The sequence below is a fragment of the Colius striatus genome, chromosome Z, assembly GCF_028858725.1.
Source record: "Colius striatus isolate bColStr4 chromosome Z, bColStr4.1.hap1, whole genome shotgun sequence".
NCBI lineage: Eukaryota > Metazoa > Chordata > Aves > Coliiformes > Coliidae > Colius > Colius striatus.
In genome coordinates this window covers 43,540,829-43,685,007 of record NC_084790.1, presented here as the reverse complement: position 1 = coordinate 43,685,007, position 144,179 = coordinate 43,540,829, and the positions used below count along the sequence as shown (strand labels likewise).

General features: G+C 40.8%; 2 protein-coding genes across 13 annotated transcripts; one reads left to right on the top strand and one right to left on the bottom strand.

Annotated features, from left to right (window-relative positions):
* Positions 1-72,786: 72,786 nt before the first annotated feature.
* Positions 72,787-109,699, bottom strand: GPBP1 (GC-rich promoter binding protein 1). 8 transcript variants are annotated; one of them, XM_062019186.1, is made up of 14 exons: positions 109,132-109,699; positions 107,810-108,820; positions 107,069-107,142; positions 98,778-98,881; positions 91,813-91,928; positions 87,787-87,910; positions 87,101-87,324; positions 86,423-86,489; positions 83,661-83,845; positions 82,755-82,895; positions 82,136-82,300; positions 77,271-77,455; positions 74,328-74,430; positions 72,787-73,255 (listed from the first exon to the last, which is right to left on the bottom strand). In XM_062019186.1, the coding sequence occupies exons 5-14, from the start codon at positions 91,870-91,872 to the stop codon at positions 73,100-73,102; spliced, it is 1,410 nt and encodes a 469-aa protein (XP_061875170.1). In that variant the 5' UTR covers positions 91,873-91,928; positions 98,778-98,881; positions 107,069-107,142; positions 107,810-108,820; positions 109,132-109,699; the 3' UTR covers positions 72,787-73,099. The 8 variants fall into 8 exon arrangements, with proteins under 8 accessions (XP_061875170.1, XP_061875169.1, XP_061875171.1 ...); XM_062019185.1 differs by having other exon boundaries at positions 109,570-109,699; XM_062019187.1 differs by having other exon boundaries at positions 91,813-91,887; positions 109,570-109,699.
* An 11,537-nt stretch (positions 109,700-121,236) lies between these two features.
* MIER3 (MIER family member 3) lies at positions 121,237-143,970 on the top strand. Of its 5 annotated transcripts, none has more exons than XM_062017788.1 (13): positions 121,383-121,470; positions 122,186-122,210; positions 124,416-124,561; positions 126,464-126,598; positions 128,022-128,142; positions 130,165-130,250; positions 130,452-130,524; positions 133,654-133,805; positions 134,238-134,319; positions 137,830-137,921; positions 139,452-139,579; positions 139,767-139,912; positions 140,007-143,970. In XM_062017788.1, exons 1-13 carry the CDS (start codon positions 121,462-121,464, stop codon positions 140,462-140,464), a joined length of 1,653 nt encoding a protein of 550 aa, XP_061873772.1. In that variant the 5' UTR covers positions 121,383-121,461; the 3' UTR covers positions 140,465-143,970. The 5 variants fall into 5 exon arrangements, with proteins under 5 accessions (XP_061873775.1, XP_061873772.1, XP_061873771.1 ...); XM_062017787.1 differs by having other exon boundaries at positions 137,827-137,921; XM_062017789.1 differs by having other exon boundaries at positions 121,404-121,470; positions 122,186-123,571; positions 137,827-137,921.
* Positions 143,971-144,179: the final 209 nt, after the last annotated feature.

Here is a 144,179-nt window from a genome sequence, read left to right as displayed (position 1 = left end):
ATTCTTTCCACCTTTCCCCAAATTCCCTCTCCTTCAGCAACAATTTCTAGCCACATTTCACTGACTGGGTTTTCCTGCTGTACAAAGAGATTTTACTTAGGAGGTATTTGTTAAAACACTTTGTCTCTATTCATTAGTGTAACATAATTGATTTTAGTTGGAGTCACACCAGGAATTAATGTGGCTATTAATTTTGCAGAAAGCTTTTCATATGCAAGTAGATGTGTTGTGCTACTGCCAAGAGTGTTGGTGACTGCTCCAGCTTCTAAGACAGATACCAGTTGTTTTGAGGAGCTCTGTAGTGTCTTGTCACAGGAAGATTTGATTCCCTCTGGGAGCTATTTTTTGGCCAATGGGCTGATTAGCTTTACTTGCTGAGTAGATTTAACATTCATTTTAGATTTTCATAGGAAAGTATGTCAGCCCACGGTGCATGATGCTTCTAATGGTGCATGATGCTTCTCATGACACCACTGTTGAACTTATGTTCAAGAAGATGATGTTTCAATCTTGTCTTTGTAATGAACCTAAACTCCCTTTCACAATGTATCATTAAATTCTTTTTCATAAATGATAAAACTTGAAGACTGGTGCTGTAGAAACTGGGAAAGAAGACTTGGGAAGAGGACAAGACCAGCAGACAGGCTAAAAGTTTCTGTCATCTGGCAAAAGCTACGGGAGATAACAGACTATTTATAGTAGGTGAATATTTTAGTGAACTATTAATTTTGATCACCTACCTGATGTCTATGCTAGTATTAAGTTTTCATGAAAATACATTGTTTAGATGCACAATTAAACCTCCTGTGGCCATTGTTTTATCACTGTATTCCACATTGATAGGTCACGATGCCTTCACAACCCAAAAGTCCACAAAGCCAAATTGCTGGAAAATCTTAAGGGCTCTGTGGCTCAGAAAAGGCCGTGACACAGTAGCATAATGATATTAATGGGGGACGTGCAGCTACTACATGATTTAGCAAAGGCCGCTTGAGCTCTGCATGCCTTTATCACACTGACCCAGACAGCCACAAGGAATTGAGAACTTCGTAGCTGCAAATTACAGTTTGGCCTTTTTGCAGTACAAGCTCTGTTAAAAAAGGACTTCTAAATTACCAGTCTGCATACTCATGGGATAAGGTCATGTTTTCATCCCAGTGTGACTTAGCTTTGTACAAAGAAAGCAAGGGACAGCAATGCTAAGAACTCTAATTCTATAAATAACCCACGAGTAAGCTTTCTCAGCAAAGTGGGGCTCATCTGACTATGAAGACTATCTTTTGTTATAAAGGTGAAGAACAAATATTTTTAAAAGACCAGAGAAAGAATAAAAATAAACTGAGTACACCGAAGCACACTTTTGAAATGCAGGTTTGAAGTTCAGCACTAACTGAATCCTTGGACAACAGGAGAGAAAATCTCATGTCTTGTAGAGAAAATCCCTGCTGAGGAACAAGCATCCAGGGAACCTGCTGCAGACAATGGCATCTAAGGCATCTGTTGAGGGCAGCAGAGTTCATGGTCCACAAAAACACATAAGTGACCCACTGCCTTGTTCTTCACATCATCTGCACAAGACCAAATGAGGACACCTAGCTCTAAGGGGAGATTGAGGCCCTTTAACCTCACCTCAGGACCAGTTCTAGGGTACAGACGTCTCTGGGCTTAGAAAAGGAAGAGGAAAACCAAACGTTTCAATAGATTTGGTTCACATAACTAGAAAGTAGGAAAAATAGGATTAAAAAATATGTTTAAAGATAAACAAATAAAATCATGGGTAGGGAAGAAATATTTTCAATCAGATATCTCCAGAATGAGGTATATATTAGTTGGATGGTTTTATTAAAGCCAAGCCTTCTAAGCACCATCCAGAGGACTCTGTGGCATGTATATGAAATAAAAATCAAACACAAACCAAGACACAGGTGAAACCTTGCCAAACATCCAGGGAGATTAGCGAGTTCCCAAGAGTGCTTCTAAGTGAAGGATCATCATAGAATCATAGAATGGTAGGGGTTGGAAGGGACCTCTAGAGATCATCTAGTCCAACCCCCCTGCAGAAGCAGGTTCACCTAGATCAAGTCACATAGGAACATGTCCAGGCAGGTCTTGAAGACCTCCAAGGAAGGAGACTCCACAACCCCTCTGGGCAGCCTGTGCCACTGCTCCCTCACCCTCACAGTGAAAGAGTTTTTTCTTATGTTTAAGTGGAACTCTTTGTGTTCCAGCTTCATCCCATTACCCCTTGTCCTGTTACTATCTACTATAGAAAAAAGGGATGTCCCAACCTCCTGATATCCATCCTTTAGATATTTATAAATGTTAATAAGATCCTCCCTCAGTCTCCTCCAGACTAAACAGCCCCAGTTCCCACAGCCTTTCCTCATATGAAAGATGTTCCAGTCCCCTGATCATCTTGGAGGCCCTGCACTGGACTCTCTCCCTGTCCCTCTTGAGTAGAGGAGCCCAGAACTGGACACAGTACTCCAGATGAGGCCTCATCTTCCTCACTTTATATAAACCAAGTAATCTTGCACAGACAGTAGCACTGAGAAAGTAGAGTAATTCTAGTGTAAAACCATCATAAGATTAAACTGGGGAGAATAAACTGGTTTTTTTGCTGTAAGATCTCACTTATCTCTCTTCTTACATATGTCATAGAGGTAAGAAGCTCAGGCCCCTGAACAGAATACCCACACACACTGGGGCTGTACTGGAGTGTACAGAGGGTCAGAAAGACAATAGAAAGTGATACTTAATGGCTGAGGCTTTGGGGACAGGGAAGCACAGAGCATAATTTCTTGTTGCCTCTGGAAGTAGCAGAAGAGTGAGATTTCTCCCCATTCACATTTCTCTCCCTTCCCTTCTTCCAAAACTACAAGGACTGCAGTATGTAGCACTCCTGATGATAGGACTGGCACCTTCTTTCTCACTCTAAAAGACCAGCGGACAGACTACAAGCTGCATTCAGAGCCCTGCCCAGGGGAGGAACATTCACAGGCTCTGATTAAACCAGTTTAGGCAGCACCAAGTTCTCATTTCAACATGCCGTGTTTTTCACTTTTTGTTCTTTTATCCCCTCTGTAAATGGGTGTCTGTACTCAATACCTCAAACCAGGCTCCCTGTTTTTCAGAGTGAGAGGAGGAGAGATATTATCACCTCTGAACACCTTAGGCCTAGTTAGCCTACCAAAAATCAGCAGAGAATCAACAAGGAGCACTATTTTTCTTTCTATTAGTGGAAGAATCCAGCAGCAGTCCATTGGAACAACACTGCACAAGAGAGGACAGAGATGTTCCCAAAAATCAGCTGAAGGATCCCACAGTAGCCACTGCTAAGCAGTGTAGGGCTACAAAGAACAGGGTCAGGTGCGTAAAACCTCTCCATTCTCCCAGCTAGAGCCAGGCAATGCTTAGACAGAGCAAAGAAAATTTAACAACAGGACACTCTAGCAGCAGCAAACTCACACAGCAGTGAACGGCTTCTTTCAGTCATTTGATCAGTCAAAAAGCCTTTCTGTTCTGGGGGAGGTTCTTTAATTCATTTGCAGCTCAAAGAACAGATCCAGGTGGCAGGATGCAGGGTAGGAAAGCTCTGTCTTCAGAGCTCTGGATCCCATGGGAGGCTACAGGGGACTCCCACACAGCTATTACATGTGGACAGTTCAGAGACATGAGAGAGGCAGAGGGGCTGGAGGAGAGGCAGCTGCAGACAAGGCCATCAGCAGAGGCTAATTTTACAAATTGAAGCAACAATAATGGCATAGGCATGACAAACCTCTTCACAGCTGGTTTGGAATTCAGTTGGCTTTATGTTGTTTTGATTAGCCTGACATTTGACTCCTGGGATGCTTGTATGGGCACACATGTGGGAGGGAGAATAAACACAGCTGAGCAAATCTAGTCCCTCATCTTGCTCCAGCACAAGCAAATGAGTTTATCCTCAGCTCAGATGAGAGCCACAGCCACCCTCCCTCCTTCATCCAAAAAGGTACAGCTGTATTTAATGTCAATGTATCACAGGAGCATTTGTGGCAATTTTGCTGATGTTTGTTGCTATAGTCAAAGCTCAAAGGCTTTTAGTGCTGTGTCAAGCTGGTGAATTTCAGGCAGCTGTGAAGAAAAAAAAAAGGTAACAAATTACTTGGGGAGAGAAGAAGGAAAGAAGGAAAAAAGCACCAACATCCTGACAGAGAAAATATGACAGTTTAAATAGGATTCTTCCCTATTAGGCCGAGATACTCCTCCAGAAAACCTAATTCCAGTTAGCTCTTTACTGCAGAAGATAGATGGACTTCACTCAAAGTCCATATTTTTGTTCTTACCGTGTGTTGATGGCAACTGGTTGTAAACACAAACTGCATCTGAAAAAAGAGCTGGCTCTAGGGACAGAGGAAGAAAGAGGGAAAATATTAAGTCATTAGAAGGGTGGAAAGCAAATCCACACCCTTGAGATTCTGTGATTCTGTGTGAACAGGTTGAGAAAGAAAAAATCTTCATCAGCTTTCCAAGGTAAATTATTCAGGGGTTAGAATCACAGAATCATTACAGTTGGAAAAGACCCTTAAGATCATTGGGTCCAACTACTAACCTAACACTGCCAGGTCCATCACTAAACTAAACCATGTCCCTCAGTACCTCATCTATGTGTTTTTTCAATATCTCTAAGGTGACTTCACCACCTGCTTGGGCAGCTCATTCCAAAGCTTAATAACCCTCTTGGTGAAAAAAGTTCTTATTAATCTCCAATCTAAATCTCCCCTGGCTCAACTTAAGCCCATTTCCTCATGTCCTATCACTCATTACTGGAGAGAGGAGACTGATATCCCCCCTTCCAAGTAGCTGTAGAGAGTGATCATGTCTTCTCTCAGGCTCCTCTTCTCCAAACTAAACATCTCCAGCTCCTTCAGTGACTCCTCATCAGACTTGTTCTCCAGACCCTTTACTGGTCTTCATTGCCCATCTCTCGACATGCTCAAGCATCTCAATGTCCTTCTTGTGGTGAGGGGCTCAAAACTGAACACAGCAGTCAAATGAGGCTTCACCAGTGCTGAGTACAAGAGAACAATCACTTCCTTGGCCCTACTGGTCACATTATTTCTGATCCAAGCCAGGAAGCCATTGGCTCTCTTGGTCACCTGAGCACACTGCTGGCTCGTGTCCATCCAGCTGTTGATTAACTCCCCCAAGTCTTTTCTACAGGAGAGTCCTCCTGGCACTTCAGATAGATTCTATACCTGGTATTTGTGCCCCTGTTTAAAATGGATGGTTTGAACTTCTCCAATTCTATAATCTTTTAAAAAAGACAACATATCTATCCTGTAACTTATATGGAAAGATAGCAGAAAAATATACAAGCAATATAAACTCTGTCTCTATACCTTCTGAAATTGGCATATTTTTCATGATGAATAGTAAAACAAATTACAGCAGCCACAAGCATCTCCAGGGTTTAATAAACCATCACAGATGGCTGAAAAAGCACAGCCAAGACTTTGTGCTTCATTGTGTATCCAAGGTTGTAAACTCGGGCCTATAGTTTTCCTTTCCAATAGCACCTGAGTGTCCCATGAAATCTTCATTATGACTGAACTCCTCTTAAGAGCATCCCAACACAGCAGAGGTGCTGAGGGGTGGTAACCACCAGATGACCATTAGCCCCTTTGCCAGAGGCTCCCTTTCTCATTTCTCTCATCTAATGGGTATGCAGGTAAATACACCCTAATACACTATCCTAATCCTGAGGGACAATATCCTAAGTCCCTATCTGCCATGTGACTTTGAATCATATCAGCTATTTAGATTGATTAGATGGACAGTTATCAATTCCCACACCAGGAGAGAGGCAGAAAAACAAACAATATTTGTCCATCTATTTACATCTATTAACACTCATAATTTTATGTGAAAGACTACTTTATCTCCAGTTCTGCTATCTCTCCCTCTTCCAGTGATATTTTCACTAATTAGAATGCAATAAGGATAGCATACTTAAACAATAACAAAGCAGGAGATGGAAAGCAGAGATGCTTTGTACCCGTCTGTGAGTTAGCATAAAACAAGAGATATAGATGTTCAAAGGGAAGAGGAAAATGGTTTGCCTGACACTATTTGCCTCAAGCTTACCTCAATAAGAAAAAATCCTCATATTCATGCAACTGGGAGGTATGTGAGTCTATGGACATGAATTTACTTAAGCAAAGGTTGCAATATATCCAATATAATATATTTTGCCATCTTCTAAACCTTGTCCAGGTCCCTCTAGATGGCAACCCATCCCACAAACATGTCAACCACATCACTCAGCTTGGGATCATCTCCAAACTTGCTGAGGGTGCACCCAATCCCACTATCTGTGGTGTTGATGAAGATATTAAATACTGGTCCCAGCATGGACCCCTGACAGATACCAGTTGTCACCAGTCTCCATCTGGACATCGAGCTGTTGACACCACTCCCCTGGTTGTGACCACCAAACCAATTCCTCATCTATCAAAGCATCCATCCATCATATTGATATCTTTCCAATTTAGAGAGAAGGATAGCATGGAGGCCCATGGCAAAGGTCTTACTGAAGTCTAGATGGATAACATCCATGGCTCTTCCCTGTCTACTGATGTAGTCACTTCATCCTAGAAGGCCACTAGGTTGGTCAGGAAGGACTTGCCCTTGGTGAAACCATGCTGCCTCTGTCAGAACACCTCCCTGTCCTCCATGTGCCTTAGCATAGCTTCTAGGAGGGTTTACCCCTTGACCTTCCCAGGCACAGAGCTGAGGCTGACAGGTCAGCAGTTCCACTTCAAAGCCAGTTTTGTGTTGTCATCAGGACAACTGCAGTATCAACGCAATCTAACATTTGGCATTGTTTCTTTCCATCTGGGAGGCTGGTCCAGAAATGGCCTCAACAGTGTGGCTTCTCTGCCAAATCCACAGAGACTGGCTAGCTGTCTGTGGGCTGAATTCAAATGAGAATGAGTATGTTCTTGACAAAATACATCTAATTTGACCAGAAATTCAGGAATTTTCCAATAACAATTCTTTTATCTGTTCCTCTGCCCCGGTGTAATAAAGGGAAACAATTGCAGTTACTCATGATATTGTGATGAGCAGCAGTCAGTGTAACCATTCTTCAATGGATATTAGACACCAGCAGCATCAACTGTGTAGTCCTGTGGGACACAGGCCAGCTGCCTCTCCCATCCAAAATCTATTTAATCAGAGAGCACCAGAAATAAAGGAAACCAGTTGTTTTCATATGCAACAAATTGTCATAATCTATGATCTATCAAAATTAAAAAGCGATTAGCCATATTATCAGGATTATCTAGGGTATGAGATAAAAAACACAGAGAGTAAATGCATGAACCTGCTGATGTGGAAGGGCAATCTAAAGGATTAATTGAAGGAATTCACATTCCAACAACAAAACCAAAATGTAATCCACACCCTACTTTACTATTTGTTCTTTTCCTCTAGCTTAACAATGTACTGACCCATAAAAAAACTCTGCCTCAGGAATTCAATATCTGTGTCTCTAGTAATCTTTATGAAGTAAAAAGCTGGTAAGAGGAAGGTTAAAATGGATATAGGGTGGGCCTCTGTGCTTTCTTTTCACTGTATCTTGAAGCGTTTATCTGGGGGCTTGCAAACCAAAGCCAATGGCTGATCTTCTAAGGTTAGGAGATGGAGTATTCCAATGCACATAAAAAGATCCAAGCCAGTAGCAGAGAGATCATGCCAGATGTGATCTTATAGCACACTGAAGTGCTGGCCACTCAGAGAAGGAACTGGAAAGCAAGTTAAGAGGGAGCATGGGCCCTATTGAGGAGCAGTACCTCCCAGTCCACCACTCCCTAGCGTAGCACCCCAACCAAAGTAGCAAGCCCAAGTCTATTGAGCTTCTCCCCAGACAAAGTTGGCCAGTCTACATACATTAGGACAGCAGAGTCTAACTTTCCCTGAGCTGTTGAAGGGCCTTTCACCAGATATGCTTTAAATAAAAGTACTATTTGTGAGGGAACAGAACTGAATTCAGAAATTACAAGTGTTGCCGAAGCTGTGGATGAGCACAACCACCGCAAAATAGCCCAGTGATAGTTAACAACAGTTGACTAGAGTTTTATTCCTACTCTCCTTACCAAAGATGGGTTAGCTGCCTCCTGCCAGGTTCTCTCTGATATTGTGACTTCATTTCTCCAATCACAATAAATGAAGTTTTGAAAGGTCTTTGATTATGATTTTCCCCATAACATTTAATTTTCAGATGTACTGTCAAAACTACTGACAGAAAACCAAAACACTATGAAAAAAATGAAATTGTATTTTGCATGTCTGAATAAAGAGAATGCTATTTTTTCATCTGAATTTAGAAACATTGTTTTCTACATTAAATGTATTTTCAAAAAAATCTGTAAATTGTCTTGTCATTATAAAAAATATACAATTATTATTTAATGCTTAACAGAAAGATACCTGCTTCTGGACTGAACAGAAAAACCTTCATTCCATCAAGCTGTTAACATAGGCTATGCCATAAGTTAGTCTTGACTGAATTACCATTTTACAGATCTTTTCTATCATGTCTTTTGTCAAAGATACTTCTAAAATCAAAATCTTGCCTTCATCAAAAAATAAATCTGACGAAAAACAACTCCAGAGACTTCCACAAAAAGTGATTAACTATTGAGATCTGGAAGCTGCCAAGCATAAGAAAGCTTAAACAGAGCATTAATTTTGATGATCGTGTTCCTCACTACAACCTCAACAAGAACCTGGAGAGATTTATGGTCTAAGACCATACACAAAGAGTGATCACACAGTAGGCAAAACGCTTTGCAGGAGCTGAGATGCAAAACTTCCTTCTCGGGGACAATTCCTCGGTCACTTTTTAAAATCTTTGCAATGTGTATTTTCATGAACACTTGAAAAGTTGACCGGGAAGCTTCAGGGACTCTAATCCTAGAGGTCAAATTTGACTCCCATTTGCATAAGAGAAAAATCTGTATTTTTCCAGTGATGCCAAGCCACAGTCTTAGCAGTGATGTCTGTGACAGAGCACAGGCAGTTTCCCCAGCAACCCACACAAGTACACCTCAGAGCTGTAGCAAGGGACTACCAATTGTTGACTACCAAAGAACATTTGATTCAAAGAACATTTTATTTGAGCTGTCAATATGGGTTCCAGTGCTCTGTCACCCTCACAGTGAAGAAATAATATGAAAACTTTGTCGTTGTTTGGTCAACTGAGGTGCTGTGGGAAGTAGGGCTGTTTAGTCTAGATAAGAGGAGGCTGCAGAGAGATCTCCTTAATATTTACAAATATCTAAATCATGGATATCAGGAGGTTGGAGCTATTGCATCTATTGACAGGAGAAGGGGTAATGGGATGAAGCTGGAACACAAAAAGTTCCATTTAAACATAAGAAAAAACTATTTCATTGTGAAGGTGAGGGAGCAGTGGCACAGGCTGCCCAGGGAGAGTGTGGAGTCTCCTTCCTTTGAGTTCTTCAAGACTCACCTGGATGCATTCCTATGTGACCTGATCTAGGTTGACCTGCTTTAGCAGGTTCTACTCCATGTAGAAGTGCATCAGTACAACATAGAATCATCATAGAATGGTAGGGGATGGATCATAAAGGTCATCTAGTCCAACCCACCTGCTTAAGTAGGTCAGTCTAGATCAGGTCACACAGAAACACATCCAGGCAGGTTTGAAAATCTCCAGAGAAAGAGACTCCACACCTTCCCTGTGTAGCTTGTTCCAGGTCTCCCTCACCCTTACAGTAAAGAACTTTTTGTGTTCCAGCTTTTGTCCATTACCCCTAGTCTAATCACTGGACACTACAGAAAAAAGTGCTGCCCCATCCTCTTGATGTCAACCTTTCAAATACTTGTATTAATGAGATCCGCCTTCAATCTCTTCCAGGCTGAACAGCACCAGATCCTGCAGCCTTTCCTCATAAGGAAGATGCTCCAGTCCCCTGATCATCTTGGTGGCCCTGCACTGGAGTCTCTCCAAAAGTTCCCTGTCCCTCTGAAGCTGGTAAGTCCAAAACTGGATACAGGACTCCAGATGAGGCCTCACCAGGGCAGAGTAGTGGGGGAGCAGAAGCTCCCTCAACTTGCTGGATATAGTCTTCTGGATGCACTCCAGGATGCCATTGGCTTCTTGGCCCCGAGGACCACCTTGTCACCCTTTACACTACTCTAGGAGAAAGGTATAGGCAAAAGAGATCTTAACACTTATACTTTCTTGACTTTCCTTTGCATGGGCATAGTGCACAGTTTGCCACCATTATATTTTGATGATTCCTATCAACAGCCTCACAACACAGCTGTGTTACATTTTTCAGTTTTCACACTATAGAACATGGCTGTCCCTGTTACAGCAGGAACGTTCAGTTATTGGGCAGAAAAGTTTGCTATTCTGACAAAAAAAATAGTCTAATGGAAAAAATATCCACCTGGATTAAACTCATCCATTCAGGAATGTACTACTGTCAAAATAACTTGGGAATAAGTTCTATATCTGAAAGGAGATGTAACTCAAAGAGTTTACTCACAAGGAAACTGAATCAAGTCCATACTCTCTACATCCCAGAAAGTTTTTTATCCACTTGAATGTTAAAAAAAAAGATAGCCAGATACTCAACTAGCCTAAGTCAATACAGCTTCACTGCTTTAATTAAAACTATACTGACTTCTGGAGTATCTGCTCCACCAGTCCATTAAAAACTGTGAGCAACAGAGTGGAAAAGCAACTGATACAAATGCAAGTAAAAGAACAGCAAAGGCCAAAGCTTTTAAATAGCCAAGGCTATCAATAGTCAAAAATATTCATGGCAAGTAAGAACAATTTAAATTAATTAGGGCTTTTACCTTCAGAGGATGTGGATTACAAGCTCTGCAGCAATGAATTGGCAGCAGCACGTGAAAGCAGCATCTTATCTGAACTTGCTGCATCTGGTTCACTTTGATAATCAGCAAGCCCAGGCATCAGCACAGTACAAGCATACAAATTCACATCACACTAGTCCTAATGACATTTAAGTTGATTACCTTGCTATATAGCACTGTCTGTGAAGTCAGACTAGGCATTCTGACATGTCACTCAAGACTGGAGAAACTGCTCTCAAAAGCTTGTACAGGCCTTGGAGATCCACCACATTATTAGTCTCAAGAGACAGATGATCAGCTAGCACAAACTGATCCCACAGAGCTCTACTGATTGATACCCACTGTGAATATACCAAAAAGAAAAAAAGCCCTTTACCTTTGTAACACAGAGGCTGAAATGAGATGGAGGTTAAAATAGAACTGAGAAGTTAAATTAGCCCGTGAAAGTGCAACTTCCAGTAAAGGTTTCTCTGCTATTTTAATGTAACCAATCCACATAAGAACTACAGAACTGAGATGATAATACAAAAACTGGCAACCGACATCTGTGAGAGTGCTTCCCTGTTCCTCCTGAATTCAGAGAGAGGCTGGAGAGCCCCAATTCTCACTACATGGCCAAGTTCTTTTTTACCTCAGCACCAAAGGTGAGTTTCAGTCTCACCCATCTCCTGCAACCAGAGAAAAGGGTGCACAACAGCTTTCTGAGAGTGAGACAGTGGCATTTTTAGCAGTGACAACACTTCAGACTCCCATATTGAAGAGGAATTGTACTCCTGTGTGCAGTGGCACCCTCTTGTCTACAGACAGGGCAGCAAGCCACCATATAACACAACCACACCAGGCTAGACTTGGTTGTTGCAGCTTAATTTCTGCTCTCAACACATGCACCTGATCCAATGGCTTCACTGACACAGGTGGGGATTTGAGTTCAGGCCAGTGGTAAAACTCACCCACCCATGCCACATCACCTCTTTCCCAAATGCCCTCTGGTCCTGCCCTCAGAAAAACACCAACTGGCATGTCATGCCGTACAGTTTCACTTTCATCTGCATGACAGAAGCATGACAAGAGTATAGGAGTCATGGGATTGCAGACACAGCCTATCTCATGTCACCAAGTGAAGCAGCATACCCCCACCTCTTTGGGGAGGTGTGCAGACAAGGCCATGGCATTTTGCTTTCAAGGTAATAACACAAAGTGGCAAAGTAACAGGGCTGGATCTTGTTGCCCTAGACTTCACAGGAAATCACTGGACAAATAACAAAAGGGAAATTCAAAGTGTCTTACTCTTATGCAAGGGTTTTCAGATTCAAAAATTTTGCAAGGCTGACTTGAATTAAACTCAGTGGCCCATGTACTCCTCATAAAATCTAAATGCCATAACGAAGCTTTGTATTTATTCACAATACTGTAGCATACCAAGTTCTTGTCCAGGATCTGTGACATCCAGCACAATTAACACCTGTACACAATTAGTTATCATAAATAAACAGTGGCTAGCAGACCTCAATGTCATGCAGCTTCCGTTGCAATGAAGAGAAGAGGCAATGGCATGACATCTTTCAGTACTTAGCTGATAACAGCACAGACAGAAAGAGGAAAAAATTCAGCTGATGAAAATCTCCCTCTTTAGGTTTGCAGTCATGCTAAATAACATCAAGTTTTGTGTATGTTCTGCTCCAAAATGAAACTCAACTAATTCTATCCCCAAGTCCTAAAGTTAGCCATTGAATCATTCAGAGCTGGGAAACAGAAGTACTGGTTTCTGTTCAAGTATTCTCATTACATGGGTTTGGGCACCATCCACCACCTAAAATCAGCAATGGTAAACATCTCCGTTACTGAAGCATAGTTAGGACATCCTAATTTTCGTGGTAATAATGATTGGCAATTAGTTGGTTACTGGCATGTGGAGGAGCTACAACATATGAGGGTATCAAAAGATGCTTGTCAAGGCCTCATACTATTCGTTGCTGCATCAATTTAAAGCCTATTTAGTGGTCCATATAATAACAGAATTAACTTGCTCTGGATTGACATTATGCCCTACCCTCAGGAAATGCCTTAAATAAACACTTTGAGCTGAAGAAAGGACATGTTGCTAACCCTATTGGCTCAAGAGTGATAATTGGCTCAGAGCTGGTTCGGGAACAGCACTAGTCTTGTGTTTTGCTGTATGGGAGTCTTAATAAAAAAGCATTTCCATTACCTGAAAACAACTACCTGAAAAGAGGTTTAAGTGAGTGAGGGTCAGTCAGTCTCTTCACTCCAGTAATGAATGATAGGACATGAGGAAATGGGCTCAAGTCATGCCAGGGGAGGTTTAGATTGGACATTAGGAAGAACTTATTCACTGAAAGGGTTATTAAGCATCAGAACGGGCTGTCCACGCAGGTGGTAAAGTCATCATCCTTAGAGATATTTAAAAGATGCATAGATGAGGTGCTGAGGGATGTGGTTTAGTGGTGGGCTTGGCAATGTTAGATTAGTGGTAAGACTCAATGATCTTAAAGGTCTTTTCCAGCCAAAATGATTCTATGATTCTATGAAAATTAGTCTTTGTGATCAGGAGGCACTAGAGGCTGCTGAAATCTAACCAGGAAATCCACTTTCAGGAATAAACCAGTAGCCAGAATCAGTGAGGAAATGAGGGAAAGCTGACAAATTATTTTTAACATCAATAATTTTAAAAATCAACCAGCATTTACTTCTCCTTGCTGTGTGAAAGCAACAGCAGAAGTCATCACTCTAGCTAAGCAGACAGACTTCAGGTACTGTGAAAAGAAAGTCTAGATTTGCTTCCCAAAGCCTGGAAGTTTATAAATTAGGGGCTTTGAAAACAAGAGTAAAAGTAAACAAGCTAACCAAAGCAGGACAGCTTTCTTCAACTCATCGACATCAGCTTAGTTGGGAAATGACCCTTATCTCGGCAAGGAGTGTTCCCTCAACACTTTAGAGCAAGAGGACACAAGCTCTTCTTTATGCTATTTAAATTTAGAAGTCTCTTGTGGAGCTAAATATGTGGCAGAACAACCCAAAGACACAGAGGATACCTTCTGTTCCCCTTTTCACTTCAGCATATGTGTAGTACCCAAACATATTGAATTAGCTTTCCAACACCTCATTTCAGCACAGGAAGAAGGAAGCCAGTATCTGCAAAGGTGCTAGCTCTCCTCAGGAGCAACATGGATCCAGTCAGGCTCAAGATAAGCACTGTACAAACACAAATGTTTGTTCCCAGGGCCAGCCTAGTCCAGGAAGCGGAAGAGCTGCCTTAATGGAAATGCGTCTGATACTATTCACATAACCTCTTAAGGTGCCCTGCAAGCCCAATTTGCACAGCCTGCACCACGTGGCTGTCACCAAGGACTTTCAAAACCACCTTGCATGCAGCATGGTTTATTAGCTATGAAACAGCTCCAATGTACATTGATGTCTCCAAGTTCTAGTTTTTCCCTCTCATTATCCATCCTCCTCCCCTGTCTGCCTAGATATTGAACAATAGGGGGTACTTAGATACTAGGCCACTCCAAATTCAGGGGAAAAAAAAAGTCAGATCTCTCTCTCTCTTCCTTCCTTCCTCTCTCTCTCTCTCTCTTTTTAAATTTCTTGACTGGCTCATGGTGGGATAACATGATAGAGATTAAGCAAAAATTAGATTGAAAGCAACTAGGATTATTTTTAGCAAGGTTGTACCCAGATTCTGGAGTTTTCAAGTTTAAGTATCTGTGAAATCCTGTGCAATTCCTGGAGGGGAACTTAGCCTGTCTACCTCAGAGCTTAAAAGTAGGCTTTCTGTGGGAGATGCTTGTAGAATTTGCTGTAGCTTACTGTAAAGCTCCCAGAATATTTCCAGTGTTTTCAGGTGGACAGAAAAGTAAAATGCTGAACGGTATCTGTGTTAGTTGTTTTTCTGTTCAAGCACAAGGGGCCACAGAAGTTTTGGGGAGGAGTACCTGATGAGGGCATAGCCACTTTTTTTGCTCCATGTGCCTGTGAAGAACCATTGATGGGGCTCTTGGGCAGTTCAGAGATGTGAGGAAAAGCCAGGCAAGGCTCTCCTGCAGTTCAGAGTGTGCTGCTATTCAGAGATATAAGGGCTGAAGAGAACCAGGTCATAGGACCTGGCTGAGTAGTTCCACCACCAGACAAGTCCTAAACTAAGGCAAAGTGGGTCCATGGAAGCACCACAAACCTGCTTGGAGCCAGAGCAGTATACATAGACTGCATTTGCTGTGACAGGGCACTCTTTCTCTTCTCTATTTGGTCCGAAGGTAGTAATAGATGTAAGTGTACTAAAGAAAACAGAAGACTGGCATAGTGGAGACACCTAACATAGCTGTAGCTTTGCCTCTGTGACACAATTAACCCTGAAGATCAAGTCTTGAGCACCAGTAATGTTTTATGGTCTGTCCAACACACCAAAGACAGCTCCAATTTGTTGTAAGATGTAGCTACGTATCTCATTTTGACATAGATAATCCCATGCTGCTTGCTTGAAGGCAGTGGTCAAGAATGAGGCCTCTCTCTCAAGCAGTACAGTGTAACAACAGTTCCTTGTGCACCGACGTTAAAGAACAAATGTACATGTAATAAATGAACCTTGTCCATATCTTCAAAACATTTTAACCTTTGGCATTAGAGGACAACATATGACTCTGGCAGCATTTTTAGCCTAAGGAAACTAAGGAAAATAGTCAAAGACTTTGGTTTTGTTTCAATCCTACATTTGCAAAACACCTTTACTCAAAACAGTCACCAGACTCTAGTCCCGTTGTAGAAGAATTTATTCCTAAAAATAACGATGTTCCTTTGAAGGCAGAGCTGGGAGCTTATAAATCCCAGTGCAGCAATTCCCCTGCTGCAAACTACATCTCACTGATAGTGCTCTACTGGTTCACAAACCCAGGAGAGCAACACCCGCCCCAGAGGCTGCTTTGGGTACCTGGCACAGTGTAGTGAAGTGTGAGTAAAGACTGGTAGTACTGAGCAGGCTCCCGTAAACTTTCCTGGTTTTTAATTTCTTTGTATCTAAAAAAAATAATCACTTATGGGCATACAGGAAATGCATTTACATTCAAGATTTTTTTTTAAAGTTGAGTTTATTCAACCCTTTAAAAGCAGTACCCGTAACATTTTCTAGACATGAAAGCTCAATAACGCCTTAATTCAAACCAGCAGACTGCTGGAAATGTGATTGTTTGTAGACAATTAACAACACATGATAATTTGCTTCTTCAAAAGTTCATCACTCTGAACTGGATGCTTGCTGGTCATAGAGAAAATGACAAGCTTTAAAGGATTTTTTTAAAACCAGGATGATTTAAAGCAAGACAAATGGTACCCATTTTAAGTTTGCTGGGTTCAGTCCTATTCTCCCACATAAAAAAGGCTCCATTTCCCTTGATCTGAATTGTGGCTGATGACAGCAAATACGAATATGAAAAATATGAATGTGCTACTGACTCCAGGGGAAGGAGTCTCTGATAGTTTATCGGATTTCCTGTGGTGGCTCTTTGATCTGAAAAAAAAAAAATTAAGTGATTTAAGAAAGTCTGTCACCGAGTAAATGGTACTTCTATGATATACCATAATAACATTTGAATTCAAAAGGGCTTGATAACAAGAAGAACTGAAAACAGAAATACAGGAAACAAATATGCAGAATTCTCTGATGTGGGAGTTAAGAATTGTACTAAGCAAAAATTAGTCTAAGCTGTGATATCTGAACCTAACATTTTTCCCAAACTCTGGGAGTGTTATATCTTTGGGGGTGGTCTATATTTACTACCTTATGTTAAAGCTGATTCTAGTATTACATTTCCATTCTCTTCTGTTTGACAGATAAATAGGCTGACTCTTCATCAACAGAAGACAAAAGAGGTAATTGCAGGTATTTGTTATTTCAGGATAGAAAATGGATTTATTTGCTTTTCACCATGCAACAATTTCCATCCCTCAGCCACCATCTTTTGTATTGTTCAATACATATAGATTACATCTATAAGAAACATAATAAAAATGAAAATTTCCAGATGTTTGGAGTTTTTAAATGTAAATAATCATAAAACAGATTATTTTCACACATTTTCTGTTTATGTTGTGCACCTTTCCCTCATGAGGAGCCAGCTACAGTCTCTGTTCTACAGAACTACCCTCTGAAAGCAGTTATCTGGGTTCACTCCAAAGGAGAGATTGGTCTTTAACATACTCCATGTCACAGGTATCTTGATCTAGAGCAGAAAAATTGTAGTAGTCTAAGAATGTCACAGTAAACATGAGGTTTTACCCACACAATTACAGGTACATTAGCCTTGATCAGGTAACAGAGGGAGCAGGTTGCAGTGAAGACCCAGTGAAGAGTTTCTGGACTCTCCCCCCGGCTCCTGGGTTCAGACCCACCTCCGGCCCGGCTGGGCCAATCTGACGCCTCTGCCATCACTATTTAGGGGACGGGAATTCAGAATGCGAGGCAGGAGGTGTAAGAGTGATACAAGGTGGAGGCGACCAAGTGGACCCTTCAGCCAGAGAAGGAGGAAGGAAGGAGAAGCAATAGACCAGAGACCCCTCTGCAAGCCGTGGCGAGAATGCAGGCTGTGCCCCTGCAACCTATGGAGATCCATGGCAGGACCGAGAGTTACCAGCAGCTCCATGTGAGTGAGCCCGGACGGGCGAGGGACTGTGTGGGGAGACAGCCATGGCCCAGGCCGTGTTGGAGAGCCTGCAGGCCGCAGAGCAGCCCCACATGAGAGGCAGAGAGGAGCTGCAGCCTTTGGAATGGGTGCGCGTCGGAGCAGCCCGTGCAGGGCTGCCGTGTGTGTGAGTTACCCCACGGACTTGCAGGGAGGACTGGTGTGGAGTTCACCCGTCCTGAGAAGGAACAAACGGCAGAAGCTATCGGGAACAGATTGACTGAAACCCCCACTGCCTGCCCCCCCCCCGAATCGTTCATGGGGGACAGGGTAAAAACCCCGGGATCAGGGCTCTGAGCCTGGGAAGAGGGGAGGTGTGGCAAGAAGGTGTTCTTAAAAAGGCTCGTTGGACTCTTCATTGATGTATTACTCTGTGTTGTTTCATTTTGGTTATGTTTTGGGTTTTTGGGGGTATGTTTTAGTTGACTTTGCATTACATTATTTCCTGTTTTCTTCCCCAAACCGAGTGGCCTGGTCTGTTTTGTCCTGGACCTTAAGCGGCAATTAAGCTCTTCCTGCCCTTGAGCAATTCTCAGCCACTTCGGTACTTGAGGCTAATTGTGGTCTTTGTTCCCTGATGGGCCTAAACCAGGACATCTAGAAAGAAGCTTAAGATACCTAAGACACAGTATGGGTGCAGTCTGAGCACAGAGCGCTACCAGGTGGTTAATATGCTTGCTAGTGGAGATAAGGAGTGAGTCGAAGATGGGTTTTGAGACAGGCTTTTAGAGTGAGTCTAAAGGCACTGCCTAGAGAGCACACAAAAGGCACAGACTCATAGCAGAAGCCATATGCTGGGCTATCCACAGAGATAGCCATGAGCTGTGGGACCACTCCAAGAGAGACAACTTGTCCACTATCTTGTTTGGGACCAACCTGTGCAGCAAGCCCATAAAACAATAAGCCCTTTATACTTTCTCCTGACAAAGCTAACGTAGGGTAGATATGCAGCCAAAAGGCAACAAACCTCACAGGGGTATTGTCTCCACATCTCTCTGTGGAAGCAAAGACAAGACACCACCCCTACCCCTATGTCCCAAGGAGTAATAATATACTGATATATATAATATATATGATATGGACAGGAACAAATTGATAATGCATAGAGAGACAAAGGAAAATTACATCACCTCCTCCTCTGAGACTTCAAACGATAAACAATGCCTCCTATATGGACTATATGAACCTATACATGCATTTATCTAGACTGCTTCCACTCTTAGTTCACAATAAGTACGTTGATGGCACCTTCCACTCCTCCGCAATTACACCCAGAAATCAGCTCAACTCCCTGGCAGTGTAACTTGTATTTAAACAGCAATACTACCTCCTAAGATCAGTTCAAATACAGGCTCTTTTTTATTCCTTTTTTTTTCAGAAATAACAGTTTGAAAGCTGCCTCAAGTATCACTTTTCTTACATCTTTTTTTGCCAAAGACAAGCATATCACAATCTAACTGACATCATATTGCTCCAGGAGCAAATATAGCCCATTAAAATGCTACTACCCTTATTCTTCCTTTTGAAGATGGAAAAGCCTGCCCTTAGGCTAGAAAGTTTATATTAGCAGAACTTAGTCCCGGACTTCAAATGGCTGAATGGAGCTTCTTTAAGAAGGGATTATAGTGAAAAATCTTCAGAGCTCTGAGTGTTGTGGGCGGCAGAGTAATAGCTGCTAAAATGAAGTTAGAGCATAGTGTTTCACATGACTTTGTTCCTAGCTTCAAAGGCATATACAAAATTGCTGTACTCAAAATCTCTGTTAAACAAAGCAAAATTTCAAAAATGCAATATTCTGTATAACCACACTTAAGAAAACAATATTTTAACAAATGTTTTTCTTAACCATTGTGTGGTCTGTTGGAACACAATTTCCCAGAAAGCCTCATAGATGGCAGAGACCTTCACTCTTAGATTTGCTGGTTCATGGCTGCTGGTATAAAACAACACTGCACAGGACAATTCCTAACCTACTGCTTACTCCTCAGGTCTTTCAAGACACCCAATGTGCCATAAATCCTCACACATAATTTTGGATCCACCCGTATGGTATCTGAAGCCCACCTCCCAAATTTACTTTTCTTGCAGTAGGGACAGGGACAGAGATGTTATCAGGCAGATCGAAACTACCCCTTCCTCAGGTTACCACTGTGACATAGCTTGAAATTCACTCTGATGCTGGCTGGAACACAGTGTGAATGTCTCACTCCACAGTGCCTGCAAGAGCATTTTGTGGTGATGCAGGGAAGACAGCTTAACAATATGTTCTTAAGCCACCTCAACAGCAGGCACCTGCACACAGGACACAGGATATTTTCTAAACCCCCTTAGCAGTTTGAGTTTGATGGGCCAAGACTGGAAACAGGATGTATAACTTTCAAATGTCATGCAAAAAAATCTTTTCCAATCCTATTTGATGCCTGGCTTTGACCCAGCACTCATCTCCTTGTACATCCATATGTTCACCATGATAAACTCTCCCATGTCAACTGGGAGCAGAATTTCATGGCATAAAAGTTATTGCTGATGGGATGTTATCTCCTCCTATAGTTGCCTCAGGCAACAGGTTAAAATATGGGCTACCAAAGTGTTTCTGCCTCTAATATCTATGAGTCAAACCAGAGAGGATAAACAGACAAAATTTTCCAGTAACATAAACACTATTGATATTTAACCATTGACATTAAAGTTAGGGATGACTAGACTAACTACAAGAGGAGAAAGATCTTTGCCATGGGTTTGCCAGTGATATATTTAATAAAACAGTAACATTTTGTGCTTTAAGTTTCCTGAAGTACAAAAAGACATAACATCCTTTGTTTGGGCAAAATCCTGCAAACCATGAGCATTTGAAATGGACCTTTTAAAAATGAACTATAATTCATAGTTATTGATTTAAAATCTTGCTTCTTTTTTTTAATATTTATTTCTTCCTTCAAATACTAAGTGGAAGGCCTTACAATGAAAGGGAAAGGAGAGACAGTAGAAGTTGTTTTCCTGGTCTTAGACAGTCTTGACACATGGTTGTTCTTATCCCAGCTCAACACAGCCTTTGCACAACAACATAGGTACAGCAGCCAATCTCCTGTTACAAAAAAAAAAAGTTATTTTAAATTAATGCTGCTTTACAGATTGATAGTTGCAGATAAAAACTGGATTAAGCAGAATAGTATCAGTATCAGCAGTCCTTCTCATTATGATTTTGTTAGTCAAAATCAAAATGTGTGATGGTATAGCCCTGGCTGGATGCCAGGTGCTCACCAAGTTGTTCTATCACTCCCCCTCCTAAACTGGACAGGAGAGAGAGAGAAATATAACAAATGGCTTGTGAGTTGAGATAAGGATGGAGAGATTGCTCAGCAATTAGCATCACGGGCAAAACAGACTCAACTTAGGGAGAAAAAGGTTTGATTTATTAAAGAAATAAAAAGAGTAGGGAGATGAGAAATAAAATCAAACCTTAAAACACCTCCCCTCACCCGTCTCTCCTCCAGGACTCTCTTTCCTTCCCCTCCCTGCAGAGCAGGGGATGGGGGTTACGGTCAGTTCATTATAGATGGACTTTGCCTCTGCTGCTTCTCAGGGGGAGGCCTCATCACACTTCCCACTGCTACACTGTGGGCTCCCTCCCCATGGGAGACAGTCCCTCAAACTGCTCCAGCTTGGGTCCTTCCTATGGGCTGCAGCTCCTCATGAACTACTCCAGCATGGGGGTCCTCACACCCTGCCCCAGTGTGGGTCATCCACTGGGAGAATAGTCCTTCAGAGTCCCTCACAGGATCACAAGTCCTGACAGCAAACCTGCTCTGGCATGGGCTCCTCTCTCCCCACGGGCTCTCAGGTCCTGCCAAGAATTTGCTCCAGGGTGAGCTTCCCACAGAGTCACAGCCTCCTTCAGGCACCCACCAGCTCCAGCGTTGGGTCCTCCATGGGCTGCGAGTGGGTCTCTGCTCTCTGGTGGCCTCCATGGACTGCAGAGGCACAGCTGCCTCACCATGGGCTGCCCCACAGGTCACTGGAGAGTGTGTCTTTCAGGGCCTAAGCTCCCTCCTCCCCCTCCTTTTCCACTGACCTTGGTGTCTGCAGAGCTGTTTCACATTCTCCCTCCCTGTTGCTGCTGCAGTTCAGCAACTGCACAGCAACTTCTGCTTCTCCAATATGTTATTCACAGAGGTGTTACCTCAGTCACTAATTGGCCAGTCCTGGATCAGCTGCAGGGTTCATCTTCAAATGGACTGGCCCTAACCCTGTCAACTATAGGGGAAGCTTCTGGCAGCTCTTTTTGTTTAAAGACACCACAGTGCTCTGCTTATTTCTATTTTGAGGAATAAAATCTTCCATTAGGAAGGCTAACACCTAAAAATGACAGAGGGCCTTCAACAACCCTCCTTGGAAAAGCCTTCTGCTGACTCCAGTGGCAGCTGGATCAGTAAAATTTTTAACTAAACAACAGTCAGATCGTTCACTCTGGCTGAAAATTCTGGGGATTGTGGTTTAAGAGATGTCAGGTCTTATCTTGCCGTCAGCAATTTGGCTAACAACTGTCTTCAAAATACCGCTTTGAATATTTCATGTAGGTAAGCAATAAAAAGAATTCTAATGGAGTGGAAGCAGAACACAAAATTTTAATGAATCAAATTCAAGGCCTGAGGCAGTGGATTGGAAATTATAGAAACTGAATCACTGAGCATATATTGTGTCATATTCCAAATGACAAGCATCTCTCAATGAATCAGCTGTTTTGTAAATAACACAACCTCATTATTACAAGATCAGAACTGTGAGCAACTCAGCATCTCTGCATTTTCTTTGTTATCTCCTAAGTTTATACTAATGTAGAGTGGAGATGGTGCAACACCTTTCCAAGAAAACAAATTATATTAGGAAAAATCACATGGCAAGAACTAACTGCAAGTTAACAAAATGTTTGCAAGCTTGACATCCAAAGCACTCAGTCTACTGGCTCTTCTCTATCCTAATGGAAATTAATGTATAAATATTTATTTTCACATTCCAAGTGGGAGCACACAAACTCTGTCCTAGATTTTGGTTCCAAAATCTCAACTGCTTCATGACCATGTCAGACTGTAGGTAGCAGCAATCTCCCAGAAGTGCCAACCTTCTGTCACACTTGTCTCCCAGGCTTTCCGTTTCTAATTCTCCTCACCATCTTCCCACTTTTATCTTGATCATCTTGTCACTCTTACTCTCAGGGACTCCTCCAGCCCTTTTCCATTCATACTAATGCCCTTCACTCCTCCTCCTTGCATACCTGAACATTGCACATGGTGCTTTGCACCCTGTTTTCACACTGAACCAAATCCTTAATGCCACCACCATGACCTTCCTTTAGACAAACCCTTCTGCTTATTGCCTTCATGTTGGAAGGATCTCATCTGAGTTCAGAGTCTTGCATGCTTTATTGTTTGTGGTATACTTCTCTCACATGAAAGGAGTACCCCTTGATAGGATTTAGTGCGTCAAGAGAAACCTACTGAGGGGCATGCTGTAGCCACCTACTGTGACAGGCTGGTCATTGGGACGGGAGTTACAGACTTCAGAGACTGCAAAGCATTGCACCTCAGAGAGGTCTTTAGCTACGCAGTATCAGGACTTTAAGCACAAATACATGGATGCATGCACAGATGTGCATCATTCTTGGAGAAAAAAAAATGCACACCTCTTCCTAGCTATCCCTCGATTACTGAGAGACAGGTGAGAAGTGTAAACCCCAAAGGAGAATCAAGGCTTAGATAAAAAATGCATGAACTCAAAACTTTACAGACTCATCTTAAAAAACAGCAATCTTTTTGCTCACAGCATTTCTTTAAAGAGGTATCCTTTGGAAGAAGAGAGGAGACTTGTGTGTAAGTATAAACTATCTGCATCTACTGACTTCGGGATTAAGAACGACATCAGCTGGAGAATTGAAAACATAAACATGGATTCCAAACTTCTCATGGTTTCTCAGGCATTTTTTGAGGCTCTACTCACTCAGATTGTGAGGTCAGCTCCCTTATGTGCCACATGGAAAAGAGGTCATATTCCTGTTTTTAAGGAAGATTCTCTATCTGCCAGATAGCTTAGGATCTGTTCCTGATATTTCTACAGACTTCCTTTTCTGGACTTGGATAAGTCATCTGATTTCTCAATATAAGTTCTGATAAATCATTTACAGTGGTTTGGATATTTTTTCACATACTTATTTCAACAGCATCAATATGCATGCAGTGAGAATCACATCTTTTCATTAGGTACCTACATCACTAATCATTCCTTACTGTTTATGAAATGTTCAGTTTTTCCATGGCGCTAAGCACTTGCAACTCTTCCTGACCCCAGCTCAGCACTTCCAAAATCTGCCTTACACCAAATTAGAAAATTCTGACATCACACTAGAAGTTCAAAAGCAATGTGAAAGGCTAATTAGTACTTTAGAAGTGACTTCAAACTTTGTGTGTCATAGAAAGCCAGGACAACAAAGGGTTGTTTTACAGTAAATTATGCTAAGAATCAAAAGCAAAACAGAATCAGCCTAGCAGGGAAACAAAAGCTGAAATGCTGCTCCCAAGGCCCAAGATACTTTCCTTGCACAGCAGTAAACTGCACCAAATGTTGGTGTGAACACTAGGTCAAAGTAAACATTCATCTTGCTAAGTAACTCATTTTGAGCAATGTTAGTGAGAGATGCTTAAAAAAACATTGCAATCACAGAGAGAACTTCTCTCTTGCTTTGGGCTAGCCTCAGGTCTCTAAATACAGGGAGATTTCTTCCAGGGCTCTTGACTGCCTCAAACACTTTTGCCAATGCAAATTTGATTAATGTGTAGTTTAACTGATTCTGAGAATCTGAAAGGCTTTGGGCAGATTTTGCAGGGTGCATCCTTTATGTACCCTTAACAAGGGTACCAAGATAAGAAGCACGGGCATATCGGTGTAGTAAGAACTGACACAGCTGTAGATCATCCTTGCAGAGTTACTGAAAAGTCACCAGTCAAGGGTGAGCTCACTAAAAAAAAAAAAAAAAAAACCACAAAGACAAACTGACCGTTTTTCCAAGCTTTGGCAACTCGTTATTTCTGGAAAGAATTAGCTCCCTTTTTTTTTCTTTTTCAAAATAATGTTCAGTTCAGAGAGTGTCTGGTGATTAAAGGCATCTTATATTTTCCAATATGAGACTTTTCTTCCTTGGTATTATAAATTATAAGTGCAGGATAGAGAAAATTGTGTATAAGTAACTCTCATTGCAAAGACAAAAGTCTTTTCCATTTAAAGGAAAAGTTCAAGTGTAACAATTGAATTCAATAAGGAAATAACAGCCTTAAGAAAATTATCCCTTTTCAAAAATCTCATGGAAAGCCTAGTATTTAAAATACAGTAGTAGGAGAGAAATAAGACAGCAAAGACTGAAGAGACGTAAAAGGGCTATCAGACTCCTTTGGCACTGTATGTATTCTAATATGAATTCATCTTTTAATAACCATTTGCATGTGCAAAGCTTAAGAATATTTTATGATGGTGTGGATCAGTTTTGAATGGAGTATTGTTCATCTATAACTCTAAGACTGATAAGTTTCTTTCTAAAATAGGTTGTCTGGGTATATCAAGTTCCATGCTGAAGTCCACTGTACTGATTAGTTCATTGAGCAGTAATATAGTTTTCTTTATATTTGTATACAGTGGCTAAATCTTTCTTTGTCCTTATTTTTATTTTGAGTTCAGTAAACCTTTTAAGTTTTAAGCTTGCAACTATGTAATTTCCAGCATCAAATTGTTAAAATATGTATGCTTCAAGTCTAAGTCCTGTATCTTTCATTTACTAAAAACACGCTGTTTTTCTGACTGGAAGAATATATATTTTTAAACTCCAAAATGTCACTTTTCAAAAGATATTGGGAGGAAAATACAAATAATGGGATTTTTTTCAGTTTGTTCATAGCATTTTGATGGCAATGGGTATATTCACAAGATATTACTGTGATTGAACAGTATTCCACAACAAAAAAGTAATCTATCAAGAATTTACTTAATCATTTCAGTTTAAAAATGTTCTGCTTTAGTGAAGAGTTTGTTCTGCATTTTAAAGAAAAAAAATTTGGTAGCTCTCTCCTCAAAGGTTGTTTGAAATGACTGCTGTTTTGCAGGAAGTGATCTGCTGGGCGTTAATTCCTTGTCCTATTTTCTACCTAGAAATAAGGCCTGTTATTTCAGAGAACCATCCAGGTTTGCTTCAGTGTTTACCAGTCACCTCTAATAACGTTCAGTGGTAATTTTACCCTTAAGCACTAGTAAGGACAGGTTTACACTACACAGTTATCATGTGCAACGGGTACATGATGTCAGTGCAGGGAAGGCTGTGTCTTCTCTCCCTGGAGAAATCTGCATGTTGCAGGACACACCACCAGATATATTTTTCATTGAGATAGACAAAGTCTCAGATTTAGCTGGTTGTGAGCCAATCCTGGAGGAGATATAGGGCATGAACATCAGAGGATAAAGTGATACCATCCTCACATGCTCTGAACAGCAGGCACATTAAAGTCTTGAATGAAACCATTTAGTTTCAGTCTGAGAGGGAGAAACTATCAAAAAAATATTTGTACCTGTGAAATAAGAGCTTTTGTTCAAAGTAGATTACTTTCCTTTTTTCAGATTAAATTATCACAAAATCTATCACAAGTCCTTTTGACCTTTTTCTTCCCACAGATATTGAAATATTAGAAGACTCAAGTGAGCACGTACAGCTAATCTGCTTTTAAAAGATGTGGTATTGCCCTGGGAAACATGAGACATGTCTGGCACGTTTGGTTCCTAAAATATTTAGGATAGATTGTGAACAATATTTCCTGGTAGTCAGCTTGAAATAGAAAACAGATGAAAGCTCACTGTTTCAAAACTGTTTATTAAATGAATTTGTCTAAAAGGTATGTATCTTGATGATCAAAACCAGAAAAAAAAAAAGATAAAGTCCTAATTTTCATCAGTCAAATAGAATGTCTGTTCCTCTTTGCTGTACTATACATACTGAGCAGATGAACAGCCATAGCTGTGGAGCACTCTCTACACTATCATATCTATAGATATCATGTAAATAGAAAAAAAAATGCATTTCAGTTATTACTTTCCATGAATTATGAGCCATAGTGAGATGCAATATAGAAATATAGTATATTAGAGATCACTGTAAGTGGAAGGTAATTGTCTCCTCTACTGAAAGCACAATGTAGCAGGTACTCTGCCTGCTCAGATCACTGTATGTTTGTTTTTCAAAGGTGACTGAAAAGGGCAGATCTCTTGTCCTTTAAGACAAACCAAACATCTGTGGTGGTTTTACCTGGGCCAGATTTTTTTAGTAGCAGGGGGGCTAGAGGGATGGCTTCTTTAAACAAAAAGAGCTGCCAGAAGCTTCCCCTATAGTTGACAGGGTTAGGGCCAGTCAATTTTAAGCTGGACTCTGCAGCTGATCCAGGCCTGGCCAATTAGTGACTGAGGTAACACCTCTGTGAATAATGTATTGGAGAAGCAGAAGTTGTTGCGCAGTTGCAAAACTGCAGCAGCAACAGGGAGGGAGAATGTGAAAACATCTCTGCAGACACCAAGGTCAGTGGAGAAGGAGGGGGAAGAGGGTGCTTAAGCACTGAAAAGGCTCCCCTATGACCTGTGGGGCAGCCCATGGTGAGGCAGCTGTGCCTCTGCAGTCTATGGAGGCCACCAGAGAGCAGAGACCCACTCGAAGCCCGTGGAGGACCCAACGCTGGAGCTGGTGGGTGCCTGAAGGTTTGCTGTCAGGACCTGTGATCCTGTGAGGGACTCAGGCTGGAGCAGTCAGTACCTGAAGGGCTCTTCTCCCAGTGGGTGACCCACGTTGGGTCAGGGTGTTAGAAGCTGACCCAGTGGGAGGCCCCATGCCAGAGCAGTTCATGAGGAACTGCAGCCCATGGGAAGGACCCAAGCTGGAGCAGTTTGTGAGGGACTGTCTCCCATGGGGAGGGACCCCACAGTGTAGCAGTGGGAAGTGTCATGAGGCCTCCCCCTGAGAAGAAACAGTGGCAAAATTCATCTATAAAAAACTGAATGCAACCCCCATCCCCCTTTCCCTGCACCACTAGGGGGGAAGGAAAGGGAGTCCCGGGAAGAGGAGGGGTGGGAGGAGGTGTTTTTAGGACAGTTTTATTTCTCATATCCCTGCTCTTATTGTTTCTTTAATAAATCAAACTTTTTTCTCCCTAAGTTGAGTCTGCTTTGCCCATGTTGCTGATTGCTGAGTGATCTCTCTGTCCTTATCTCAACTCACAAGACGTTTGTTATATTTCTCTCTCTATACTGTCCAGTTTGGGATGGGGAGTGATTTTATGACTTGATAGACATCAAGCTAAACCACAACACCACCACATGGTAACCAGGCTGCATAGGCAACACCTGTGGAGCAACTCTGTCTTGAATGACATTAATTTTTTTTACAGTCACCTAAAACACAGTTGTCCAGTCTAATTGGCTTAGCAATGTTTCCTCCACTGTTAGTGAAAAAGGATCTGGAACTCCAAAGGTCTACTCAGTTCATGTATTTTAAGAGGAACAAATTAACTTACAGAGTTGGCTTTATCTACTAGTAACAAAAGGAACCTCAGAAGATATGCAAGGGCCAAAAAACTAACTTTCACTAGGATCTTGTTTGCCATGTCTTCATCTCTCCATTTTCCTTGTCACTTGATTCCTCCAGAGTTTTGGAGCACTTAAACCTCACCAGGCATCAGTTTATGTGTTGTCAGCACATTCAAGCATGGGATGCATAGGACATGCCTGCTATATAACGGTCACCTAGCTCTACTATCTGCACAGAATGGCTTTGGACCCTCCATCAGCAACAGAGACCTTCTCATCAGTTTCATGGAAAATGAGCCTGGATGAGAAGGAAAGCCTGGTTGTTATCCTATCCACTAACAAAAGGGAACATCTGGCCTATAAAAGTATGCATTGCATTTTTATAACTATTTTGTCAAATTTAAAGTATTCAGATTACAAGGATACTTTGAAAAAGTATTCACCGGCTCACCACAATCTTTCTAAGTGCATTGCCTCACGTTCCAAGTATTGGCGGAGTACATACAACTTCAAGAACAGTGAAAGTTTGGAAAACATCACAGTGACAGAATCCTTTTCTTTTGCAGAGAAACACTATTAATTAGGTAGGGAGGAAAAACACAAAACATTAACATGAGTCATCAGTGGTTTAAATACTAAGTTGTGGTTTTGAAAGTTCAAAATGAGAAAGTGACTATTCAGACATCATCTTTAAATGAGATCTTGAAGCATCCCAAAACAGATGGTTCACAGTTAATGTTTCCTGTATCTAAAATAATTTATTCAGTATATCACAAAACAACAACTTTCAACAGCTGCTGAAAGCAAATACTAATTACAGCAGGAAGATAGAACCATTCACTGTGCCCCAAAATCATTAATAAGTCAACATGCACATTTAGAAATGACAACAACAGTCACAATAAATAGTACCCTTTTTTATGTGTGTGTTTTTAAACTAAACAGACTTCACCATCTGTGTTTAATTATTCTGGGATCATTGCCATTATTTTATTCAAGATTTGCTATCTGGTTTTAATAAATTAATGAGGTGTTAGAAAAATCTTTATGTGAATGGAAAGAATGCATCACCATTGTTTATACAGTAATCCCAATATTCTATCAACTGCCATTTCTCTTTTCAGAAGACATCATAGATGACTCCTACTCAGTGTGTGCTTAATTACCTTATGAACCTCCTGTAGAAAACCATACATGCAACTAAGTCCTTACACTCCTCATTTTGGCTTTCTCAGACAGTTTGCTGTAGCTGATGCCCTCCTTACTGGATGTCTGTTTCAGACAATCTTTCTGGAATTTTTCAGCAAAAACAGTTACAACAGTTAGAGAAGAAAGTCAGGAAAACAAGAAGTCACTTGAAATATGTGAATTCTTCTTAGAACATGCCTAGGGTCAGTGTCAAACCCGAGACAGGGACAAGGAAGGGTGGGTCAACCTTAGTAACTAAAGTAATTTAATTGCTGTTTCCATAAAAATCTATGTGGACTAGAGCAGATCACACACTAGACGCTTGCTGTATATGCTGTACATGCCTCAGCTGCTAACAGCTCCATCTGGTACGACCTGAGGGAGCTGGGGATGTTTATTCTGGAGAAGTCTGATGGGAGATATGATCACTCTCTACAACTACCTGAAATTAGGTTTTAGCAAGGTACATGTAGTCAATCTCTTCTCTCCAGTAATGAATGATAGGGCACAAGGAAATGGGCTCAAGTTGCACCAGGAGAGATTTGGATTAGACATTAGTAAGAACTTTTTCACTGAGAAGGTTGTTAGGCATGCAAACAGTCTGCCTAGGGAGGTGGTGGAGTCCTCATCGCTAGAGATATTAAAAGACACATAGATGAGGTGTTGAGACTTGTGGTTTAGTTTAGTGATGGACTTGGCAGTGTGAAGTTAGTGGTTGGACTTGATGATCTAAAAGGTGTTTTCCAAACAAAACAATTCTGTTACTCTGTGGTGCCCCAGAAGCAACTGAGCCTCTCTGCAGCCTTCAACAGCGAGACATTGCCTGGGCTAGCCCATGAATTGAGCTCTCAGGCATCAGGCAAATGAGGGCAGGCACAAAGCACCAAACACCAGAGCCATCAATGGACTATCTTGCTGGCCTTTGCATGACCTGGAAGCAGCAGGGTTTGGACAAGCTAGTAGAAGAGTTAAGAGCCTCATCAGATAAGAGGCAGGAGTCCTGACCAGGCTGGGGTCTCTACCCTGCTTTCCCAGGGCCCTTTCCTGGCTTTCTTGTCAGGCATCTTCAAAAGCAGTGGATAAATAAGGCTGTTCCTAGGAAGAAGAGCCTCATCTGCTCTTCAGATTCAGTGCCACTTGCTTCTCAGTGCTGGGGAAGGCAGAAACAGGATATATCATCTTGTAATTAGAGATTATGTCATAATATATATGTTAAATAAGGCTTCTCAAAACACTGTTGTGGCATTCTTTATGTTATGAACACTTAACCTTGCAACCCTAACCTCCTTTCTGCATTTCTTTTGTGTTAGTGCACTATTATGTATAAATAAAACAACTACAAAAATAGTCAATCTATGAATATCTAAGCAGTAATTACTGTGGTCATTGGCATTCCTTGGAGAATGGATGACGAGGTAAGAGAATCAGTGGTCCAAGGTGAAGCTAGGAACTATTACCAAAGCATCAGTTACTAGAGAAATATCATAGGGTGAGGTTGTAATTTTTCTAGCAGGGAGGGGTCCAGCTCCTAAGGTTGGTGCTATGAGAGCACAGAGGCCATCATTATTAAGCAAAAGCAGCAGAAGGGATTAGATCTCCTTGTCTGAAATTTATTAGCCTGTCATTCAGACAGATCACCCATGAGCAGAACTGAACATTCCCACTGAAGTAGTAGTTCAAAAGGTTTTTCTCTGGCTAGCTTAATTTGACATAATACCCTAAATCTATTAAATTAATACCAGCTGCCTGACATTTTTCACTGTCTTTTCTCTCTATTTACTCTTTTTATGCCCAAGTCTAAACACCATATCAGCTAGGGTATTGGTTACAGCATGTATTTTTCTCTGTACCTTAGATTAGTCTGAGGTAAAACATGTTAAATCAATACCTTGTTTGACATGATGGGATTGATTTGTATGATCTGATGGGGAAAAGGAAAGACCTTTTGTTTCAAGTAGTGGTAGGGAGTAATTAATCTAAACTCTTGGACTGTCTTAATTTTTATTATAATAGTAATAAATGCAACGTATACTCTAGATTTAGAAATAAATATTTTTTTATAAAGTGCCAAAAATGATCCCATCTGGATCACTGTGTTGTAGCAACACTTCCTAGAATGTCAGGACTAGAAATTTATTTATACACACATGCGCACACACACAGGGAGCAAACAGTTGCTGTTGTGCCATTTCTATACTTCTAGAAATTCTGTGCACAGTCATATTTCAAATGAAATAAAAATAAGAAAATAACAAAGAAAAATCTTCTAAAAGGTGAAGAAGGTGTCTGGAAAGGGTATACAATCCTGGAGAACCTTTGTAAATGTGGCCCTTGGGGTTGAAGCTTGGATGTTGCCAATGCCAACAGGAGCTTTACCTTTACAGATAAAGGATCCAGTTATCACTCAAGATAGGTGGAGGTCAAATGTGCCAGGGGAGGTGTGTTACACACTCCCCGCAGATGCTCCTACATGACCGTAAGCCCACTTTCTTATTGAAACAAAGCACTGCACAGAGTTAAGCAGATCTTTTATTCTATGGATAAAAACAACAATAATCTTTTAGCTTTGATTAAGAGGAAATATAGCAATCTTATCTGAGTACCTGGCAGCCCTCATCTCAGAGACTGCTATGTAATGTTCTGGCACTTGACTAGTGCTGAGACAAGAACTTTCTTCAACAGGCACCAACAGCAGTGTTCTTGCTTGTTTACCACTGCGATGAAGGGTTTTGGCCTTGGCTGGCTTGTATAACCATACAAAAGATAGTGCTGCTCAAAAAGAAAGCTTTGCATAGGCCTGCATGCTCATGGCAGGCAGCTCGCTGAGGTCCTGAGTCTGGCTATATGTCACCCAAGCAGTGGAAGAAGCACTCCCATAGCAACCTTTTGTTCTCTCCGTTTGTCACACACAGCAAAAACCTCAAACAGCTTCAGTGACAGGTTGTTTCCTGCTACTATAACATCAGGTAAAAAGTCTCTGAAAATCTGATCATGGTCAGGTGAAAAAACAAGAACAAATTGTAGCTCCTATCCTGTAAGATCTATGTAAAGTGTAAGCCCTTTTAGAGAGAAGTACAAAACCGCGCATTTTCTGTGCAATTTCAGCATCCACCACGAAGACTTACAGAGTTACACTGAAGGGAAATATTTACATACTTCAAAGGCTGAGTAAGTGTATTACACAAGGCAGGACTTCTACAAGTTACTATGAGGCATGACCAAATATTGAACTCTGTGAAACTATTACTGAACCAAGCTAACACACAGTAGAGTGGTTTACTGGGCAGAAGCCAGCATACACCCAAACATGCACTTTGCACACACATAATAATAAGTTATGTACCAATAATTTCACTATTAGTCAAAGAAATTGGCAAGAAGAAGATTGAAAGGGAAGTAATGATTTAGGAATAAAGAATCATGGTGATGACACAAAAACTTTTGAGAATTAAGATGAATGTGACTTAGTAAAGGAAATTAAACAATTGTCTGCATTCAGCTGCAGAAGTCAGAACAGCTCTAATACCGCAAGACTGACTAGGTAGGACCTAAAACTAATTGAAATCAGAAGTAAAATACTCAACAAGGAAAATGTCAATAAAAGAGGCAAAGGGAACTTAGGAAGTAGGTGTATGAAATGAAAATTATCTCAAATAAAGTCGAAGCAGAACTCAAAGATTTTCTGCATTTTTGATTAAAGTAACCAGACAAACTCCATCTCAAAACTTCTAAGGCTCTTATCTATGAAATCTCAGCTTTCTTAGCAAATTTATTTTCCATAAATTTCTCTAATTAATGAAGACAAAATATGAATGGATACTAGGAATTTAACATCCACATTCATAGAACAGGGAGACAAAGTGAACCAGGGAGAACGACCTAAGTTAGCAAAAGCTCAATGACATTTAAGATTTTAGAGCAAATTAGGAAAAGTAGTTTAATGAGAGAGTGAAACAGAAACTGCAGGACAGAAGCATATCAAGGGCAAAGCCAGGTCAGTGCATTCTTTTTCCTTAGGAAGAAAAAAAACTTCTTTAAAAGCAAGGCAATGAAATAAACTGTGATAAACACGAGCTAGCATCCTGTGGAAGATTACGTGCTCAATGAGAGAGAGGATTACTGCAAGAACTGTTAAGAAGGTGTGCAAGCAGCTACAAGAGAGCTGACAAGTAAGCTGTGCTGTAAGGAGCATTGTCACTCTAGAGAGACAGTCCTCTCTCATTTTTCTTAGGGCATCCATATTATGACACATTCTCACTAATGACCTTAGGGTAAAGGATATGGGAGTCCACTGGTTAAATTTATCAACACAAACCTGAGGAGTAGGAATGAAAAAGCAGCAGAATACATTTCAAGGAGCAGGAAGTCTCAAAGCCTGAGAACTAAAGCACTCAGCATGCCACACCGAAACAGAACCCTCCAGCCCAGCTTTTCCTTGTCCTCAAGGCAATAGGATACGTTCCTCTTTTGTGAAACAGGAAAATATCCCAAAGAGAGTTCTTCATCCAAACATCTGGAATCAAAGTGGATGGGCTTACATTAACAAAACATAGGAAGAGAGGGGAAGACTTGGAAAGTGTCAACACAGTTTTGTAAAGGCCAGTCCCCCTCTGCAAGTCTCTTTTAGTTCTCTGGATGGATGAACAAGTGTGTGAAAGAGAATGCGTGGTTGATAGATAATCTCTCTGCACATCATAACACCTTCAGCAGAGTCATCCTCCAAAGGCTTCTCAGGAAACTCAATTGGAGGCAAAGAGTGCATGTCATGGAGGGAGGTGACAGGAAACGCTCTTCGAGGGTCTGCAACGTGACTTGTGGTGTTCAATTCAGAGTGATCTGTAAACAGTAATGCAGTGATGAAGTTTATTGATGCTTATTTATTCAGAGTGGTTGAAAAGGGCAATCTTCAACAATTTCAGGAGGACCTCATGAGGCCAAAGGACAGATACTAATACATGGATGAAATTCAGGGCAGAAAATCATAAAGTCAGCCACAAAGGAAAAGAAATAAGTCCTAATTTCAGATGTCAGATGATAGTTTCCAAGCTGACAGTTATCACTTAAGAGCAAAATTTTGAGATTATAATATACAGTTCCTTAAATACATCAGTGAAGTGCTCCATAGTAGTCAAAAGAGCAAACTGAATATTAAGAATTATGGGAAAAATAATAGAGAATAAAACCAAGAACATCATTATATCCCTGCAAAAATCTAGGGTTTGTCCACAAATTGAACAGAGTGCAGTTCCATTGCTCTCATCTTCAGCAAGCCATAATAGAATTGGGAAAGTTTCAGAGAAGGGACAACAAAGATGCTCAAAGCTGTGTTTTGTTTTTAAAAAAGATGGAACTGAGGAAAAAAATTAGAAGTCCGCAAAAGCATGACACTCCACAGGTACCGAAGCACAGCATCTGGCAGGCAACTTGGAAAAGGCAGCAGGGACTGGCTGTCCAAGGAGGGTGTTACAGCATCCATCACAGAAGGCGTAATTTGGCCAGTTAAGGCCTGCAGGGAGAGATAATGTCTCATTAAATCAAACACTGTGATTGGGGAAAGACGTGACAAGCTCCTGGCTACTCTTGTCCTTCTTCAAGTTATTTAGCATCTACTAGACTATACATCTGGCAAGAAAACATCTCTTTCAAGGTTGGTATTGAAATGTCTGAAATCTTTCTGTTTTCCTAACGACTTGATCGCTTCTTTTGTTCACAGAGTACAAGACACGTCTGTTGTTGTACTGTCCTTGTGGTGTCTATGTGCTCGCTGAAGCCCAGGTGGTTTATCTGACTTAGTGTCACACAGGTACAGACAGTCAAATTAGACAGTTGCAAAAAGGAAAAAAGCAAAGATTTGTTCTCATCAAGCTGGTCAGATTCAATGTCATACCCAAACTACTATCAACTACTACATCAACATCAATTACAGATTCAGAATGCTGAGTAGAATTAATACTGCGTAATCAACTTCAGAATTCCTAAGCTTTTGAAAGATGACCCAAAGTATGCAATCACTCAGCTATGAGGGCTCTCAGTCTCAATTAGTTTCCCTGGGAGGCATCTCACCCAAGGACAGAGTCCTTGACTGCAGACCCACAGCTCTGAAGAGGACTGGCTCGGTTGACTCCCAGATGGACTCCATTAATACCCTAGTCAAACCTGGCTGGTGGGCATATGTGGTTAATAATCTAGAAGTTTTGATTGAAGTGTTTCACTGGCTGAGGGCCTCACCTTTCCACCAGGGTGTATGTGTAGCAGTCCTTAGAGAGAGGAGGTGGCTCAACAGTTGAGAGGTTTTGGTCTTTATTGGGTTAGGTGGAGCTGCCACAGGTGGCAAAGGGAGCACTGAGAAAGATGCCTACAGAGCAACAGTTCCTTAGGACAGCTTCTTATCCCATCCTCACAATTATTTCTGTCTTCTCAGTGAGTTGGGATGTCAGCCCATACACCACAACACATGGAATAACAGAAAAAAAAAAACCTACTATTACCAGTAGACAAAACCACAAACTTAAACACATCCTTGCAGCAGTTTATCCTCTTGTCTGCTCTCAATATAGCCTCAAAACCCTTTTTTGAAAGACACATACCTCATGAAAGCTATCATGGGGCCTTGTCTAAGAATAGAGCTGCAGATAAATACAAGCTGCAAATGTGAAGGTCCTTCAATTTGAGACTCACTTCACCTCCAACCGCATGCCATCATTTTTTCCTTAGGCACAACATACACATAGAAAGGATCCCCTTGCATGCTCTTCTCCAGTTCATTGTATAAGGAACTGGAGGCTGTGGCCCAACATTTTATACCTCTGCAGCACTTATGTTAGCATGAATACTTGTCAGTGCAAGAAAACCTTAGTCACTTCTCATTGAGACTTATTTCTGCACCTAGAGATGTTTTTTACTTAAAAAAGAAAAAAAAAAATAACCAGGAACAGGGAGAGTCCCTCCTGCTGTAAGAGGGGTGCTTAATAGGACAAACACAGCAGGGCAGCTGTACATTCTCTTTTTTCCTGTAGGCAAGGCACATACATAAGTGATATTATTCAGCAGTGTTTGTGCATCTGTTCATGCCTCTGTGTTACAGGCTGATAAGGAAGCAATGCAGCAATACGCAAGAAAATGTTGTAGCTGAGCTCTCATCGGAGCTATATGCTGTGATGGTATCTTTTATGATTTACAGTCCAGCACATTCAATTCTTATTACACGCAGTCTGGAAGTGCTCTGCATTTCCCTTCCTCTGTAGTCGTCCTGCAGCACAAGAGCTTCTTGTCTTACCATGTCTCCCCTGGTCTTCCTGGAAGAGAAATCTGTAATGTATCAGAATGATGGAGTATCTGTTAAACGCAACCCTACCAGGTAAGAGTTTTTTGTTCTCATGTTTATTATTCCAGTACTGGAAATCAAATACATTTGCCATCTATTACCTCAGTGGCCCACAAAGTAAGTACAGCTCTACCCATGTTGACATCACCTGTGGTCACCCTGGAAGTCTTCTTCAGAAACAGCACCAGTAAGGCAAACAACACTCTACTGTTAGTGGAATTGCCAGAAGGTGCACTGGGAACACAGTCATTAAAATGCTGCAAAATTAATGTCAACCTGGAAATTATCCATGACCTAAATGTCTTTTGTAGATTACAAAGTCTAATGACTTCTTGCCTAATGGCACACTAAAAGTAGTTTTCCATCATTTTTAATTAATTGTTGAATGCAAACGAACATCCTGATAGCATAGCTTCAGTTCTGTAAACCAAAGTATGCATTTACTTTTACTCACGAGTAACTTCTTTAACTTCATACATACAAAAGGCCCAGGAAACCAACCACATTCATCTGTGCTTGCAAAGTCAGAGCCAAAGATCATCACCAACCTTCTCTCCTCACAAAGAAAAATATCTCCTTTCTTTTTCGTCCCAGAGTGCTTGTGGTGCAGACTGGTTAATTTTTGTTGTGAGGCCAGAGTGGCGGACCATGGGTTTAGAAGGAATATATGGAAAGCAGGAAAAAAAGAATAAACATTTCGCAACAATCTCCAATGAAAGTTGTCACAAGACATGTCATCCTGCCGGGACAGAATGGGTAAAGATGAATTTCAACAGATTTTCCTCAGCAGTGTGGTCCTAGACTAAAAAGCAAATTCATAAAAGTCAGTTGTTTATGGTTTGGGTTTATTGCATCTCAGCAGCTTCAGCCTAGATATGCTCCATTTAATAGACAAGAAAACAAACAAAATCCATCTCTTAACTAAAAATTACTTTCCAGGAGACATTAAAATGACACAAGATGCAAATTTGTCCTATCCCACCACAGAACTATTCCTCATGTTTTATTGCTTTTCTTCCTTCACATGCTTATTTGAAATTAGTGATTGCCTATGAGGTTAAGCAGATGTTGTGCACAATTGGAGGAATGACTACATATTAGTAAGGTGCAGTGATTTGTTTATGCATATTATGTGCGGGTAGTTATATGGCTCTGGTCCAAGACAAGTGAAACTTCAAGCAAGTAAAGAATCATAGAATCATAGAATGATAGTCTAATTCCTCTACTAAGCAGGTTCATCTCAATCATGTCACACAGGAAGGTTTGGAAATCGCCAGAGAAGTAGATTCCATACCGTCCCTGGGCAGCCTGTGCCAGGGCTACCTCACCCTCACAGGAAAAAAAGTTTTCCTTAAGTTTAAGTGGAACTTTTTTGTGTTCCAGCTTTTGTCCATTACCCCTTGTCCTGTTACTGGACACAACAAAAAAAAAAAAAGTGATGCCCTGACCTCCTGACATCCACCTTTTAAATCCTTATAAGTATTAATGAGGTCCCCCCTCAGTATCCTCTTCTTCAGGCTGAACAGTCCCAGGTCCTACTGCTTTTCCTCATAAGAGAGACGTTCCAGTCCCCTGTTCATTTTGGTGGCCCTAAAGAGTACATCGCAATCAAGTATAAATCAGTCATTATATATAGCGATTTAGAAACTGCGTGCCTGGTCAGGGCTTCCTGAGACTGCAGTCCAGCAGATGAAAGCACATACACTAAAGTATTATCTGAGCCCAAATCAACCACAGTAAGTTTCTGAGAGCAAATATTTACTAGTTTCATCTGAAGAGTAGATATATCTGTCAGACCCTGCAAGCCTTTCTTCTGGATTCTTACCACTAATTAAATATGTCAAAGCTAGATCCTTTCAGGAGAATAAATATAAACACAGGCTTATAAAAGAAGCCACAAGCCTTTTGCTTTAAACCTTATTCATGACACGGAATAGTTTGGCAGCCTAGGAAGATATTTCATGAAAACACCCGAATTCAGTGTTGGGCATACATTTATTGGCCTCTGCTCAGTCAAAACTGGTTTTGCTACTGGTTATTACACTAAAGAAACATTTGCAACACCGAAGTTCTTAAATATCCCTGAATACAGTCTCCTGCCTATTCATTTCAGGCCACAACACAGGAGTCTTGTGGGTCCCTCCATCTCTTCTAGGAGGAGCTTGTTAGCCACGCACCAGGGCCAAGTCTGGTTTTTGTCTACCATCTGTCCTGGACAAGAGATTCCCACATAGTGTTTTCCACCCCTGCTCCATGTTACCTTTCTGTTTCTCTCTTCCATAGACAAAAGAGATAAGCACACTTTCAGTGTGAAAAGTTGAAGGCAGCCAAGCATGGCAATGTGTAGAGGATAACAGAGCAAAAGCCACAAGGAGCTCCCTGCAATTTCAGCACTGTCAGAACCCCTGGACCTCCACCTCAGCAGTGTGCTTCCAGCTCACACTCAAACTGCAGGACAAAACAATTACTAGGGCTGAACAGTCAGTACACACAAAGTAAAGAACACCATAATTAGAGCTGCATTTACAGTATAGGTGAGACATGAATGCTTTTTCCTAGTCAAGACAAGTCTGATGTTTTGGAATTTCTCCTTAAGTTGGTAAAATGCTGACATTCTGAAAATCACCGTGCCTTTATAATTGTTTTCCTTTGATATTTTCGGAACCTTTTGTTCTGATTTTGTCCGTTGAATTTTATGAATTATTTCATGTGAAGTAAAACTTTAGGGTGAAAAGTTGTTTTGTACTGAAAAAAAACCCACCAAAATCTATCTCTACATGAAAACAAAAGGATAATTTAGCCCAAACTATCTAATTGTATGGTACTTTTAAACCAGCCCTTTCCCTACAAATGTTCTTGCTCTATCAGCATTTCTGATTTTGTTCACAGAGGACATACCCTTACATCTTATTTACTGCCCAGTATTCAAACTGCATTCAGCATAACTGTTACTCACCCTTGGAGCTTTGCCATGATGTCCCTCACCCCCATTCCCTCTACCCTGAACCCTTCTGCCTGACCTTGTCCAATAGTGACCCCCACACTCAATATATTCTTGTCCAAGTTACATCTTTTCTTTTAGCATCGTTTTACGGCCACTGCTTCACTTCTCTCTGCTTATTGCATGGGTATTATTTATTTCTCAGACCAGGCTAAACATCACTTTCTGGGTTTACAGTCACCAGCCACTCAGGTCTCCTCACAGCCAATGTTCCCTTCCTCTAACTCACAGGCATTGGTGTGCTAAACCTTCTCCACACTCCAACAACTCCCTTCAAGGATAAATACATACATGAGTCAGTGGGAGACAGACTCACAGCATCCGTAGTTTCAGCCCGTGGAGCCAAGGTCTGTCAAATTGACAGGAAACTAAGTCTTCTAATGGAAAACATTTGGCAGCCTTAATAAATAATGTATTTTTTTTAGACAGCTTTCCTACAAGATGAACTCGACATCCCTTCTCAGAGGACATTTCCCTATCTTTATCTCTCTCCCCACACCTACCTGTTGTGTCTCTTCCTGCTCCTTTAGTCTCTCCTCTTCCTCCCATTTTTTAGGCAAATGCCATGTCTCATCAAAACAGGTCAAAGCCTGACCAGCTGTCTTTCGCTATGGAGAAGGAATTCATTGTGTCATTTTAAGAGCAAGCTCAAGTATCCAAGAACCCATGGGACTACCTACTTCTACGTATTAGTAGTTCATGGATTTTAGCAATATAAACTAAATTTTATTTTATCCCAGCAAGATAAATGTTTCCATAGCATTTAAAGTGAGACTATAAAACAAATAATCATCATAGGCAGAAGTTATTGATGGTATGGATTCCAGAGATGCATGATTTAAAGCAATGGCCCTGGTTAGGTCAAAGACTCCACATCTCAGAACCTGCCTACAAGTTCAACAGCTGGAAACCATGCTGCTGTTGTGGAAAAGGGAATTACTGCAGGAGGGGATGCACACCAAGCAGGACCAGAGAGGCCTCTTGCACTGCTGTCCACCAAGGCAGGTATATTCTGAATTCACTGGCTGTGCAAAGAGATTGACCTCTCCTGGTGCAAGACACAGATGAGAGATTGTTACTGTCTTCCCACTGGATACTACATTTCTTTCAAACCACAAGCCGAAAGATATCTGGAGAGGGAACACATAAAGACCTTTGTACATTTGCTACCAAGTCACCTAGAGTCCTGGGGCTAGGTGGGTTTTAATGGGTAATAACAGAAGCATTGCAGAAGTAGCACCTAGTAACCAAGGTAAATAAGCTGAATCTCACACTGGAGGCACTCAAGTTTCACATGGCTGATGCCACTCAAGCCACAGCAATGCCTGAAGCAGCTCCTAGAGTCTCTTTTTTGAGGCTCCAGGGGAACCCAGAGCCAGAGGGCATTCTTGGCAATCCACAGATATGAAGATTGAGATGGAAAAACAAAAACCTGGAGAAGCAGAGCAATTCCTGGCATGGTAGCACATTGGCAGACTTGCATCTTGTCCATATCACAAGTCACTCAAGAAGTGACTTACAGGTACCTACCAAAATGTGAAGGTAGTAGACAAGAACTATGTGGAAGCTCTGACATCCAGCAAGGGCTAAACAGCTGACAGCCACCTTTGTCTGCGAATACAGCAGTACACGTACTGCAGCACGGCTGGTGACCTGTCACTAGCTAGGAGACAAGACCACTCCAGTAGCTTCCAGACTTGCTCATTAAAAACTGTTCTTGGGGGTGATAGATAAGAGAAATAACTGCTGATGGCTATTAGTTGTTATCTGATTTAATTACACAGCTGCATAAATGTGTGCTGATAAACAGTCAAACACCCACAGGAGCTGCTGCTTCCCATGCTTTTATCACACCTCAGGAGGGTATCAGAAGCACATTCAAACCAAATAGTTTGTGGTGTCTAAAATGGAAAATACTCATTTTACCTCATGCACTAGGTTAATAACTGCAAAATGAAAGTGTGTCAAAGAATTCTCAGACTCTGATACATTTACCAAAAACCTGAAAATCAGAAAGTGTCTGTTCACCTGCAATTAGTCTTGAAAATAATTTCCAGCACACATTTGTGCAGCAAGGTCCATCAAGAAATTATGGAAGTTACTGTTGTGAATTTTAAGGCTCAGATATGGTACATTAAGATAAAAATGTAGATGAGACAGCACAAGCAGTGTCTTACAAGAAAAAGAAAAAAACTCACAACAACATAACAACACGAGTGCAGAGGCTCAAGATTAGCACCTCTGAACTGAGACCAGTATGCACCAGGCGCAGGTACTTACAAAACAAGGCAACCTTTTAGAAAATATCATCTCTAATGCTTCGTTTTCAATACTAAGCCTGAAGTTTTGCAGGTCAATGTTCTACTCTATGAAGGACCAGTTTCCAAGGGAGAGCAAGACTCAGATCCTGCATACTAGAAAAGAATCTGTTGTGAGCACTGACTCCTGCACATCCTCTACCGTCCTGTTACCTATCCTGCTAAGCATTGCACCAGGGTCAGTCACAGATACTGGGAGGCTTAAGCAAGACAACAGCTGGTCAAACCATCCCCTTACACCCACAACAGACTGAACTAGGCAACTGCTGAGGAAGCTATGGAAAATCAAAGGCTGAACAAAATCCAGCAAACACGAAGTAGCTTGCATTCCACTGACTGACAACAATCTGCATTTTCTCTGTCTTCAAAAACACAGTTACATTTACGAAATTACCCTATGCTGTCCTTCAGTCCTCTGCCTTCCCACCACATAGTTTTCCAGATCACTGTGTTTGAACAATTTGCAAGGGGCAATGACTGATTTAGGGGAAAAGCAGAGTTGGGTATTTTTAAAGTGTCTTTGCTATGTTCAATGTTTTTTAAATACTTAACTGCTAATAATTAAAAGTCTGAGTTTGAACTCATTAGCTCAAAACAGCAGAAAACAAACAAGCAATGAGCTTTGTCAGGTTATGATGCATGCTACAGACCATTTCATTTCTATCAGCCGTGCAATTTCCAAAAGACACATGCATTTGATGTGCTTCTTTCTGACTCAGTCAATTTCAGATCACTTTGGTGATTTATGAGATGTTAAACTTACGAGTCATGCTAATGTGAAAGCACTTGGAAGAGCCTCAGCTACAGAGCTACACAAACAATCCCTTTCCCTAAAAAAAAAAAAAAAAAAAAAAAATCAAATAAGTTGGGCATCTTCTTCCCCAATTCAGCAAGTTGAATTAGCTCACTGAAGGATCAAGAACATCAGAGCTGATTCAAGGAGAGCTTGAGGATGGAGAACTACATAGCCAACAGGCAACTGCCTCAAAAGTGAAAGCCTTTCCTAAAAACTGTGCTAAACTGTGACAACTCCCAAGCAACTTTCATTCACAGACTTTTCTGGTCCCTCTCATCTTTATTTTTCTTCACACTGTACTATAATTTTGCTATCTATCTCTATGGTGTCTTTCATACAAAGCAAACTCTTTTAAGAACCTCAGACCTTGAAATAGTGGCAGGATGTCCAGAGCACAAAACTCAGTGCCTCTTCTAAAGCCTGGTAACACTGATCACAAGCATGATAGAGTCTAAAAATATCATAACAGAAATCTGAAGCTGTTGTTAAAAATCCAGCCCTCACCAAATTTACCCATAAGAACAATTTCACCTTAGGGCTAGGTCTACCTATGTACTTTGTGTCCCCCAGCAGCCAGGAACAGAACTGTGGGTGGAAGAAGAATGGCACCATGGTGGTAATTTCTCAGGACATTTACCTCAGCTTCCAAAGTTTTGTATCTACAAATTTTCATGAATTAGAGTTTGTGTACTTAATCTATTTCTGTTAATTTGACTAAGGCCTTCTTGAACTGTTTTGGCTCAGCCATTACTTTCTTTGCTTTCATCAGGTTTCTTTCCTATTGATACTACAGAAGACAGAAGGCAAAGCTGGATTTCCATGGCTTCACCCACATTGAACAGAAGAAAAAAGAAGCATGGGGAAGCACAGATGGAGACACAGCCAGTCTGCATGGATGTGAACCAGCATGGTTATATTAGCTACACTGTTTCATCTTCTTTGAACTTTTAGGACTTACTTTGGCATCCTGCTGCTATGGTTTCATGTGGGTAAAAAACCTGGCAGAAGAAGACAGAGATAACAACTCTCATTTTGCTGTGAGACTTGGCTGAGTTTTGTGGTTCCAGGTGAAACCTGGACAAAAGGAAGCAAACCCTACATCATGCACTCCATGTATTTCAGACATCACTGCTAACTTTTATCCAAACCAGTCTCAATACTATTCAGACCTGGTAAAAGAAGTGAAAACTCCTCTACTTCAGCCTGTGCCTTGAAGAAGTGAGTGGAGAGGGGGACCAATACCCACAGCTCTGACCCTGGCTCCTTGTGTTGCTATAAACTGCTGCTATCACCTAATTTAACATCATTGCAGCTAAGATGAGCATATATTGGTAAACAAAGCAGCAATGGAAGGGCAGCATCCTGTTTATATTTCACTGGAGGATGATTCATTTATGGGTCTTCTGCAGGGCAAAGGCTGTAATCATGCAAAAGGTCAGCAGTTTCTGCTAGGGTTTTTGCATTTAGTCAGATACTGTTTAGGTTAAAAGGAAAAAAAATATTCTAGTGTTGATATAATCCTGCTGAACAGTTTTCATCTTTCCTGGAAATTACAAGTTTGACGCAAATGGAACTTCTGTCATTTAAGGTATGGGAAATGCTTCCCCTGTTTCAAATGAAATCTGATTGTCTTTGAGAGCAACAAATGTAGTAACATAGTCTGTCTGTAAACTGTACCCTGTCTTGGACACTAGCAAAGTGCTGTCTCTCTTGAGATCCCCAAAACCAGTATTGCCAGACTTGCAAGATGGAGGGATAAGAAATCACCCTGATCATTACTGACCTCATAAATGAGGCTGGGGGAAGCTCTGTCATTTTTTAGATAAATAATTACAGTCAATCAAATCATCTAAAATATTTGCCCTTCTCTTACAGAGCAGATGATGTGCAGAATCAGCTATTTAACTCCAGCATTAAGATATTGAATACAACACCTGGCACAGTAGGAGCTAATCTGTCTGTGATGAACTGTGATTTCTTCATGCTTAGCATTTGTCTGAAATCTCATCTTATACCCCAATCAGTGAGCTTTACCTTTGACACACATTATGTGTACATCATTTTGTGATACGGCTTCACTGTGAAGGTAACACCACGTGTGCAAGCAGTGCTTGTCCTCAGTCTCTGTAGCAATACACTTTTGTGCATGTGCTCCCAAATAAGCTATTGATTTAGATGTTGACACTAGGTCTTAAATATAGCAAATCTCAAGGTGTGTCCTCTTTAAACACTAAACTTAGCTCACCTATACCAGAATACACATGAGGAACGACCTTTCCCAGCTGTTGGAAGAGTCTTACAGTGCTACATGATTTATATTACAATCAAATAAACATAGCCTCTGAGAAGGTTAGAGCTACTTACTGTTTTCCAAATACCCCCTACATGTGCACTTTCAAGCCAAAGATGTCCTTAAATCAGTAACAACTTCAACAAACCCTCCAGGAACTAGGATGTAATTATTACAGCACTAGCTCCTGATTAAGGACTTGTTTGAAAAAGGGCTCATTAATTTTCATGCGCATCTGATTGACTGTGATGGAAGGGAGCCTCTACATATTGCTCAGAGAGCCAGATACATGTCTGTTAGAAGAATTGCCACCTGTTTGTTTTCCATTTCTTTATTTTTTAACCCTAAACTCCATTTTCTTGCTAGCCTCTTTGGTACTAATGGTTCCATGCAAGTCCATTCAGGGTATAAGGATGTTCACAAAAATTAAAGCAATTCAGGAAAGTCTGACCTGTTTCCAAAGACTGTGTGACAGAAGAGAGGGAGGCTGGCATAGCTGAGAAAATAACTTGCTGCCTGTTTCCCACTCCATTCCATTGCTATATAAAATAGAGCCATCTTATAGGGATATGAAAAGTAATACTGTGCAACTGTTAACATTATATTAAGGACTGCTTAGAAAAATGTGAGAATAGCTCAGTTTTACAAGTACTTTGACAAGCAGGAAGATTTAATCACAATTTTACCTGCGTCATGAAAGGAAAGCTTGATAAGCTTTATGAGCAAGGGATAAGCAACTGAATTTTCACAGGGCAACTGGCCAGAGTTACACTGGAAACTAGAAGGAAGGTAGCTAAAGCCACCACTCTACTTAAGCAACACAAAGGCCCTTGGAACAGGAACAACAGGAATAGTGAATACACAGGAGTACACAGGCCAATTAACTTGGCAACGCTCCCCAGCATCAGCTAATGATACTACAAACCAGTGGTGAGGATGGAGCTCTGCCTGCAGGGAGGCCGGGTGCCTGCAGAAAAGTCTCCATCTCCAGTTCCACCACAGACTGTAGCATGTGCGTGAGCAGTCATTTTGGCTGTAGTTTCCCATGCCTGTCTAGAGCTGGTGAGAACCACCTACAACCTCACTTTGTATACAACATATGGCCCAGACCTCTGGAAGTAGCCCTCCCGCAGAAGGTGGAAGCTGCAGGCAGCCTCGAGTCAGTTTACCTCAGCAGGCAAGAGTCCTCTTGATGAATTTAAACCCATTGCTCAGTCTTGGAGATACTCAACAGCCATTTGGATATAGTCCTGGGCAACCAGCTCTAGACAGTCCTGCTTGAGTGGAAGAATTGGATAAAATGATTTCCAGAAGTCCCTTTCAGCCTCTACTATTCTGTGATTCTGTGAAATCCTAAGATTTGCTAGTTCCTACTGAAGGCAGACGTGTAACTCCAGTTCAACTGTATATAGAATTCATTAAAATTACAAGGTGACCAAGTCCACCCAGTGCTCTTGTTGAAGCTTATAGGACCAGAATACTATAAGAGATGTCAAAGTTCATAAAATGTAAATCAGCACACTTAGGTGAATACTGCCAGCTGGTGTTAGGTCCAAAAAAATCTTGACTTTCCGTATAAGTATGGTCTTACAAACAGCCCAGTAGGAATGGAAATATTTTCTTGAAGAGTAGACCAGAAAAATGGCTTAATCAAGTTGTCTTTGCATGGCTGCAAATCAGATATTATTCTAGTGTATGATAGCTTTACAGTTTATATAACCTGCCTGTAGGAATACTTGAGAGATCCACAAAGAAAAATGAAAATTGTTTGAATTAATATGAACATGAAAATGCTCAACATCAGGAAGACATGAAGCAAGTTACTTTCATTGCTCAATAAATAGGGAAGACAATGAAGCTTTAACATCTGTAGGTAATGAATTACAGTAAGACCGGTTTAAAAGACAAAAAACCACTTTCCCTGTGTCTATTTTATTGATGAGACCTGCACTGATGGTTAGGAAAGAATATAATAAATAATGTCAACATACAGCTGTACTGTGAAAGTGCATTTGCTTTCCATTTAGGAAAGATCTGGTACATAAAAGCCAAGAGCTGATAATTGCTGCTTTTGTTTCACAAATGTAAACCCATGCACATTGTAAGGTCTATAAAACCAACAAACAAATACAATGAGTTCATTGTACTAAGTGTTCTCTTTAACCCAAGAATATATTAATCTGTATGCACAAACACTCTGTGAGAAGATCTTTGTGTTTCTCAATTACACTGTGTTTTTTAAACACGTGGTAAATAACCTTTGGAAAGACTGTCTCCGATTTCCCTGCATAGTAAGCCAATTCACTCTTCAAACATGAATATAAATCACATGCTTCAGAACAAAAGAAAAATAATTGGCTTTCTTGAAAAGCCTTGGAAAGGGGAAGCATCTGTCCCACACTGGGCTGGCATTCTGGGCAGCAGTGACGCCAGAGGTGGCTGCCAGGAGCAGCCCTGTGCCCGATGGTGCTCCTCACACCAGGGCATGCCTGGCAGAGGGACAGATGGGCCTCTGTGCTTTGCAGGGGATTGTTCAGCATGTTACCACACAGCTTAGCACATCCTGTAAAAATATATTGGTCAGTGTGAAAAGTATCTGCTGAAGAGATGCTTTTAGAAAGATTTAGAGTTGGTATATGCTGGCTCAGGTGCAGTCTGTGAGTTATTAAACAAGTAGTGCAGGAAGGAGAAAGGACCTTTACTCCTAATCTGCTCTTCCAGATCCTCTCAGACCATACCCACCACACTTGAAAACTAACCTTTGAACACTTAGACATCATTACAGTTTATACTTGGCTTCACCAAGACAAGATTCCTTGAGGTGACTTCCTGTCACAGATGACCAAGGAACCAACAAGGAGAGGTGTGCTGCTGGGTGGGCCTGGTACTGACGAATAGAGAGGGCCTGGTAGGGGATGTGAAGGTTGGAGGCAACCTCGGCTGCAGTGACCATGAGATGGTAGAGTTCAAGATCCTGTGTGGAAGGGGCAGAACACAAAGCAGGACCGTGACCCTGGATTTCAGGCGAGTCGACTTTGGCCTCTTCAAAGATCTACTTGGACAGATCTCAGGGGATATGATTCTAGAAGACAGAAGTGTCAATGAGAGCTGTTCAATCTTCAAGCACCACTTCCTCCAAGCCCAGGATCAGTGTGTCCCAATATGTAAGAAAGTATGAAAAGAAGGTAGGAGGCCTCCATGGATGAGCAAGGATCTGTTGGGACAACTCGGGCAGAAAGCAGCCATCTATGAGAGGGGGAAACAGGGGCTGGCTTCTTGGGAAGAGTATAGGAACATTGCCAGGGCATGCAGGGGTGCAACTAGGAAGGCTAGAGCCCTTCTAGAATTAAATTTAGCCAGGGATGTTAGGGACAGCAATAAGGCATTTTTCAAGTATATCAGCAGCAGAAGGATGGTGAGGGTGAACATAGACCTACTGCTAAACGCTGAGGGTGCCCTGGTGTCTGAGGATGCAGAGAAGGCAGAAGTGCTGAATGCCTTCTTTGCTTCAGTCTTTATGGCCAAGGCTGACCCTCGGGAAGCCCAGTGCAGCAAGGATAACAGGATGGCCAGGACAGCAGAGGACTTGCCCTGGGTGGAAGGGGTTAAAGACTTGTTGGCCAAGCTTAAGGCTCATAAGTCAATGGGTCCTGATGGGATGCATCCTAGAGTGCTGAGAGAGCTGGCTGATGTGATTGCTAAGCCTCTCTCCACCATTTTTGAACAATCATGGAGGACAGGCGAGGTGCCTGAGGACTGGAGAAAGGCCAGTGTCACTCCAGTCTTCAAAAAGGGCAGGAAGGACAACCCAGGAAACTACAGGCCTGTCAGTATCACCTCCATCCCTGGAAAGGTGATGGCACAGCTCATCCTGAATGTTATCACTGAACATATGAAGGAAAAGATGGTTATCAGGGGGTGTCAACATGGATTCACCAAGGGGAAATCCTGTTTGACCAACCTGATAGCCTTCTATGAGTGCATAACCAGCTGGCTTGATGAGGGGAGAGCAGCGGATGTCATCCACCTTGATTTCAGCAAGGCTTTTGACACTGTCTCCTATAACATCCTCATCAGAAAGCTCAAGCAGTGTGGCTTGGATGAGTGGACAGTGAGGTGGATCAAGAGCTGGCTGAATGACAGAGCCCAGAGGACAGTGATCAATGGCACAGAGTTGAGTTGGAGACCTGTGGCCAGTGCAGTTCCACAGGGATGGGTTCTGGGGCAAGTCTTGTTCAACATCTTCATCAGTGACCTGGATCAGGGGACAGAGTGCACTCTCAGCAAGTTCCCTGATGACACCAAAGTGGGAGGACTGGCTGTGCTGCCATTCAGCGGGATCTCGACTGGCTTGGGAGTTGGGCAGAGAGGAACCTCATGAGGTTCAACAAGGACAAGTGCAGAGTCCTGTATCTGGGAAGGAACAACCCCGTGCACCAGTACAGGCTGGGGATTGACCTGCTGGAGAGCAGCTCTGCAGAGAGAGACCTGGGAGTTCTGATTGATAAAAGCTAAATATGAGCCAGCAATGTGCCCTCGTGGGCAAGAAGGCCAATGGCATCCTGGGATGCATCAAGAAGAGTGTGGCCAGCAGGTCAAGGGAGGTTCTTCTACCCCTCTCCTCTGCCCTGGTGAGGCCTCATCTGGAGTCCTGTGTCCAGTTCTGAGGTCCTCAGCTCAAGAGGGACAGGGAAGTGCTGAAGAGTCCAGTGCAGGGCCATCAAGATGATCAGGGGGCTGGAACCTCTTTCATACGAGGAAAGGCTGAGGGAACTGGGGCTGTTTAGTCTGGAGAAGAGGAGACTAAGGGGCGATCTCATTAACATTTATAAGTATCTAAATGGTGGGTGTCAGGAGTTTGGGACATCCTTTTTTCCTATAGTAGCTAGCAACAGGACAAGGGGCAATGGGATAAAGCTGGAACACAAAAGGTTCCACTCAAATAGAAGAAAAAATGATTTCACTGTGAGGGTGGTGGAGCAGTGGCACAGGCTGCCCAGAGGGGTTGTGGAGTCTCCTTCCTTGGAGGTCTTCAAGACCTGCCTGGACATGTTCCCATGCGACCTGATGTAGGTGAACCTGCTTCTGCAGGGGGGTTGGACTAGATGATCTCTAAAGGTCCCTTCCAACCCCTACCATTCTATGATTCTATGATTTTAATCAGTAACAAACATTGACACTAACATGTTATGACTCTTTTAAGTTATCCTCCCTGCAGGCCGGGGCTAAGGGCAAATGCTGCTTACACAAGGCAGCACACACTGCATTCAGATGCTTCTCTGAATGTCTTCCTGTTTCTTTCAACCAAGCACCTTCAGCAAAAGTTGCACCTCTGCCTGCTGCAGCAGTCTATGTATCTTTGGATAACTAGGCATTAGTACCTATAAGTGTCATAAACTTCTGAGCAATGTATCCTTGAACAGGAAAGACAATGAAACAATGAAACATCACAGAAAATTATGTGATTCAGAAAGAAACTACAGAAGGAAATAAGACCTGTTCTTGAGTCCTCATACAGCTTAAAAAGTTATATGTACGTGCACATGCAGGTACACACGTATGTGTTGGACTTGAGTATTCTGTAGGGTAAGAATTAAAATCACCAAACCTGAAAGGTATATTTTTAAATTTTTAATAAATTTCCATTTCCAACAGAAAGTTGCAACAGGTTTAACAAGAAAAAAAATCTCCAGACTTCCCCTGAAGAATAGTACATATCTCACTTTAAACTCTCATTTCCAGAAAACACTGCATCCTGCCTTAGATCACATGGTGACATTTCAGAGGTGGTTGCTCAGTTCTCCTATACATCTTACTCTATTGTCCAGTTCCTCCAGAAAAGAGAGAGTGATGAGTCTTCACTCAAACACTTATTGTGCTACCAGCTTGATCCCTCATATTTTGGTCTGCTTTATGTACTCTGCTTTTACCGGCTGAGGGATATAGGCTTCAAAATGTTTTCCCCTAGGAGAAGGAATAATCTGGGAGAAGGAATAATTCTTACAGGCAGTGAAAATAATTATATGGGACTGGAGCTCTTAGATTTCCTTCTGCTGCACAGCTCTGATTTGAGCACTGCTGCACAGCAATGCTACCTGCTTGCAGCAGCGTGTTGCACCATGCACGCCCCAATTTGTGCAGCATTACGGTAACCATCAACATGTGAAAGATGTAATCTACCTCACCTCTGGCATAACCAGGAGAAATCCTTAAATTTGAAACACTGCATTATATTGCTGCTGAGTAAAAGGAGAATGGAAATGCCCAAGCTCCTATTAGAGACCAAAAAAGTAAAGACATGCTGAAAGATGAAGGCAGAGGGCTTCTCTTAAATGTTTTTTTGCAGGTGTGGTTTGTTTGGGTTTTTGGTGAGCTTTTGAGTTTGAGGGGTTTTTTAAGGAGTCAAAATCTAGAACCTGATTTAAATGGTGAAAAAAGTGAAGGTTTGCATGAGAAATATCACAAAATCTCTTGAGTATCACCTTAACTCAAGCTGAGACATGGGCAGATGGGGGGAATAATTCCTGCACTACAGTAATAACAAAAATGAGACCTGTGGTTTTATTTCTGCTTTTGGATGGGCAGCTCCTGCTCTTTTCCAAGGTGCTGGAGACACCAGTAGGCAGCTTTATTTCACTTGGACAGATGCCAGGATAAAAGCCAGCATCTCCTCCTTCAGCCACAGGCCCCATGAATCCTCAAAATCTTATCAAATCAACAAAATCAACAAAATTGCTTTTAATTTAAAGTCTAAAACCCAGTCATAAAGTCTTGTTTGTTTTCAGCTATAGTGCCCGTAACTCTGATAAACAGCACTTGGATTGGTTTCCAGCTTTGAAAAACGAGGCACTTACACATCAAAATAAAGGTGCTTCATGCTAGCCACCTAAATTTGAAGGTTTCATCCAAAAGCCACAAAAACTTGTTGTAAGTGATACATGGCTCATTCTCAACAAACATACATCAGCATTAGAACTGCAGTACAGGAGAGATAAAGGCTTCTTATAAAAATACAATGGAAAACTCGTTTTAGTAAGTTGCAGACTGTAAAAAGTTATCTCATCCAAACTCTGACAAGAAGCAGTCTAGCTATAAATCATAAATGAAAGCACATCTCAAATGTATCTTATCTGTCCTCCAGTGTCAGCTTTTTGTGATTAACAAAATCAGAATAAGCTTTTTTCTGTTTCTACTTTAATTGGAGTTTTAAGCAAAGAAATACCTGTGCTACTGTGAACACTAAACACTGGCAGAGAAACCTCTGAAGAGAGGCCAAGTTTTGATTTTAAAACATCAGCCTGCCCTAAATCCATCTGCAAAGTTTCAGACAGAGTGACAGCAGCACATGAACGCAACCAGCAATCTTCAAATAGAGTTGCAGCAGAATGGAGAACTGATTTTGCTCCCAGCTTTTCTTTAAACAAATGTTCTTGCACACATAGAGTCTGTGTAGCTAAATATACAACCGAATTGTATTTACAATTCAACTATATATGCACTATTCTGCTTAACAACATCTCTAGACAAACTCCAACCTACATCAAGTAGTTATTTGAGCCATTTCATGAATACAGTCATAAATTATACCAAAGCAGAGTAGTTGTATGAACAGTAAATTTGTCTCTGCATTTAGGGGCTGGTAGTGTATCAAAAGCCCTAGAATACTTAGTAACGCTAGTTCAGAAAAATACAGAACCAGATTAACAAATAGTTGCACAAAATCTGCGCCAGAGACCAAATTAGCCGAAGATCTCCAGCACCCTCTCCTGGCACCTGGAGTCTACAGGCACGGCTGCAACCAGAAACCTCCCTTCTGTTCCGCTGACGGACAGACCCGACTAATACACACCTAGGCGTAAGCCTAGTGGGATGCCAGCACCCTCAGCAGCACTACAGCGAGCCACATAAGACATCCGATCACTTAGAAAGTTTCAGGAAGAAATTCCAGCTGTTGCAATGTTGTTCCTATGAGCCACAGCACTCATTATTTGTGTTACTATACTCATTAGAAGCTGAAGATCCAGTGTTATAACCTTAATGTAGCAGACCACACACAGATACCGAGAAAAACTGCTTACAAGAGACTGATGTGATAGCAGGGACAACTCACATGATGAATGGTCCAAGAGCCAGAGATCAGAGTAGCCTGAATTGTCAAGGTTCCTCATTTTGTTCCATTTCCCTTTGAGAGAGTGGGAGGATGTCAGACACTACCTCTAGGAAGGAAGACAATGACATTTCACTGACCCCCAGAGATAGCATGGAAGACAGGATGTCCTTCCCAAACCCAGCTGTGTGTGGATGACAAAATCCAACACCACTGGCCAAAAGCAGGTGCCATATTCTTGAGGTCAGATGAAAGTGATACACTGACTGTGACTGTCTACATTGCAGAGGGTGTTAAAAACATATTGAATGTAATTTGGGGCAAGAGATACATGGAACGAGCCAGGGAGGATCAAAGATGGGAGAAGAACCTGTGCAGCATCACCCTGTTACATGACAGGCAAGCATGGTGCTGAGGCTGGAGCACAAAATGAGAAGCCCTCCAGTGAAGAATCTTGAGATACATGGGCAGAATAGGTCATACCTTAGAGAAACTAGACAGTGAAGATCTGCAACACCTAGAGGCAGTCATGAGAACGATAGACTGGGAAAGTTGGAGACATGAGATAACAAGTTGATAATTAGCAATAGCAGTGAAGGGCAAAATAGTCAGAAGGTACTACTCCAACGTAAGACAGAAACTAGACAGTTGACTGGGAATTTGTTCTCTTGGCCAAGCATCACTGCTCCTGTACCACATGGAAGCATTATGTTTTATGTCTGTCACACTGGTATTTTGAGTCATTGCTGTCAAAAGCTCTGAGGTCTGCACCACACAACATGGAGTAGCTTCTTCCTGTCAGGCATCAGAGACTCAATCAGCAGCAGCTTACCTCTGTTCTCTCTGGCCACACCATGATCTTTCCTCCTTGAAGGCACTAGAGCTCTACCAAACCCCAGACTTAATCATTTTTCAGAGCTAAGGCATAGAAAACATCCTTGAGGGATTACCATGCAGAGGCCCCAACCGACAGCTGATCTGACCAAGGACTGATGTTACCCTAGGACCCTGTCAAAATAAGCCTAAGATAAAATGACCTGTCTGTCCCTTTCTCACATGATGGGAGTGCCACGCACAGAGAACTTTGTAAGAAAACCAGGCTTATGCTGAAGAACTTCCTGAGAACAAGTTCCTCAAGTGTAGGTGTATATTTAGAAAGAGGACATGACTTGTACCAACCAGACATTCACTTAGTTTAAGGGTAACTACAGGTCAGTCTAAGAGTAACTAAAGGTCGAATAGATGGGGTATTATCTAACAATAGATTGTGTGTTATATAAACACAAAGAAGTTGGTATTTAAGTTGTTACGAAAATGAGACTTTGAGGGGCTGAAGTTGGCAAGCTGTTTCCAATCAGTCTAGAGTAAGAGCTGCATGCACAGTGCATGAACAAGGATAGAGCAACCAATCAAGCTTTGCGTGATCACATGTACTAACAATCGTATATAATTAGGCAAATGCAAGCAATAAATGGCATTCATCTCAACCACATTGGTTGCGCTGTGTTGTCTATTCATCATCTCTGCAAGTAGTGACCCCAATGTGATGAGCTGATCCTTTCAGGAGGAATTCTTCAGAAGAAGCATTCCAGTGACCTTGATCAGAACATGCCAGCTGGACTGACCTGGGGAGATTGAAGGATGATGTCGGATTTTGGATCATTGCAATAGAAACACCTGAGAGCAGGTGAGCAGCTGGGGGCTAAGAGGATGGGAAAACAGTTAAGAATAGCAAGTTACGATAGACTTCTTTCAGCTCATTCTCTCCGAGGGTTAAGTTACAATAAAGAGACTTTATAGAGACCTTTAAAATGGGAACAGGATAAAGGGTTTTTCACCTCTTCTCAGAATGTATTTGAAATAAAGCAGTGGGAAAAGTTGGGAGGTGTGTTATAGGACTCTAATAGTGATGGACACAAGGACACTAATGGACTATGTACCTTATTGAAACTCTTGTTAACAACCTTGAAACTGTTAAAAGCTGAAAAGACTGTGGCTGTGCAGTGAACGACCACTATGAATGCGGAAGTTGATAAGCCCTCTGCATTCCCTCATTAACGCAGTGCTGAGATTTTTTCGGAGGCAAAAAAGCTCCACTTTTGCCCCACTCCCCTGTAAAAGAGATAACTGGGGTAGAAGAACGGGGAAGAGAGGATATGGATACAAGTCCATCCCCTTCCTCTACGGCAGAACCTCCCGAACCGCCTCCCCCCATCCAGCGGCGCGCCCTAGCGACCCTGACCGCCCCAGCACGTCTGCGCCGCTGCCTCCACTGGCAGGTGCTCTTGGAACTAACACAGGTGAACCCTCTGCTAATGGGCGTATTCTGCCGGGGCGGCGCCTGACGGACGTACCGCTGCCGCCGCAGCCTACGCCAATTAGTTACACTCCCCTGCCGCCCTCGCCCCCACCTCCGGACAAGCCGACGGAACAGCCTAAGACAGTTTCTGCATGATGAGTTGATGGAGGAGGTGAAACAAACACCAGCGCGATTAGATACATTGGTAAATAAGACAAAAGCAACCACCGTAACTCCTAATATAATAAAAGAACCTCAGGCAGATGATTATGACCCGGCGTTAAAATGGCGAGGTTTTATTCGTGACGCAGTGATTGAAGGAGAATTTATCCTGCAAGCCTTTCCAGTAACTCCTGTGCCCAGTAAGCCGACTAGAAATCAATGGGTGCTACTAGACTGGAAGTTAGCTAGGGAAGGGTAGAAGGCAGTGATGGAATGGGGGTTAACCAATTCATACATACAGACATTGTTAGATCATATTTTTACCAATGGTCTGATGACTCCTTTTAATAGCCAAAAGTTGGCAGAAACCCTTTTAGAACCGACTCAAATTATGTCACGGGAGCCTGAATGGGTGAAACTAGTCAAATAAGCCTTAGTTGAAAATCTAAATTTACAATATGAGGAGATCAAGGACCGAAGTGTTTTAATTGTGGTAAGACGGAACATTTGAAAAAACAACATCAGTCTAAAAACCCTGTACAAAAGGGAAACCAGACTAGAATGTCAGGGTTTAATGGCATTTGTAATAGATATGGCAAGTATGATAACAGAGACACTGACTGTAGATCTCAGGTGACAAAGTATGGCACACCTTTTGGAAACAGATCAATGAGCACGAAAAGGGGGAGCACGGTGACACAAAAACACCCCTCAGCATCAGCGGCTGCTTGGATCACCTCAGCCACTGCAGGAAGTGCAGGAGTGGATGTGGAAATCACAATAAATATAACCATCAATGATACAGATATTAAAATAATTCCATCTAATGCAAATGGACCTTTGGGCCATGGTCTAAGTGCTTTGTTGATAGGTCAATCCTCAGCCTCTCGTCAAGGCATTTTTGTGCTTCCTAGTGTAATTTATGCTGATTATAGGGGTAATATTGGAATTACGGTTAATGTTCAGCACCCACCAGTTTCTATAACCAGAGAGATTAGAATAGCACAATTAAGTCCTTTTATGGCTCACATTCCACTTCCAGGTATTCAAGAGCATCAGGATGGTGGTTTTGGGTCTACAGGTATACTTGAAGTAAGGTTTATGATGCCACTATCGTAAGCAAAACCCACCCGGACTATTGTGTTCCAACACCTGAATAGTAAGCAAATTATTGGTCATAATGTGTTGTTTGATACAGGGGCAGACGTAACCATTGTTCCATTATCCTTTTGGCCAGAAAATTGGCCTTTGGAGAGTTTAGAAACTCCCATTGTTGGGGTAGGGAGTATGCAAATGACCAGAATTAGCAAAGATCTAATTACAGTTTGGATATAAGGAGAGGAAAGTAGCCATGCACAGGCTCGTCCTTATGTGATGAACTCCTCTGTATGGTTGAGGTGCTTTGTCCCAAATGTGTTATCGACTATCAAATGAACATTTTTAGTAGTGACCAATGATGGGCGACCAATCCTGAAACTGATTTGGCATACAGATCAACCAGTATGGGTTGATCAATGGCCGTTAAGTAAAGAAAAGCTCACCCATGTACATTAATTGGTGCAAGAACAATTAAACAAGAGACACATTAAACCATCAACTAGTCCCTGGAACACACCAATTTTTACCATTCCTAAAAACTGGGAAAATGGAGATTATTACGTGACTTAAGAGCAGTTAATGTGGTGACGCAGAATATGGGTGCTCTGCAACCAGGGTCACCCTCTCCTGCAATGATTCCAAAAGAATGGCCTCTATTAATTATTGAATTAAAGGCTTGTTTTGCTATAGTTCCTCTGCATGAGGAGGATAGTGAAAAGTTTGCTTTTACAGTACCTGCTGTTAACAAACAAGAGCTGGCAAAATGGTATCAATGGGTAGTTTTACCTCAAGGAATGAAAAACTTTCCAACCATTTGCCAAACATATGTAGCTTGGGCATTAACACTGCTTCATAAAAAATATCCTTATATTTTATTTTATCATTATATGGACAACATTTTAATTGCAGGAAAGGACTTGGATCAATATCAGACATTAGAAGAAGTGAAACAATAGTTGAGTGTCCCAGGGTCAGTGATTGCACCAGAAAAAATACAAAAACACACCCCTTGGAAGTATCTAGGTAATATTATTACCAATGCACATATTTATCCCCAGAAGGTGACAATCAAAACAGAAATTGTCTATTTAACAGATGCTCAAAACTTGATAGGCGATGGCCAATGGGTGCAAACCATATATGGTATTACGAATGGGGATCTTGCGCCACTAGTGCCTTTGTTAAAAGGATCAGTAGATGCTGACAGTGTACAAAAATTGTCCCAGAAGCAGAAGCAAGCAAAATACAAAATAGCAGCCAAAATAGTCAATACTTACAGTCATCAATTCGATTTGGACTTGTCTATTAATATTGCTGTGTTAAATCAGGATCAGCATGTAATGGCAGTTTTGATGCAATGAGACTCAAAAGAAAAAGATCCATTGATGATCTCATAATGGATATTCTTACCATATAATTTGCAAAAAATAACAACTAGAATTAAGGCTATTGCAAAAATAATAGTTAAAGATAGAAAATGTCTGCTGGAAATAGCAGGGATTGAGGCAGATGTCATTTTGATTCCTCTAACAGATTAATTTTTGGATTGGGAACTGCAACAATCTAATGAATTACAATGGGCTTTGTTGTCATACACAGGGACTATAAAAAACATTATCCAGCTCATAAATTGTTTTCAGTTAAATTTCAAGTGGAAGATCAGCTGATGAGATCAACAGTACCCGTTAAAGGGTTAACTGTATTCACTGATGCAAGTAAAATGCAAGTTAAGGGAAGAGTGGTCTGGTGGGAGGACAGAAAATGGCAAAGTCTGACTGTTTACTTCCCAGGTAGCTCAGTTCAACTGTTAGAACTTACAGCTATGGCCACAACTTTTGAGAAATGGTCAGATGGCCATTGAATATCATCTCTGATTCACTATATGTGGTCGATGCTGTCACTCAATTGGAATGAGCACTATTGAGAGAGGTTTCTAATCAGAATCTTTATGTTTGTGTGGCTTTGGCATCGAATAAATGAACATAAAAATGTTCATTGTATTGGGCATATTTGAAGCCATACAGGCCTAAAAGATGGATTATCAAAAGGCAATGAAGTGGTTGACAAAACAGCTGCAGCATGTCTGTGGGTACCTGTGGGGCCAGTAATTGACAAATTTTCTCAAGCTCGCAGATTACATGACTTTTTTCACAAAGGTGCAAAACTGTTAGCAAAACAATTTGGCCTTATGACATCAGAGGCTCAAGGTATTGTCTCTACAGTGCCCCACATGCCAAAATCAAATTGGACTAGGGGTAGGAGTTAATCCTAGGGGTCTGGCACCATTGAGAATATGGCAATCTGATGTTATACTTTATGCTCCTTTTGGGCACCTTAAATGAATACATCACCATTGATACCTATTCAGCTATGGTATGGGCTAGAGATGTGCTCGAGATGTTATACAACACTGGAGGAGTTGCTTTGTAGTCCTCTGTATCCCACAAGAAATAAAAACTGATAATGGCTCTGGCTATAGAGCCAGTGAGACACCAAAGTTTTTGAATTTGTGGGTTGTCAGATATGTTACTGGGATTCCAGTGAATTCTACTGGACAGGCTATTATTGAACACACACAATAACACACAGAGAACACACACAGTGAACACACACAGGCTATTATTGAACACACACAGTTTTTTCAGGGACTGCTGAAAAAACAAAAGACGAGGGAAGATGGGGCGAGTCCTCAGGATAGACTAATGATATTTACACATTGCATCATTTAAGAGTAGTAGCAAAAAGAAACAAACCACCAGCATTAACACATTTTTCTCAGATGAAACAAGATTTGGACTTTATGACTAAACCAAAGGTATTGTATAAGAATCCTACCACGGGAGAATGGCAAGGACCCACGGATTTATTAACACGGGGAAGGAGAAATGCTTGTGTCATACACATCAAGAGCCATGGTGGATTCCAATAAAGTGGACTAAGCCATACCAATTCTGTGATAAAGAATTGAATGGCCACAAGGACAGTGGAAATAACAACCCTGTGGAGAATGCCAACTGATCCATCTTCAATCTGCTACCCCAAAGACTGTAAAGACGATGGTGTCACGCATTTTGTTGTGGATGTAACAATGAGTGGTGGGTTTGTTACACTGGAATGTATCCAAGGTATCTTAAGTGTGCTAGATGGAACATGGAGGACTATAATATCTTAACGTCAACAAGTCAGTTAGCTGGCAGGAATCTTGAGACAGTAGAAGAGTGTCAGGAGGTGTATAGACTAATTGAGAATTGAGGAAACAAAGGCAGCAAATCCAACCATGGTTTATTAGAACAGTGAAATGGTTGGCAGAGGAAGAAATGTTTCAGCAAATAGTGAAGGTTGAGTGTGGGAGAGAGATTAAAATCCCTTCGTTGTGGACAGTGAAGAGTTGGGATTGGGAGAACAAGAAAGCAAAGTGGATGGAAAAGAACAGAAAAAGGAGGGAAAGGTGAAGAAGGAAGTGAAAACAAAAATGGTTTGTGTTTGGGATAATTGGTGAAGGAGTAAAAATGGGTCATGTCATACTATTGGTATTTCAAATTACTGCAATAAGGGGTTTTAGGCAATTTCAACAACCTAAGCAAAATATATGGATTATGCTTACTAAAGTAATCAACCAGTCCACAACATGTTTGTCGATGCCCAGTACAGACAGCCCTTTTTCTACCTGTTTGGTGGGAGTTCCATTAGATGTGGCACAATGGCCCATACCAGAGGCACTGAAAACAAGTCCTCTAATTAAGAGTAATGGCAAGGTTTACAACTGGGATGTGATTATTCCATGGCCAATAATAACAATGGAGACACGGGAGATAGAATTATTGGGAACTACAAAGATGGATTTTTATGTTATGTTTAATTTTACTGGCAATACCAACAAATTGAGAGAGAATGTGGATCCCATCCTAGCCGTGTAAAAGAATCTTATTGCAATTATACTTCACCAAATAGATCTAGGTCTAGTTTTGATCCTATACGGTTACCACAGGGAATTATTCTGATTTGTAGGGACTGGGTATGGCCTCGAATACCCTTGAGATTACATGGGGGACCGTATAGTTTGGGATGGCTGACAATCTTAATGTCTAATCAAACAACAATTTGCAAACACATTGGCCAAAACTGACATGCATTTACTAGCAAACGTGACAACCACGTTAGTTTTTGGTCTCCCTCGGAGGTGACAGTGACTAGCATATTTGCTCCAGGTGTAAGAGTATCCACTTCATTAACCCAGCTATGTAAATTAGGATGTTCAAAAATCATAGAATGGTAGGGGTTGGAAGGGACCTTTAGAGATCATCTAGTCCAACCTCCCTGCAGAAGCAGGTTCACCTAGATCAGGTCGCATAGGAACATGTCCAGGCAGGTCTTGAAGACCTCCAAGGAAGGAGACTCCACAACCCCTCTGGGCAGCCTGTGCCACTGCTCCATCACTCTCACGGTGAAATAGTTTTTTCTTATGTTTAAGTGGAACTTTTTGTGCTCCAGCTTCATCCCATTGCCCCTTGTCCTGTTGCTACCTACTATAGGAAAAAAGGATGTCCCAAACTCCTGACACCCACCATTTAGATACTTATAAATGTTAATAAGATCACCTCTCAATCTCCTCTTCTCCAGACTAAATAGCCCCAGTTCCCGCAGCCTTTCCTCATATGAAAGATGTTCCAGTCCCCTGATCATTTTGGTGGCCCTGCACTGGACTCTCTCCAGCACTTCCCTGTCCCTCTTGAGCTGAGGAGCCCAGAACTGGACACAGGACTCCAGATGAGGCCTCACCAGGGCAGAGGAGAGAGGGAGAAGAACCTCCCTTGACTTGCTGGCCACATTCTTCTTGATGCATCTCAGGATGCCATTGGCCTTCTTGCCCACGAGGGCACATTGCTGGCTCATGGTTAGTTTATTATCAATCAGGACTCCCAGGTCTCTCTCTGCAGAGCTGCTCTCCAGCAGTTTGACCCCCAGCCTGTCCTGGTGCATGGGATTGTTCCTTCCCAGATACAGGACTCTGCACTTGTCCTGGTTGAACCTCATGAGGTTCCTCTCTGCCCAACTCTCAAGCCAGTCGAGATCCCACTGAATGGCAGCACAGCCTTCTGGGGAATCAGCCAGTCCTCCCACTTTGGTGTCATCAGCCAACTTGCTGAGGGTACACTCTGTCCCCTGATCCAGGTCACTGATGAAGATCTTGAACAAGACTTGCCCCAGAACCCATCCCTGTGGAACTCCACTGGCCACAGGCCTCCAACTCAACTCTGAGCCATTGATCACCACCCTCTGGGCTCTGTCATTCAGGCAGCTCTTGATCCACCTCACTGTCCACTCATCCAAGCCACACTGCTTGAGCTTTCTGATGAGGATGTTATAGGAGACAGTGTCAAAAGCTTGCTGAAATAAAGGTGGATGACATCCGCTGCTCTCCCCTCATCAAGCCAGCTGGTTATGCACTCATAGAAGGCTATCAGGTTGGTCAAACAGGATTTCCCCTTGGTGAATCCATGCTGACTCCCCCTGATAACGACCTTTTCCTTCATATGTTCAGTGATAACATTCAGGATGAGCTGTTCCATCACCTTTCCAGGTATGGAGGTGAGGCTGACAGGCCTGTAGTTTCCTGGGTTGTCCTTCCTGCCCTTTTTGAAGACTGGAGTGACACTGGCCTTTCTCCAGTCCTCAGGCACCTCGCCTGTCCTCCATGATTGTTCAAAAATGATGGAGAGAGGCTCAGCAATCATATCAGCCAGCTCTCTCAGCACTCTAGGACGCATCCCATCAGGACCCATTGACTTATGAGCCTTAAGCTTGGCCAACACGCAGGGCAAGTCCTCTGCTGTCCTGGCCATCCTGTTATCCTTGCTGCACTGGGCTTCCCGAGGGTCAGCCTTGGCCGTAAAGACTGAAGCAAAGAAGGTATTCAGTACTTTGGCCTTCTCTACATCCTCAGACACCAGGACACCCTCAGCGTTTAGCAGCAGGTCTATGTTCCCCCTCACCATCCTTCTGCTGCTGATGTACTTGAAAAATGCCTTATTGCTGTCCCTAACATCCCTGGCTAAATTTAATTCTAGAAGGGCTCTAGCCTTCCTAGTTGCACCCCTGCATGCCCTGGCAATGTTCCTATACTCTTCCCAAGAAGCCAGCCCCTGTTTCCACCTCTCATAGATGGCTGCTTTCTACCTGAGTTGTCCCAACAGATCCTTGCTCATCCATGGAGGCCTCCTACCTCCTTTTCCTCCTTCCTTGCACATTGGGACACACTGATCCTGGGCTTGGAGGAAGTGGTGCTTGAAGATTGAACAGCTCTCATTGGCACTCCTGTCTTCTAGAATCATATCCCATGAGATCCGTCCAAGTAGATCTTTGAAGAGGCCAAAGTTGTCTCGCCTGAAATCCAGGGTCACGGTCCTGCTTTGTGTTCTGCCCCTTCCACACAGGATCTTGAACTCTACCATCTCATGGTCACTGCAGCTGAGGTTGCCTCCAACCTTCACATCCCCAACCAGGCCCTCTCTGTTCGTCAGTACCAGGCCCAGCAGCACACCCCTCCTTGTTGGTTCCTCGATCATCTGCTACAGGAAGTTGTTGTCAGCAATCTGTAGGAACCTCCTGGACTGCGTGTGCTTGGCTGTGTGGCCATCCCAGCAAATATCAGTCTGGTTGAAGTCCCCCATGAGGACCAGGGACTGTGATCGTGAAGCAGCTCCCAGCTGTTCATAGAAGGCCTCATCCACATCCTCCTCCTGATCAGGTGGCCTGTAGCAAACTCCTACAACAACATCACCTGCCTTACTCTGGCCATTAATTTTTACCCATAAGCACTCTACTCTCTCCTCATCCCCACCCAGGCACAGTTCAGTACACATTAATTGCTCTCTCACATACAGAGCAACTCTACTTCCACGCCTTGTCAGTCTGTCTGTCCTGAACAATCCATAGCCCTCCATGGCTGTGCTCCAGTCATGGCAGCTGTCCCACCAAGTCTCTATGGCCGCAATGAGGTTGTAGCCCCACATCCACACCCACATCTCCAGCTCCTCCTGTTTATTCCCCAGGCTGTGTGCATTGGTGTAGAGGCAGCGCAGGCGCTTACTCAAACACACAGGTTCCCCTGGGCAGGTGCAGGAGGTTCCTCCCCGGTTTGGCTCTTTCTCAGGGTGGTCAGCCCAGTGTGCAGATGAAGGGCACTTAACATTGCATTCCCTGTCTGTCCTGTTTCCCAGCTAGAGGGGACAGCTTGTTCTGTTTTGCTTCTCCCCCCACCCCCCAAGTCCCTTAGTTTAAAGACCTATTGATTAAATTTGCTAGTCTACTCCCAAATAATCCAGTGCCTTTACGGGAGAGATGAATCCCATCCTGTCCTATGAAGCTGTAGTCCCCAGGGAAAGATCCATTGTCAAAGTACCCAAAGCCTTCCCGCTGGCACCAGCCTCTCAGCCAGGAGTTCACTTGGCTGATTTTTCCATTACAAACTCCCTCTTTATCACCAGTGAACAGGATAGAGGAGAAAATAACCTGAGCCCCTCTGCCTTTTACCTGCTCCCCCAAGGATTCAAAATCCATCTGGATCCTGGAGATGTCTTGCCTCATGACATCATTCATACCTACATGGAACACAAGTAAGGGGTAGTAGCCTGCATCCCTGATAAGCCGTGGCACTCTCTCGGCCACATTCCTGATCTTGGCCCCAGGCAGGCAGCACACCTCTCTTGACTCCCTACCTGCTCCACAGATGGGTCTCTCAGTGCTCCTTAGCAGTTGGTCACCCACAACAAGGACCGGTCACCTCGTCCTGCGGTGTCCATTACCTATCGCAGGTGGAGCAGCTGATGGGTTGCTTAGTGGGTTTTCCCCTTTTGGAGCTTGCTCGTCGAAGTCCCTTGTCACCAGTGCCTCATACTTATTTGTAGTGGACACTCTGGAAGGAGGGCTTTGAAGACGAGCCTTTGTCTTTCTTTTTTTTTGTAACCAGGGTCCATGACTTTTTGGATTCACTGGAGGCTGGCACCTGATTGTGGAAGTCTCCATCTATCTCCACTTCTTCCCCTCTAATACTACAGAGCCTACTCACAGTTCTTTCACCAGACGCTGCAGTTCCTGAACTTGAGAGCACCTATGACACATTTTTGCCTCAGAGGCATAGGTCCCTAAGCAGTCTGAACGCTCCCTGCACTCCACCTGGACCGAAGCTTCTCTACTAACCGGCTCTGTCGGGGTGGATGCACTGACCTTCACCTGGGTTTTGTTAACCTGAGCCCTGGCTTTAGTTCTTAGGCGAGTGCTCACCATTTTGCTAGGTTGAAGCTGAAGCTGGGGCACTTCTCTGACTTCGGCTTCTCTAAACGGGCCGCGGGGTTGTTCCCTGCCCGTCCTCCCTGCGCGAACTGCCGCGCAAACAAACTGCCGTGCCACTCCCGGGTGCCGCGTCACTCCCTGTTCACCGCGCTCCTCGCTCGCGCTCCCTGGGGGACCATTAAATCCCCCGCGGTTGCTGCGGCTCCGCCTCCCGACAAGACCGTCCCCCTCACGAGGGCTGCCTGGTCCTGGCGGTCTCCTCGCTTATCCTCCACTCCCCGTGCTCCAGGAACTCCCGGATCACCTCAGTCGGACGCAAAACCGCGAATAAACGAGCCTTGCCTCCGCTTTGTTTACCGCCGTTTAAACAAAGTAGTCAAACAAAGTAATCAAACCTCAATGGCATTAGACGGCCTGATTAGTGATGTAGACAGTATCAGACATGCAACTTTGCAGAATAGAGCCGCTATTGATTTATTGCTGTTAGCTCATGGTCATGGATGTTAGGATCTTGACGGAATGTGCTGCATGAACCTATCAGATCATTCGGAGTCGATTCATGCTAGCATATAGAAGCTGAGAGAGTGTCCCACTTATCAGAGTCGGATCGGTGGGGATGGTTAAAATGTTATCATCATGAGGAATACAAGGGTGGCTACTGTCGATAGTTAAAATGGCCATGGTTGTTTTGCTGATCATCATATTCATGTTAATGATAGTACCTTTGATTTTTAAATGTGTGCTATGATTGAAAAGGCTGTAAAAAGTGTCTAGCTGGTCCAAGAAGAAAAAGGGGGAATTGTAGGTGTATATTTAAGTGAAAGAGGACATGACTTGTACCAACCAGACATTCACTTAGTTTAAGGGTAACTACAGGTCAGTCTAAGAGTAACTAAAGGTCAAATAGATGGGGTGTTATCTAACAACAGATGGTGTATTATACAAACACAAAGAAGTTGATGTTTAAGTTGTTACAAAAATGAGACTTTGAGGGGCTGAAGTTGGCAAGCTGCTTCCAATTAGTCTAGAGTAAGAGCTGCATGCACAGCACGTGAACAAGATAGAGCAACCAATGAAGCTTTGTGTGATCACATGTACGTGACTAATAAACATATATAGTTAGGCAAATGCAAGCAATAAATGGCACTCATATCAACCACATTGGTTGCGCTGCGTTGTCCACTCGTGTCCCCGCACTCAAGGGCTGTGAGGATGGCTAGATGCCAAGGCAGCAGGGCCCAGAGATTCCTCCCTGCACTCCCGGCCAAGATGCTATTCACAACACCACTAACAACCAGGAAAACCAGCCATAAACACAACCACTAACACCACATACATTGACATACAATAACAGTAGCCAGCGTATTGCTGCAGCTGGGAACCCCTAAATGAGCAAACATTATGAAATGCCCCTCTTCAGTCCACACTCGCTCCCCACACCATGCTTCCTGCATGCCCATGGGACCAAGGGCTCTCCCCACTCACCATTCACCTTTCTATACTGGATCTTCCCCCTCACCTCCCAGTAAAGCCTGTTTGTCCTCTGTCACCTCACAACTCTGTTAAGATTATCACTCCATCAAAGGTAATAAGATTTCTTCTTTGCTGAGGCTTTCTACATATTAGTTAATGCAATATGTCCACTCTAATTTGGCAAATACTAACATCGTTACCTCACATAGCAGAGGTAGTTTTTTTATCATTTTTTCTTAAACAAGAGTGACACAGTTGCAGACCTGGTCTCCTCTGCTCAGCTCCCACACATCCCTCATCCACAGACCTCCTTCAGACACTTTCCGGAAACTTGCTGCTCAGCCAGAACCATTTCTCCCATATTTCCTCCAGTTGCTTCCATGTTCATTATTTGACACACTTAAACACCATTAAAGGACACAGCCATCAGCTTGCCAGCCTGCAGATTTAACCTACACTGTAGCTGCCTGGTTTTGACCAATACATAAGCCAGACTGCACACAATTCTTTTGAAATCATTTCAGACCAGAACCAGAATCACCGTCTTGGAGAGCTATGGCCTCTCCCTGTTCCTGCCCTACTCCAGCAGCAATGCATCCTCTAGGTAAGGACACTTCCATACCCTAGGTTACTTGGAGGATGCCCTCTCTGCCAGGACCATGTCAGCTGCTAAAATCATTTAAAGATATAACACAACCTCCAGCTTTTTTCTAATCTTTTTTCAATGTTTATATTCCCATTCATACAACAGAAAACTATTGCAGGATCAAGATCACCTTTGTTAAGCAGTGAGGGAAAGGTATTTAAAGAAAATTAATGTCAAGCACTTGTATGATAAATACAGAACCCGACTGAAGGCCAGGAAGCCCAAGCCTGTGCAGCCTTCAAGCTCTGGCAGGCATGCATTTCTTGTTAGCCTTTAATTGCCTAAGCACACACATTCACCTGGCAGGACACATGACCTACTCAGTATTTTGGTTTTACCTGCTTAACACATCATCCACACTGTGCATAAAATACAGAACTACTCCGCTCCTAATAAGTGACCCTTTGGTATTCTTGTACTGAGCCCTTCACTAGCAATTATTTACTTTTCTTCATGTCCTTGTGGTTAGCCCACTGTACGGTCTGTTTCCTTCAAGCAAGTAAATTACCAAGATTTAGAAGAAAGCCTTCAGAAATACCCACTGAAATCAACATCTTGCTTGTTCATTGTTAAACTCTGCACATCCTGACCAGTCTTATGTTCTCCCAACAGAAAGCAAAACAAATGTAAGACACAGAAACAAGAAATGAGGACCACATCAAGCCCCTACGCAAACCATCTAAGAGTTTTACTTTCTTACAATGCAACTGCATAATTCGAGATCATCCCATGCAGCAGGTATTGTAATCTTCTAACTCAAGACTAACCAATAGGAGACAGGGAGGAACACTTATTACTGATATCAGAAGACTCTCAGCCAAGTGATGCAGACACAACATACCACAAACCCTTCTTTTCAAAACTACAAGCTTCTGAACTCTTCCTGTTTGCTCCTATCTATTCTTGACATTGACATTTCTTTTCCTTCTTTTGTCATTAAGCTCTCACCAGTTTTAGCTGCCTTCAGTCCACTTGCTGGACTCTGCACCCTGCAGCTGTGTCCCTAGTGAACTGGTCAGCCAAGGAAAACTAGTCCCACAAAGTTAAGTATTTGGCAGTTAGGTGACTGAGAATGGATCCTTGCAGTGGAAGCGTAAGGTGACTAACTATAACCACAGCCCTTGTCACCAGTTCCATCTGCAACAATGTGTTAATTTTTCAAACAAGAGTAAAGATTTGATTATATAAATTTATACTTTAACTGTAACATTAAGGTATTTCCACACTGCGCTTTCAGAAATACTAATTTGTTAACACCAACTAATAAAATGGTTTTATTCAGTACACAGATTATTTGTGCATGCCCACTACAGAGGTAGACAATGAAAAAAAATCAGAGCACAGAAAAATGCTCATGAGAGAACTTAGTAAACTATCCATGTACTTTACATTCATACTCATGCAATAGCTCAGGCCACCAGCATTCACCCATTTGGAGTTTCTTGCACCAGTTTTCAAGTCTGGCTACTTCCTGACAGACTGGAAATAGTTTCTTTCCATTGCTTCCCAAGCAGAAATTCCGTGGTGCCTTGCTTAGTACCGCCAAAAACAGTTATCCCTCCATACATCCTGAGGTGAATTCAGGTTCTCTCCTATTGACCCAGGCTTCATCAGCCTAATGTCCATATGCTTCTCAGCTCATACTAGTTGCCAAAAACACTCCCTTCCACTTCAAGGCTGTATCTTTGACTTGGATAGGATGTGAAAGTAAATGAGCATTTTTCCTCCAATGACAGAACACAATTTCTCTGTAACAATTGTGTTATTGCTGGGGGAATAAACTGATACATGTTAAAAGGCCATCCAAGGAAGACATATACAGAATGAAGCCTAAAAAGCTTGGTATCTTTATAGGAATTTAGCAAATCCATGCCACCATGCCACACTGTAAGACCCTCACATCCTCACCAGATACTAAGTTCTGCATCAGAGACTGCAGTCGAAGCAGGCTTTGGTAGGCATTTAAATTCAGTAACAGAGCAATACAGTTTACCAATCAAACAGTCAAAGGTAAGAATTTTTCTTTAGTCTGTCCAAAGGTCTTTCTTAGATGGCAACACACTAAGAGATAGACCCCAGAAGTTACATACAAATCTCCGAGGAAGCCCAGAAGCAGAGGAAAGTTTTAGCGACACACCTATGCCTCACAGAACCAGATTGCCTCACAAATCACAGGCAGTGCTGATTTAGCAAATGCACTGCCAGCTACCTCTAGAGGGATCCAGGGGACTAAACAAACCTCATTGAGTTTGCCATAAAGCTCACTGATGGCTGACTAACAGCACAAGGAAAACCAATCAGCTAGTCAGCACATTTTTTGTCCTAATAAGCCAATAATTCTTGGTGCACAATGGCAATAATCCTTAATTAGACCAAAACCTCCCTGCAGCTAAATAAACTGTCTCACTGTCTTGCAGCAAACGAAAAACAGAGAAAAACAAAGACATCCTTGACTAAGCTCTCCTTCCAGTTCCTAGCAGCCAGTAGTTTGAATGTATTTAATGAAGAACAGGTATTCTTTAGAGAAGAAACACTAAAGTTGTGGTCCCCATCATAAACAAAGCTGACTTAACCCCCACAGGAGAACAAAAATCAATTTCCTTCACACTTGGTAACATTTCTCAAAGACGAGGATAACAAGCAGCAAAAATCTAACTCATAATCTTTTCTGGGTCCAACATGAATCAATGGACAACTTCATTGTCAGGAACACTCTTTTCAGGAAAGATAACTAGCTTCTCTTGCCAGCTGAGACAGAGGCCCCGTAGAGTCAGTGTGAAAAGCCTCTGGTCATTGTAAATGAGGTGAAGGAGCTTCAGCTCCCTACCATAAACACAGGTACCCCCCACAGCAGCAGAAGACACAGAAGGTACAATTCTCACCACCAACAGATAAGAAAAATCAATGACTGACTCAGTCATCTTCCCTTTTGAAGAAGATGGAAAGAGGAACCAGGAAGATACAGTTGTTTGCCAATAAAGACAGAAAGATGAAGTGTCAGTGACTTGAACCACATAGCAGTGTCATGTCTGCATGCAGCAACCAGTGATTACTGTCATTGAAGTTAAGCTTTTTGAGCCCAGTACCGACAAACTATCTCCAGCAGACATTAACATCCAAAGCTTGCGAGAATGGGCAAGCTTAGCAAACCTTCTTAAGCCTTTAAGGCAGGCTTCATTGCTGATATATGACCTGCTCAAGCAGAAAAACTGGAGATAATGTGTCCTGGGAATGGATCATGGTTTATGTACAACAGAAGAGAAAAGCCAATGAACTACTAAAAGTGCCCTGGGAATGGAACAAAGTCAAAGATGGAAAAGGTTCCATTTATACATAGCAGAGAAACAGATTTCATTCTGCCTTACATCTTCAAGCATCAAACAAAAGGGAGGTAGACAGAACAAAAGAATGTTCTCCTACATTTTAGGTAACTAAAATATCAAAAGCAAACTTTGTTTCAAGTCATATTTCCCAGGAAAATAAAAAGCAAAAGCTCAACTGAAAAGAGTTCCTCAGTGAGTGCCTAAGAAAGTCTTTCTTAAGGTGGCATAAAGAGAGGTCCAATGCACTGCTCAACTTTGTCCTAAGTATAGCACAAAGCAAACCAGTTCCTCCGTGGAAATAACAAAGCTTCCCCACTTGCATACTGCAGAGCAAGAAAACTGAAGTAACAGAGGCTGATAACCATTTAAGCTAGGGGATAGGCACACCTCTGACCCATCTCTGGACTAGCAGAAGAGACCACTGTATCAAACTAGGATTGAATCCACAAGGATCAATTGGTTAAGACTGTGTGTCTGCACAACATCAAATTACAGTATCAAACATGCCAGACTTCATAAACAGACAGAAACATGGTGTAGTAGGAGTACAGAGCAATTGTCGTGTACAGAGCCAGGATGAACAACACAACAGAGAGTAAAGAAACTACACACTTCCAGAAAAGAAGTTAAAAAGGCTGCAAAGGTGTTTCATTCTACAAAGCAAAATCACTGCTCAGTTTCTGTTACCTCCTTTGCTCACAGCTCATTATAACCACTTTTTCTGTTACCAGTTTCAGGATACAAACTAGTGAAACAGAAGTTCCAAGAATAACTATTATTTCTACTTTCTCTAAAGAGAATTTTCCCAATTACAGCCCATAAATTTCCCAAGTTTATACACTTAGTTTAAGACAATTCTTCTACAATTATAGTATATTCCCTAAGGATTCATTATAGAGGTGACACTTGCTAATGAACTGAAAAGAGAGCAAGCGAAAATCCAAGGCCCACTGAGAAATATCAAGGCAAAAGCAGTAAAAGTAATAAAAGTACATATTCACATGCCACTAAGTAAATAGGATAGGCAGAAGATCCTGTTGATAGGAAGTGAAAACCTAAAACAGAACCAAAGCAGCAAAGTTAGTAAGAAAAAAATGCAGCAGAGGAGAAGAAGAAAGGTATATAAGGCATGAAGAGAATTACTGATATAGCAGTCTCTTAAAAAAAAAAAAAAACCAAAAAAGTGTATCCCCTTACAATTAGGCAAGAAAATGGCACATTTGAATCCCTTGTGCCAAAATTAACTTCATCTCTTGAAAAATGAATCTGTCATTAAAAAATGAGAAATATACCATTTAGGGGCTAAAATTGACAGATGTCACCTTATAAAAAATGTCTCTTTCTAAAGAAGATAAATATGGACAAAATCTCAGCTTTATAAACATTTTTGCTGTAAAGTTACAAATTGCAAATCGCTTACAGTACAATTCAAAATTTTTTTTAAGGGGAAATGTTTATGTTATAAACATATGTGACATCACCAAGAACAGTTGAGCTTATGAATTGATGCTACTTGGTTTGCACAACCCTGTGGAAAATATTTAAAGAGGCAAAGAAAACTATTAAAAAAAAATCCAATATCAGTTTTCAAATGTGTGATCACAAAGAAAAACTTCAGCACACAGTAAGTAAAACAGGTGCTTATTGCATAGATATACTGCTGGTATAAAAAGATCTGATTAAAGGAAATACTTTTTTGTCATTCTGCAATGCAGTCATTGCTGCAAGAGCACATTCAATATAAGTGCAAAGAAAACTTAATGTATTTAAGTACAATATTCTTGATGCTGTGCACTGAGACAATACTCTGTAGATGAGTTTATCTTCTGTGTAGTAGACACATTCAGTCAGTGTAATTATTTTTCTGCAAGGGAATTATAAAATCAAAGTGCTTATATTCCCACAAGAAATGTTTTTGCTGAGAGAATATTTGGTCTTGCAATATCCCATAAGGTTTTTAATTTAAAGGTTAGTTCTAGAACTCTGGAACTGCAACATCAGGGTCTTTTGCCATTAATGACAATGACTATACCAGAAATAGCTAAAGAGCAGTTATTTGTGAAAGAAGTAGAATGGTACAAGAGCTCAGTTAAGGAAAAGAGCTTTAGTGCACTTTGCTCATTTTAGCCAACATGCCATATTGACCTTCTTGCATACAAACTGGGCTCAGGGACAAAGTGGACTCAAGAACAAAATAACTTGGCAAGCAAAACATTGTGTCAAGCTGCCCTTTTTTTCCCTTATAAACTTGGACACTAAGACGGAAGCTTTGCAACATATTGAACAGTTCTTTGCTTTTATTATTAACTGAGAAAGTCTGATTTGTTATATTGTCACATTGCTAGTTAGAAACACTTCAGTGGCAAAGAACTTCAACACTGGGTCAACTCAAGTGCTAGTTCTACAATATTTGTTGACAAAGAAATCATAGTAAAGTTCACCACACCATTCTTTGCTTTCTTCAAAGGAAAGTCCCATCATTTCTCTTCTAATGGGTATGTTACTACATAAATTAGAAATTTGTTTTGGACAACACATCCCCAAATTCTCATGAGATTATGAAGCAGGCTTCTACAGATGCTATAGAAGTCTTCAGACATCATCATCTGATGTGTCACTGCTGCTCGTCTCTGAATCCTCATTCTCAAGAGCAGGTTTGAAAGTGCTGTTTTTCCAGGGGCTAAATTTAAAATTACAGACAAGGCTATTTTTCAGAATGCCATTTTTCCGAAGGCCATTTTTTTGTAACTGAAATGAGAAAACAAGATATATTTAGAGAAAGGAAGAACTAAACACAATCTGCTGCACATCTTCATCTCTGGGCTACATTAGAGCCAGCCACAGCACTATATTTTCATATACACATACAAAGCAAAACTCCCATAAGAGTCCTCACTTCTGGGCCAGCCTCCCATTGTGGAAAGCTCTTGCTGTCAATGAGAGCTCACCCTTTTTCTCACCCACTTCCTCAGACACCTTGCCTTGGTGATCCTCCCTTCCCACACAATCTCTCCTGCAATGCAGTCCCTTTTTCCATTCTGTTGCAAACATTTGTGCTAAGAAGGGCAGGGTCTGCATTAAGGAAGGTACTCAGAGTAGAAGCAGGAAGAGGAGAATGGGTACCCCAATCTGTGTGCCTGACACAGTTAGAACGTCCAAGACAATGGACAGAAAGGAAACAACTGATTCTACATTAAGAAAGGAAACTGCATTTCCACACACAGTGCAGATGCTGGGCAATAAGCCAAGCATTTCAGAGTTTAATATTCAAAATGTTCTAATTAATTATGTGTGTGGCTAGACTTATGGAAATTTAAAATGTTCAGATTTAACATGGCACAAGATTCTCTCTTCCAGATCCTCCTCACTTACTCCATCAGGTATATACAATACCAAAATCAAGTAAGTCTAGATTGCCTTTTTCAGACTTTGTTTTCGTGAACTAAATGTGGCTCAATTTCCAACAGAGAAAATCCAGATTTTGGAGAACTAAGGAAATTGCACACAAATCTTGAAAGAAAATTCGCTTTCTTCGGGCCAAGCTGAAGAGTTGGAAAGTCTATATAATTCTACTACCAGAAATATGGAAACTACTCAGAAGCACTTTTTTAACCTTCCCTTATATTTTCAGAATAGGTCTTACCTACAGTAAGCACTGGTCTTCTATCTTTTTAAAGCAATTATTCTTTCCAAAGCATAATATGGAAACAGTACTGAAACAGCAATAAATTACCATCCAAATTACTGCAGAACCTCCTCAAAGGTAGGTATTTAAGGCAGCCAACTGCAAGTTCATCATGAAACATCAGCTTACTGTTACCTGCTCACTAATGACTCGGAATTCCCTCATCTCATCCTCTGTTAGTGGAGCACATGTTTCATCATTTTCACTGTCTTCTTGCCAGCCCATCTCCTTTAGCAATCTTTAAATTAAAAAGGACAACATTAAGGAATTTGTATCACATATTCAGACATTTCAAGCTCTGCCTACATAAACATTTGAAGACCTGTAAGAAGAGGACTCATCAATCCATATTTTTTTAAACAAATGCTCACATAGAAATAGTTTAAAAACCTTAAAAAAGATACACAAAGCACAGAAGCCGAGAAGCTCTTCACAAATGACTCTGTTTTGCCACTATATACAGTAAAAACCATAGCTTCATTTTAAGGCAAGAAATCTATGTCAGGTGGAACAATAAGAATGTATTTACTTTGCATAACTGTTCTGGCAGACCAGTAGTGTACTCCCTTCAAAATATTATGTAGAGACGGAGACTCACACTGAGGGAATCTGCAGGTTTTCCTGGATAACAGAGTAGCTATGAGGAATACTGCTGGTGTCCCTCCACGGAAACCAATTCAGGATACAATGGTCTCATATACTTTCCTTTTTCTAGAATATGCTAATGTCAGAGCCAGGACAGGCTTATTTGCAATTGAGTCTTACCCAATGGCAAATGCTGATTATTTCAGCACAGGCAGACTGTAACCAGGGGTTTGGGGAAGTGGAGAGGAAAAGACGTAAGAGACTGAGTCCTCTCATGAAAATGATAAAAATACACAATGATGCAATGATTAACATCTTCTAGGTACAGATAAAGGTGCGACAGCAGTATCTGAGCAGGAAGACAGTGGTTTTACATGTGGACACACTGTGAAAACAGGGATTATCTGAGGGTGAAGACACTAAAAGATTTAATAATGAAGACAGTAAGTTCTCTTGCTGTGCAGTTTTTGTCAAAGGATCAGTACCTTCTTCAGGCAAATCATGAGTCTGTTGATGTTAAATGTTTTAGGTGGTTAAAGCTATTTCACAAAAAATAGGTCTCTAAAGTGTATGTCAGAACTGACAGAAGAAAATAACACATAGAGCTGAAGAACAACACTCAATACGTTGAAAAAGGGAAGTAAAATGAACTCTCAGTTGATGGCATGTGCCAGGTAATTCATTTAACCGATGTTAGCAAAAAATGTCCTTCAACACAACCACAAAGACTTTCTTGCCACAAAGAACTTCAGGTTCCAACACAACGGAGGAGTACTTGGCAAACTTGCAGGTGACGAAGACCATCAATGGCTGTAGTTAAAAACATATTAAAAGCTTGGGATTGTAGAAGGAGGAGGAGAATGGCACTACTCTGTTTAAAAAAAGTTAAAAGAACAGTAACAGAAACGGAAACTACATCCTCTGTACTACTTGGACCAACTGGACAATGTGACAGTCAGGAACAACTAAATCCTCAGGAAGCAGCAGAAATGATATGCAAGTTATCCAAAGCGCTCTCTTCAGAGAAGACACTCTCTGTATATACAAACAGAAAAAGACTGAACTTCATTTGACAGTGTGACTGATAGTTATGCTTTTGGCAACAGTACTTTCAGATACAAAGTTTTACTTATTAAGCAGGCTGGGATGCTAACAGTATTATGTACAATAAATTTAACAGTTACAGAACTCCTGTTCATGTAAACAAAATTTAGGGCAATAGTCAATTAACTTTTATGTAACATTATCTATATTTAGCAGGATCACTACCCCTTTAAGGCAACATTAGGCTTCTAGAATGGCTAAAAGTGCAAACTACCTTAAAAAAAAATTAACTTTAGATTAGCAAACTTGAGGCTAAGAGGATGGTTACATGTTGGACACCACTCTAGCAGAGGAGAAGCCCAAAATATATTTTGTATAAGATGTGGTAACACTGTTACTAGGTATATATAAGTACTCTCTCAGTTAAGCTAGTCAATTCAAGTCCAGTTTACCACAAAACAGCTCACCATAACATCTGTCTACATGCATGCAGAGGTTACAGCCAAGGAGCTGGGACAGTATGGAGACATAGTCTCTCTGAGATACCACAAAGTAAAAACAATTGCCTAGAAACCCAGTGAAGACTAGTCAAAGTAATGTGAATAGAAATAACTAGTTAGATTGAACTCCTTCTGCTCAAAAACTCATCATCAGCAGCCTCTAGAGGCCAAAGATTTCTGTCTCCATAGCCAACAGTGGAAAAAAAATAGGAAAAGAGCAAGGTGCATTTCACTATCCACACTCATGAGGGCTAAGAGGTCATAAACCTCTGCAGGTACTAGAAAAGAGAAAGTTTTCTAGTCCAATGTATATGTATAACCTATTGCTAAAAAATGAAAACCTATCTAATCTATCATTGCAATTCTGCAGTTGTCAGAAACAGTAAGAATCTGACAAAGATCATGACACATTCATCTCCAGACTGAGCTGTGATTTCCCAATAGCACCATTCCCATTTCTACCAGTTACTACTGCAGTTACTTTTATGGGATAGAATTGTTTCAATTCTTTTTTTCCCCCCTTTTCCAATGCTTTGTCTTGAGATGTCACTGACAGTGTCAACTAGTCATCTACAGAAATAATTAATTACTTTAATAACAGAGAAAACTCACTGGAGTTTTACATAAGATGCAGCATTTAAAGCATTATTAATACAAAAAGCAATTACATGCATTGTTCCTCCTAGACATGCAGACCAAGGTCAGAAGGATGACATCATTGCACAGCTTGCTTTATAAGACAATATATTTTTTTAGCAAAGCAAGTTTAAGTCAGCACACAAGTCTAGCAGGAAAAAAGTATATTCTATATTAAGTTAGTATATATCTAAAAGTTAAACTTTAACAGTACTGTATATATTTTCAGTTTCCAGGTTCTGAGTTCTGAATTAGTAAGACTATATTACATGTTCACTTGCCATGAAGGAATGTTCTTTATGTAAGTGCATACCTATGCTCTGCCTCAAGTGAGCTTGAAAGAACATCTGCCTGAGGAAAAGCTGAAGACTGAATGATCTGTTGAGATGTAATTGAAGCATTGCCATTCTCTTGCAGAACTTCACTCTCAAAGTTTCTGTTTATATCTCTCTCATGATGAGGGCTGTTGCTGTTACACAAGTTAAAGGACTTATCATCCTGTTAAAAATAATAACATATTACAAACTTTAAAAATCAATTCGATTCACAAGTAAATGTCTGAAAGTGCTGCAACTCAGTGATTCCGTTTAAGTTTAAATGGAATTTAAATGGAATTATCTCTACTTCAGGGATAACTCTGTTCATACTTCTGGAGTTTTCAATACCTAGATATTACAGAAATCTTCAGTTATGCTGCTGATTAAGTGATATAGAAAGCAATTCCCATGGTCTGCCTCAAACTTTTTTCTACAAAGTTTCAAATGTATCTTAGAATTCAAACTTATTTAAGCTTCCTTTCTTACTTAGAGAAGTAACAGGTGATCTGTTAACTTACAATGTTCCTAAGTAAATATCAGAACCATGTGTGTCACAAGAAGGTTTAAAGTGTAAGAGCTCCCTAAAAGCATAAAACTGAAAAGAAAAAAAAAAAAAAAACCTCCTTGAAAGCATAAGAGCAAGTTTACTTCGTGTCAGAGGCAGGTCACAGCCCCCATACCACCATACCTCAACTACCAAATTCATCTGTCACAACTTCTGTAAGACTGACAGCAATTTCCCCTACACACATGCACTCACTATAGTTTCTCAGGCTATTGTTAACAGCAACTGTAACTTACTAGCCATGAAATAAGAACTAGGAAGAAAGTTTATTTGGAAGTAGACGGTTTGGGTTCACTTAACCTGCAATTCTGTCTTAGTAATCGGACAAATAGACTCAGAAGTCTTACCAACAGTAAAAACAAGGAGAGTACAACGATCATCTAGTTAACACCCTGTTGACAACAAAATCTGTGAACTTGGCGTATAACAGTATCATCCGTAGCAGAAGATTCACTCAATCAGCCAGTTCTGCACTCAAATAATACTTGAGTCCAAGACCAAGGCCATCACAGAATCTTAAGGGTTGGAAGAGACCTCGAAAGATCATCTAGTCCAACCCTCTTGCCAGAGCAGGCCACCTAAAGTAGGTCACCATCATCACGATTTGCCTCTCACTCAGTGTTGTCTGTTTCCAGAAATTTTAGAATGCTTAGGAAGAATGTCTTATAAACACATTCGCCTGTTAAATCATGACCTTGAAGAATGCATCTCAGACTCAGATTCATAAAATTATTTCTAAAAATAAATAAATGTAGACCAAAATAGCTTTTTCCAAGTATGATTCAACTGCTACTTATGACTGATTCATTGTTTCAGAGGTGAAACCTGCTACTGCAGGTCTTAAAATGCCATCAATGGGATCATGTTCTAGCAGATTATTGCACAGTTACTTCCCCATGTGCTCAGTTGCACACCACATCTCCTGCTGATGATTATTAAAATGGATGTTGGAAGTAGGATAACTCTTAGTTACATGATTTGCCTAACACTTCTTCATACCTGCTACTGAAACAGCAATGGCCAAGAAAAGAAAGCATCTGTCCAAGGACCTTACAATTTCCACTACTAAAAGACTTTATTTTTAAGTATACTTCTTTTTTTTTTAAAAAAAAAAGTAAAAAACAAAAAAAACACTTGCATCTGAAAATCAGCTGTGTACAGTGAGACAAGCAAATGCATTTCATATATGTAACATAAAGATGATATGAACAAGGCAATTTCCAAGACAGAAACCTCAAAGTTCATGGGGTTTTTTTCAGAATTCTGAATCTCAAAACAGTGTTTCTCAATATTTGTTTAATCTTTGTGTATTTCTTACACACATATGAAAAATGTTACCCCTAGTACCCATCTCAGGTTACTCAGAATGCATAATGAAAGCTGCAGACTTTTCTTAACTCACACATACAGCTAAGTTGTAAAATCTCACTACAGCAAATCTTATTTTGCCTGAAATTGGAAGAGGATCAGAAAAGTCAATCATACTTTTGTAAGCAACACACAGCAGCACTGTTTCTTCTTTTACATCTCTGAATACAAATAAGCTTCCTCAAAACCATTTATTTATCTGGCTGATTTTTAATTTATTCTTTTGTTTTGTTTTGTCAAATACTTTAAACCACTCATTTACAACCAACAAGCTTGTAATTACCTACCCCTAAATAATAAAACACTTATCTTCCCTTGGACTATGTATGATAACTATGCTTATGGCTTCTGGGTGCCTGGTAGCACTGCCACACAAATATTTTCTGGTGCCAGCCCAGCACTGCATAAACAGATCCAGATTCAAAAAATCTGATGTATACACACAGTATAGGCCTCCAAGTTCTCAATTAGGAAGCAAATCAGTTTTTTTATATGAATATAAATTGAAGTATTGTTGCTATTACTAGACCAAGAATAGTCTTAGTTGGGCTATTTAAACACATGAATTAAAAAGGAAATGTTTTGAGAAGCAAAACCAGGTTATTTGTTAATTATTTTGTAGATATGAAACTGCCACCACAAGTCTATGGGGTCAGAAGGGATCCACCTGAGAGGTCCATCAGAAGTGCTCACCAAATCTCTCTCCATCATCTACCAGCAGTTCTGGCTCACTGGGGAGGTTACGGCAGACTGGAGGTTGGCAAATGTGACACCTATCTACAAGAAGGGCCAGAAAGAGGATCCTGGGAATCATATGCCTGTCAGCCTGACGTCGATGCCAGGGAAGGTTATGGAGTAGATTAGGTCATGCTTAACTAATCTCATCTCCTTCTCTGACAAGGTGACTTGCTGAGTGGACGTTGTGGTTTGGTCCAGCCAGTAAAGCACCACCACGACAGTCTCTTGCTTAGTGCCCCCTATCCACCCCTACCCTTGTTAGGATGGCAGAGGCTCCAGTGAGATGGGAGGAAAAAGATAACCAAAGTTGTTGCGGATTGAGACAAGGGCAGGGAGGGCTCACTGCCAATTACAGTTCCAGGCAAAAGAGACTCCAGTACTCGACTTAGAGAGGAAGGTAGGAAAGTTTATTCTACTACCTACAAGAAACAGAACAGAAATAAAAGCAAAAACAGGGCAGGATGATGAAAAAAATACAACCAGCACTTTAAGATCTCCCTCCCCCATCCCTCCTTTCTTCCCGGGCCCAGCTCACTGCATCCAATATCTCTACCTCCTCCCCCCTCAACAGCTCAGAGGGGTAGGGAATGGGGGATGTGGTCAGTTTCTCACAGATGGGCTCTGCCACTTCTCTCAATAGCATGCAGGGGAGTCTCTGCTCCAGCAGACCTCCTCGTCTATTCCCTCACTGACCTTGGTGTCCACATAGTCACTCCTCTCTCTTCCAACTCCTTGCACCACCACCAGACAGAAAAGAAGGAAGGACAGAACAAGAAGGGAGAACACTCCTCTTCTTCTTCTTAAAATGTGATCTTGGAGGCATCTAACTGGCTCAGCCCTAGAAGTGAGTCTGGCTCAGAGCTGGGGAGAGTTTTGAGCAACTTCTTACAGAAGTCATCTTTACAGCCCCTTTCCCCTTACCAGAAACGGCCTCATATCAAACCATGACAATGGATGAGGGAAAGGCCGTGGATGTTGTCTACCTGGACTTTAGTAAAGCCTTTCACACCGTCTCCCATAGCATCCTCCTGGAGAAATTGGCTGCCCATGGCTTGGAAGGATGAACTTCACACTGAGTGAAAAACTGTCCAAATGGTCGCACCCAGAGAGTGATGATGAATGGAGTTAAATTCACTTAGTGGCCAGTTACCAGTGGTGTTTCCCAGGGCTCAGTGTTGGGGCCTGCTCTCTTTAATGTCTTCATCCATGATCTGGATGAGGGGATCAAGTGTACCCTCTGTAAGTTTGAAGATGACATCAAATTGGGTGAGAGTGTTGATCTGCTGGAGAGTTGAAACCTGGACAGGCTGATGTTGTCTGAGGTTCAACAAAGCCAAGTGCTGGGTGCTGCACTTGGGGTACAACAACCCCAAGCAATGCTACAGGCTTGAGATAGATTGGCTTGAAAACTACCCAGAGGAAAAAAATCTGGGGCTGTTAATTGACAGCTGCCTGAACACGAGCCAGCAGTGTGCCCAGGTGGCCAAGAAGGCCAATGGCATCCTGGCTTGTATCAGAAATAGCATGACCAGCAGGACTAGGGAAGTGATTGTCCCCTTTTACTCAGCACCTTGAGTGCTGTGTTCAGTTTTGGGCCGTCCAGTACAAGTGAGAAATTGAGGTCCTGGCCAAGAAAACTGGTGAAGAGTCTAGAGCACAAGTCTGATGGAAAGCAGCTGAGGAACTGGGGATGTTTAGTCTGGAGAAGAGGAGGCTGAGGGTATACATGATTACTCTCTACAACTACTTTAAAGGAGGCTGAGTACCATCCCTGGAGGTATTTAAAAGATGTGTAGATGGAGCAACTGGGGACATGGTTTAGTGGTGGGTGTGGCAGTGTTAGCTGAATTATTTGACCTGATGATCTTAAAAGTCTTTTCCAAACCAAACGTTTCTGTGATTATGTTAGCATACTAAGCTTATAGTATTCTTTTTGTTTTTGCCAAAGACACGGATGTAACTGAGGCAGCATGTAATAACAGATCAAGAACAAAAAAATAAACTAATAAGAAGAACTAGAGGAAAGATAGTACTTGGAAAGACTTTAGGTTCACCAAAACATAATTCCTTTCCTTCATTTAGAAAGCTAAGACCATGACTCAACAGCTGTTTACAGCAAAATAAAAAGTAGTTTATGGTCCATCCAAAAACCACTACTAATGGATCTACAATAGGTATAAACAAAACTACCTTCTCTTGCCCAGCATGATTCTCATCTTCGTGTTCCTCTTCCACTCTATCTCGTTTCAATGTTTTCAAAAATTCACTCTTCTTATCAGTCCTTATTCTTGACAATTTTGTTAAACGAGGCTGACCCACTTTGTCAACCAGGGATGATGAATTTGACCGATTATACTAATACAGGGGAGTCAGAAAAATAAAGAATATTAGAAGTTTATTTGTTTAGACAATTTTGAATGAAAACCAAAAAGCTCCCTGGCACCCGCAGGTTCATGTTTCAAATATATCCAGTGTCAAAAGCAGAGGGAAGATATATACAGCATACACATTTCTTACATGTCAACCCAGAAATGTAGATTTATGGACCACTGCTAAAAAACTGCTAACAAACATACTGAAGTGTATCACAATATTAGCAATTTTTAATTTTAATCCTTTCAGGTAGCACTTTCTAACGCACCATTTTTATGCCAAATCAAACCTACAAAGCAACTTTTGATGTCTCTTCCATACTTCCATGCATTCACTTCAACAAAAAGGTATTTAATAGAATTCTGCATAGAACTTCCCTTATCTAACTGAATTAAATGCTTTACAGACTTGATAAGAACAATGAAAGCTGCTTTACCTCTTTTACTGAATTTTGCAAGACAGTAAACGCCTTAGCAGTTGATTTGAAAGGACTGAAATTGCCAACACCATAAGCAGATTCACGAGGAAATGGATTCCCAAGTTTATTTTCTGTTGCTTGGTTTTTCCACTGTGTGGGCTAAACAAAAATTTAAACAGAAATTTCAAGAGCCATAAGCTAAAATACGATTATTCTTAAAGAATCTAAGCAAAATCAAATTATAACCACAACAATCATCTAGCACAAACGTCTGTTTTCTTGTGAAAAAGAAACTGCTCATGTGCACTTCATCCACTCACAAATATTGTTTACCCTTTTTATATAAAGATTAAAGTTTCAAAACAATTAAGAGCCTCATATCTGAAGTATTAAGAATAAAAATATGAGTCTTCAAAAGCTGAAAGTATCAGCTTTTAATGTAGAATGTTAAGAGAGCTAAGAACTACTCTATAATATGCTCACAAAAGCACAGAAAAATTCTTTGAACAAAAATTACAAACACAGAAAGCTGCATTTGGAAAGTGATCGGAATGACAACTCATAAACTTCAACATCATTTCTACCAATAATTAGGATAAATTTTGAAGGTATTTTTATGTGAACTGTACCTCTCCCCTCCAGCCCTACCAATCTATGATTCTATGACTCACTCTTACTTGGACATCCCTTGCACTTCTCAAAAAGACAAATGAGAAACAAATAGAGATCCAATTACAGTATAGTTTAAAAAGAAAAATGAGAAAAAGTTGTTTCCACTCATTTTTAGGGTGTGCTGCACTTAGCAATAATTAAAAGCATAATAATACTCTAGGAACAGTGTTCTCAGGCATGAAATAAGCCCATTCAGAATTACAGTATGATTTTTTCAGCATGCCGTTGATGTCATCAGTATCCGAGACTGACCTTTGAGGTTGGAGTGACAGGTTTAGGGATTAATCCTTTATAAACACTAGTATCAGTTCCATTCATTACAGATTTTGAATGAAGATTTCCTCCTACTGGGAATCCAGATATCTGCAGTTCTTTTGTACTGCCCTTTTTAATGACCAGCATTCTTGGAGATCTAGATTTAGGATTCAAAGGGTACTCTGCAAAAAAAAGAAGTGTGTGTGTGCATATTTATATGTATGTATGTGTGTGTGTGTGTGTGCACATCTGTATATAATCTTAAGTTTCTAAGGTAGTGGATAGTCATATGATTAAGAATAAAACATCGTGCAAGCCTGGATAAACATGGGTTCTGTTCCATTTTCTACAACTACCATTTGTAAAATATTTCACTTGGCAATGCAAGAATTTTATCTTCTGAAGGTAAAGACATTCTTCAAAGAAGCCAGACAGACAGTTCTTGGTTGCAAATCTAAATCCCAAACACTATTAGACATTGACAGTCTCCAAAACAGATTACGGTTTTCATATTTGCCTTTAAGGCTACCAAAAGAATAATTACTTATTAATAGCTCAGTTTAGAGCCAAATACTCCACACTGAGGCTCTATAAATGTAAGACAAGAGATGTGCAATACTCTGGATTACAGCAATGACCAGTTCTCTACCTCCATGCCTCAGATGGGCATAGAGAACATCTGATGCATACAATATTTCCAGGTCCAAGACGGTAGCAATTAAGAGACATACAGTCAGTTATCATACTAAGCAAATGACAACAGTTTTAAAGAATACAAAAACAGTTCTAAAGTTTTCAAAAAAGTGAAAAAAAAAAATATATTTTTTTTTTTTTGCAAATGCACTCCAATGCTGTACTAACAGCCTTTTCCAAGATTATCTTCTCTCCCTACATGTATTTCTACTTTACAGCATCCTACATTTAAAAAAAATCTGTTATAAAAGCCCACATGACTTCAGCTGTTTAGCAGGTAGATGCCACAAAACATTATTGATTACTGTATACTTAGCTCTTATTAAACTTTATGAAATCACCTTTGATAGTACTTGCATGCTCTCATCATGTACACACAAGATAAAATACATTTTTACAAGGAAGCATGTATTTTTAAAAGGCATTAGAAGGGATTGTAATATTGCTCCTGCCCTGAATATTGTTTCCTTTAAAAGGATATAATAACAGTCTTAACTTCAGTTTTGTGGTTCTTTTGCCTTGGCCAGGTTTTGGTAGCTGGGCGGCGATAGGAGTGGCTTCTTTAAACAAAGACCTGCCAGAAGCTTCCCCTGTAGCTGACAGGGCTAACGTCAGTCAATTCTAAGATGGACCCACCCTGCAGCTGACCCAACCCTGGCCAGTTAGCAATGGAGATAATGCCTCTGTGATTAACGTGTTTGAGAATGGGAAGAAGTTGCTAGGCAGTTGCTAAAGAAGGGAGTGAGAATGTAACAACATCTCAACAGACATCAAGGTCAGTGCAGAAGAAGGGGGAGGAAGTGCTAAGGCACTGGAAGAAAGACTTCTCTGTGACCTGTGGTGCAGCCTATGGCGAGGCAGTTGTGCCCCTGCAGTCCATGGAGGCCACTGGGGAGCAGAGATCCACTCGCAGCCCATGGAGAACTCCCTGCCGGAGCAGGTCGATGTACAAAGGAGGCTGTGACTCTGTGGGAAGACCACACTGGAGCAAGGTCCTGGCAGGACCTGGTTGCTCATGGGGAGAGAGGAGCCAACATCAGAGAGCAGGTGTGTTGTCCGGACTTGTGATTCTTTTAAAGACTCACACTGGAGAATTCTGTTCTCTCCATGGACGACCCATGCCAGAGCAGTTTGTGAAGAACGGTAGCCCACAGGAAGGACCCACATTGAAGTTCATGAGGGACTCTCTCCCAGGCGAAGGACCTCACACTGTAGCAGTGGCAAGTGTGAGGAGGCCTCTCCCTGAGAAGCAAAAGCAGCAGCAGCAAAGTCCATCTGTAATGAACTGGCTGCAACTCCCATCCCCTGCGCTGCTGCCAGCAAGAAGGGAGAGTCCAGGGAAGAAGGCAGGGTGGGGGAAGGTGTTTTAAGATTCAGTTTTATTTCTTATTTCCCTGCTCTGTTCTGATTGTTCTTTAACAAATCGAACCAATTCTCCCCTAGTTGAGTCTGTTTTGCCCATGCAGCTAATTGCTGAGTGATCTCCTTGTCCTTTTCTAGGCTCACAAATCTCTCATATTTCTCTCCTGACCAGTTTAGGAGGGGGAGTGACAATGACTTGGTGGGCATCTGGCATCCATCTATGGCTAAACCACCACAAGTTTCCCAATTACAAAACAAGTTTAGAAATAGCAGAGCTTTAATAAAGTAAGACATGAAGTTGTGAGCTCTTCCTATAGTTCAAATCATTCAAAAGCATTTTTTTCATGACTTCTTCAGTTATCATTGCATCACTAGTTCAGATGACCTACTTTCATTTCAATTCTTCTTGAAAATAGAGGTGAAGATAAATACTTGACATCTTTTTTAAAAAAAGTATATTTGTTCTAGGAAATAGTCCTTGTTGTGGCTACATCTGCAAACCAACAGATTGATATTCAAATAGAAGCATTACCTCTCTAACAAAAAGATACTTACATTGCAATAATATTGAAGTTTCCTCAATTTCAATCTGTATCTTTTTCATTTAAATCTATACCTTTATAAATCTAGGAAAAGAACCTGTTTCTAGCACAATTTCAGATCTCCACTATATTTTACTTCTATAAAACACCAAAATTACTCACCCCACACACTTGCAGCTAAAGATTTACTCTGGTTCAGTTCCCTCTCATAATCAGGGTTCAAGGAAGGCTGAAAGAAAGTTTTATCATTTAAAAAACCAAGCCCTTGATTTCAGGAACAACTAAATGAAGACAAGACTGGCAACATGACCTCTGCTGTCAAAGATTTTTAAATGGAGACAAACTAGCAACTTCATCCTGCAATTCAAATAGGGCAATGCTCACTTGTTTTTCTTCTCCAACAACATATCTCAGGCAGCAGTCAATACAAACTGTCCTGAGAAAGTCAAAAACAGTGATGTATGGCTCTTCAAAGAAGTTCACCCTTCCTCCCTTACATCCTACAATTCTAGGTTGAAGCATGAGATCTCAAAGGGCTATTGGCAGAAAGACCACCTTGTAAGTACTTCAGATTTCAGGTAACTGCAGAATTTAATACTTGCACATACCACAGTAAAGGAACTCAATTGTGCTCTCCCTTAAACACTTAAATGACAGTAATAAACATGTAATGATAAAAAATGTATACAAAAGGAGAAACAAGTTAGGGGACCTATGGGAAGGGTGATCCTTTAAATGGTGATCTGAAACTGACAAAATCTCACTAAGTAGCTTGTAATGGACAAAACAGCACTTTCAGAAACAATTACACCTTGTTCATTACAACTACAATTAACTTACAAAATCCTCAGCCTCAAACTGTTTGGAGACTTCTTTGACTTCCTTTTTCCCAGTTTCATAATCAGGTGCATTGCTTTCATGTAGTCCCTGGCCTTTTCCACAATGGAAAGGGCTGGAACGAGCACGGGAACCTCTGCCATGATGTCCTTCACGATGGTTTATGTTTTCTGTAACACTTCTGCCTTGTGAACGCCAACTATTCTTCTCTTTTCTCCCAAAATGCCCTTAGATTTTTAAAGAAATTATATTATAAACGATTTTAAAATAATATTCTAATTTTGCAAAATTGTTAGGGAAATCAGCAGCTCTATATTCTGCCAAGTGATACCATAGTAAACTTAAGTTTTCATTCATATGAATAGCAGGGCAAAAATCTTTCAAAACAGTGCCAGATAAAGAGGACAGTAGTCCAATATTATGACAAGTCAACCTCCTTTTCTGTCTGCTTCTTGCTCTTCTGCTCATGTTGTGGGTTAGAATATTAACTCCACACTCTTAAGAGAGAAATACACCTGGAATTACACCACTTGAAACAATCCTCATCACATTCTCTCCCAGAATATCTCTTTCCATGATCCGTTTTGCTACAGAATAAGAATTTAGAAGAGCTGTTAGCAAACTTTTCTTTTATCTAACCAGAGTGCTACAAAACAACAATGAAAGTGTATTAAAAAGCTAAATTATACCTCCATTTGCCTGTCCAAAGTTAGGATCAAGTCCATCTGAAGAGTCGTGTCTTCTGCGACTTGCTTCATAATGATTCTCTGTCCACGAGAAAGTTTCAGAATGTTTCTCCAAGTTCAGTGATGACTGAAAAGGAGGGTAAGTGTTAGATTTGAAATATTATTGACTACAAAACTGAATTATCAGAATTGTCCACAGAAAGCACAGAGTCACTGCCACTAGAGGCAATTGTACCAGAAAAAAAGGGTCCTCATTTATTAGTTTTGTTGTTATAACTTAATAAGGCAAATGCAACTAGTTACGAAAAACAAATTAAAAGTCAGAAGTGTACAGATTCACAAATACACCTCAAATTATCAGCTTATAAGTAGGCATTGTAGAAATTTTGAAGACATAAAGTTTTAATGTATACTTTATAAACTGAAACCTTATATTGAGAATAGTACGTAAAAATTAAATTCCACCCTGACTAGAACTCATACGTAATGGGATTAAACCCAAAAAGATCACATCTTACAGCAGTATCTTCCCTATGTGTTCTATCTGGCCTTACTGTTTTAACACTATAACGTTTACTTCCCTGGTACGGCTTGAAAATTCAATAATTAATTTTTGTTGTGTAAAAGAAGTATTTGGCCTTACTGTTGTCCACACCATGAATCTCCTAGTGGGCTGTAACTCACCTCTGTACCACCTAGCCAACACTGACCTATTGAATGAGGATGGAGCAAAAGTCCCTTCCCCCGTAGCAGACTATACATCCACTGCATTGCACACAAAAACAGAGCCAACACACCCCAGGGCCATAAAAGCTACAAATAAATAAATGCACAGCAACATGAAAATGTACTCTGTCACAAAATAAGATTAATGATTGCAGGGCGTATCAACTTTACAGCACCCAAAGTATGAATTTTGCTGCCTGAAGTTCACTTGTTCTCCAGACTGAGTAACACAGAGGAAAAGAAGTACAATCATAATGGTGTATGTCTGAAAATGAAAGCTCCAAAAGTTTATTTCAATGGTTATTATCCACTAACATATAATCAATATTTAAAGTATTCATCTAATAAGACTGGGTAGGGAAAAAAAAAGGAAATCACTTGAATACATTTAGCTACTTTGGAAAATTGTATTGAAGTAAATTATTCTGTAATTTCCTTCTTTTCACCTCCCTTGCAAGAGACAATCACATTTTAAAAAATGGTACGCAAGTTCTACTGACAATGTCCCAGAAAAACTCAAGGTGTTGTTTCTAATACTGCTTTTGGAGTTTAAGTTCCATTTGTTTGTAAGAACTTTGAAGAACAATCACATTTTCACAAAGCACAACTGACAGTATTTTATGTATACTGCTTGAATTGTACATGATAAAATGAATCTCAAGTCCCTAAATTGTGTGTAAAGATCATGCAGTTTTCATTTTTCCCACATGATGGAGGTATCAGTCTATAAAGCCTCTTGTGTCAGAGATGACCGTAAACTTCACAATCAACAGGAAGTCTATTGGTAATTTCTGGAAATTCAAAAATTATCTGATCGGGTTCAGTCAGCCAAGAAACAAAAAAATACAGAAGTGTAACAGTCTTATTGCTTAACATTAAGTAAAACTAAGCTTGCAAAAACTGAGTTTAACAGTCTGACTGCAATCTCCCCATATCCATTTTATAGCAATCCTTTCTGAAAAGTTTCATCCATGTGCCAAGATAGCTTCACTGTTCACACCACCCCATTTCCATCCGCCCCACTGCAATACTGTACTTAGGCAAATATAGTAGTTCCAGATCAGAATAAAAGCAGTGGATACTCAGCTATTTAGGTGGACTTCACTCTTTAAGTGACAGGGAGATGATATAAAAGCTTATCATCCAGAAGGAAATCATCAGCAGTATTAGGTGAGATGGATTTCAGCCAAGCTGTAATCTGTTTCTAAGAAAGTTCATTCGGAACCCCAGCTTCCTGGCATCTGGTTTTCCTAATGTTAGCCTTTATCTATGTATAGAAAAGTCTCAGCTACCCAGGATCAAGTGAGGAACCAAGCTCCTAAAGATGCAATTCCCAGAAGTGTCTCTTCAGGGAAATAGAAACTGAGCAGGCAAAGTTTCTCATTCTCAAGTCTAAAAGTTGTTGATACCATTAGCCTCATCTCAGCTCCACTCTGCCTAAAACACCTTGTCTGCCTCACCTCATCTTTCCTCATTAATTTGATCCTTATCTACTCACTTATCTATCTTCAGCTGCTTTGCTGATATTCAGGAAGCAGAAATATAAATCTGTTCTAGGAAATGGAGGGGACAGAGGGCCACAACATTTGAGACCAGTCTTGTAGAGGAATGACAAGATTTATTCTGTTATTCTGTAAATTTATTATGTAAATTCATGCTTTCATCCTTTATTCATGCTTTATTCTGTAAATTAAGAAATACTACACATCAGGTAGGACCGAAATTACTTTGCAAGTGTTTAGCATCCAACTATACCATATAGCACAGAATGCTGATCATAGAGAGAAGAGGAAATAAACTGCATTTGAAAAATGAAGCATATAGACTGTAATGGAGAAAATATATGACACAGAGTTTTTGGAAGAGATAAATTAAAGTCTACCTAAAGCAAAGAATCATGGAAGAGAACAGGATCCATAACATTTTCTTGCAGTGAAATTTCCTGTAATTCAGGAATGAGGTGACAAATACAACCCATACCTCAAACATATTCAAGTGATACTGGAGTAGTTCTGAAATTTACTTTTATCCCATTTTATTATACATTGACTAGAGGAAGAGTAAAGCTATTCCAGAAGAACTCTGAAATACGTGATGAAGACTGTTTTGTATCTGTGACACTATATTAAACTAAGCTCTGATTACTTTTCCAATTGAAAATGTATTAAATTGGAAAAATCAAGTCAAAATATTTGAATAAATCACAAATCAAGCGCAATAAAACACGAAACATCCTGAAATACACAGGCTTCATATTCCCAGAAGAGCAACTGAGCACTGCTAATAACAAAGCAGTTTATACTAAACAAAGAAGCTAGCTAGTATAAAAGAAAGAGCAATATAAATACAGACATTCAGCAACTTGACTAAAAAAAATGCATGTATGTGCATGTGCAGAACTCTATAGGCAAAACAACAGGAACATAACTAATGCTGACCTATGACTGCACGTCTAATGACAGCACAAGTTCACTTCTGTAAGTTTCAGCGATAAATATTTTTGCTGGACATGAAAGACAGCAAGAAACTTACACAAATACATCAAAGTAAGGTAACGCTACACTTACAGCTACAAAACAGATATTGCATTCAAAATACTACAGTTGAAGACAACAGGTCTACAAATAGGGAAACGGATGACAGGAGGTGGAATACCTGGTGCAGCCTCTGCTTCTGCACTCATACAAATTGAAAAAGAGTAGGACAGGCTAGAAAAAAGGAAACATCTATGAGACAGGCACATTCTTGACTTCCTAGAAGTCAGAAATCATGTTTCCTGTTTCCAAGCTAATTGTCTCATTGTATAAAGTGAATATCGGTAATCTAGATGAAACAACCAGAGTGAAGATGCACAACTATTTGAAAGCACCACACTCCACCAGCAGTAACAAGCATCTTACCAGCAGATGAAGAGTCATTTCAGAAAGTCTATCTCAAAAGCATTTTTTTAAATCACTTGTGTGATTTAAAACCATACACCTCTCTCTTGGTACTTCTTGCACAGAGCATAGTAATTCATTTTAAACTCCTGATGAAGACAATTTTAATCCAACAACAGCTCTGACAATGTCGCCAGGCTCATGTTTCTTTCCATGAACTCAGTTGCTCAAGCAAAAAACTCTACTGGAGGTACAGATTTGACAAGGACGGTACGAATTCTTAAAAATCACAGCAAGACTTGCCAGGTATCATCTGTTACCACACTATTCATAAAGAGATTTGCATTTTTACTGATTGAGGTTATGACATTTAGAGTTCTCTAATAATGTAGGTGCCAATCCAAAATATCAACAAAAAACATACCTTTGATGATGGTGGAGTAGGAAAATTAAGCCAGGCTGGAGCAAAGTCATGCTGCGCCATTTAGGTCCAGACTCTCTAATCAAAGAAACAAGGCTTTAGCATCTCATAACAAGCCCCTGTAATTGGAAAAAACAACAAATAAGTACTTTTCAGATGCTTAAGTTGCAAGAGGGTTATATTTGTAGCATTTTAATCATTGTTTTTCTTCTGTTTTCTGGTAGCATTTTCTCAGATAGATCTGGTTTAGAATCTAACTATCCTCATTTACGGCATCACATTTGTGCTTTTATTACCAAAGCATCATACCACTCAGATATATTGCATGTATCATGAAAATACAACTGTAACATTCCTTCCTTTATTTCCTCAAATAATTGTGATAAAGCACCTTCTCCTAGGTCTGATACAGAAAGGTGTAGCAAATTGGCTTGTTGAAATACTTTCTGTTACTGTCTAGAATGTATTTCAGGAGCTATTTCATTAGCTTTCTAGAAGAAACTGGGGTTTTTTTTAACTAGTCTCTAAAGTCAGTCTAAGAGGCCATATTACAGTTTGTTGGAGCCAGGGGGGAAAAGATGCTTATAGAAACCACAAACCTCATATTTTATCTAGATGCATCTGCCAGAGTCTACATCTCAAGAAACAGTGTCAAAATCCAGTAAACTTCTCTGGTTTAAAAATGGACAAGAGCAAATCATGGTTTAAGACTGAAACCAAAGAATATTTCTTCTACTCCACAATCTCCCTGTTTCAAACATCTCCCAATAAGCAAAAAATGCAAGACAGTGTGAACTATATCACCAGAAGCTGAACTATAGCACAGAAAGGAAAGAAATGGATGAAACACTGTATGAATTACAAGGTATCATGGTTTGGCCCAGCCAGCAAAGCAGCACCACGACAGTCTCTCGTTCGGTGCCCCCACTCACTCCCACCCTTGTTAGGATGGCAGACGCCCCAGCGAAATGGGAGGAAAAAGATAAGCAAGGTTGTTGTGGATTAAAACAAGGACGGGGAGGGCTCGCTGCCAATTATGATTCCAGGCAAAACTCTAGTACTCGACTTAGAAAGGAAAGTCCTACAAGAAACAGAATAGAACAAAAAGCAAAAAGGGAGCAGGATGATGAGAAAATTACAACCAGCACTTTAAGATCTCCCTCCCTCATCCCTCCTTTCTTCCCAGGCCCAGCTCTCTGCTCCCGATATCTCTACCTCCTCCCCTCTCAATGGCTCAGGGGGGCAGGGAATGGGGGATGTGGTCAGTCTCTCACAGATGGGCTCTGCCACTTCTGTCTTCTCAGATGAGGACGACTGCTGGCATTCTTTCCCTGCTCCAATACAGGGTCCCTCCCATGGGACACAGTTCTTAACGAATTTCTCTGGTGTGGGTTGTTCCCAACAGTTTCAGCTTCTGTGGATATAGGGTCCCTCCCATGGGACATGGCCTCTTCTAGGCATAATCTTAATGAGCTTCTTTGGTGTGGGTTCTTCCCCATAGTTACAGTTTCTGTGAATATTGGGTCCCTCCCACGGGAAATGGCCTTCTTGGGCCATAGTCACTGCCCCTAGCACAGGCTGTTTAGTGAAGAGAATCACTGCCCCGGGTGTGGAGTCTTTAATGGAATGAGTCACTGCCCCTGATGCGGGGTCTTTAGCAAAATGCAAAGAAATCTCAGCTTCACCAGTCCTCTCGGTATGATGCAGGGGAGTCTCTGCTCCAGCACACCTCCTCCTCTCTTTCATCACTGACCAGACAGAAAAGAAGAAAGGGCAGAAGAAAGAAGGAGCAGGAAAAACCCTCCTCTTCCAGCTTCTTCTTAAAAAGTGATCGTGGAGGTGCCTAATTGGCTCAGCCCCAGAAGTGGGTCTGGCTCAGCGCTGGGGAGAGTTTTGAGCAACTTCTTACAGGAGTTATCTTTACAGACCGCTTCCCCTTACTAGAAATGGCTTCATATCAAACCATGACACAAGAGCATCTAAATCATGCTCTGCAAATACACAATGCAAAATTGTCAATGATTCAAAAATATTCTGATATACACACTTGTCATGGTTTAACCATAGGCAGAAGCTAAGCACCAGTCAGCCACTCACTGGCCTTTACCAGGATATCATATAGATTTCTAGCAACAGACAAGAACATTCCAGATTCTAAAACGAAGTTGAGCAGATGTGTGTTAAACTGCACTTAGTCAAGATGCTGGTTCTTCTTTAAGCCATGAGCTCATATTCAGGTACCAGGTACCAGATAGCAGAGTTAAATTGTAAGGTATCAGGCACAAAAGCTACTACTATCAGACACAAGTTTAAAGCTATATTTTGTTAAAAATTACTCTGTTGAGGTATTCTAACACTCTTCTAAACTAACCTTAACAAAAACTCCAGATAAATTCTCTAAATAATCCAATTATATTAGGCTCATAAAAAACAAATTAAGGAAGTTCTAAAGTCACAGAACTGTCACAAGAAATGGCTTCTCTAACTGGAATCAAACTCACTTTTAATTATTAATCACATGTTCCACAGTGGTATAGAAACAGAAAAGGGTGTATGTTTACAGATGAATTGATACTACTGATGCTAAATTAAGAAACAATAAATGAAACATGAGTAGATTGTAGAAAGAATTTCTTTTTCTCCATCCCTCTGATACAGTTCTTATCTCCAAGGAGAAGAATCATGTAATCTTTAGGAAGGACCAAGACAGGTATCAATACTGGAAGACCCATACAATAACAAAATCTTCAGACCAATGCACTTACAGTCTGAAAAACAAAAGGAGAGACTAGGTTTATATAAGTACATAAGAACATAGCAAAGGATCCATGAAGTATTACCAGGCTATTGGTCTATTAGATATTGGTATGGGACAACAAAGGCACTAACAATGTGATTTCTTAAACTTCATCTTACCGTTTTTGGAAAATGAGTCAAGCTTCCTAACACTACTACTTAACCAACTGCCATAAAAATACTTTATTCTTAATTCAGTAACACCCCAATCCTTTCAGTTTTGTACATAAATCAAGGTCTTAGGTGAGAATTGGTAATCACCCAACGACTGGAAAGGTGTTTTTAAGAAAGCTTTGTCCACAGCTTGCTAACACTGGCTGAATATTTCTTCCCACAAAAATTATTCTAGAAGCAGATTCAAGTCTTATGTTCTCAGTTCAACTAAAAGCTTTTTATCATTTTTCTAATAGTGCTGCTCTGTCAGATGAGTCAATTCCTTATGATGACTCTACAAAGCAGTAAAGTGTTAAAGACAGAGATCTGGGCCAAAACTACAGAGTTCTCAGAGTGCCAGTCAGCAGTAGAATATCTGTAAATTTCAATAAACCCATTAAAGACCAACTCTTTTAGGCCTAATTTTTCCAGCTAGTTTTGACAAAAGAAAAGCAGTAGCAAAAGCACAGATGTATTTTTAGAACATTACCTGATCAATTTTCCAGGTTTATAGTTAAAGATTATCAAGATAAACAATTATTGAGGATACTGGCCTCCACATCACCAAACTCAAGAAAACATTTCCTCGCCTCTGATTATACGTATTATTGGTCTGCAAATTAGAATGGGAAAAGTGGGTATTTTCATTATTAAACCTTACTAACTTCTAATCAGCACTAACACTTTAGCTATAATTAAAGTAGGAAAGAGTGGATCAGGAAAGGACAAATATTAACATCTTTTTTACAACTACGTTTTAGAGTACAGAGCCTACACAGTTTCAAGTTGCCAATTTCATGTTTTACCAGGCTTCGTAAATAGTCTGACAGACGCTACCTTTCTGATGTTGCCAACGAGCTGAGAATGTATCTTAACACAAAAACATTTTCATTAAAAGCATGACCTTTGTTTTGATGATCTCATAAACATTCCATAGCTCTAGGATACTCTTAATTCTCAGGAAGACATTTGTATTGGTTTTCTCCAGGCCAGGATTTGGTAGAGGGGAAGATACAGAGGTAGCTTCTTTAAACAAATTGCTGCCAGAAACTTCCCTTGTAGCTGATAGGGTCATTGCCAGTCAATTCTAGGATGGACGCATTGTTGACCAAGGTGAAGCCAATAAGTGATTGAGGTAACATGTTTGAGAAGGGGAAGAAGTTGCTGGGCAGTTGGTAAACTGTTGCAGCAACAGGGAGTGAGAATGTGAAAACATCTCCATAGACACCGAGATCACTGAGAAGGAGGGGGAGGAGGCAGCTTAGGCCCTGAAAGAAACACTCCCCTGTGACCTGTGGTGCAGCCCATGGTGAGGCAGCTGTGCCTCTGCAGTCCATGGAGGCCACTAGGGAGCAGAGACTCACTTGCAACCCGTGGAGGATCCCACACGGGAGCAGGCAGATGCTTGAAGGAGGCTGTGACTCTGTGGGAAGCTCACCCTGGAGCAAATTCCTGTCAGGACCTGGGAGCCCATGAGAAGAGCGAAGCTCATGCCAGAGCAGATTTGCTGTCAGGACTTGTGATCCTGTGAGGGACTCAGGCTGGAGCAGTCAATACCTGAAGGAACTGTTTTCCCAGTGGATGACCCACGTAGGGTCAGGGTGTGAGGAGCTGCCCCTGTGGGAGGCCCCATGCTGGAGCAGTTCATGAGGAACTGCAGCCCATGGGAGGGACCCACGCTGGAGCAGTTCATGAAGGACTCTCCTGTGGGGAAAGATCCCACAGTGTAGCAGTGGGAAGTGTGATGAGGCCTCCCCCTGACAAAAAGCAGCAGCAAAGTCCACTACCCCCATCCCCTGCGCCACTGGTGGCAAGGAGGGAGAGTCCAGAGAAGAAGAAGGGGTGAGGGGAGGTGTTTTAAGATTTGGTTTTATTTCTTATTTCCCGGCTCTGTTCTGATTGCTCATTATTAAATCAAACTAATTCTCCCCAAGTTGAGTCTGTTTTGCCCATGATACTGATTGCTGAGTGATCTCCCTGTCCTTACCTCAATACAGAAACCTCTCATTATATTTCTCTCTCCCTGTTCAGCTTAGGAGGGAAAGTGATAGAATGAATTTGGTGGGCAACTGGCACCCAGACAGGACTAAAACCACTACAACATTTTTCAGTAAACTGAACACATATCACAAAAAGTGATACATACACATCACACAATGGATCAACTGTTGTTCATTACCACTGATAAAACAGTTGTTGTAGTCCAGCATTAACACAAACATCAGAAGAAAGCTTACTGAGGTGAATACCACAGGTCTGAACGTGATTCCAGGGCTTTCAACACTTTTATTATTTTCTTGGCAACTAAGAGAAGGTCCAAAAATGTATCACCGACTGTTTAAAACACCATTCCCTCACAGGAAAAACTCTAAATGTATTTGCCATTCTTCAACCAAGGTGCCATGAAAACATCTTGCTCAGGTTCTGTGCTACTGAAGCAGAGCTTCACAATCTACAAAGGTATGAAAAAGACACTGAAATACTGCCATCTCTATGGTATTAACACACCAATTTTCAGGACAATGTGGACCATTTTTTGTTTCTGTGTTGTTGTTAAAACTAGCCAAAGAACAACTTTTTTTTAAAAACCTGAATATATTGCAAGGAGTATTTTAAAAGTTTTTTTAAAACCAAAAAATTCTTAAGGGTGTTCAATGCTTGCATAAGGTGTCAGATTTAAATTACAGTTTGCATTTATAAGTGTGGTGCTGGCAACAGCAACCATTTTGCTGAAAAAAAGGCACAAATTTGGACACTGATAATATGGAAACTCAATATACAAAACTGTAAACCTCATTGCTCTCTGTTTTAATTTACTAGTTTAAGGAAAGAATTTTCAATGGTTATTATTTAACCAGAACCATAGAATCATAGAATGGCAGCGGTTGGAAGGGACCTTTAGAGATGATCTAGACCAACCCCCCTACAAAGCAGGTCCACCTACATCAGTTCACATAGGAACGTGTGCAGGTGGGTTTTGAAAACCAACAAGGAAGGAGACTCCACAACCTGCCTGGGCAGCCTGTGCCAGGGCTCCATCACTCTCACGGTGAAATATTTTTTCCTGGTTTAGATAGAACTTTTTCTATTCTAGTTTCTTTCCATTACCCCTAGTCCTGTCACTAGATACTACAGAAAAAAGGGATGTCCCAGCCTCCCTGACACCCACCCTTTAGATATGTGTAAATGTTAATAAGATCACCCCTCAGTCTCCTCCAGATTAAACAGCCCCAATTCCTACAGCCTTTTCTCATATGAAAGAGGTTCCAGTCCCCTGATCATCTTGATGGCCCTGCGCTGGACTGTCTCCAGAAGTTCTCTGTCCCTCTTGACCTGGGGAGCCCAGAACTGGACACAGGACTCCAGATGAGGCCTCACCAGGGCAGAGTAGAGAGGGAGAAGAACCTCACTTGACCTGCTGGACACACTCTTCCTGATGCATCTCAGGATGCCATTGGCCTTCTTGCCCACGAGGGCACATTGCTGGCTCGTGTTTAGCTTATTATCAATAAGGACTCCCAGCTCTCTCTCTGCAGAGGTGCTTTTCAACAGATCGACCCCCAGCCTGTCCTGGTGCATGGGGTTGTTCCTTCCCAGATGCAGGACTCTGCACTTGTCCTTGTTGAACCTCATGAGGTTCCTCTCTGCCCAACTCTCAAGCCAGTCGAGATCCCACTGAATGGCAGCACAGCCTTCTGGGGAATCAGCCAGTCCTCCCAGTTTGGTGTCATCAGCCAACTTGCAAAGGGTACACTCTGCCCCCTTATCCAGGTCATTGATGAAGAATGTTTAGGGTTTAATATAAAGTTGTTCTAATTTCAAACTATTTTATAATTCAGGTCTTACCAAAGATCAGCTTAGGTAATAACTTTTTATTAAGGACCCTTTAAATACATGTGGTTAAAGTAGAGAAAATAAGATGCTTCATTACGACAAATGAGGTTGGTATCTACCAGGTTTTCCATTAAGTTCCAAGTCATAGACAAATAAAGGAAATATGTTAGGGGAAAAAAACTCACCTTTTTAAAAAATTATGTCTGTTTTGTTCATTAGATGGAAAGTCAGTAGTTGTAGGTGGTCTGTGCTGGATGGGGCATCTCACAATTGGCAGAACTGTAAAGTCCTGGGATAAAATGTGAAAGTAATTAATTGACTGTTCAGAACATGCTCTCTCTGGATATCCAGTATGTTTTTAAAACCAAGATTCGGTGAGTTTCTGACTTATTTTCCCCCTAAGAATGCTCAAGCTGTTGTGTCTAAGTACTAGGCCAATGGATACATTTTTTGTAGCTGTTGTGTGGGGCCACTGTGTTTTGTGTTTACACTTGTGTGTGCCTTATGCAGGCATGCAACTGAACTGCCACAGCTTTACAATTCTTTATTAGCATGCTGTACACAAGATTTTCATAATATTGTCAATGTATGCCATGTTCAGAGTGTCCATAAATGACTGGTTAACTGTTTGTATCTCAATCCACAAGTTTAACTTTTTTTTTTTTTTTCCTGATTCTCCTCCCCATCTCACTGGGATTGGGAGGAGTGAACAAGCAGCTGCTCGGTGCTTACTTGCTGGTTGGGGTTAAATAAGCCACAATACAGTGTATATAACACACCTTGGTTTTAACAAACACATTCTCCACATTTTAATAAAATTTGTGTAATTTCTTGCAGTATTGTTGTTTTTGAACCCCCTCCATGTTTAGCAGGGGAAAAAAAACCACAAAACTATGATTGCTCATTCTCATAAATTAGGGACTCCTGCCACCACAACTACACTATTTCACGCTCCTTCATTCCTGAATCATTTCACCAAATAGACTGGCAACATGTGGCAGTAGTTTCTAACCACTACTGAAGCATAAGAGCATTACAGGCATAGCAGCACAGTGCAGAAACCTAGCAAGCATCTGATAGTCCACCTTGTATCTCTGTGTAGCACATGAAAAATGAGAATACAGTGTAGTCATATCTGACTCCTTACAGGTAGGGTAATTGGGAAGTCACTACAGACAGAATCAGGTGCATTTATTAATTCATTTAGCTGCTGCACTAAACCAGGAAGCAGTTGCACTGCCAAAAGTTATGGGGCAAAGGGATAATGCAAGAAGACAAACCTAGATGTTGAGGGGTTTTTTTTTTGCATGCCAGGCATATATAAAGTGCTGTAAACAATTAGATCAGACAAAGCTTTAAAACAATAAACAAAAAAAACCCTACATCTTCAGCTTAAACACTGGAACATTTATAAGCTAACTTGACTTCCCTCATGTACTAGAAATTCATATGTCTCCTGCACTGTTCCTGCTAACACAGTGGAACAATAGTAATTTCATTTACAAATGTCTTCAATCTGGCCTTCAACATAAGAAGAAAATAAAGAATACACACAAAAAATTTAAGTGATCAGTCCTGTTACCTTATAAAAATGACTGTTTAGCCAGAAATTCTTCTAGCTTCACTTCCATTCATCACCTCTTTTCAGCATTAGAAACCCTCTCTCTCTATCTATTTACATAACACTAAAAATAGCCATACAGCATCTATGAAAGTGTATAATACTCTTCAGGAGTTAGAAAACTGACTCCCATGAGAATTAATCTCCAGGGAATATATACCGATTGCATAAGTGGACATTAGAGCCCACACACCAGTGGGGCTGGGTGGGTGATCTACGATCTTCTGGAATAATTTAAGGGCAGAGAGCAGAGCATGCAGATGTAAATCAAAGCCTTTTGAGTTTTAGTTCCATCATAGCCATCTATGAACAAGTCAAATGAGAGAAAAATGAGCCTGATTAAAGCACAGAATCCCAAGAGGACTATTGCACGTAAGGTAACACACATTCATACTCAACTGCTGTGATTTTTTTATATTATTTTCATTATTTGGTTTAAGTAGCTCTGACTAGAGGAAATAAATTTAGTATCACATTTTAATGTAACTATAAACAGTGTAATAACTTTGCAGTTCCTAAGTGCAAAACCATGTCTTTCACTTTCTCAGGTGCACACCCCTTGCAAATAATAGGAGGAATGTCTCAACCATGCAACTCTTCAACATAGCACAGACAGGGTTATGCACATTAAGTACCACCTTGTAGTGAAGCACTGCTGCCTTGTAACATCTTTCTGAGGGTATAATGCCCTAATTCTTTAATAAAGTCTCCCTCATTGTTCTCACCTTCATGGAATTTTACATGTGATATGATGATTTACTAATTCGAAATCTGAAAATAATATTCCAACAAATTAAAATAAAACATCCAGAGAACATTCTGAAAGACAGAGAACAAACTCATACTTTCTTGAAGACCAAAACAAGTATCAGTCTCTCCCCATAGGAAAGATGCTCCAGTCCCCTGATCATCTTTATGGACCTTTCTTGGACTCACTTCACTAAGTCCACATCTTTCTCCTATATGGGGAGCCTGTAACAGGACACAGAACTCCACATGTGGTCCCACCAAGGCTGAGTAGAGGAAGAAGATGGCCTCTCCTTGACTGCTAGAAAACTCATCATAGGGAGATGTTGGTCATACTTATTATGAGGATGCACTGCTGGCTCAGTTGTCTGGTTGTCCAACAGGACTTCCAGGTCCTTCTCTGCAAAGATGCCTAGAAGCTAGTCAAGCCCCCTGAATGTACTGGCATATGCAACTACTAACTCCCCAGAGATAGAACTTCACATTTTCCTTTTCCTGAAATTCGTGAGGATCCTCTCTCCAGTCCCAGTTCTCCATCCTGTCCAGGCTCCTCTGAAAGGCAGCACAAACATCTAGTTTATCAGTTACTCCTCCCCCCTTAGATACCATATACAAACTTGCTGAGGGGATCTGCTTCATTTTGCAGGACTTTAATGAAGTGGTAAAATAGGGCAGGTGCCAGTATTGAACCCTGGAGCACAACAGTAATGGCTTCCTCCAAATGGCCTTTGTGCCATCACAACCCTGATGAGCTGGGCCTGGACATTCAGACAGTTTTTGGTACATCCCATCATACACTTCTCTGCACATATTTTGTCAGCTTCTCTGAGGGTGCCATGGAAAACAACATCAAAAGCCTTGCTCAAGTGAAGATAAACATCATGACTCAATGATCATAGAGGTCTTCTCCCACTGTAATGATTCTATGATTATCTATTGTTCTACATTCATCTACCAAGTTAGTCTCCACATCATAGAGGGCTCTTAGCTTGGTTAGGCACAATTTTCCCTTCATAAAGCCACTGACTGTTCCCACTCACCTTCCTGTCCGTGTGTTTGGAAACTGTTTCCAGGATTAGCTGCTGTACCAACTTCCCATGGCCTGAAGTGAGGCTGACCAGCCTCTAGTTCCCTGGGTCTTCCTCCTCACCCTTCTTGATGACAGGACTGACATTTGCTCTCTTCTAGTATTCAAAAGCCTCTCCCAATGACCATGAGACTTCTCAAAGCTAATAAGGAACGGCCTTGCAGTCACATCAGCCAGCACCCTCCACACTCATGGAACCAGCCTGTCAAGCCCCATGGATTTACATGTATCTTAAAGTGTTTCCTAACCTGATCCTTTCTTCACTGAGTGTAGAGAAAAAAAGCACAGCAGAACTTTAAGATGACAAGGACATGATATCAGAGACTGTCCCCACCCATTTTTAAGGGCATGTTGTTTAACTTGTCTAACCAGTATTTAGCTGGCAGAAGAAAATAGTCCCTCTGCTTTTCAAGAGATCCAGCTCCAGGGAGATCCCTTCGAATGCACAAAATGAAAATATTTCCTAGCCTAGAAAGTTGCCTTGAGTTTTTTAAGACAGGTTTCATTACAGTTGGGGAGATACATTTGATAACATTATTTGTCTGATCTACTAGAATAAAGAAAAAGATTTTTGCTTTTTCATAATGTCCCAGTATGAAGAAACAGAAAAAAAATGTGATATCACTGTAAGGAAAAGGTTGGGCAGTATAGCAGTAAAATAGCCAAAACACCTACAATCTAAAAATCTATTTTACTAAAAGATTGTATTCTTTTGGCTATTCTTTTGGTCTATTTAAATAGACCTGACTAAAATTTTACAGCAAAAACAATGCTAAATATTAAGAAAAAACCCTCCTGACAGCTAAACCCACCACACCAGAAGCTAAAGACAAGGAAGAATAGTTGTGCATTTTCAGTTTCTATACTTCCCATGCTCAGTGGATAGCCTATATTATTCTACATGATGCAGTTTCTGTAACAGTAGGTATTTCAGAGACTGTCAGAAGCTTCAAGCCATGAATTAACAAACTTAGTAGGGAGATATGAATCTTAAATTTCTGATGCTCCTTGAAGACAGCTTAGAAATTCAGTCTCTTCATTTACATCGAGAAACCCATGAACAGAGTATGTCTTAAAGCACAGAGATATACACAGATTCGTACTTCCCAGGGAATTCTAAAATTAGAATGTATGTATATCTAAGTGGGACAGACCTATGATACTGTACCTAATGCCTCACAGATTATTACTACCAAAGGTATGGCACAGCACACATTACATGTGGGAACCTTAACTCCACTCCTCAACCACAGCCTTGTTTGATAACCAACCTTCACATTGTCAGCATTAATTTTTGGCATAATATTTATAAATGGGGTGAAAGAACGTTGCAAGTCATCAGAAATAAAGTACACTACTGTTTTGAGAGCAGAAAAAAAAAAAGCTTGTGTATTATTCAGCATCTCAAGCTTGTTGCTATTGCTGCTGCTTAGCTTCCTTGTACTTGCTACAGCAAGTACATCAAATCTTTCTCAAGTCATGAATGTGACGATGCCAAGGTTATTTTTGCAGAATGCAGCTGTGGGGCTAAATACTATGGAAGGCTAGATAGCCTAGTAGTGTTGGAGGGATGTAACTATTTTTGGATGATACAGAGTTTTTGTGTGAAATGTAGCTGTTTTTGCAGGGTGCAACCGGAAGAGGATAAGAAAGGGGGCCTGAACATTAAATGAAGCAATGTGTCCACGATTAGGATGTACAATTAAAATTTGAACTAACAAGTCCAAAACAGGGGTTGCAGGGGTCTAAGGAATTGGAGGCATCCCGGGGAAGTAGTACATGTTGGAGTACCTAACCAATAGTAAAATAAGGGAGGGACCTGGCAGTTAGGAACAGAGAATAAAAAGTCAAACTTCTTATCCGTCAACGTGTGCCTGCCAGCCAGGATACTGCCTCTTGCAAGAACACTTAGGAGAAGTGCTGCACTGCAGAGTCTGACCTTTCACAAGACAGTATGTTTGTTTCTCACAATGAAAACAAAGAACATGTAAGAATTTCAAAGGGGTCCAATAAGCAAGTCTGTATGGCATCTTAGAAAAGAATCATCCAACAAGAAGGAAAAAGAGGCCAGAATTTTCTGGGAGGGAATTAAACCAGAATGTTTTCCATCAGAGACATGCCAAACACCAACTGTAATGTACTTCACAACAACAAAAAGAGAAAGCTATTTGCCAAGGTCAACTTTTATATTTTTTTCTGAAGAAGTACCATCAGCAGGCAAACTTCTCACCAAAAAGAGAGCAACTCTGGAAAAACCAAGATACAGAATAAACTGACTCATCTGTTCTCCTATCATGGGCCAGCTTCAAATATTTCTCTCACCTATTTAGCATCAGCCATAGAAGACCTATGGTTTTGCTCTGAATTAGGCAAAAGTCCTAGGCATCAGACTACAAAGTCTCTCCTCCATAAAGAGAAAATGTCAGGACTTTTCCTCAAACTAAGGAAGCCTTTAAAATAACTCACTCCACCAAAAGTTTCTCCTTCTACCACAAAACACATTTACTTTGAGACAAAAAAATTATTGTGGTAACAAATTCTTCCCTATTATATCTAGTCAACAGCAGCACTAATTTGAAATAAAGATGGTGAGTGTAAGCTTTAAACAATAATTTTGGTCACCCTCACAGTAAAATAGTTTTTTCTTATATTTAAGTGGAACTTTCTGTGTTCCAGCTTCATCCCATTACCCTTGTCCTGTTGCTAGCTACAATAGAAAAATGTGATGCCCCAACCTCCTGACATCCACCATTTAGATGTTTCTAAATATTAATAAGATCCCCTCTCAGCCTTCTCTGCCCAAAGGGGTTGTGGAATCTCCTTCCCTGGAGGTCTTCAAGACCCACCTAGGCATGTTCCTCTGTGACCTGATCTAGGTTGACCTGCTTCTGCAGGGGGATTGGACTAGATGATCTCTAAAGGTCCCTTCCAAACCCTACCATTCTATGATCCCAATTTTCACTCCCATTTTAAATGCACAGCTTATTGAAAGACTTTTCTTGCTCTGATTCGTGTAGTTTGAACAAAGTAAAATAAGCTAGTTTTGCTATCCAAAATTTGCATGTCAAAAAGACGGAAAATAATATTAAAACCCTAAAACGAGTTTTACAGAGTTTTTTAAAATATGACCATTTCTGGTGATTACAAACAGCTGCACAGGGCATTATCATCAGTTACTGTGTAATACTATTGTTCAAAAACACACAGTAACAAAAACCAAAATAAAAAGCGTGACAAGTCTTAATTCAGGTTCATTAATAAGGTACACAAACGGTTCTCCTTGCACGACAGAATTTATTCCTAGTACTAGAACAAAAAAACAAAAATAAAAAAACCAACAAACAAATCCCAACTTCCCCAGAAGATACTGATGAACTATAACAATCACATTGCTTTATCCACACATTCTAAACAGGACTATCACTGGAGTGGGGTAAACAATAAGCAGTCCTATGTAATTTTACAGATGACATTCTAGTTAAGCTTTGCTGCAAGTTTGAACTGCTTACTCTTAAAAGTTTTCACCAAAAGTTTTTTCACACAGAGCAGCCTACATCATTCAAGACAGTTTCTCCATACAAATGTACCCAGTTTAGGATTCTATCAGAATAAAAACATCAGTAAAAGAGCCAAGCTGCTGACAGTTATTCCAGTACAAAAGCTATATTTACATCAAGGCTTAAAGCATACATCCTCAGCGCAAGGCCCTTATCTTCACAGTTGTCTGCAAGTCACTTAGCAGACTGTCAGCATTATACAAATAAAAACCTAAAGAAGGAATTAAAGTGGACCAGCTCGCTAGGCCTTTCCTCCTCAAATATTCAAGTATTAATTTTGCTCAGGATACAAGGGTATAGTTGTGAAACATGTTCTGAATTTTTGTCAGACAAATACATACAAGTACATACAAATACAAGTAAGAACTGTACTTCTGAAATGCAAACACAGTGAAAATTTAAATATATATATATATATATATTATCCTACCAGCAAACCAAGAGGTTTAAAGACAGAGTTAATTTAATGAAGCTAAAAAGTAAACTTCAAAATATCCCAAAGAGAAAGAGTGCAGATAAAGATGTCACTGAAAACAGTAATTGAGGGATGCAGCTCCCTGATTTCTGTGAATGTCTCCAGAACTAAAAGCATCTCACAGTACTGAAAGTTAGTAGGTTGGGGAAAAAAAAAAAAAAGGACGTAACTTTTCCTATGAGTTAAGAAGTAAGTGCTTGTATTACTACCGTTTACAACCACACAACAGACAAAAATCAAATTAAATGATCATTCATGCCTAAACTCTTTCCATCCATCAAACTCTTTCAAATAAACCACAGATTAATCTAACTAAAGGAATGAGGAAGATTACTCTCCTCTGATAGTCTGGTTCCTTCCCACGTGTTTCATTTCATACTATTAATCTCTAGCCAAATTGAGACTCGATACAGAATTGCTGCAAGCCACAGCCCCAAGACATTGCAGAAACAGCCTCCTATTCATGTTCCACAATTTCCATGTTTTAAAAGCAGCAAACCTAAAATAATAAATAACAAAACAGGAAGACTATCCAAAAAAAGCAAAATACTGAAGCGAGATCAACTCATGGATACTGACAATACATAGAATAGAACTACTTCAGTGAGTCTGAGAATTTAAAACAATTAAGATGCAAGTCTTTCATTTGTGCTCAAAATAACAAGTTACATACATTGAAAAGAAACACTGTAGTAATCTTTAAATGCAGTTTCAAATGCTTAACTTTACTTTTTCTACAAGTCATCTCAAACACAAGATATCTTCCCAAATATCGTTGCATTTTCTTAAAGAAAAACATTTTTTTCATTAGCTCACTACTACTACAACTTGCAGAAACTCTGAAATGTTTTTTTAAATGTGGCAAGTAAGGTAAATGTGTAACCTTTACCAGACACTCAGATTACAATCTAATCAATAATGCTCTCTACATTTAAAGCTTTATGAATAATCAAGGTAAGGTATGGGAGAGAGAACTTAAGTAAAATTACCGCTGACTTTTGAATTAAGTTGTTCTGTCCATCTTAATTTTCTTTGAAGCATAGCAATTCAGTGGAATGGAAACCTACAAAAAAAGTAAACATTAATTTCAATTTTATCTATCTTCAGATACATTGAAAGATATGTGAGGAAGAGGACAGCAATATACCTAACAGTAACACGTGAAATTACTTAGTTCACAGCTAGATTTTGTTTTAAATACCTCAGAAAAGGTGGAGAGGTTTTTTGTAGTGTTTTACTTGTAGACCATTCAGACTCATTCATTCGCATTACAGAACTGGAAACTACAATGAGCCCAACCTTAAAACACCAACACATTGAAAAGCTAGTTCACACAGGCAGTAAACTAAATTTTTTACAAATGGAAAGGCTGAGATGTGCAAGCCATCCAGCAGTCTTGTTCAGCAAGTATAATAGCTCATTCTCAATATGATAATATTAAAACGAAGGCTAAGTTACCTATGCATTCAGTCTTCATGCACCTATTTTTTAATCTCACAGAAAAATCACAGTTAGCGACACACTTCTCCTTACACATAGATTCTTCAAATTCTTAAGTAACTACTTTGTTAACCATTAAAAATAGCAATAAAAATAGTTAGATTCTGCAAGCTCATTTCAATGTTAAAAAAACCCCAAACCTCTGGTTAGTGAATGTTTCTGGCTGAATTATTCTACTTATAAAATGTTTATTCTAGTGTAAATTGATTTATGAATGCTACACCACTTACCCAATCCAAGAAGGCTGCACAAGGTGTCAGCACTGCCTGATTTATATTTTTCCAGTTTGTTTTCCTTGAGATAATATCCCGTGTCCTTGTTCATACTACATTCGTAGCTGTTTGACATAGAGAAATCAACTACCCATCCTTCTTTGCTTAGAGATTCTTCAAGGCTATTTCCAAAACCTGTCAACTCTCTGTCTTAAATTCTTTTTCTTTTTGATAGCGTCTTCTCTTGTCTACTCCACGTACATATCACTACAAGAACCATGGGCTCCAGGTGAATTAAATATGCTTTTTACACCACCAATTGTAAAGCTGAAAATCGAGGTTTCACATCTGAACTGTGGAACATTTCCTATCTTTGAGTACCAGAAACATTTGTAAACCACAGCTATCTGGATACCTCCATATTGCTTATTGGTAATAATATTTTCCAAACAAAATATTAAATAAAATATAAAAAAGATAAACAAATGTCTATTAGATTCTTCATTTAGAAAACAGGTATCACTGCAAAGAGACAGAATGCTATGTCAGAAAATCTAAAAAATAAGGTAAAGGGGAAAATATCTGCCATGAAACTTTTCAGGAATGTCTATACAGTGACTCAGGCTGCATTTATCCTGGAGACAGTTAACAATTGGTTATGCCTGTGACTCAGACAAAAAAGTATCTAAAAGCAAAAAAGCACTGTATTTTGGCAGATGAAGTAATCAAAACTAGATAAATTTGGCCGCATATTCGTGCCATGTGGACAAAGGCATTCAAGGGTGAGCTGCTCGACTCTGCTAAAGAAAAAAAAATGTTCACGACTTCAAACTTCCAATTAACTTCTCAGATGACTTCTGATTGTTTCTGAAGCCTTTTCAGGACGAAGCACTTGGACAAATAATCCCAGAACTGTGTCCAGTATTTCTCCGCTTTTACAGGAAGCAACTGCTCCAGGTTGGTTTCCACTTTTTTATTCCTCCCTGACAGATGAAGCAAACATCCCGGACTCTGTGTGATCCAAACCGCCTACGGTGAAAAGAACCAGAACAATGAGTTTTCCCTTTCCAAATATGAACTAGCTTTGAACAAACATATAAGCATTAATCTTAAAAACCAAAGCACACATGCAACTGCGAAGCGGAACCGGGGAGCTGATGCCTCGGTAAGCAGAAAGCATGTTTATCGGAGAACATAGCTCCTGTCAGAGGATGCGTTCTGCTGTTTCTCATTCCCGAGAGAGAGAAGGGAGGGGGGGGGAAGGAAGAAAGGAATAATTCTTATTTTATTGGGAAAGATAAAACGGCTTTGCAGAAAGCACCCGGGAGGGAGGCGCTGACCCGGGCCGGGGGGGACGGCGCGAAGCACCGATGAAGCGCGGGAGAGCTGCAGGAGCCGCGCAGGGATGCCCCGGGGGAAGCCCAGCCGGCGGGTACCGGGTGTTCGCCCTGCCCTCGCGGGGCCCGCGCCGCCCCGCGCGGCAACAGTCACCGCCCCGCCGAGGGCCCGGGGGCGGCTCCCGCTGCTCTCCCCGAGGGCGGGCCGAGCCGTGCGCCGTGGGAAGGAAAAGGGCGTCCGGTGGCTCGCACGCCGCTATCTACCCGGCCCCTCCGTGCCTCCTCGCCACGGCTCCGGCGCTCCGGAGGGGCGGGGAAAGAGGGCGGGGCTGTGCCTCGGGCCCGGCGGAGGAGCTTCCCCGCGCCCCCCGGGAGCCGCGGGGCCGGGGCCTCGAGAGCGCCGCACGCGCACATCCCCCAAGCGCGCGCGCACGCACACACCCCGCTCGCCTCGCTCCAAAATGGCGCCTCTCCCAGCCGCAGCGCTCCGCGCTCGAAAGCCTCGCGAGAGCCGGCGCGCGACCCCGTTGGAGCCCGGGGCGGGGCTTCCCGGCGCCGCCGAGGGCGCGCCTCCGCAGCTGCCCGGCCGGCGGGAGCACCGCTGGCCTGACGTCACGGAACCGTCCGGAACGTTCCGCGCGCGGGGCGGCAGGGGAATCCCAGCGCACGCCCCGCCCACGGGAGTCCCCGGCGCCGCCGTCAGTCAGCGCGCGGCGGCGCCGCCCCTACCGGCACCCGTGGAGCGACGCTGAGGCCCCGAAAGAGGGTAACCGAAGCCGAGGCGCAGGCGCAAGCGCAGGGCCGGTCGAACCCGCCCGCCGGGGCGGGCACCCCGGGGTTCCGCCTGGCCCCTGGCAGGTCAGTGCGCCTCGAAACGCGGGCGGGAACGGTGCTCGGTGCCAGGGAAAGCCGCCCCCGCGACGGGCGGCGAGCCTGCAGCGGGCCCCCAACGCGCGGGTCGGGGACCGGGAGTCTCCCGCACCTCAGCGAGGCCCAGCAGAGCTCGCTCAGGGAGCTGGAGCCTGAGGCCGATGAAAAAGTCCATAATGGCCATTTAAATCGTGCACCAAAGAATCGGCGTCCTCACTGAACCGACAGAAGTAGCCTCGATTTACAGGCACATGAGTAGAAACAAACACGCTTCACCTGCCTGCAGACAGTCGGCGTCTGCCTTTTTGAAAGAAACACAGTGGATTTTTAACCCTTGATCTAAACGTCTGAATTAATTGCGATTTTGAAATGTCATTTCCAATGCAAGTCAAATTATTTTGCAATGAATGAGGTGAAAAATTAAATGTACAAAGTTATGCTTAAATATACTTAGAAGGGGTACTGGCAAGTGCTTTTTGAGCCCATATTTGATTCTGGATTTTCTTTCAACAGCAGTTGGGATTTAAGTTATGATAATGAGATTTAAGTTATCGTAGGAACAGTAATTGCACATGAATTTCTTACAAAAATGTCTCAGACCTGATTGTACTGATCAACAGTACAATTTTTGTAATTGTGTTTTACAGGCTTATATATGCTATCAAAATAACCCATTTTCATAATTTGATAAAATTACTAGAAGATAATAATTACTAGAAAAATTACTAAAAATCACCAACTGAGAACAAAGCAGCCAAAAGCTCTGAACCTGCCATGGTCATGTTCACCTTCAGATCAGCTCTCAGCAGTCAACTCAGATTAGCTTTCAGCAGTCAACTCATTCCAACGTCTAACAGCAATGGTGGTTTTCTCAGTGCCCATCACAATCTTTACCACATTTGCAACCTCCATTCTCTACCTTGCCCTTGAAATCATTAACCTTTTTATGTACTTGGCCTGTGCTGTGGAAGCAAGGCTTCCCAGGTAGAAGCATGGAGCAGACCCTTTGCCTCTGTTATTTTCACTCCTGAAACCACCAACAGGCAAGGCAAGCATAGTGCTCTACTACCCAGCATGGCTGTGAGCCAAGCCACCAGACGAGATAAGTCTGGTACATCTAGGTGCTGTCACTAAGAACATAGTGACAAAACTGTTCATATTCTCAAGTTTCATTATTAACACCTTTTTCAAAATAGCAATTTATAATGTACATGTTGATCAATTTAATCCATATCAGATATACGGTGCAGTAGTATCTAGAAGCTAATGGGTTTGTTCAATCAGGAGAAGTAACCAGAAACATCTCAGAACTCACTATGCTGTGTAATTCAGATGTGTTTAATACCAATAAAGCTCTGACAAAAGGTATCATACACAAGTGCCAAAACAATTTATACGATTCTAAGATAGGATGGGTTATAGTATGTAGGAAAACAAGATAAGGAGTGAACGCAAAGCAACATGAAAACAAAGTGTATAGTGCCAATAAAACATCTCCAGGCAACCTTGACAATACACACTTAAGGCTACATCAATGGTCTGAAAGAACTTCAGTTTGTTTGAGTGAGTTGTGGCTAAAGCCTTCATCATGCACAGCTATTCTGATCATCTTCTGCATTGCAATACAGTGTATGTATCATGAGTATCAAAAGAAAAACACAAATAGCAGGAGAGTATCAACTTATCCATGTCAGTCCTCTCAATAGGTTTCTGCTTGGGCAGCCTTCTATTTCCTTCTGGTGACAATAACCACATCCATTTTAGTAACCATAGGAAAAGCTGTGATAACCATTGGGAAATTAAAAGCATTAATGGGAAATGGGTTTGACTTATATCTCTTACTGCTTCATAAAAGAAGGTCTAACATCATTTCCACTTGATGAAAAGCAAAGACTTCAACCACATAATCAGCTGAGGTGATGTCCTTACCTTACTGAGATCGGGGGGAAAACCTCACTCTGAATTCAAGTCAAGAGCTCTCCCCTTTTAATGTGCTTTAGTTCATGAGCATTCAAGCAGTTCCAGCAAAGTCAACAGGACATTCTTAGCGTGCGAGTATTAGTTTAGGAGGAATTAATTTGCAGGAATGCTGGCACGTGAGTTTGGTTTGTGAAGAGGTTCCTGCTATGCACAGGCTACCTTTACCAGCTGGTTCTCCTGGCATACACAGTTTATACCAACAAAATAGTGCTTCTATTTAATACGGGCTGTTTTACTGGTGTGGGGAATAACTAAACTATACTGATAAAACCATATACATTCCATTACTGATGACAAAATGCTAGCATAAACATAGTAGTCTGTCATGATGAACAAGAAGAAAGACAGAAGATTGTCAGAATGGCAGATCTGTGAATGTGAACATATAGTGCAGAATAGCATGAGAGCATTAAAATGGTCAATATTTAATAGAAACACCTGAACAGAACATATCTTGGAAAACAGTTATAGGAGGTTATGACATTTAAGTTGGAAACTAACATAGAGGAAGATACAGCCATTTGAATGGTTCTTTATTCTTATGCAAACTTGGAAAAGTAGGCCAAGATTTTTTTGCCACAGATTCTCACACATTTTGGTTTTTTTGTAATCCATTCAATGAACCATGATATAAGCAAAGAGTAACTCCTATGGAATTTAGACAACAGTTGAGATTTGGGACCGAGCTAAGAATTACAGTTTTTGAATGAGGTACCTCTGAGTAGTTTGAAGAAGACCACATTTAGTACTTTTACCTAAGTCTAGTACTCTGAATATTATACATAACATAAGGTTCTGTTTGGTGTAGATCAGACTACAGACTGCAAGGTAATTGAAGAGAAAGCTCATTCCATATTCAGGGACTGTATACATCAGTATATGACAGCATTGAATAAATACAGTGAAACAAAAATGTGTGAGAAATGCTGAGGTGTAAGAAATGAAACCAGAAGCAATTTGTCTCCCACCAAATACTAACCGTCTACTTTTAAATACAAGCCTTGGAATTAATTTTAATATGAAAAATTATACTAGTGTTCATCATGTTACTGAAAATCATAAAGGATCTGGGCTTGTCTATTTATATAGACAGGAAAGGAAGGTAAGATGTCTTCTCCAATTGTTTCAGGACTTCAGTAGGCCTATCTACACAAATAAGACACTGGGATTTGTAAGTGTTTAAGAATTGACCACTATTACTTTCATCATAGTACAACCTCTAGTTACTGGATTTTTCAAAAGTTCTGAGCATCTCCATGTCCAATGCACTTTAATACAATTAGCAGGTACTAAACAGGTCTGAATATTAGAACATAAAGGCTTGTTGACTTGCTCTTTTCTGAAAAGAAAATTAAAGTTACTACTGACTTTGATGGGAGCAGCATTCTGGGCAAAAACTTCAGTGAAGCTGTAGGTAACAGTTTGTATTTTGAAGTAAAACCTAGGTACTGATTTTGAGTGACATATAAGTATAAATTTTATCTGTATTATTGAAGTTATCTGCATTATTGAAGAGGGGATCTTCCTAACACTTATATCTCTGATTCTGTAAGTTAGCTGATCATTTTATCTCTCTCAAGATAATGACTTTTCCTACCTAAAAGAATCAGTGTCTTGGTGACACTAGTAAAAAGCCAGGATAAGAATTCATGGGCCATTCTTTTGCTGATACTCACTGGAAGTAAAAAGATTATGAAGAATCAAGCTATTAAAAGATTTTCACTAGTGAGTGAAAATAGCCTGACTAGTAGCTTTTTCCCTTTCAATGTTAAAAGCATCCATCTCCAGTAATGCATTTCAGAAACACTGGACAGTGTTAAACCAAGTGTTATTTGAAACTATTTTAGTGGTTTATCTCCATTAAGTAGTCTTCCTTTCATGTAAATTATTCAGCTAATCAGTTGAGGTTAAAAGAGTGCAAATCCTCCTCAAATATGTCCCACTTGAATGCTGTCTACAAGATATTTATTCTGTTGAGGGATCAAGTCTTGCTATACACCTTCTCTGAAATAAGCAAGTAAGTCCTAAATATACTCAACATCTGCCCTGTTCTACCCAGGAAAGTGAAGTAACAGCAAGTGACTGCTCACTGTTCTATATTTCACAAAAAACCAAACAAAAACAAAATAATAACAGTTAAACACAAGAAACAGTTTAGAAGAGAACAGACAAGTTGAAAGAATTAAGATCAGACAATACACTACCAAGGGACTAATTTTTATAAGATCCTTCTCTTTATCCTGCCCTTTTCTCAATAAAATAAAATTCCTGTATTTTTCCTAAAATGAACCTAATTAATTTGTGAACTTGTGTGAATTTTGAAGTAAGAAAGTCAGATGACCAGCATATGATAGGCTCTTGCACATTACTAAATAGGAGCACATCTTATTTGAGTGCAGGTTCATTTCATAGCCAAATCTATTTGCTTTATCTCTTTATTTAAAAAAAATAATGTATTGACACCAACTTGACTTTTTTTTTCACCCATTTTTAATGACTAGATTAATGGAGAAAGTTTTCATATCCTTGAAGTGAAGAAAACCATTTCTTCAAGTGGTACCTACTGTCAATGTATCATGTTCTTTAAAAGTATGTGTAGTTACTACAGAAGCTTACCTTAGGAAACTGGCCCAAGAGATGTGTTGTTTTTGAACTCTGAACTCAAAGGTCTTCTGTGTTTTGTGGCATAGTCCCCAAAAAGAACTACTATGAAGGTTAATAGAGTGGGCTCAGCTGTTGTGGTTCTTTACCTTTATTAGTAATAAGCATTTGGGAAAAAAATATGCATTGCACATGACAACAATAAGATTACCTACAATTGTTTTCAAGGAAGACTAAAACCAGCTTTCTGACTAGAAAAAGGTTTCTTCCATCTCTAAAGAAGTCTGAAATGCTCCAGCAAAGCTTTAATATTCTAAGAAGGTTAAATGCAAAAGACAAAGAGGGAGATTTAGTTCTTTCGCAGCTGATCCTTTATCTTTTGGACAAAAACAGACAGCAGAGATTTTTTGCTGCCTGTTGTGCAATTCTCTTATCTGAAACTTTGCCAAAAAAAAAAAAAAAAAAAAAAAAAAGAGAATTTCTCTTCTGATGAAAGTCTGGGATCTGGGGCTCTTCAGCTTGGAGGAGACTGAGGGGTGACCTCATTAATGTTTAAAAAGACGTAAAGGGCAGGTGTCAGGAGGATGGAGACAGGCTCTTCTCAATGATGTCCAATGACAGGACGAGTTCCTGTGTGACCTACTCTAGGTGGTCCTGCTCTGGTAGGGGGGTTGGACTAGATGATCTTTCAAGGTCTCTTCCAACCCTTAAGATTCTGTGACAAGGGGCAACAGGTACAAGCTGGAACATAAGAGGTTCCAAAGAAACATAAGGAAAAACTTCTTCACTGTGAGGGTGACGGAGCACTGGAACAGGCTGCCCAGATGGGTTGTTGAGTCTCATTCTCTAGAGACATTCAAAACCTACCTGGATGAGTTCCTGTATGACCAACTCTAGGAGGTTCTGCTCTGGCAGTGAGGTTGGGCTAGACAATCTTTTGAGGTCCCTTCTGACCTTCAAGATTCTGTGATTCTGTAAAAGCAACTCAAGGGATGGTGGTGATGGTGGAAAAGCCTATGAGCAGGGTCAAGAGCAAATGAAATATTTTCTCAGACTTATATTCCTAGAGCTGTTTATGCTGTTTTATAGATATCTCTGAACAAATTTTAGAGGCTCTCTTATTTGTTCATAATTGGAAATTTAGCTATGGTTCCTTCCTATTGGAGCCACCACCAACATAAATGATACTCTTATATAGTGACATTTTTGTATATTGCTGTTAGAAAGTCCTGATATCTTTAAATAAATGCAATAGAATGCCAAATTTGAAACCCTTAAAATACAAAGTTTACTCTGTGAAGATGACGCAATAGCTTCAAATCAGCATTGTCTTGTTTTGATTTTCATTTCTGCCAGAGGTCCTGCTTAGGACGGTTAGTTTTGGCTGAGTTTTCTTTCACTTTTCTATGCCTTAGTTTTCATATATGCAGAATATAAATGCCTGTGTATATTTGTGAACTTTTTGAAAGACAATAATGATACTTTCTGTAAACTTGTTAATTATAAATTGGCTTAAAAGACATAGGCAAAACACTCTCAGAACACAAGTACAGGGCTTCTTGTTTAGGAAACATTCCTACTCAGTCCTTCCAAAGCAATGATATCCTATTACACTATACAAACTTCACCAGAGTGGCTAAAACCATTTTTTTACTAAGTGAAAACAATGAGTTTCCTGTAAATATTTTTCAAATTATGGCTATTGTGTAAGTGTTTTAAATATTTAGAGAAGCACAATAGTTTTTTTCCTTGTCCAATATGAAACACTTGTCAATGCTATAAAACGAAAATTAGTGAGGTGTAATATTGTGCTGAGGAGAGTAAGCATACAGAGGGAGTACTTGGTCATCTGTACTTCTGTGAATAGCTCTCTTAACAGTTGTTTTCACTTATATTGCAACCGAAGTCACATTTCAGTATGAAAACAATCAGAAAGCTGCCTTGTCTAAGGAAGAAGCCCATCCTGGGAAAGCTGGACCCTTGAGGAAGCATAGCAATCACCTCCTTCACACCAGGATTGTTCCATCCCTTCAGTAGTAAAATCAGGAGGGCCGAAAGGTCCAGCCTAAGTTAGATCCCTGAGAACAACCCTTCCTTGGACCACCTCTGTAAAATACTTGAGGGAGGTGCAGTGGCAGGAGCCTTGTGACGGTGGATCCCTGGTATGGAACAGGCAAAGAAATGCTATCTGGGAAGTGAGACATGCATTCCAGGCACTTGGAAAAGATGGGGAAAATTGGAGTCTAGAAGGACTCAATACAGGCTTTGCAAGCAACATATAAAGGAGAGTGGAGAGCAAACCCATTGGCACTTTAAACTGAATGACAAACCCAAATAAAAATAGTTACTTTAATTAAAAATTACTAGAAACAAAATGCTCACTGAAAAGCTGCTAATTCTGGTAGTGGGGAACTAAAGGGGAACTTGGCCAGGAGAGTCAGACTGCAAATAGACATGATCGACATGATAGCAAAAGTTTCATTCACAACTATTTATGATTATATACAAATTAAATTGTTTGCATTCACAAAAAACAAAAAACCAAAAAAACCCTCTTGAATAAAAATACTTGGTTTGTTCACGTTACACCTTCTCTTATCTAATTATCAATGCTCTCATTGCATGTGCTATAATTGCCTGGGTAAAACATCTTCTTGCTGTAGATCTACTGGTTATTGATAAGCTTCACTAAAACCAATCTGGTTTACTTATTACTAAAAATAAATTATTTGTGTTATTTTAATAATTATAATATAGCTGTGAAAAAGAAATCACTTAAAACTTTTTATATTTAGGAAGAAATGACACTTTATTTTTTATAAAAATAGCAGAATACTGAAAGCTTGTGAAGGAGGTAAGAGAAAAATTGGTATAAAAGGTAATGTGCAACACTGTTTAAAAAGTTGGATTCCCTTACATTATGGGGGTCCAGGTAGTAATGCAGAAAGCTGTTACTTGCAGTCTTCAAAATTAAAGCACTGGGAGACAGACACAACTGAGTGATTAAAAAAACAACTTTGTGTATCCAGTCTCTATTGCAAATACAATCCTCACAAACACTGTATCTGCACACTGAGCAGTGTAATTAGAAGTAGCAAGAGATGTGTCTAATACACAGGTGGAGTTCCTTCCATCCTCTCCTCTCAAAGCTCAAAGAGTATAGATTTGCAGGAGATGGCAGTTTGTCTTCTATACTCTTTTATCTTTTCAGATAAGTTAAATTGTGCTGGCACATGGTTGTCTGTAACATCAAACTGTTGGGATGGTCATTATTATTTTTTTTTAATTTTGTCATTATGTCTACAGAAAGGGCTTGAGGCAATTACTTAAGGCTTTGGACAACAGGGTTGCTGGAAGGGTGTGGACTGAAGTGAAACAGTATCACAACATTAACACCACTCTGTTACAGACCAAGACTTCAAACATGGCTATGGTATTTTCTCACCACCACCTATCTGTTGGACATATCCGTGATAGCATACACCTAAGAGTGTAGAAAATTAAAGACTTAATAATTTTATCATTCTTTAAGGGTAAAGGAGAAAAGAGTGCTACTGACCAAGAGATTGTCTTCTAGAGCTTCTGTACTCTGTCTTACAACTCCTCATCCAAAACTAACTCTTCAGATGATTCCATTATTGGTATTTTTCTTAAAAAAGACTGGATTCTTCTATTTTAATTAATTTTAATTCTTTCCATTTTTTTTACCATTTTAGTCAAGTGAAACAAATCCAAAATATGGGGTTTTCCCCTTTTTTTGATCTGGTAACTTGGATAGCAAAACAGAGTGAAGACTTGGACAAAAAATGTATCTTCCTGCGTTACTTCAGAAAGAAAAGTTGAGGCAGATTTTTGTCCCATCTTCTTGATTCCAACTCAAGAGAAAAGACACCTTGAAATACAGAACTCCACAAGGTCTTTGCATTGCTGTAACTACTTCATTCACTGTATATATGCATACAAGTATTTTGTTCAGCCATCTCTAATTCCAAGTCTCTGTAAAATGGAAAGGGCATTCTCACATTGTCTTTCTGCTCAGTGAATGAGACACACAGCAGAAACACACCTCTGAAAGTACTGAACCCAGGTGGAAGCTCATACCAGGTTCAATGCCGTACCAGGCTCTACAACAGTAGTTTGGTTTCCAAGCTACACTTCAGGAGCATACCACCTGTTTATGGATGCTAATTGAGGAAGAGGTGACACTGTCACTTTTTTGTTGCTTTCATTCCCCTTCAAGAAAGCTTACCCCAGTTACTTCACCACCCTCACTCTTTATCTTGATCTGTACTCAGTGAAAAACGCTGGGAGGTGAAATACATTGCAACAGGATAGAACGTAATTCCACTATCGATATTGGTATCCAAATCCTGCCCCTATTCAGATATAGAATTATGGCAGCCCTTTTCAAATTTTCAGGACACAGATTTTTACCATAATTTTTGTCCTAGGTTTTGGAATCTGCAAATATTCATAAGGTTTTCTTGCTGCGATTTCCAAGAGCAAAACTGAGCCTCGGGAAAAGCCAGGAAAAATCCTCAAAAGGTGACATCTTAGGGACATGTTTTAGTGGTGGACATGTGTTAGGTTAATTGTTAATGTCTATGTCTTAAAGGTCTTTTCCCATCTAAATAGTTCTATGATTCCAAGTTTTACTTTTTTCCTATTTATTTGGGTGTGGGGTTTTTTTCCCCCATCTTGCAGACTCCTATCCACAACTCTAAGACCTAGGTTTTCCAGAATTCTTTCTGCAGCTTACATGACAGCTCCAGAACACACCTGATGACAACTAAAGAATTTTCAGTAAAGTTGCACACAACTGAAAAAATCATATTAAACAGTTGAAAGGCTATCAAGCAAGCTACTTCTGTGTGTGTTACACGTTCCGTGTTCATGAGAAGCTATTCTGCCTTACTTAAGCTAAGGCTTCAAGGGAATAGGGATAGGAACCGGGTTTGGTGTACCCAGAGCAGAGGAAACTGAAAAAGGCTTGGGAGCATTCACAGGTTATGATGGCATTCCAGATCAGTCAGAGATTAAAAGTATTAAATCTTTCTTCTTAATTTTTTAGTAGATGATCAGGGGACTGGAACGTATTTCATATCAGGAAAGGCTGCAGGAACCGGGGCTGTTTAGACTAGAAAAGAGGAGACTGAGGGGAGATCTTACTAACATTTACAAATATCTAAAGGGTGGGTGTCAGGAGGTTGGGACATCCCTCTTTTCTATAGTAGCTAGCAAGGGGTAATGGGATGAAGCTGGAACACAAAAAGTTCCACTTAAACATAAGAAAAAACTCTTTCACTGTTCAGGTGAGGGAGCAGTGGCACAGGCTGCCCAGAGGGGTTGTGGAGTCTCCTTCATTGGAGGTCTTCAAGACCTGCCTGGACATGTTCCTATGCGACCTGATCTAGGTGAACCTGCTTCTGCAGGGGGGTTGGACTAGATGATCTCTAAAGGGCCCTTCCAACCCCTACCATTCTATGATTCTATGAACTCCCTAATCTATGTGTACAACTCTGAAAGAAAGCACACTGGGAAGGATTAGGTACTGGTGAAGCTATTTGTGACTATGACAACTTTCCTTCAAAAAAAACAATTTCTACCAAGTCTCGGGATGTTTGTTGTCAACGTCTTACCCCAAGCACATCAAGAGCAGGTATGTCTGCATCATAGGCTGCTGCATAGTTTGAAGCTACACAAAGAGATTACATTCTGGAATTACTCTAGACTCACCAGTGTAGCATGTGATACAAGCTAATTTACTCTGTTTCTCAGAGCAACAAACAGTATAGAATTCCATTGCTTAAGTACGTAAACTAGCTTGATACCTCTACACAGGCTGCAAGCATGCCAGAGAAGCCATTTGCTTTGTGATACAGCCTGCTGAATACCCCAGAGTGGGACAGAGTCTGGGGCACTCTTGCACCTGGGGTGTTGCTGTGATGCACACCGCCCCTCCATCACAGCATTATTTGATAGACCATGTGTGCAGATACTGGTTTGGCCAGAAGAAGAAAAATGTGACTCAAAAATTAAAAGCATTAGTCTTTGTAGCTTGGGGTAAAGAAGTAAAGCTGAAAACAGCCCAATTTCCACTTTTTTGTGTACTGGAACAAAAAACCTGACACTAAAAATGGAATAGATATTTCTTGCACACAAAAAGCCTCAACTTTTAGATAGAAAAACCCACGGCAAAACAAATCTCACTCATAGTAGTCAATCGGCAACAGGAACATCTGCAACATTTGACATTATGTTACAAGCTCCAAAGACTTCGGATGCTGAACGTCAGCGTAACTGCTGTAGCCCTTCTCCACAGCAGCACCTCGCAAGAGTCTCGACATCGCGTGAAGCACAAGTGGCGCAGCCCGGCACCGTTCCCGCACGGAACCCGCGGCCCCGGCCCAAGACGGCTGGCCGCGGAAGCTAGGGACGCGGCGACCTAGACGGGAGGTATCCGCGTTACTCCGCCTCCAGCCAGGCTCGGGACCCCGCCGGCTGCGTGCCGCCCGCCTCGCCGCGGGGTGGGCAGCCTTCGCCGACCTGGGCCTCGCCGGGCGGGGCGGCGGGAAGGCGGCGGCCGGCGCCACGGCCCAACGGCCTGGGCCGTGCGCCGAGCGCCCTCTCCGGGCAGGGCAGGGCCGGGCCGGGCCGAGCGGGCCGCTGTCGCTGGCCGGCGCGGGAGGCCTCGGCACCGCCAGAGGTGGGGTCCCGGTGGTGCCCCTGCCGCGGCGCCGCCTCCTCGGCCGCAGCGCGGTCCTGCCGGCCCCTCCGCTCCCTCCCCGGCCGGCTCCGGCTCGGGCTCGGCGACTGCCATTGGCTTAGCGGCCCCATCCGGGCACTCGGCGCAGCGCTGTGCCTTAGCCCGATCGTCGCAATATGGCGGAGGTAAGCGGGGAAAGCGGGCCGGGGCGCCGGAGCTCCTCGGGGGTTCTCGCCGCCAGCAAGACCCCCGCGCCCGCCTCGGCATCTCCTTGAGGCGGCTCCAGGGCAGCCTGGCGGCGCAGGGGTCCGGCGGCGCGGCGGGGCGGGCGGCGGAGGCGCCGGGGCAGCAGGAGCCTGCGCGACTAGGCCGCACGGCGGGTGCCGCGCAGCGCGGGTACCGGTTCGCGGCCGCGGGCGGCCTCCAGGCCGCGGAGGGGGGCTCGGCCGCTGCGACAGGCCCTGGGGGCGCGGGACGGGCCGGCGGCAGCGGCACAAGCGATGGAGGAGTGCCCGGCGGGAGGGAGGAGCGAGCCCCATGTGGGAGCGAGCTGGAGGCGGCGGCCGGTCCGGCTGCCTTTGCCGGCCCCTGTCATGTCCCGCCCGGCCCGGGCCGGAGGGACCGGGAGCACCGGCCGGGTCGGGCGCGGTTCTTGGGGGTGCTTCTGCCAGCGCAGGAGGAGGGAAGGAGAGAAGCCGGCGCGGAGCGAACGAAGGAAGGGACGGGAGAGGTGCAACGGGATGGAGGGGCTAACAGGGCGGGATGCAGGGGCTGGGGCCGGCGGGTAGCAGCGAGGGAAGGGGACAGCTCGCGGGGCAGAGGGGAGGAGCACGAAGTGAAGACTTCTGCCAGTGCCAGGACGGAGGAACCTCGCTCTCACCTCCTCTCTTTTCCCCGCAGGCTTCCTTTGGAAGTTCTAGCCCAGGTTCGTCCTCATCCACCGCCTGCTTCAGCACCCAGCCTGCCGCCCACACACTACTCACTCCTTCCTGTTTCATCCAAAATTTATACCTTTCCTAGCGCTTTGTATGCACGCAATTAACAGTCTGCCAGATTTTTAAGAAGAGATGTACACTGTCCTTCTCTTAACTCCAGTTGCAGTTAGTAATTGGCTGCTTGGAACCCCAAAGGAAACCAAAGTTTTGTAGTACTTTCAAGTCAGCAACTCAGTAAAGCCATGTAGCCTGGAGAGAGACTGTTGCTCTCATTGCTGATAACTACTGGCTTGTGTAAATTCTTTACTTCTTGCTAATAGCAGGAAATGTTTTAAATTGCAATGATAACTCACTTTTTAAGACTTTTAAGTGCTGCTGAGGTTCTCTGGAGTACTTCACAGAGGCAAGCATAGTTAACATCAGCAGAGCTACCCTTGGAGAAGAATTTGCAGAGTGTACTTGTTTTTTTTTGTAGCTACTTTCTGAATTGTCTGGTTGACACCTTTTTTTAACTACATATATGAAATTTATTGAGCTTCTATTTTCTAACATGATTTTAAGTATTTCAAATGGGATATTGAGTACTCAGACCTACTAAAAAAGTGGAACTTTTTTGTCTGGAGCCTATGAGCAGAAGAGGACTTTCACTTGAGTTACACAAAATTATTTATAACAGCCATTAGAATCAATAATCTTAAGCATACCTGTACATAAAGATACATTGGATTAAGGCAGTTGACATTTTCTTAAAACTGGATCAGGATGTGATAGCCAACAGCAGGGCAATGAAGCACTTCATGTCCTTACTGCAACTGGAGTAGTGTTATCAGCAATACCAAAAGTTCTGTGATACCCTGATATGAATAGCATGTGAATAAAAAGCATTTTTGGCCTGAATGTTTCTCTACAGTATAATGTCACAAAATTTCACATTATTTTCTTAAGTGAGCTAAACAAAGTTTATTTACCTGCATGTAATGCATGAACATTTAGCATAGTTGCTGAAAAATTAGTTAGATACTGTAATACTCAGAAGTATTAGTATGTACATGTGTCTCTTTCAAGGCTGGAAGCAGTGAAAAGAGGGATACTGCTTTATAGGTTTTTTTGAAGAGGATTGAAAATTTGTAGCTATTAGAAAATTATGAAGAAGTTCTTATGTGGACATAAATCCTAATGAACCTTTTCTTTGCTACTTGTAAGCCAAGGATTGCAACATAGCACTAGTACATGCAAACCAGAAGGGGAAATCAGAAGTGAAATATCCTAATCTGTTTCTTCATCCTGAAAGACATTAGAGAACAAAACAACCCTGTACTTCTGTGATTTTCGCTGCAGAACACTGACTATGGTGCAGAATATTACCATCTGTAAAACTTGTTGAATCTATTGGTAACAGTTGACAAAATGCACTTAAATGAATACTTTTTTGATGACTTATGAGTATCCTCTTGAGTAGTGAAAAGCATCCATTGGACCACAGATCTGTCAAAATGGCTCATTAATTAATGTGATCCATTAGAAGTATTATGTTATTTCTGGTGTATTTTCCTCAACATTTCTTGAAACTGCTATATTTATTCTTCCTTTCTAGATCAAGTGCTAAGAATTACATTAGTTTTACTAAAAGGTCTGTCTGTGAGGCTAAAGTAATGTGAATCGAGTCTCACTGTTCATTTTGCTGTTAGTAGGGAGCTGATTCATAACCTAAGTTAGCTGTTTACCACTGAAAAATTGTGCTTACTGTGTAAAATCTGAATGTGGTATATATACACTATATAGAACATATTTATATATAGAATCAGAGCTTGTAAATCACAGTCTCATGGCATCTGAAATGTTGTGATGTGCACTTTGTACCTCAGTGATGATTTCAAGGATGTTGTGAACAATCATAGTCACTAAAATACTGATTTGGGATTGTACTTCCTGAAACTTTGTTTTAGTATTTACGTACTTTTCCCAAGTACTCTATACTGCAAGAATGAAAACTGCACCAATTGCTAAAAAGTACAAAAAGGGAGGTCCAGCTAAAGAAGCTCAATTTGACTAGTGGTTAGGGATTAGTTTGTGTTACTCTGTTGAGAGTTTGGTCCCTGTGTGTAAAAGAACCTGTGTACTCATATTTTTTCTGTGATATCGTTTCATATGTTGATATAGAAAAAAAAATGACTCAAATTAGGTTTTTTTGATAGTTGGCTCATTGTCGTCTGAGGATCATGACTTTGACCCATCTGCTGAGATGCTGGTACATGATTATGATGATGAGCGAACTCTTGAAGAAGAGGAAATGATGGAGGAAAGCAAAAATTTCAGCTCTGAAATTGAAGATTTAGAAAAGGTAAGAGCAACTTGTTCTCTCAAATGTCCATAAATTTTGTAGTAAAATGAACACTTAACCTGTTCTTCAGTTTGTATTGTGTAATGCATTCTCCTGCAGGATGCCTTTACAGCTTGTCTAAAAAAAAGGAGATCGGGTTTGGTTACAATATAATGCATCCTAACAAAAAGACTGAACTTAGCTTCTGAGAGATATTAGTTCATACTCTTTCATTTAGTAATCCTTCCGTGTTGGTAGAGAAGTCACTGAAGCAGATTGTAAATCTAGTATCACTTATCACCTTGAAGTTATGCAAGTTATAAACTGAAACTGTACATTTTGCGTATGATTGTAACTGTACTTCATTCTGTTGATCAGGTTTTGCTTTTTCAATATACAGACAAACAGTCCTGTTTTAGACGTGTTGGATCACCTTCGTTTGCTTTGCAAATGGTAGTTCTATGTTTCAGTTTCATCAGTTTGGCATTCAGTGGGTGTACAAAATGGCCAGCATGCTCCTTGGCTTTCCCTATTCCATTTTACACTTTAATTCCATACTTTTCCTCTTTGAACCTGTTGTTCATCTGTGGCAATGCATCACTCATTTTAAATGCCTGCTGAATGCTGAACACCGATAAATTGATGCTGTTTGCATTTCTATTCGGTGACTCACTTATACCACTCAGCATAACTGCAGGTTTTGGTCAATGGAATTCCAGGAAAGTGTAATTTTTAGCATCAAATACGAGGCTGTGTTTTTGTAGTCCATGTGAAAATATGTTTTCTAAGTGTGGGGTTGACAGTGTTTATACTCCTGATTTTGGTGTTTTTTTGCTTTTTGGGGTTTTTTTTTGTTTGTTTTTTGTCCTGCTACCTTTACAATTACGTTTTTACTGATTATGAGCTTGCAGTTAAAATAGCAAAGCAGCTTGCTAAGTCTGGTGGTTAAAAAGGAGTTCTTAGTCCACAAAATGATCTTACTGCTTTTGTAATAGAAGGAAGAAGAACTGAGAGCCACTCATCTTAAACACTTTATTACTTTAGGTCCCGATCCTGGAAAGACTTGGACATGAGTTTACGTTTACCCATTGTGAAAAGTCTTTGCAGGACTAAGACCTTAGCTGACTAAAGAAAACAAGTAATTTAATCAGTGTATGAGTTCAACAAGAAATTTTTAAAGGTAATATAACTTTTAAAGGTATAAATATTGGGAAATATTTTTAATATTTTGGTGGCTTGAATCAGGTAATTTCAAGTCTCCACTGTATATTGTTTTATTAATTGTAGTAGGATGCAAGTGTAATGATACTAAAATCAGCTGATCAACAGCTTTCAGAGAAAATGAGTTATAAATGAAAACTTTCTCTTGATTTTTGCCTTCTGTGTCATTAGCTGTCTTCTGTTACCTTCTGAATTGTCATTATAAAACATATTTTGTGGGAGATGATAAGGAGGGCTTGGAAGTTGCTGTGTTGGGGTTTTTTGGGGAGAGATTTTGAACACTTGCAACTGTAACTGTGTAGGACTAAAGTATGCCAGTTTTTCTGCATTTGTCTCTTGTAGGGGGGTTGTTAGTGTTTCTAGGGTATCTTCTGTCCTGAAGAAATATAGGCAAATCATACTCTACAGTATGGATCAGAAAAGGGGCAAATTCTAAACGATTACTTCTTAGTTTTATCCAGTAAACATTTTTCTTCAGTAGCTTGATGAAACTTCCCTGTGTGCCAAGAGACATGGTTCTGAATTATTGCAGTCCTGTTGCCCGAAAATATTTTCAGTCTCTAATCAGGATTCCTGCTTTCAATTAAGATTTCCTTTGTTTGAGCTTTTTACTTCTTCAAAATACGTGTTATCCTTTTAGGCCTGAGCTGTTTACAAGTTTTTGATGATATGTTGAAATGTTTGTGCATCTTCTTTTACTAGGAAGGAAACATGCCATTGGAAGATTTACTGGCGTTCTATGGCTATGAACCCACAATTCCAGTTATGGCAGGTTCCAGTGCAGATAGCTCTCCAAGTGAACTTGCAGATGAACTTCCAGATATGACTCTAGATAAAGTAAGTCAGAACTGTTTACCTCTGTACTGTGGTTTAAAAGCAGAAATCCAGATGACCTTAAATAACATTTTCCTGTCTCTTGATGTTACAAAGCATGTATCTTTGTTAATTTCTATGTACAGTATTAGTCTGAATTTGTTCTTTTTAAAGGGTATTGAGGATCTGATTCTAACTGTAGTTATCACACAAATGCATAGCAACTTCAGTGGTTGGCACTATATTGCTACAAATGAGAAGTGAGTAACGTAATAGCATTTTTAAAGCATATCTAAAGAACTATAAACAGGTCTTTGGTTTGTTTTTTTTAATAGAACTGAGATGTTTTGATAATATATGCAGTATTTAGAAATAATAGTTCTGGCTTCCAATACAAATGTCAAGTATCAAAGTGTTTGTTGATAACTTAAATGCTTGGGAATGTTGCATTCAAATGTGTATCATTCGGAAAGATCTCAGCTTTCAGGGGATTGAGAGAGAGATTGTTTTATTTGCAGTGACTATATGTGTTGCATTGCTGATATAAAACCTGAAACTTGAGGTTTTTGTGTTTTGCAGTTCGAATTCTGAGGTTCTAATCTGATTTTAGGCTATAAAGCATATGCAGCAGTAGTTTAGATTCTAAAAGGTAGAAGTTAGACTGTTGAGTTTGGTTTATTTTTTTGTTTTTCCCTTTCTCTGAATATGATGTAATGGTAAACTTCACAGAAAGTAGGCTATAATGGTGGCTCTTCACATCTGATTCTCGTTAGGATTCACGATTGTGTTGAGGCTACAAAAGTGTAGTCAGCTTGTTGTCTAATACAGTTCTTTCCCTTCCTAACCTCTCTACAGAGGGGTTCAAACATGTCTGCTAGTGGAAGAAGTGTGTATTTATTCATATTATTAAACAAACACAAACCTACAGAACCATCTTTTTTCTGTGTGTTTTTGAAAGATAACAGGTTTTGTACTACCTGTAACTACCCTCTCAGCAAAAGTCTCCAGAAGTGCCTGGAAGTTTTATTGTTTTTTACCCCAGAGTTTAAGGGGTAACAGCCTTTTAAAGCTTTGGTATATCTGTGATGCAAAGAATGATGGAATTCTAAAAATTTGAGGCATTTTCCAATGGTACTTTTAGTTGGAAGCAGTTGGCAGAAGACCTGAGCTTGGTACTCATAGAAATTACTTCTTGTGCCTTTGCTTTAATAGAAGACAAAAGGAGAAATGAACTCGTGTTCAATTCTGAAACGAATAGTTAAATTTGTTCTTAGTTTTAGGAGGAGCAAACTAGCTTTTTAATCAAGGGAGTACAGTCTGCTAAATTTACTTACGATAAAATAATTCGTTTTAATTAGTGCGACTTAGAATATACCGAATCTAAATGCTCACCAGTGTATACTTAATAGTGAGTCTGAGGTTTTGGTTTTTTGTTTTAATGATACAGGAGGAAATCGCTAAAGATCTTCTGTCAGGTGATGATGAAGAAACACAGTCCTCTGCTGATGACTTGACACCATCAGTTACTTCACATGAGGCTACTGACTTCTTCCCTCGGCCATTAAGATGTAGGACACCTAATTTTCTCATAGCACTCAGAAAGTCATAGCATTATATGTAGTTTTGTAGCTTCAGATATCAAAATTGCAGAGTAGTGCTGACTTGACTGGGAATTTGAAACAATGCTTTGCAGAATATTGTACATGAACGTTGTCTTTCATTGGTATTTCAGATTACCTTTGGTACTGTGCTCAAAGCACAAGTAAACTTATTTTTTCAACAAATACAGTAACTCCATAATTAATAGTTAATGTAGTATTGAGGAACGCTTATAATGATTTTCAATATGTTAATGAATTGCAAGAATATGTTATAAGACATCGTTCAGAATCAGTGTTTCTGTACTAAATTTTCTACTGCTGATTTTAAGCCAGTGATGACTCCATGCAGCCTGTGTATGTGAACTGAGACACAGTTTCTTTGTAATTATTTCCCTTCACACATTCAGCACTTTTCCATGGGACTTCATGGGGTGAGCAAAGTGGTTTTATATGGAATGAGGCCTATAAAACCCATCGTCACCAAAATTTCACTACCCATCGAGCTATTATGGGAAAGATTTAAGAACCAGTTGCCTGTTGCAGCTCATTTGTTCACTGGTGTACTAGAGTTAGAGCTGTGTGGAGGATTTTTACCACAGTTTTAATTTGACAAGTACCTTTAGCAGTTCATCTAGGGAAGGGGGATTATAAAGGGGATGTGCTGCCTCAGTCATCAGCAGTTGTAGCCCTTTGCATTCTGCTATGTTGCTACATGTAAGACATTTCTATTGAAAGAGATATAAGAATCTTAAAAACTGTTATGCTCTTCTTTCAGTTAAGAAAACCTCAAACATGCTAACGCTTAAACATTGCAAGTGAACTGTTAATGAAGATGACACTGAAAGTGTGACAGCTTTATAGAAAAAAGTACTAGCTCCTCATCTTTTTGAGGATTAAGAAACAGTTATCTTTGTTTTCAGCTATTGTGGTTTTCTATGACAAGGTCATTTTCTCTATCAGAAGTTTTTGCTGGACATTTTTAAATCAAATATCCACCATTTCATGGAGTGAGATGTCAGTTCTCTACTGTTGGCAGTTTCATCTTATATTCTGATGTCTGTCCACTTCTCAGATACTAACATTAAATTTTAAGGTAAACACATCTAACACATAATATAGGCTGTTTTATTAAATTTGCATTCATTGGAAAAAATAATTGTCTGTTATTATCAGGGTATGTTGTTGTTTCATGCATTCAGCCTATCATCTTGCTTGCTACTTCTAATAGCAAAAGATAGACTAGTGATTGTAGTAATGACTACAGAAGGAAATCTTCACTTCATACAGTCTTGGATATTATCTCTGATGCTGATGACTCTGTTTAGTTGTGATGAAGCTAAAATTGCAACCTTATTTATGAGCATGTTTGACAATGTAAAATAGTTTTAATCATATCAGAACTGTAGATTCCGTTTTGCTGGGGATTATACAGCTATGAAAATAGATTTACTTCAGAACCCAGTGCACAGCATTTGAGATTCTAAAATATCATTTCTATGGAGTACTGTATTTGAGTTGACTGTTTTGAATGCTCATTAAAACTTCTGATGAAAGACGTTAGTAAGTAATAAAGAATGCCTTCAACTTTACTTTCTTTGTGATTAACCTGATGCTAAGTCATAGCACTGGAAGTTTTCTGTTTTTCTCGTACCTTTTCTGTAAGGTATAAACCTTTATTGAGCAAATAGATGGAGAAAAATGACTTCATTTCCCTTTGACTATTAGAAATACAGTATATTGTTGTAGTTGCAGTGATGATAAATGTTTCAATTCTGTAGAACACAAAGTTCCCGTGCCTTCTGACTTTATGGTAGTTAAATAGAATAATATTTTAATAGACTTTTGATAGAAGTGTGGATCAGCAGACTCACAGTAACTGCATCCCAGAAGAAAGGCAGGTGCTCCTTTCAAGAGTAATGCATATCTTGTAGTTCTATGTTTGAACTGAAAATTCTTCCTAGCTAAAACCAGACTTCTTTGTATCTGAAGCAAATACTACGTGTGATGGAGATAAGGAATCAGATGGTGAAGATGTAGAGGCAGACAATGGTAATTCATCTGAAGATTTGAGAAAGGTAAATATTATATCTTTTTTAAAAAAAAGTTTAAAAAACTTTACTGTTAAGAGAAATAGGTTAAGATTTATAGTACATATCAAAAATAGTACTTAGGTCTGGAATTCTCTGTCAAATGCCAGGTTAGTGGCATTTTTAATGCTTCCATACACAGAATATTAGGTTAATACCTTTCTCTTTTAATTTTTGTTAAATCTTCAGGAAATAATGATTGGTTCACAGTACCAGGCTGAAATTCCACCTTACCTGGGCAGATACAGTGATGAAGAAAAGGGTAAGTTCTTCTGACTGTTTTATGTTTATTCATAGCAGTTGGTGGAATAAATATTTACATTTATAAGGTAAAGTCTTTAAAAAAAGGCACTAGAAACCGAAGAAACGCAAGCAGATAATTATATCTCAGAAATCTTAGTATTCAGCTTTGAGAGTACATGCTCAAGAAAACCTTAATTCTGAAGTATCTAGTCATTTTAGGAGGCAGCAAAGTGTGGGTCAAGAAGGAAATCATAACTGAGCCATAAGCATGTAACTTAGTTTATGTTGAAGACCTGCCAAAAACAAATCTTCCCCAGAAGGCTGTGCTGCCATTCAGAAGGATCTCAACCAGCTTGAGAGTTGGGCAGAGAGGAACCTCATGAGGTTCAACAAGGACAAGTGCACAGTCCTGCACCTGGGAAGGAACAACCTCATGCACCAGGACAGGCTGGGAATTGACCTGCTGGAGAGCAGCTCTGCAGAGAGAGAGCTGGGAGTCCTGATTGATAATAAGCTAAATATGAGCCAGCAATGTGCCCTCGCGGGCAAGAAGGCCAATGACATCCTGGGATGCATCAAGAAGAGTGTGGCCAGCAGGTCGAGGAAGGTTCTGCTCCCCCTCTCCTCTGCCCTGGTGAGGCCTCATCTGGAGTCCTGTGTCCAGTTCTGGGCTCCTCAGCTCAAGAGGGACAGGGAACTGCTGGAGAGAGTCCAGCGCAGGGCCACTAGGATGATCAAGGGTATAGAACATCTTTCATACGAGGAAAGGCTGTGGGAACTGGGGATGTTTAGTCTGGAGGAGATTGAGGGGTGATCTTATTAACATTTATAAGTATCTAAAGGGTGGGTGTCAGGAAATTGGGACATCCCTCTTTTCTATAGTAGACAGTAACAGGACAAGGGGTAATGGGATGAAGCTGAAACACAAAAAGTTCCACTTAAACGTAAGAAAAAACTCTTTCACTGTGAGGGTGAGGGAGCAGTGGCACAGGCTGCCCAGAGGGGTTGTGGAGTCTCCTTCCTTGGAGATCTTCAAGACCCGCCTGGACATGTTCCTATGCGGCCTGATCTAGGTGAACCTGCTTCTGCAGGGGGGTTGGACTCTAAAGGTCCTTTCCAACCCCTACCATTCTATGATTCTATGGAAACGTTACTTTTTCCTTTTGGCAAGCACAACATTATGGGTTATAAAATGGATATGGAAAACAAAGCGATAAACTATTTAACATTTCCATAGCATGAGTAGAAGATGTAGGTGCTGATACACTATCACTTAAAAAATATGATGGTTTAAGTATGATGTTACTCAGTGTAAATTTAGGTTTAAAAGTGCAATTATGCTAGACTAACAAAAAAACTTATTTGATAGAGTTTTACCTTGTATCTTTAGAAACCTCACCAAGGGGAAAGTATAGAATATATATCTGGAATTCAGAAAGAAATAATTGATTAAATTTGCTCATGAGTGGAACAGCTGTAAAATTAAGGAAATAATAAATATTGGGGGATATATTCGTAAATCAAGGGTGTTCTGCTTTTTTTCTGTAAATTTACAGTATTCTGCAAGTTGTTTGTGTTCAAGCTGTAATATGTCATGGGAGTGCTTTTTTGGAGAGTAATCTTTTGCAACAGTGGAGAATATTTGTTATGGATGGAACTGGAAGCATTAGCAAGTGAATGTCTTTTGTGTTGCCTAAGAGACCTAGGGAAGTCTCCTGTTTTCTAAGATTCAAGCATGATTCTTGTAGGTTGTAAGAAATGGAAGATTAAGAACAGGATTTAGCTGGATAGTCCTTTTACTGTTTACACATCTTGACTTCTCCTCAGCCAAGAACTAGAGGATTGCCAATTACCAGAGGATTCAGTGGCGCTGCAGAGAACTAGTGAGAGTCTTGCCAGCTGGCATGGACCAGAGCAAAGAGGTAGCTCCCAGATGAGAGAGATCCTCTTAGAAATTGTCAGTCAGGGACCCTGAGAAGATGCTGGGTTGTTTTGGTTTATAAAGGAGGCTGAAGCTGAGCACCAGCCATACTGGGAGATGGCAGACCTGGCTGTAGGGGTGGATGGTTCTCTCAAAGCCTCTTCTGTACTCCTTGAACAGGTTGTGATGGGACACAGGGGCCTGTGTTTCTGCTGTGTAATCCCAGCTACCAGAATTGTGCTACAAGGCAGTTCTGCTCTTCTGTAAACCTACAGTTGAAACATGTCTGTGTGAAAGCTTTCTGTGTTCTTAAGCCAAAACAGAACTTTCAGAGGAGATGTAATTTTATTTCTTGTCTTAGCTTAATGTTGTTTCCTGCAGTTTTATGAGAAACTGGAGAATCTTCACCTCTTCTACTGTAGCAGGCATTATGCATGTGCATTTGAATTGAAGAACTCGTTTTGTATCACCAAGAGAGTACAAGAAATGTTATGTGCAGTGTTAAACACATCTATTGATCAGAGTAAAGGATTTAGTTTCATCTAAGGTTGAAACATGAGGAGACTGACAAAGGTTCAGGCCAGCTCTTGTGTATTTCCAATATATTGTCTTTCAAATAAGCTTCTTAAGAGGTGCATACATGATTTCAGTCTACTGTGAAGGAGAACTGTACATCCTGATTGCTTGTAAAGTATGCAGCATCCAAGTTCTTAACAACATTCAGTTGTTGGTGAATTGAAAAACAAATTATCATGCTGGGACCTAGATTTCCACTTTGTTCAGTAATTTTTGGCAAATTTTGCTTGAAAATACCCTACTAGCCAGCCAGCTCCTCTGTTTGTTTTTTTCTTACTTGTAATACTTGATATGTTTAAAAAAAATCCTAAACTTTTATTGTAAACTATAGTTTGTTTCTTTAAAATAGATTAATAGAACTGAATGGTTTTGCTAGCTTGTTTATATTAAGATGATCAATAGTTAAATCATCTGATTGTCAACAAGAGTTTGGTCCCTTATCCTCTTGGAACCTGAATCTCTTCACCATGTCACCCTGCAGAGTCTATTTCTCAACTGAGACTTTTTGGGAAAAAAGTGAGCTGCAATTTTGAAGTGACGTGATGGTGCTTGATTTGACTATCTCTGTATTCCTGTTCTTTGTGAAGTAGCTTTTAATGTTAGGGCCTTAAAAACATCGTACCTGGCAGTAATGGATTTCTGTTTTAACAGCCTATGAAAATGAAGACCATTTACTTTGGAAACCTGATGTGATCTCAGAAAGTAAAGTTAAAGAATACCTTTTTGAAACCTCCTTAAGAACAGGAAATGAAAAAATGATCGTCAGAGTTCCCGAAGTCCTACATACACGGGACAATGAACAAGTACGATCTATGTTCTGTTCCCTTTGTGACACATTGTTTTGTAATTAATGTGTGTTCTCTTTCTCTGCCTTGTATTATATATTAAAAAAGAAATTAATTAGATGCTATTGGGGTCTGGATCTTATTTGTAATGTTAAGCACATACTTAAAATTATAGGTATTTGAAAGTTGGCAGTATTGTGATCTGTGATGTTTCTGATTGCTATGCTGTTGACATATCCAGCTTTCTTAATAATTACACTTTCTTAATTAAACTTTGCCTCAACTTTTGTATGGTTTTGCTTTTGGTTGTGTGTTGAGTTTTCTTTAATCATGATATAATCATAAATCCTCTCTTTCTGCATTAGAAGTGCTCACTGAAAAGCTAGTTTTAGACACCTAGTTTGGATATTTGCAAACTGATTCTTTCTGAAGACTTTCTCTGTTTTGTAGGCATTGTATGAGCTTCTTAAAAGCAGCCATAATGTTAAAGAAGCAATTGAGAGATACTGCTCAAATGGAAGAGCATCTCAGGGTAAGAAGGAGTTCCTGGCTTTCAGAAATGGTCCTTGAGTAAGAAGCAGATTGATGAGCATGTCTGTTCCCATGGTGTTGTAAACAGAGATTAGTTATCATCTTGTTGGACAGTTCTGCTAGAGAAGTTTGCAACTTGTGTAAAAGATCAGCTTTTTCCCTTCCCTTGTTTCCTTCATTGCTGTTGTAACCATGGCATTACAGGAGAGGAGGGATGGTGGAGCAGTGATTTTGCTCCTGTGAGGCAGTTCTCACATTACTGTATCTTTTTGAGGTCACAATCAATTAGACTGTTGATGTTGTATACTAAAATCAAGCAAACATAACTAGCTATGTAAACAAGCCCTGTTCTCTTCCTGTGCTGACACTGTGCTATGCCAGCTCTAAACTGCTTTGACCATATAGTTGCATACATCTTTGATTGAGCATGGAGAGCTTTGCCTCATTAAAAATGGTAAAGGATGGTAATGCTAGATCAGTCCCTGTCTCTTAGAGAAACCATTATGGTATGATCTACTCTCCTTACTGAAGCTCTCTGCTGTTCTTAAGATGAGAATTAAAAATCTACCAGAACCGAGATAATTTCTGACAGATGAGACTGTATGGAGGTCTTTTCTTCTCTTTGAAGCTTGAGAACTCTCTAGGAAGGAGTGCAAAACTAGCAGGTCAAGAGAGAAAGAAAATAGTCTTGCAGTGGAATGATTATCATCTTCATGTGGGAGCAGAAAGGTCCTGGTTCCAGTGTCTGCCTCTATAAATGTTTTGAAACATGGGTTTTTTTCCCCCTGTTGGTTTCAAATACAATCTCAACTGAAACTTCTTGACTCCCCATTATGAATGTATGATGCCTGCAATATCCCTTCTTAATTATATATAAATCCATAACTGTGATCAAGATAGGTCACTTTTCTCTAAAATATTATTTTTATCCTCTTTAGTCGGATTTCAGTGACCTCATTGTAAAAGAGTCTTACTCTTTTTAGTGATTTTCTTTTGTTGTTTGTAAAAATAAAATTGAATTTTAGAAATGCAGGTTTTATCTTAAAAAAAATTAGTTCTTCCTTAAAAAATCTGAAGGAGTTATTTGTGGAATCTCTAGGAGCAGAAGGTTGTTTGGTTTGTTCTGGATTCCCTGGTAGCACTGGATTAGTAATACTCTCCTGACGTCTGGCCCTCTGTGGCTGCCCAGGGTATGCTTTGTGCTAAGGCTTTTCTCTGTGGTTCATTATGCCTTTTCTGGGGTTCCACTACCTCACCAGGGTGTTTCTGAAATTAGGGAAGGTTTTGGGGGTTCTGGGGAGTCTGTTGTACTTGCTGAATCCATCTGCTGTCTGCATCAGCTCGGGGTCACCTTGCTGGTGTTGGTTCATCCCACTCTATTTGTCAACTAAGATGTACAATGCCATGCATCGTGTCTGCCCAGGTCAGGATGGCTTGAAGTCAACACTGACTGTCCTGACCCCCCTGAGCATTTCTGTTTTGTCTTATTTCATCCCTTTATGCAATGAGGTATGATTTTAAAACAGCCAGGGCTTCCCATATTACTGCTTCCAGGGTTTTGGGGTCTGCAGGGCAGAGATAGGGTAACCAGCACGTGCAGCTCTGTAGTTCATAGCAGCAGAAAGAAGTTCACTTAATGATCTTACTGGTTGGTATAGCAATGGGCTACCCCCATCCTGAGGGTCTCTGCCTCCTGCCCAGTGCACTGCGTAGCAAGTCATAGATTGTGGTTCAGTATTAGGGGATGATCCCACATTCAAGAATTCACGTGGTCCCCAAAAGCCACCCTCATCCAACATTTACAGTCTTCTCCAGTGAAGGAGACATGCCAAAGATACCTAGTCTTCCTAATTGCCAGGCTTCTGCGCATATGTTTTCTGCAGATTAGTCAGTTGAACGTTATCCAATGGCATGGTCTTTATGGTATTTGTCTAGTTGCTGTCTTGAGGTCTATCACATACCTTCATTCTAATAATAGGGGCTACCTTAAATTCTGATTCAGCTAAGTTCTTCATTGGAGTCCTCTCAAATATCTCTGTCACAGTCTTCTGGGGAAATGATTAGCTTACAAATTTTTACAGGATCTGGGGGAGGTTGGGGGCTCAAATTACCGTTAGTTCTAGTTTATCCCTTACCGTCCTACATTTTTCTCCATTTGCCCCCTTCTCTCCAGTTATTCAAGCAATTGATCTGTTTGCAGAGGTAACAGCATTTCTTTCAGCTTTCTTTGTCCAACCACATCTCTTAACCTTCTTATTGCTTGTTCTTCACATTCTTTGTACTGATCTTCACCTCCTAAATACCTCTTCAGCATCCTGTGTGTTATTATTACCTTCTCTTTCAGCTTCTCTCTCACAAGGTTGAGCTGTTCCTTTTTCTTATTCAGTTACTCTGCTTTTCACACACCCAGTCACCTGAGAATTTCAGTGCAGGGTTAACTCTGTGCCTCTGTAAGCAGTCAGTGATTGAATACCCTATCCTGCTGACGACTACAATAATTTTCTTCACAGGTGAATTATTGGGAAGAGTCATTGTTGTGGGGTTAGCTAAATCATTTTATTAATGATTAAATGTTGGGATGATACTGGATGGACTGGATCATCTGGAGTCCTGTGTCCAGCTCTGGGCTCCTCAGCTCAAGAGGGACAGAGAATTTCTGGAGAGAGTCCAGCGCAGGGCCACCAAGATGATCAGGGGACTGGAACATTTTTCATACAGGGAAAGGTTGCTGGAACTGGGGCTGCTTAGTCTAGAAAAGACTGAGAGGGGATCTTATTAATATTTACTAATATCTGAATGGTGGGTGTCAGGAGGCTGGAACATCCCTTTTTTCTATAGTAGCTAGCAACAGGACAAGGCGTAATGGGGTGAGGCTGGAACACAAAAAGTTCCACTTAAACATAAGAAAAAACTATTTCACCGTGAGAGTGAGGGAGCAGTGGCACAGGCTGCCCAGAGGGGTTGTGGAGTCTCCTTCCTTGGAGGTCTTCAAGACCTGCCTGGACATGTTCCTGTGTGATGTGATCTAGGTGGACCTGCTTGAGCAGGGGCATTGGACTGGATGATCTCTAGAAGTCTTTTCCAACCCCTACCATTCTGTGATTCTGGGATGCACTCTTTTTTTTCCAGCAACCACTGTCCTCTTTGTTATTTGTGAGAAAAAATATTCAGAAAAATTATTTCATTTATACCTTAGTGATGTTAACCAGATCTTGTCTTTTTTGATGGCCAACTTACTGAGAAATAATAGATGAAATCTTTTGAATGTCTTTTGCTTTGAAGGGTAAAATATATCAGAAATCAAACTCTTCTATGAATCTTTAGAAAGAAGAATGTTAGATGTGAGGTAGGATATCTGTACAGTAGAGGAAAGAACATGGACTTAAATAACTCAACTATTGTTTTTTTTAGAATGCATTTAGCTATTCATCCATTAGCCACAAATATTGTATTCTTTGAAAAAGATTGGTGAGTGAAATCAGGTTTATCTTATTTTGTAATTGTCTAGAAGAGATGACAGCATGGACAGAAGAAGAATGCAGAAGCTTTGAACACGCGCTTCTGATTTATGGAAAAGACTTTCATCTCATACAGAAAAACAAGGTTAGTATTTCACAGTTAGGTGGAGATATTGGTAAATGATACGATGCTGAAAATCTGTTAGAGCAATGCGTTTGTCAGAAGGCATACAGAAGAGGGAAATAAGAACCAATGGTAAAACCAGCTTAGCATTTTTCTGCTAATTTTTTCTCAGTTGATGTCAGAAAAGCTGAGCATTGCAAGATGAGTCAATGTATTATCTCTGAAATTGACGTCTGTTGACAGTACTTCCATTTATGTGTTTATATTATAATTTAATTTAAATTTAGGCCTTTCCTAGAAGTACAGTATTTCCATACCATGGCTGTGGGAGGGAAAAGCTAAGACAGGCTTAGCTCTGTGTTTCTACAAAGTATAGCCATCCATCAGTACTCTGTTTTCTGGCCAGCAGAGGAGTTTTGATCTTGATCTGGATTGCCGCTGAGTGACTCCTCTCTGCCTCTCCTTTATGTTTTGATACCGCCTTGAAGGGGTTTTTTTTTCCTTTAGGAGTCTGGTGTTTTTGCTGAATTTCAGGTAGACTTTATAGGGTTGTGGTAGCTGTTCAACAGTAGTCAGCTAGACCTGTCCAGTGCCCAGTTTAACCTGACCTTGAGTGAGTCAGATTTTAAATGAACCATATGAATAAACAGTAACTCAGAATTTAAAAATACTTTTTCCGATGTGCAACAGAGCACGTGGGTTGATCTATCACTATGCACCAGAATTTGTGTAAGAAATCCACTGGAGGTTTCCTTTTTCCAAGTACGTAAAATGCCAGAAAGTTTAAGAGCGTAAGCTGATGTTACTTGTATTTGGAAAGCAGCAGCTAGATAAGATGTAGAGTGTGGAGAAAGCAACAGTTGCCCTCATCACTGCACTGCAAAGTGTTGCTAACTGGGACTTTATATACCAGCATATGGATGTCTGTTTGTTTGCTTGGTATGTTTGTGTCTACACTAGCAAGGTTTGCTGCTACACCAAAGGCTTTTTGGATTTGCCTTTGATGTTTCTCTAAGTTTGATTAAGCTCAAATATAGTTTACTGCCAAACTACAGCTGGACAGAGTTACCATGGGCTGATGATGATGTGAAATGTTTCTGTGTCTAAAAATGGATGTGGTGTGTAAGAATATGGGTAGCATTAATGACTTTTTCTCAAAGAATCTGACTTGATACAGCAACCTTCGTTTTGGGGAAAGATGAAGATAGTTAACATAGATGAAAATGAGTCTTTTGAGTTCTTCATACTTTCTCAACAAGACTGCAATTTTATTTTGTTGTTTAAAAATCCATTATATGTATGTTTATACATGCAAATGATTGAGGTGTAGATGGAGCTTCAGTATAGTTTTCAAAAAGCCAGTTATGCATACAGTAGAACAAATCTAATGCTTACTTGAATCTGTACATCTCTTCTGAAGTCTCCTAATGTAATTGGTTTGGTGCAGACACTGAAACAATAAAACTTAACAATATTGCAGGAATAGAGATTGGGGAGGTAACAGAACATGCATTTGCTTTAATCTTGCCAATTCTTCTTTCCTTCTTTTAGGTAAGAACCAGAACAGTTGCTGAGTGTGTGGCTTTCTATTACATGTGGAAAAAGTCAGAACGTTACGATTACTTTGCTCAGCAAACAAGATTTGGAAAGAAGAGATATAACCATCATCCAGGAGTTACGTAAGTAAAATGTTCTTGAAATATGTTTTCTGTTGCAAATTGTAAACATGGAAGACTGGGAATTTTTTTTCTTCTGTCATTGTTGTGTAAGACTGCAGTGGCTGTGGCAACTGAAATTAAATATATCATAATTTGTAGGCCTTGTTTTCTGGTTAAATAATACTTTATGGGTGCAATATCCTTTCAGGGACTACATGGATCGTTTAGTAGATGAAGCGGAAGCCCTAGGTGGAGCAGTGCATTCTTCAGCCTTAACATCTAACAGTCGAACGGAAACCATTCCCGATCAGCAACTAAGCATTCTGAACTCCATCACTGCCAATGAGTTGACAGGTAAATCAAGAGAGAGGGGAAGAAAAAAAATAAGGTTTTGTTGCAGGCCTGAAAACAACTGTTTCATTTGCGTTTCCATTGTTTTTTCTTCCAGCTTTGACAAATAGTGTAGCTACAGTCTGCCACGCCTCAGATGTCAGCTGCCTGGACGACGCCTTCCCTCCCATGGACAGCTTACCCCGAGCACCAGTTAGTCACGTGCCTGTCGGCACAGAGGAGTTGCTTAACTTGCCCAGCAATGGCGAAAGTGATTGCTTTAATTTATTTGAGACTGGCTTTTATCACTCAGAGCTAAACCCAATGAACATGTGCAGTGAGGAGGCAGAGCGGCCCACCAAGAGATTAAAAATGGGAATTGCTGTCCCAGAGTCCTTCATGAATGATGTCTCTGTAAATAACCTTGGTGTGGACTTTGAGAACCACACACACCACATTACCAGTGCCAAAATGGCAGTTTCAGTGGCTGACTTCAGCAGTCTATCTGCAAACGAGACAAATGGTTTTATCAATGCCCACACTCTTCACCAACATGCTGCCCTTCACTCGGAGTGACTGTGGGAAAGTGAAACAAACATTGGGTACTTTATGCAGTAGTAGTAAACTTGATGGAAGCTATCAGGTTTGCCTAGTCTTTCACTGGAAGTTTGAACTTTATGACATCAGTGATGTCTTTGTATGTATAGAACTATATCTTGATTTATCAAGAGTAATTTCTTTTTTCAGTCCATAATGTGGAAATGTCATAGGATGTCTGGCAGAGTTTGGGACTAAGAGAACTCTGTGGTGCAGCTTTAAGCTCTGCTTCAGTTTTCTTTTTTTTGGTGGTTTTATTTCCTTTAAAGCCTGTACACAGAAGCCACTATTTCAAAACCAGCACAGATGTTCTGAAAGGAACAGAGTGGCTTTTTAGTCTTAAGTTACTTTTGCCGTAACAGATGCAGTGGAGTAACTATGTTTACAGGTACCGATTCTGATCCCTGCTCAATGTAGCATTTTTGGTTTTTCCCCTTGTAAAGGCAGGGATGGGTTTCTTTAATAATTAAAACTGCACAAACATACAAGGATGTTTTTTAAATTGAACCTTCTCTCATGGGATGTTAAACCAGAGTACTTCAGTTTACAAAACAGCAGGTTCGTCTTGGCAGAGGTTAGCACAAGGGTCTTACATGAGTGAAGTGTGAAGACCTACACTTCAATGCTGCTGCAAGGTAATAGGTCATGGCTACCTTACACAGAAGCAGTTATGCTGCCACAGGTGTCTATGTACTTTAAAATTCCTTACTGGCTTAAACAAATGTGTTTCAGGCTCTGTTGTATTTGGATGGGTTTTGTCCACAACTCTGAAGAGCAATATAATCGTGTACCTTAACTTTCCTAAGGCAGCTGAGGATGTCATACAAAGCTACAGCCTGCAGAGCTTAGGATTTACCACTAAACAGTCTATATTTGGAAGACATCATAAGTTGTTTGGAGCACTGCGGTTCAAAGTGTTACAGTTTTGAGGGACTGACTAGTTCATGTAGGAATCATGTAGGAACCTTGAAGTATGTATTTGAAAATTTTTCTTTAGAGTGGATTGCAGTTTATTTGCTTTGGTTAAGTCATTGGCTGAAAAAAGGCACTTCGCTACCTTGGTTAGATAGGACTGGTAAAAAACATTTCCCATAAAAGCAGTTATTTAGCTTCAGTACCTTTTTTAACATTGAGTGCAATTCAGTCATCCAGGAAGTTCATCCTGCGAACATTTGTTCTAGCTCTCATGTGAGAGTCAAACAAACATAGCATTGGCTATTGTAAGATGTTGTTGCGTGCAGATTGCAGGGGGTTTCAGTGAGAACCTGAACTTTACTTCAGTAGGATTATCTATCCCTTTCCCTCCCTACTTTTTCTTTGCACTGTTTGTATGACAGATTTGGTTGCTAGTAATTTCTTTTCATTCATCTAAGTGATTACGCTTTTGGTATTTGTAAGGGTTGCTTCAAGGTTATGCTGCGTAACTAGAAAGTAATGGCTTTAATATTTGAAAGGGAAGAGGATATTTATTACAAATACCATGAACTGCATCGACTCCCCAGGTTTCAGTTGCAGCATGTGGAGTTCTCTTTACACCATCGCCATGAAGGTGGCTTTGAAGCGTTTGTGCAGTCACACATTTACCAGATTAAAAACAAATTAGCTTTGGGGTTTTTTTTAGAGCAGTGGACAGGAGTAGAAGTAATTGCCTAATGAGGTCTTAACTTCCACATCTGAAATACGTAACTTTAGCAAGTACACAGTAAGTAACGGGTAGCCTTGGCCCTGTGTTGTAGTCTGACATTTGTAGCCAAGTTACCTGCTTCTTGTTACTGTGGTTTGTGCTGAACTTTGTACTGTCTTTCTTTTGTCTATGAATCAACACGTTTTATGTAATTCTGTAAAATACTGGCCATGATCCTCCATTGTTGCACATCCAAGTTTATCTGTGGGTTTACAGTGAGTGGCTAGTCTGTATAAAAATCATTATACAAAGATGACTGAATGCTTATGCCAGTTGCACTTAAACAAACATGCCCATTCTCATTAGCTGATGCAGTAATATATTCAGTTTATCTATGCATTGCTGGGCTCTTAATGCAGACAGAGACTTGTCTAAGGTTTGGGTTGTCAGCAAGTTGAACGGACACTTTAGTTATTTAATAAAGACTTTTGACCAAAATTCAGAAAATGATATGAGAGAAAAATGAATTCCGGCTAGTCTAATAGATTTTTAAATGCTGATCTTATTTAGCCCATTGGCTAGCTAGCTGGTATCGTTTACTTTTAATTCCTTGTTAAAATAAGGCAATAATTTGCAGGATTTTTGTAAATATGTAAATTCTTCATATCTTTTTAGATATCTATTTCAATATTTTCTGACTACTTCTGTGTATAGTAACATTTTTGTGCATGCTTGATGTGACATTCATAAATTTGTACCACTATGACTTTATCCATGTAAAATAGCTATTTATTGAACTCTTCTTTTAAAAGCTGGACTTACTTCTTTTTCTCTCAGTTTAAACATTTAAATGGAGAACTTGCTACTGTTTATTAAAAGAATTGCGTTTTGAAAGCCATCAGGAAGACACCTGACTCAGCCATGCAGAGAAACTAGTGTTGCCTGGGTCCTTAGACAGCGAAGCACAATTCTTGTAACAAACTGTGACAAATTCTTTGTCCTTTGCCACACTTTTTCCTACAAACAAACCAAAAAAAATCTATTACGGGCACTTGCAGTGTTGGTAGGCGTTTCCTTCCTGTGCACGGGGACTTCCCAGAGGGTAGCCAATTCATTTAACAGTGTAACTGGTGCTGTGGTTATAGCAATACTTTTGCTTTGGTTAGCCACACGTCATCTTCTCATGCTTGGTTTTTAAGTGGTTGGTTTTCCTCTTGTCACAGTCAAACTGCTGAGTTTACCTGAAGGATGTACAATACCGTTCGAAGAATACTAAATGGTGTGCCAGTTAGGTCAATGAATTGTGCAATTGTTTCCCACTTTTAATTTTTAAAACTGAGAGTCAAACATAGGAAAACTTCAGATGCAGTAGAACATAGTGATACTACTTAATTTAACCAAAGTCTTTGAGTGAGTGTTTCAGCTTTGAATGTAAACTAATGGATGAACTGACCAACGGGGACACTATTTGCCCAGCACTAAAGCACATTGTCTACAGACAGGGAAACTACATAAAGTAAATTATAAAGTAACAACAACGTCACTATTTTGTTGGTGGTGGTTTTCTATTTTTCATTAAAAGGAGGAGGATGATGCTGTCAGTTGTAAAATACAGTAGGAATGGTTACAGTCCTCCTAATAAAACAAGATTCCCAGTTCAAAGTATGCACCCTGTACATAACAGCAAATCTAGGGACAATCGGAACGTCTTTGAGGGTCAGGTGTTCAAGGGGAAGTTGCTATCATTGCATTGGTTTAATGTTTGTACATAAACACTGCTGATTTTTTGGAGCATTATTTTGTATTTGTTGTACTTTAATACCTGGTGTACAGTTCCAGAAATAAATGTCTGGAAACCTTTGCTTACTTGTAAAGCCTTTCATGCATCTGCACCGTGTTTACTTGTGGGAATACTAATGTATTAGTGTTTCTTACGCTGAGCTCATTCTGAGAACTGCTGGTGCCACTGAGGTGCAACCTGCTACTCTGCCTGCCTCGTGTTAGGTAGAGGTGGATGACAAAGGCAGCATCCAGCCCTGCGCCTCAAGTCATAGCCGATGTCTTGAACAT

Coding starts and splice junctions, on each gene's coding strand:
- GPBP1 (XM_062019186.1), bottom strand. CDS start 91,872: ATGGCGCAGCATGACTTTGCTCCAGCCTGGCTTAATTTTCCTACTCCA. Junction 83,846..86,422: donor TTTAGCTGCAAGTGTGTGGG/GTGAGTAATTTT, acceptor TTTTTTTTGCAG/AGTACCCTTTGAATCCTAAA. Junction 74,431..77,270: donor TCACTTGAGGCAGAGCATAG/GTATGCACTTAC, acceptor TTTAATTTAAAG/ATTGCTAAAGGAGATGGGCT.
- MIER3 (XM_062017787.1), top strand. Junction 124,562..126,463: donor AAATTGAAGATTTAGAAAAG/GTAAGAGCAACT, acceptor TTCTTTTACTAG/GAAGGAAACATGCCATTGGA. Junction 139,580..139,766: donor AACCATCATCCAGGAGTTAC/GTAAGTAAAATG, acceptor ATATCCTTTCAG/GGACTACATGGATCGTTTAG.